We start from the raw sequence: 118,856 nt of genomic DNA, 5'->3' as shown, positions 1-118,856 counted from the left end.
GTCTGAATATCAGGATATCTCACCATGGGGCTGCTGTCAGGGACAGACCATCGGCGTCAGGACCCCCGACCTTAATGAGTTCAGTCGCCAAAGTGTTTTGATGTGAAACTCGACAATACTCAAGGTGTTTTTGTTTAACCTCCGGTGGTCACAATAACTGTCATCTAATATGAAGTTTTTATATCAGTCGTTGTGTAAAAAAAGGTGCAAAGCCTCTGCATCATGAAATGATGGTGTTGGAAGTGATGCATTGTTATAATAGTAATATGACTCTGTGGTGGTAAATACAGTAGGTGAGCTGAATGCCCTGTTGTTACACTGTTCTTAGGTATAAAGCCTTTAATCTTCTGAGTATGCTATTTAATCTAGTGGCTGAGTGACGTCTCTGTGCACTTCCAATTGCACGACATGTAGCGCATAAAGCCTTTATTCAGATGTGTTAACCATTGCCCTGTGCTCCATACAAGTGCAAATGAAGTTAACACTCTGTTCGCCTGTGTCTACACACCCTGTGCCAGTGTCATTACTCTACTCACACTGGCAACGGAGCTCACTCAGTAATTCTGCACACACACACACACACACACACACACACACACACACACACACACACACACACTCTGCACACACAGGAGCTCCGAAAGGCCACATGTTAATCAGCTGTGAGTTAAACTTGCTGCAGCGAAAAGACAACAGATCAGCTCAATTAACACAAAAAGAAAGTGCTCTTCCCCCCCCCCATACACACACACACACACACACACACACACACACACACACACACACAAGGTCTTAGCCATTGCACCTGCAGCTGAAGGGCATTGTTCCAACAGCCCCCTCCTCTCTCTCTCTCTCTCTCTGAAGGAAAGCTGTTTTGTGGACGCTCTTTTCTCTCCACTCCAGGCCTTGGCCTTTCCACAGAGCACCCCTCCTTTTCCCCATTTCCCTGGGTCGCTACTCTCTTTCTGAGGTGCAGGGTGCCCCTCGCCTGCCTCACTGCAAACACAGCTGACAGAGGGCTGCTCACGTGCCGCTCCACAGGGCAACAAAATCCCTTTGAGTGTGTGTATAGTGTTGAAGAAAAAGTGGGGGTTTGTGTGTTTGAGGAGGATCTGCTATTCATCCTATATCTCTTGATGCTGCTGATATCTGTCCATTTTCAATTGTTTTGGTAGGATTGCTCCCTAAAAACACCCAAACATAACGTTTAATATGTAATCTTATCTTTGTAAAAAATTTGATATATTAAGAAGCAAGAATTTAAGCAGGTATTTTGTGATGCTGCCAGTGTTTTAGCTTATACTTCTCTTTTTTGAGAACTTTATTACATTGTAGACTGTTAAAATTCTTAATATGTACACTGTTATCCATGTAGCAAAATTGCAGCACTTGTGCTACTGAGTGTGTTTCTGTTTCAGTATTAAACAGACTCTCAAAGATGACTTGAAACCGAAAAATGTGAAATAGAATAAATGACTAAATGACTGATAGCAGGAGGTTATTATTGACCTGTTCATTCTAAGAAAGTATGTTTCATCTCCCCACCTCTTGGAAAATCATTCTGTCCTTGGCTTTAATGCCGTTTTGCATTGCTCTCCTCTTTGGCTCCCTGTCCCATTTGTCACCGCAGCCCATATTGCTCATTCTCACTGATCATCCTATCACAGTGCTATTTTTCATATTTCTCATATCCGCACCCCTTATCTCTCCTCCAGCGCCTTGGCCAGACACGCAAAGCTAATACAGGCTCCCAATACGTGCACAGAATTCTGTGACCAAAGATCACAGCTGTGTGAAATACATATAGATTTCATACGTTATTCTGTGTTTGCTTGTAATGGGTTCAGGCTTATCCCATTTCCAATAACTCAGGAGATAACATGAAAGTACACATAGTGGATCAATGAGGTGAGTGGAATTCCTAACAGGATATGTTTGGATATGAATTTACTCACACCCACACAAATTGGGACAGTGGAGGAAATGGCAACTGTTATAAGTATTTGCAATATCAGTTCACTGAGCACTTGACAATCAATTTGTGTAGCTACTTACTAAGCCATGGAAACACAGACATTATGCGTTGAATCATGTGTGTGTCTCCAAGCACATGCACATATGCAAGTGTGTGTGTGTGTGTGTGTGTGTGTGTGTGTGTGTGTGTGTGTGTGTGTGTGTGTGTGTGTGTGTGTGTGTGTGTGTGTGTCGAGGCTGTGATGGATGAGCTGCTGTAACTGTTGGATGAGTGGTGTTGCTGCTATTCTAACCATGCTGCCTATGTGTTTTACTGCCCTGCTTGGGTGCTCTTGCATAAAGACCCTGTGTAGCTGCATCTATCTCCCCAGGTTAAAACAAACACAAATGCCCACCACCACCATTCAGCCTCCCGCCCCGGCCTGCTTGGCCTGTTCTCCTCCTTCCCTGGCTCCAACAGCCCCGTCCAGGGGGCAATAAACTCGTTATCTCCCCCTCTCAGATCCTAATCTGACGGCCCGCCGCCCTGCACGCTGCCAGGTGACCTGGGGTTGGGTAGGGTGGAGGAGGGTTGAAGCTCCCTCTCCAGCTCTTACTGCTCCAACTCCAGCTCCCCTCTGCTTGCCTTTTAAAGCCCTTCAGCTTTCCCTGCCTGTCAGCACCATCTTAACCCCCACCTTCTGAAACCCTCCCCTGCCTGAGGCTCTGACGACCTCCTCCTTCTCCTTGCTCTCCTCCTCCCCCCGCCCTTTCAGCAATTAATCTAGCTATTGATCACGGTGAAACTCCAAAGGCTGGTAGGCTGCAGGCAAACTGGTTGAGGTCTATTCAGGCCGGTGGCTGCACAAGGCCACACTGCTAATGAAGCCACAGCATTATGGCCTTGATGTTGTTCAGTGCAGTGGTCTTTTATGTTTTATTTAAATTATTTAAAATTCTGACTGAAATAACTTTAACAATATAACCTAAGAAAAACTAACCTAAAACTAATCTCCTACATTGAAAACGTCCAATTTCTTACAATATGAGGAAAAGCAAGTATTGGTTCCATGTAGTGTACTTGTAAGAGCTCAGTGAGGGTGCAGGGATTTTGACCGAAGATTTTGGCAGAATTCCAGTCATTCTTGAACTCTTTTTGAGGAATGTTTTAAGATACTGCCCCACACTTTGCTTATTGTTCTTTGCATGCAGGGTCAAGAGAGGCCCTTCAACATTTTACAGTAAAGTAAAACCAGACAGATACACCCACCACCTGTGAGCTGCTCAGGAACAATGCTAATGTATGTAAGGTCTGTGTTACTGCCCAAGGTCTAACTAATGGAAAATTCCCCAAGATTCACACACTTCCTTAATGAGTCATTGTGCAGGTCTCTGGCACTATTTATTAAAGGTCTGTTTGATGACAGTTTTTAGCTTTCAGTATGTGCGTGAAATAAGTGTGCTTCCACGTAAATTGTCGAGTTCATTTCTTTGAATCTAAGCAATCTCATTCACTGTATCATCAAATGTTATTCTGAAAACTCTCAAGGGGATTTCCACGTTGATAACAACTGCATTGGTGAACCACTGTGATTTTCCCTGACTGGTGACACAGTCGCTCTCTGTGCTGCGCAGGGCTGAAGCTGAGGCTGCAGTCCGGGTCCAGGTCTTTGATGTAAGGAGTGAGGCGAGCTGTTTGGGTGTTTGGGCAGGAGCTGGGACAGACGGGGGCAGAGTGTGATGGAGTGATTACTCTCCTCGCTGCTCTCCTGTCTACCCTGGCATGAATGCCCCTCTTCATCCACCCTAAAAGGCACATTATTGGCCTGAAGAGAGTGGGATATCCTGGCCACTGACCCCAGAGTAGGGGTCAAGGGGAACAGGGGGGCAGATGAAAGGCAGCGTAATTATGGGCAAAAGACAAAAAGAAACCTTGTCTCGAAACAACTATTTTGGTGGGAAGGGGGGAGAGGGTCGGGTTGAAGGGGGTACAATTGAGATCAAGACATTTTCCCTGGCAAGTTATGTCCTTATCGCGTCCCCTGCCCCACCATGTTAAGCTGGGGCCTAGCTCTGATTGGCTGAGCTGTGGCTCTTATCTGATGACGATTGGTTGAGGCCCGCGGGCACAGGAAGTGACAGAATGGTTCCCACAGTCCCACCCCTGTGAGAAACAGACTGATCAACTGGGGGAGTGCTGACATCTGTGTGTGTTCATATGTGCATTAGGTACCCATGTCCCCACATATTTATTAAAAACCCATGTTACTGAACTAATCTATTGTTTACAGATTGCATTTTTACTATATGTGGGAGGGTTTTCCTGCACACCACTGAGTCCCTCAGTCTTTGGCCTCTGACATTGTGTCAGCCTCAGGGTCTGTGTTTGTCTGACCTAACATGCTCTAACTGGTGAAATGACCATCCAAATGTTTTTCAAGCTTATACTCCAGGGATCCATTTTTTACAAAAAGAATTCTGTCAGTCCCTGAGTTGATTTAGTGGGGTTTTAGTGGGATGATGTTTGCTCTCAAGGCTCGTAAGAAAAATTGTAAATAAGTGAAATACTTACTGTACTTACTAAAAATGATGTTTGGTGCTTTTGCCAGAACTTAGGGTAATTTACTCTGTCTGTCAGTTGATTGAGGGCTTCTTTTAAAGCCTGAAGTTCCCATTTTTAGTTTCCTAGAGTGAACAAGCATTGTCATGGGCGATCCAATGTCATTCATTGAGATTTTCAACAACCACCTCGATGATTGGAAAATGGTTAAATGTGTTCTTCTTCCTCTTTAGTCAATAGGCAAACTGCACAAATGTGCATCACAGCCAACATCAACATTGATCAGGTGAGAAGAGCCTTCTGTGTCACAGTTTCTGCTTTCCTCACTACAGTTGATTAGTCAATCAGATGGATTGGTTGTTGAGCCGATGCCGATTCAAATCGCCAAAAAAAAGGCATAGGAAACACCGCAAAACTAGGGCGACGCATGCTTTCATGGCAAAAGTTGTGTCTTAAAGTAGCTCACTTTACATACAAATGGCACCTTTTGTGTACTTTTTCTTAAGCCAAATTTTAAGATACATTTCTAAAGCATCTTGAATCAGTGTAGCACCAATCTGACTGCAGTTTTCTTTGAATTACATGCTACAATGATTTGGGGAGTTATTTCAGTCTCCTGAGACCCACCAGGTCTCCTGTTGTCAACAGAAACTGCTTCTGAATGCAGAGGCATGCCTGGGCATTTTGGGCCAAGAATCGGACCTTTTGCGATCAATGTGTGTTGGGACTGCTTTATAAGATGAATCACATGCTGCTCTTGTGATTATTCCTAAAGTTCCAGAATTAATGACATTCTGTCCTACTTGCTATACATGATTAGTAGAAAAATAATTTGTAAGTAATACATCAGGAGCTGAATAGCTGATCACTTGACAGCACTATCTAGCAGTTGACTAATTAGATGGTTGTTAGCTGTGTTTGGAGCAGTTAGTGCATGTTTTGACACCTGTGGGCCTCGGACAGGTTAGGTTGTGGTTGTGTGTGTGTGTGTGTGTGTGTGGTGCTGCATTCTAGCAGATGGATTTAGGATCTACTGGGCAGAGGCGAGCACTCCCTCCTGGCTGATGGATGGGTTAGGGAGGTGTGGGGCTCTCCTGCCCACCCAGGGATGACTTTAATGGGGATAGGAGTGCTGCCACGGGCTGCCTTACCAGCAGAGGACACGGATTCCGGGCCAAGATTCATGATCGCCCTTTACAGGAATGTGGTCAGGCAGAGGGAAAGTGTGTGTGTGTGTGTGTGTGTGTGTGTGTGTGTGTGTGTGTGTGCCTCTAAAAGTCGTTAGAAGTGTGTTTGTGTGTAGGGCCTAGCATGTGAGCGCACTCCGAATATGTATTTATGATGTGTGTTAACACTCTCTAGGATGTATTTGTGCTAGACGGTGGATCTCCCAATACTCTTAAACCTGGATTGAGAGCTGACACTTGAGGATGACTTAGTGGGAGCAATGAAAGGCAGTCGGGGCTTGTCTTGTAAAAAGTACAAATTTGTGATGAGAGAGAGACGAACCAGTATTAGGAAGGAACATTGGCCTGAGCAGCTTTATTACTGTCAGAGATTTACGCTCTACTTTATTCCCAACTGTCACTCGTAAAACTAAAGGGGAGAAGAAGAGAAGAGAGGGAGGGAATGATATACTAGCGCAGCCTATATGATAATCAAACCCAAACAGGAAATAGGTCGGAGGACTTGGCAGAGAGGAGGATGTCATCATGCAGCTGGATGCTCTGATGGGGAACAATATTTCTGTTATTTCTCATTTCACCTTCAGTCTATCTGCCCCTGAGCCTTCTTTCCAGTAAAACCTTTTCCTTTTTTAGTCTTTCACAGAAGGTAATGTAATATAAAATGTAATATACAAACCCTAATTATAATGTTATTGACTGCATCACTGACTGCATTATGCCATATAACATAAACATCCTCTGTCACACACACACACACATGATAGTGTCATCTTCAGGGCAAGTATCCTCTGGTGATCACTGTAAGAAAAAAAGACTTGAGAAAGAATTTGAAGAACTGTCCCAAGGAGTGTTTCTGAGAAAATAGATAAGATAAACCGATGGAGGAGTTCAATGAGGCATTCAGAGAGATCAACCCCTGTGATAAACTGAAAGATTGTGAGAGGAAAGGGGTGGAGATAGTGCAGGTATGTGTGAGGTAGTCAGATTTAGGAGATGCAGTTGGCAGGTTTTGTGTACAACATTGTTGTTAGATTTTGGTATCTTATTTGAGCAAGCCAGATACACAGAGGTGGTAAGAGTCACTTTTGAGCAGTGCTTGAGCATGTGAATGGGGATATGTGCTGTTGTTTTGCCACGCTTGGCTATATGGGCCCCGCTCTCGGACTGCATTGTAAAATCACATTGATCTGGCCTGACAAGGCGTTGAGTCTTATCCCTGCAGCGCAAGCTTAGGGGTTGACGCCACCGGCTGAGGAGGATAGCAGCAGCGGATAAGATGAGGGAGAGGCGAAGATCCTCTGCCTCATCGGTCGCATTAAGAGATGGGAGGAATCTAAAGTGTAAAATCGGCCTCTTTTGCGATCAGTTGGGATTTAGCGTTGGTTTGTGGCAGTCGGCGCCGGCGCTGAGTTCTCCTTCCTGACAGGGTAATCGCCCAGGGGCTTAGCGCCACAGGAAGAACAATACCTCCCACTTCCTCACATCTCATCTCACGGATGATCTGGACAAAGTACACGTCCACATCGACCATATCTGCTGGAGCGAAGCAGCCGAGGAGAGACAGGAAGATGACAGACCGAGGCCTGAGAGAACGCTTAGAAGTCCAACATGCTGTCAGTGAGGGGCAGGCATGAAGGAATATTTGTGTTTGTCTTAAGTGCGTGTTTTGTCGTGTGTCTGCATCTGTGTCTCTAAATATGCTGTGGGTATGTGTCTGTGCATCACTTTGTGAGTTTGTGTTCTTTTCTGTGTACTGTTTGTGCACACACAGCGTTATTAATTGATATGTGTCTGTGTAGACCTTACTCATGTATGTGTGTTTGTGTGTATTTACAGTGTGTACCTGCACACACAGATAATATACTCAAAAATGTATGTGAAGAAACAGCATTTGAGATCCAGGGGGGTCAGTGTTAATCTGCCTCAGGTTTTAGTATCTAGAATCCCTCCTGTTCCCATTAATAAGCGCCCTAAATAAAGCTGTATCTCTGACACATGCAAATGAACCGACGCAGCAGTAAAAAAGATCAAAAGATGAGAAAGGCTGCTATTACAGTAATCTACCTCAGCGGAGATGAGAGGGTTTTATCTGGCCTAAATTAACTGGCTGATTCGCAGTCCATCATCAGCCACGGGATCAGAAGGCGTCAGGTATAGCGCAGCGCTGCACAAATGTGTTTCCAACATAAAACACAAAAAAGCAGCCGGTGGTCTGCTTTTATCAGAGTTATGCATGAATAAAACCAATTTTAAATCTTTGCATCTACATCTAGCCTTTTTTTTCTGCTATGTGACAATTCCAAAAATCGGTAAGAGGGTTTCATTTGACAAAACTGCAGAAATTGTCAATTGCAAAAGAAACGTATAAATTGCTGGACTCATAAATAGAGCTGTTCGGTCTGCCTTCTCCACCACTCTTGACCTGTCCAGGTTTCATCTGTATCTCGAAGATTGAGGCTGGGCTGGCTGCACTGTAACCTGAGATACGACTCTCCTCCCTTCTTTCTCTCTGTCCAGGTGCTGAGCTTCACTGACCGTCTAAATCTGTTAAGTACAGTCTCACTCCTTTCTGTCTAGCCCTGTGATGAGGAACAGAGTTTCCAGTCTCCACCTCACACATGCATTCTCATATGACCCAGCCATTACTTTGCATCATTGAGGTTTATTTTACCTGATAAGCACACTGAGGGGCCATTCTCTCTGCTGTAAGTCCTGAGGAGGAGCGGCTGCCCAGAAAGAGGTTTTAGCTATCTGAGGTATGGCAACCATTTTTATGACATTGCCTGTTGCACTTAGCAGCTTGTTGCCATGTCAGTACCCCATTGTGTACATAAAAACAATCTAGGGTAATTATATAACCGTAAAAGGTCGGTCCTCAAAGCAGGGCAGCCATTAGAGAGAGAGAGCGTTGTTTTTACATGCATAAATCACATTCACACACAAACAACCATCCACACATCTGAACAAGCACACACACAGACACATAATGTAGCCCTGGGACATGACCTCTGCCCTGAAGGAGCAGCTAATACGCCCTAATAACTGTCTGACAACTTGGAAACATCAAGTGGCTAACTGCTCCTCAATAATGACATCTGCCTCAGACCATCCAATTAGCACCACAAATGGCCACAAGAGGTCCTGCATGTATGTGCCACTGTGTGTGTGTGATCCCCATTCATGTTCGTTTTTATGCAAACTGTGTGTGTGTGTGTGTGTGTGTGTGTGTGTGTGTGTGTGTGTTACCTGCCTCTTTTGGCTGGAAACTGTCACTGTCTCCGTCTAATCGGATTGGGAGAACACCAGCGGCTAATGCAGCCTGCTGCCATCAAGTCGTCCATTTAAAGCAGCGCTGATCAGATTGCTGGAGTTTATTGGAAAATGGAGCGAGCAGGGGCAGGGCCAAGCTCCACCGCGTTCACTTCACTGTAGCTCTTTTAACTGGCCGGACACTGGGAAGTGCTTCAGCCTTTACCTAGTTAGCACTCTTATCAGTCTCAGCGAGTTTGGGGTCACTTTGGACAAGGACCTAGAGGGAGATGTTTAATGTAATTTCATTGACAGGAAATGGGACTTTGGATGCGATTAGGTACTTGCTGGATAGGTAGGGAGAAGAGAAGTGCTGTTTGGCGTTTGTATAAATACATTTGATTGTGCAGCTTGTAGCCCTATCACTAGTGGAATCAGCCTCACTGGAGAGAAAGCACGGCGTTGACTGCGAATTCAAAGTCATATAGGTCACTTAACATCAAGCTTTGTGTAGAACTAACATGCTGCTCCATTATATCAGTTTGTTCCTATTATGACTCTCAGGAGAAAGGGGAACAGTCAAAGGTGCTCTGTTGTCATTCAGTACAAATGTCCATGACACATTCTCATTCAGAAAACAAACAAACAGCGTGATTGTTTGGTTTTGAGTGAGTGAAAATTGGTGCCATTTTTACATGTTGCAGAGCCAAAAGACAAGCGATTACGCAGACTGAAAATGAAAGTGTTTGGGTGAAAATAGCACTCCCCAGTGAATTGCATAAAAGTGTGTAAATGTGTGTGCAAACCCTTCACTAATGCCCCCTTTCTATGAATCCACCCCCCCCCCCCGCTTGCGGCCACCACTCTCCCAGCCTCTGTCGCCCCGTGATCTTATCACACCTCTGCTGATTTCATTTGACCGTCGCCAGCTAATCAGAGACCAACATCTGGATGGTTCCCATGGCAACCGGCAGGACCACATATTCTGGGCCTTGAAAGGTGGGTCGAGGTCTGGGGGGGGGGGGGGTGTTGGGGGCTGCAATGAGAAATGCACCGAGATTGACAGCTTTGATGGACAAAGCAGAACAGAGGCCTGAATGGCGCTACACTGCCACTGTGTTTTCTATGTGTGAATATGTGTGTGTGTGTATGTGTTACCTCATTTCCCCTGAGTCCATTGCCCATCCCATGGACCCAGTGGGAAAGGGTGGAGTGGAGGGCTGTTTGTTTGTGATTCTGTGTATGTGTGAGGGAGAAAGAGTGCAGGGATATAGATGGAGCTATTTTCTAACTGTACCAATGGGCTCCAAGCAGCCACAACAGTGGCTACAGCTTATAAATACATTCATACACACAATAGTTTATTTCCAATAGTGGGAGAGAGGAAGTGCTCTGAGCAGTGTATGGACCTCTGCCGCCTCCATGCTGAGTCACTAAGAGCTTTATGGCTTTACCACAGCCTTATTTAACTTACTTAATAACCGCAGCTGCCGGTAGACATTTGTTTTGCTTTCTTGTCCTTACGCTGTAGCTTTGTCGTTGATTATTTGAGAGACGGATTCATATTGGATTGATCAGTGGATTGACTGATCACTTTACCTGTTAATTACTGTCACTGTCCTTCCTTCTCCTCTGGTCCGAGCACCCTTCCCTGCACTGGTCTGCCTCTCTTCTTCATGTATTCATTTACCAGGGTCCATTCAAGTTAGGCTCCCCAGGGCAAGTAAAAACCTCATTTAGCATAGCCTGCTCAGCCAAGATGGGAAACGCCAGACCCCCTCAGCCCTAACTGGATTAGGAACCAGCCAACGGATGGGCCGCGGGTCAGAACACCCACACCAAAACAGAGCAGTAGGATGTGAGGGGACCAGTGGGCAGTAGTGGGGTGGAATGGTAACTCATTTCCATAAAAGAAAAAATGAGTCAGAATTGTACCATAAGTTACCGCCAACTCATACGTCACCCTGGAGTTCATGGAAATACTTGGTATCTTCTAGGACTTTTGTTATAATTTCCAAAGGCTCCAAAGTTAAAGTAAGAAAGAAAATCCTTAGTTATTATTTATTAAGAGGTTGACACTCCTGGATGGCTCAGCTGTCAGGGTTCTTAGTTACACTCCCAGTCCTGGATCTCCAACAAAATCCTCCTCCTCACCTACAAATCCCTCCATCGTTGTCCCCCAGAAATGATCTCCTTCACCCCTATACCCCATCCCGGAATCTGTTCTTATGTTATTTGTTTTTCTCCATGTGTGTAACCTTGGGTCCCCTGAAATACACTACAAAAATGCAACATTGTTCTTCCTCATAGACAGTCAGTAAGAAAGTGTATACTCATTTCAAAAAAGATTCTTTTTTTAGCTGATAACATTTTTAGATCAAACATGCACGTTTGTTTTTAAATGCAACAAAAAGCTTGTGTAATCCCCATTGCACTTGACCTAAAGGGGAATTATGGTATTTTTCATCGAGGACCATGTATTCCTATGCATTTGGGTCTAAGTGACTAATGAACAAAAATCCTTAAAATTGGTATTGAGCAAGAACGCTGTAACCAGCAGCCGCGAACCGAGCTGCAATGTAATCCTGTAGGGATAATTGTCACGGTATGTCAGGAATGGCTTGGACCCAAATGCAGTTTAGATGATTTATTAAAACAAAAATGAAGTACATACCAAAAGTGTCCAGAAAGCAACAGGCAAAAACTAATTCCAGAACAAACAGAACAGGATCTCAAAAAACCAGAACTCAGAGACGAAAGGTAGACTCCAGACACGAACACACTCACAGAACCCACAACAGAATACACGGCAAACAGAATACACGGCAAACAGAATACACGGCAAACAGAATACACGGCAAACAGAATACACGGCAAACAGAAACGTAATGCTCCCACACAAGCCAAAGACAACACAGATACTAAATACACAGGTTAACAAGGACTAACAAGAAACAGGTGACACAACAGGTGAAACAAATCAGGGCAGAACAATCAAACAGGCGGGAAAACAAAAGACAGGAAGTAAACTAGATAGGACAAGGGAGACAAGACAGACTTCAAAATAAAACAGGAAACAGAACATCACAATCATGACACTAATGCGCACCGTCATTGTACACTCACTAAAAGTGGTTGTTTTTTACACAAAGGCATGGGAAAATAGACCTCAATAGTCCCGCCCACAGCCGGTTCCGGAAGTAAGAATACAATACAATTTCTCCATTGACAATTGGAGTATAAGCCATAAAATCGTAACCGTCGATGGTAGACTTAAAACCAGATACGACACAGCGATTGTATCATGTTGTTCATATAGACGGCTGTATAAATGAAAAAGTTAATGGGTAACCAACCTTGTTTTGAGATAAATGTCTTTTATTCGCAATGTCTTTGGATAAGTACTTCATTGCCTACAATCCTAAGCGTAACAGCAACGTCTCTGATTTGTCCAACTCGTTACTGTAGAGACGTTTACCATACCCGCAAAACCGCGAACAGCTACAGCAAGCTTCTGCCATTGAAGTCTGTGATAGTTTATGTACACGGTCTTGTAGCTTTGTCTTTTTTGCCGTTTTCAAAATGCTTTTTTGCGCCGAATCAAATGTTTTATGGTCACCATTCATCTCGTAGCTGGTTGGCTTGGTTCCAGACTTAAAACTCTTTATTTAAGCAATTTTCTAAACGTCAATGAAAAAAAACACTTCAGGAACCAGAGCCGTTGAAAAAGTGGGTGGTCACTGTTGAGCTCTATAGGGTCCAGGTTCAAAAATACCAAAATTCCTCTTTAACAGTAGTCACATTTTAACAGCGATCATTCTGTTGGTCAAATTTGTATGTACAAAATAATCCTGTATTAGCGTGTAATCAAAGTCATGGCAATATACTGACAAGGACTTTAGTTATTACAAGGACTTTATTATTTTGTACCAGCAGAATCATCCATTTTACAGACAATATGAGATGGGTGTCACACAGGAATAAAGCCATTTGAAAGTGTCGGGTTAAGTGTTTGAATGATCAGTGTCATAAACAGACCGGTATGTAAGCTCTCTTCTCATTGTCCCAGCCCTCCCTCCCTACCTCTCTTATCTGGCTCTCTCTTGTGTCACATTTTAAGACTATTCTCTGATGATTTACATCTCTTTTCTAAACAGGCAGACAAAGATCACAGATCTCCCCAGCACAACCCCTAACACAATTATCTCCCTGTTAGATATTAGTCACATGGGACATTAAAGTGTTTTATTACATGGAAAGAATTTTTTTTTTTTTTTTTTTTTTATCCACACTGATTCATTTGTTATTGCTGTTAGTCATCTGAATGTGTGCTATTGGTTTCATAAGAAGAAGTCATTTAAACTATCGGACTTTTTTTCACTAAGTGTACCTGATGTTTTACTTTTGCTGTAGCTACACAGTAAAAGCACTATGGTGCTACTCTGATTGACCTCTTTGAGTGAATGAGGTGACAGGAGTTAAAACTAGGTCAGGGCAGTTCAGAATATGGTTTTTAAGACAAGGTTTTGAGGAGGTAAAGGTGGGGTTAAAAGTTTAAAGAGAAAGACAGGGTGGGACGTTTCTCAGAGAGCACAGCATACCAAAAGAGAGGGAGGCAGAGATGGAGGGAGGGAGACATGTTTTAGTCCTACACTAACAAAAGTGTTGTTTGATCTGTCAGATGCAGTAATTCACAATAATAAAATTAAGCGTGGTTTCATCTTCTTCCCTTGACTTTCCTTTTAGTTTGTTACCTAAATCAATCTCCCTGTTTCCTTGCTGAGCTCTTCTTTTAGAGGTTAACAGCCTATGAATTTATGTACAGTTTACATTATGGTCCCTGAATGTGTGTATGATGAAATACAGATAATTTATGATTATGATTATTAAAATCACTTCTCTAGCAATTACAGCATGGTTATCTACCAGTTTAAACTGCTTAAAAATCTAAATAGTATGTGTGATATGCTCAGAATCTGATCCTATCATATGAATTATATTATTGTTAGTTTATTTCCAAGTAGTAGCAACTCAGTCAACAACACGGTACCCCAGTTGACAGTTGTGGGCACTTCCTCATTGTTGCCATGCACTATTGGTCAATTTGAATCAATTTGAAAGAACACATCGTTGCACACCAAAATACATCAGCCATGCCAACACCAGACTGGCCTTACAAACTGCCGTTAGAGATAATACCCCAGGGATCCCAGAGTGGCTGAGGGTGGGGGAGAAAATGGGAAAAAGGGGGGAAATGGGGAGAATGGGAGAGCCCAGAGAAAGTCATTGAGTATCAGGGGAGTTGTATGGATCCGTTATGGTGTAGCTGTAATTAAGAGGGACAAACAGAATGTGTAGAGAGAGTATAGCAGAGTGTAAATGCATTAGGGCCCCCTAACCACAGCCTGCTGGGATCAATAAGTCTCCATTCACATCAGGCTGGACGGGAGCTGTCCAGCTCTCTGAGTGCTGAGCCTCACTTTCTGCAGCAATAAGCCTGACTCAGGCTAAGACTGCAGGGAATTGGTGAAAGACGTATAAAAATGTATTGAGATGTAATATACACTGTGTATGCAGCTCACTAAAGGAATTCCATGTCTGACACCTGTTGAAGGCAGCAAAGAGTAGATTAGAACAGGAAAAGACCTAGAAAAGAGGAACCAGCAGGGGAAGATAATAAAATAAAAGTGATCAGACAAGAGCAAAGGAAAGCGGGAGACACATTGAGGAGATGATGACAGGCAGAGAGAGGAGAACTGATAACCTTGCTGGCTTAAAAGCTTCCTCCGGAGCCAATTACAAAGACGAGCTCCAAATGCCCCCCCACCCCGATAAACAGCATTATTAATTAAAAGGCTCCAATTGAATCTGTGTCTGATGAACGAGCCTTGGGACGATTAGCTACCAGATCTGACAGAGCTTATTTCTGCATAGTCTCCAGACCAATCTCCACAGTGCTGTGGAGTAAGGTCTGACACCACAAATACATTTTAGGATAGGAGAAAAAACCTTCTGGGTTGTTGGTATTTCTTTAAACCAATTACAATCATCTTGGGCGGCGCTAAGCTCCGTACAACGTGACGGTGGCTCTGCAAAATGGTCTCGGGAAGGAACTTGTTTTGGTGGAACATTTGCACCCCGCAAAAGAAAACGGCACATACAATATTAAATTAAGTTTACACAACACAGTAACGTGAGGTATTTAAATTAGCTGGATAAATGGTTAAACGTAATTTGCTCTTACCAGTGTATCGTCACGTGTATTTTCTCCATAGCAAATCCCCACCAATAGATCCCAAAACGTCCCAGTTGATAGTAAATGCCGTAAACATATTCTTTGTAAATCTTTACAATCATTCCCTGAAAGAACCAAGCAGGCCTGCCTTGTTGCACCGTCTACATTTTCTTCAAAACTTGCCATTTTCAGCCTGTAGCTTTCTAGTTGAAGTGTTTTGTTGTTTCCTGTAGCGAAGTGACTTTGAGAATGGCAGTGTGTTGCCATTCTCAAAGATAGCAACAGGTGGATTTCAGGCTTTATCCTGGAAATGTTTTTCCGTTGATCCAGACTAATTTCTGCATGATGGAATCTGTCGGGAAGGAGACAAGTCAACACACTGATACAATGTCATACGCACTAAGAGGTGGACAAACATACAGGGTTTAAAAATTCTCAGGTTCAGGCATTGTGCAGTGTATTATTTACTTTATATAATACTTAATTCTATACATTGTACACATATCCTCCAGGGCAGCATTTCAGGCTCACAAATGTTTTGTTGCTCTAACCCCTGAACACGCTGACAAAGCATGTATCTAAACACTTAATGCTCTATATATCACAAATATCAATATCATGTAAGAAAACAGCTTAAAATAGGGAATTTTCTATTTTAAAGTAAATGTAGCCATACCACAGTGTAGAAACTCTGTTAAAAGTAAAAGTCCTACATTCAAAATCTTACTTAAGTAAAAGTACAGAAATATTAGCATCCAAATGTATTTACGTACCGAAAAATAACAGTACTCATGCAGAATGCTCCATTTCAGAATAAAATATATAATTGGATTATAATTATTGATGCATTAATGTGTTCATCACTTTAATGTCCCTGGAGCTCATTTGAATGACTTGATATACTTTCAGGTCTATAATAATACTTTTATCATGTATTAGTTTAGTTATATTATCTATTAATCTAAATTTGTAAAGTAACTACTAACTAAAGTTATGAAATAAATGTAGTAGAGTAAAAAGTACAGTATTTCCCTCTGAGATGTAGAAGTAGAAAGTAGCATAAAATGGAAAGACTAATGAAGTACAAGTACGTCAAAATTGTACTAAAGTACAGTACTTCAGTAAATGTATATATCTTCCTTCCACTTCTGGAGGTCAGTGCTAGTTACACAACACTACAGCTTTTTAAGATTATTTTTTTGGCCATTTTTGCCGTCATCTGACAGTTGGCAGTAGCGATAGGCAGGAAATAAGAGAACAAGGAAGATGACATGTAACAAAGGTTCCCAGTCTGACTCAAACTGGGGACATTGCAAATACATGGTGTGCATCTTAGACGTTAAAACTACTAAACCTCATGTCATGTCAGTTCAGAGGTTGCCTAATAAAAATACAATACAAACAAATGGAAACCACGTGCAGCCAACGTGACAGACAAGTCCTTAGAGTGCATTAGAAATGTTTTAATTCTATGACAACTGAGTGGGCAAACTACATTGTTTTCTCAAAATCTAACCTAGTAGCTGTTGGCTAGTAGCTAAAATATGTTAAACTATCTTCCCTGCTAAATCCAAGCAGCCGTGTCACTGATGCATTAAAGTATCAGTTCCTGTTACTGTTATCGAATGTTTTTTTCAGTATAATTTTGTCAAAAAGAAAGAAAGCTAATTCTAAAAACAAAAACAAACTTTCATTATGTTTACCTTGAAATGTCTTTTCTACTTTTGAAGCTGCAGATAAATGCCAGTCCTCTGGTTAGAACCTGCATTAGAGTAGATGTCTGTAGGCATGAAGACTCAAACTCTTACTACTTACCTTATTACCATTTTAAACGTGTTTTTAAATTAGACCCGGACTTTGTTTTAATCCGTGACGAAGCCTGATAAGATGTACTTTATAAATATATCATAATGTTGTTAATAAGGACTCAAAGAAGGAGTAAACCAGTAAAATAATATAACTAAGTAAATTTAATGAAGTAGTACAACTTTGAGGTACTTGTACTTTACTTGAGTATTTCCATTTTATGCAACTTTGTACTTACACTACTACATTACACACTACATTACACGCCACTACATTTCAGAGAGAAATATATATATATATATATATATATATATATATATATATATATATATATGTATATATGTATTTCATAGATTAACATTTTACATGCAAAGGATTCAGTCTGATCATCTTAAAAAAATATGACCTTTTAGTCACACACACTCATGCATCAGTAATAATAATAATCTTATAATATCACATAAAATAATGTAATACTGACAGGCAATTTTTCGGCCTAATTAGTGCTTTTACCGATACCTTACGTACACTTTTGCTGATTAAGCGTTTTTCAAAGCAAGGCTTTTATTTGTATTTGTACTTGAGTATATTTCTTCCACAGCTGGAAATTCCATTTTTGAGTCTTCTTCTTTTCCTTTCATGGTATAAACAATATTTTCAGGTTTATTGTTGTATTTTATGGTTAATAGACATAACTGGCTAATGGCTAATAGATTTTCAAAATCAGTTTAACCCGTCTTATGACATTTATCACATGGATCCTGTGCCCAGTTGTTGTTTCATGTCTTCATTCTATACCAGCGATTAAAACATGCATTGTCACAGTTGGGTTGCACCTCTCTGGGTGAAAGTTTTGCGGTACCTGTTCATGGGGAAGTATGTAGACATGGCTTGGCTTGGCTTGGCTTGGCTTGGCTGGGACGCCCCAGCTCTACCCCTCCACCCCCCCAGGGAGCCCTGGGGGATCAGATAAGACCTGGTTCCCAGATCAGGGTCAGATTGACAGTTGAGTGCCTGAGGAAGAGTGATGGGCTTGGGATTGAGATTGGAAGGAGGGTCCCTTAAACTGGAATGCCCCTAAGGGACCACCAGAGCCCACAAAATATGTTGACCATAATGACACAGATTACTTGACTGGGGAAAACATCACTCTGGTGATGATTTAATAAAAAAAATAGACATTATTGTTGTATTACAATTTATTCAGTGTCTGGCTGAGTCTGTATTCAATTGTGGAACTGAACTGTTGTTTAACTTTCACTAATTAGTTTGATTGTGTCCAATTGGCTCACGCTTGTGCATGTGAGGAATAAGATATTTGTAGCTGATGAGATTGGAGCTTGACAAGAAAACTGATTGTAATTAAACTCTCCTGGGACCCTTCCTCACCTCCTCCTGTTCCATGACAGAACAAGATAGTTCAATAATGAGAGCTTTCCCACCAATGTATCAACCATGGATGCACCAACATGTTGGGTCAAAGGGTAGATGCAAGGATTTTATCTTAGGACAACCATTCCATGTGAGAATTCCCCCCCAGGGAAACAAAGAAAATAGCCAAATTATCTTTTAAAATGAGACACTTATGGTCAAAAATATAGCACTTTTGTTGTGTGTCTTAAGTAAACTTCCTGATTACAAGTTGTGACTTTATGGTAATCCGCTCTTAAAGAGGTTAAAAAATATTTGTTTTAGAAAGTAAATTATAGGCAGGCGTAGCTTTAGCTTGTAAAGTTCATATCATCTAAGAGGGGATTGTATTTGCCGTTATTTTTAAAAGCAAATAAAAGGATATTCAAGGTTGCTAGAAAAAGAGGCGATGCACTCTCAAGGACATCAAGTACTCCTCCAGGGCTTCTGACTTAACCAGAGAAATAATGTTGCTGCAAACACAGACTGCATTATTGTCCTTAGCCTGCAGACAACCTTTCACATATTTTCCGTTTTGGTTGATGGAGCTTTGAGACTTTATGTCTCTGCTTGACACATACACAGACACACACACGCACTCGATTATATACACATGCTCATGCCACTTACAACCGTGAACTGACCTATTAACCCAGTACACAGCACCATTTACATTCAGTCACTGTTACATGCCATAACACACACACAGACACACAGACACACACACAAATGATAGATATTGCACTATGTACACAGACAGAGCTATGGACATGCACATACTGTTAACCTCTGCCACACACGCGGTCAGAAACACACAAGGTGTTGGTCAGACAGACCAACTAGCTCTTTGGCTGAGTAGAGTTTGTGGCCCTGTGTGGCCCCGCTCTGACCCCTCTGTAGCCAAAGACACCACTGAGCCTCCGCTTTGATACATTTGATACGGTTTAAGTGAGGAATGAAGACCTAAGCCTGTTTACATTTGAACTGGATTAGTGTTGCTGGGCTGGGCAATATATTGATATTATATCCACATTGATATATGAGAGTAGATATTGTCTTAAATTTTGAATATCGTTATATCTTCATATGACACAAATGTTGTCTTTTCCTGATTTTACAGGCTGCATTACAGTAAATTGATGTGATTTTCTAAACTAACCAGATAGCTGGTCTGTTATTTGCCTTTACCCACTTAGTCATTGTATCCCTATTATTGGTGATTATTTATCTAAACTCTGATTGTGAGTTTATTTTGTGAAGCACCAAAAGTCAACCCTACAATATCGTCGCAATATCGACATAGATGTTTTTGCTAAAAAAATATTATGATATTTGATTTTCTCCATATCGCCCAGCTCTATCGTTGGGGTGACAGTGCAGTAACGAGAGAGAGTGAGAGTGAGTAGGGGAAAGCAGAAGTATTGGAGGATATGAAAAGTGGAATCAATTGCCTTTTAGTGTAAACTTAAACAGTTAGTAGTGCCAGTTTGTTTTTGCTTTATTCGTCATTTTATTTTATACATTTAGCCATCTTTTCAGTTGCCTATTGTTGTATGTTGTATGTTCATAGTGCTGACATAAGTTGAGGATGTTGTTTCTGCAGTTTGTTTCTTATAAAAATAAACACTTTGAACTATGCGACTTTAGTTTTAGTTTTGTGCGTGTGCAAGGCAAGGCCTGTCTGTAGGGAGTGTGTGTGCATCCAGTGCAGTAACCCTCTCAGTCAGTGATCCAGTTCACTGTTTATTATGGGTATCATTTCGTAATGTATTAGTAAAATGGGTCTCTGCACATTATTGTAATGGAGTGACTAAGAACAGGAGAAATCTGATATCGCTCTGTTTCTGTGTATGTCTTGTTCTTTCACTTGTTCTTTTCCTCTCTTTTGCTGTCAGTCCACTGCCGACCCCCCATGCATCGTTCTCTCCCTTTTCCTGAAGTAATGATTTGATGTTGCTAATGGCTTCCTAAATTTTGTAGAAAGGGCAGAACCAGCGCTGTCTAGAGTTTCAGACGTTGGAGGTCTGCCAGACAAGGAGGAGTAGTAAGGGGATTCAAGCAAGCCAAGGCTGGGTTGGATACTGTAGGTAAGGAGGTTGAGTAATGAGCGTAGGGATCAACAGCGTGTTATCCTCATAATGGCTTCCTTTCAAGATATTAATATATCCTGTTGTTCTGACATCCATTAGTCCCAAAATAGAGAAATCCCCTAATAAATCAAAACGCTTAAAGCCTAAACTGTCTTCTTTCTCAGAAATATTAATGGCAATGGAGTCGTCAAGGACAATCCATATAAAACAGTCTGATTCATAACCAGCATAAATGAACTTGTCATGTATAAAAACAAGTAACAAATCATAGATTTGGTAAGCTGGAACTCCAGTAAGTAAGAGATAACATTTTGCCTCAAGGTGTGTCTGGCCACAGCCGGGACTAACACACATGGACACACAGCCTTGACGCTGCCAGTAGAATGGACTCTATTGTTTGAGCGCTGTACTGCTCATTCAACTTAGCCCACATGAAAGAAGTCAATGGAAGGGAGAATGACCAATGAATGTGTTGGTGCTTGTAGTTTACATGCTTGTACGTCTGCTGGTGTGTGTGTGTGTGCACTCTGCTGTTTGTGTGTGTATGTGTGTGTGTTTGCTTGTTTGTCACATGATGTCCTGTGGCAATCCCTAACTAACCGTGCAGGCGCCAGCAGAAGGTGGGGGGGGGGAGAGGGAAGACGGGCATGAGAAGAAGCAATGGAGGAAAGGAGCTATGGAGCCGTGGAGGGGGGCACTCTGGCTGACTGCTGTCACATGATGTGCATAAAATGAAGCTAAACTACATTCAAACTGTTGAATAACTGCGCAAATGGCTCATGACCTGACTTAGCACTGTGTAAACATGGGGTTTCAGTTCAGTGTTCTGAATAAACTGCCACATCAGAGGATACACTTCTGTCAGCACTGAGAACAGAACACATTGCATGAGTTTAACATTTACACCCAGTAAAGATCTAATTAATCAATTATTCCACACTAGATCTGCCTCAGTGATAATGTGTGCGTGTGCGTGTGTGTGTGTGTGCGTGCGTGCGTGTGCGTGTGTGCGCGTGTGCGCGTGTGCGTGTGTGCGCATGTGTGTGTGTGTGTGTGTCCTCAAAACTTGGATCTGCTGCCAGTATTCAGTATAGAGCCTGTAAAGTATAATGGAGGTATTAAAAATACTTTATGGAGGCAGGGCATTTCATCACTGTCAAATTAAGAATGAAACATTATGCCAAGGTGATATTTCTGAGTAAAATGCCCTAGCTGACAGGAGTCCAGAGTCAGTGGACAAAGCATGGACACAACAAAATATGAGCACAAAAACGGCCAAGCGAAAACAGAGTGGCTGTGTGTGGCTCTTTATCATAGAGGCTTAGTAATGCTGTCATATCTAATGCTCACACTCCATTAATCACACAGCCTGTATGTGTGACTGGGCTTGCGTGGTGTATGGCACTCTGGGAGTGTGTGGGAGACTCCGTGCGGCTGAGGTGGTAGTGTTTACCCAGGGCATAAGCAGTGGTTGGCCACAGGCCTGGTACGCCTGGCCATGATAGGCCACTGTGAAATGTGGCTGACAGAGGCAGCCTGTTGCCCTCTCCACACTGTGTGTGTGTGTGTGTGTGTGTGTGTGTGTGTGTGTGTGTGTGTGTGTGTGTGTGTGTGTGTGTGTGTGTGTGTGTGTGTGTGCGTGTGTGTCTGTAGTCTGCTGTCTCTGTGCTGAGCATGCATGCTTTTATGTGTCTAAATTAATTGTAGGTTTCATTGACTTTACTGCGTCGTTGGCATGTACAGATTGCCTCCGTCTTCAATGTACAGATCTTTATGTGTCAACGTACAGAGAGCAACCACTAATCTTCATTGTATTTCGTCCAGCAGACACCAGAAAGATGCTGTTCTGATGCTGACTGGAACAGTGGCCATGTAGCTAATGCTTGTATAGTTACAGAAGAGGTTGGGAGAGAGAGATAGAGAATGGTAATAGGGTGGGAAAGGGGAAATTAATCAATGGAAGGCCCTGCCATCCTGGCTTATTCAGCAGGCCTCTCTCCCCTCGTCTGTCGTCTATTTCTTTCCCCTCTTTTCATTCTTGAGCTCTTGATCACTTCTCTTTCCCCTCTCCACTGCATTCCGCACAGTTTTGTCATCCTGCCAAGGAAACGAATCAGAGAGCCTTCTCTCAGCCACCACACTTTTCCTTTGTCTCACTCTGGCTTTTCTCTGCCTCGGTCCGCTCGCAGTTCGGTCTGCACCCTGATGGCTCAGCACACTTCGCTTTGACCCCCCCCGTGGCCTATGATGTCACAACGGGAGCAAGGGCTGAACCCAAGGTTGAACGAGCTTGTGTCCAGCAAGCATTTCTGCCGTCTGAAAGGGTGTCGTAAACTGCTCCTTCTTTCCTTTCAGGAGAGTGCTTCCCTTGTTTGGAGAAAGTGTCTCCTGTTTCAAGAAGTCAGTTCTGCCCTTTTAAAGAGTTTCAAAGTTGCTGCCTGATTCCCTATTTTTCTTCAAAGCTAATTCGATGTGTCTGTACATTGGCAGTTATCATGCTACAGAGCTTGTTATTTGCCCCAATAATTGAATGAAGCCGTTTACATCACTGACTTTTAATTAATTTTCATGCGTTGTTTTCTTTTTTTCGAGATGATCTCCAGTCAAGCATGCAATGGTGAAATGTTTTAATCAGACGGGTAAATGGAATAATTCTATCAGTCAATTTGGTCTTGTCTTTATTTTTACATGGGTGATTAACCATGTTACCAGTTGTTCAACTGGCAGGGTGGATTCGCAGGATTAGATGCTCTGTTTGTGTGTGTGCATGCATCAGTGAGTGTGTGCATAATGTGTTTGAAAGAGTGTGTGTGTGTGTGTGTGTGTGTGTGTGTGTGTGTGTGTGTGTGTGTGTGTGTGTGTGTGTGTGTGTGTGTGTGTGTGTGTGTGTGTGTGTGTGTGTGTGTGTGTGTGTGTGTGTTGTTGTTTAACTATATTCATGGGGTCCAAAAACCAGGAATACAGTATACTTGTTGAGTCCAGACAGCTTTGTTGAGCCAAAATGCTGGACCCCACAACTTTAAAGGGCTGTTTGAGGGTTAAGACCTGGTTTTAGGATTAGAGTTAGAATTAGGTTATGGTTAGGGTGAGGGTAAGGATTAAGGTTAGGCATTTAGTTGTGATGGTTAAGGTTAGAGTAAGGGGCTAGGGAATGCATTATTTCAATGACGGGTTCCCACAAAGATAGTGAGACGAACTATGTGTGTGTGTGTGTGTGTGTGTGTGTGTGTGTGTGTGTGTGTGTGTGTGTGTGTGTGTGTGTGTGTGTGTGTGTGTGTGTGTGTGTGAGGTGCCATTGATCAAGGTTTGGCAGGCTAAAAGTCAATCAGTGGCATTAACGTAGCACAGAGAAAGATACTCGACTTTACCAGAGCAAGAGAACAGATAATATCTGCCCACATAACCTTTGGCCCCTTTAACAACCTGACCCAGCAGAAGGAGGTGATGGGATGTGTGAGATGTTAGAGAGGATCACTTCATTTGTTTACCTGCATGTTTCCTTATATACATGCCTGTATACGGATGTGTTTGTGTCAGGAACAGTGTACATGTAGGCAGAAGCTGTCTATGACACTTAAACCCTCTCAAAATTGAATCTGTCTATATTCTTTACAACCTTTAGTGCTGTGAGCAGCTCGGTTGTAAACGTGTCTCTATGCTGTCTCTTTCCCAGCTCTTATCAGGCCAGATAGCCCTCAGATAGAAACTCATACCCGCACAGTCAGAGGCTCAGCTAGCCACAGCAGTTGATGGAGCTGATGCAAGGCCGCTATGACGACAAGAGGACAGGGCCTTATCTGTCGTCATGGTAATGGCCATGATGGAATGATGACAATCTGCTCTTGGCTTCATGTTTTCTTACAGGGCAGCATGACTGCCAAAATGTATACCTGTACAGGCATGTAAAGCACAGCATGATCAGGTGTATGATATCCACATGCATGAAAACTGCAATTACAAGTGCTTAATATTGTGTGTCCGTAACTGTGTTGGTCTTGAGCGTCTTCTCAAGGCAGTCGACACAGACAAGCAAATTATCACGGTCATGCAAAAACCGCAGGGAAGTGAGTTTATGTCGCTGGCCCGTTTTTTGACTCATCAAGCTTTTGCCGCGGTGTCTTTTCTTTCCGACAAATATGACAGATGCATATCAAGCTGTGCAGTCTGCTCAGGGGAGATAAGGACCAGTTAGGCGCTGGGGTTGCAACATCCCAATGAGCCAATGAGTGAGCACAACGCCTTTTTCATACCGATCCTGAACAGATAGGCCTGCAGTGCGTGTGTGAGTGAGTGTATGCATGTGTGATGCCACTGATAAATTCTGTCTCCACTGAATTCTGGCATCTACTGTCTAATTGTTGCAGGTCTGCACGTCTCCTGTCCTGAAACTGGTGAAACAAAAGTTAAACAAGGAGAGACACTTGAAAAGCCGGTTGTCAGTCCATTGCATTAATGTTAAGGTTATTGATGTAATACATGATACAGATATAGTCTTCCTGACCTTGCCTATCAAAAATGAGAAAGTGCTACACTTCTGCTTATTCTTAGAAAAGAATCAAACATTGATACAGTAATAGATATCAAAAACTTTATTTATTCATTTTTTATCTGCTATTTTGATCTGATAGAGCTCTTCACATCCACAGTGTTGCCCCTGAAAAATAATGCTTTCATCTTTGTCATCTCTCAAAATGTCCCTGTGGCCCCTTAGTGGTTTATTCCTGTTGTGCTTTTATAAAATGAGGCACACTGTGTTTCATTGATTGTTCCTTCTTCTTAAGACTGTGTGTGTGTGTGTGTGTGTGTGTGTGTGTGTGTGTCTGCCTATTTGTATTAACTTGACAAGTATTGGATAAACATAGCCATAGACCTAACAAAATATCGTACTGGAGAAGTTGTCTAGGAATGCCCTCAACTTATGCAGTGTTTGCGCATGAGTGACAACAATAAGCAGGACTGAAATGAGGCCTGGCCGGCTGGCTCTTTCTATGGAATTCAGCAATCATGTCAGTGTTTCTCTGATGTACCTCTGCATACAGGCAAACCTGTATGCAGAAGTGTATTCTGAAAGCCAGCAATCTAGAGGAACCTGAATACCTGAGTCAATAAGAATGAAGTAGGCTTAAAAGTGAATTCAGGGCAGCCTCAGAACAGCTCTGACACTTAATCCACTGCACAAGCAACCATCGTTAGTCTATAATAGCGAGCTGAACAGCTTGAGATTCTGAGCAGGGCACGGCAGGTCTCTGTGGGCTTCTACTGTCCTCCACAGTCCTCCCGTTCTCTGTCTGGTCATCAGTCCCTGTGGGAGTGTCCAGGATCCATCCAGGGGTAGGCACCTGGGTCCCATCCTCTCACTTCTGGCCATGGGCCAAGGTGCACTGGACAACCCCCACTCATGACTTTCTCCAGTTACCTGCCAGTGAAAGCAAATGGAGTGGGGCGGGGGGCTGGAAATAGTGAGAGGGACATTATATGGGCGAGGAAGAGGATGGCAGGTCCAGACGCCCACTCCCCGGAGCCCTCCCAGGCATTAGTACTGTACTTGCCCCCCGGTTTGTCAATGGGAGCCTCCAGGTGAATGGGCTCATTTGTACTCAGACAGTGGGGATGAATTTGTCTGTCGGAGCAGGTAAGCAGGAGGGCCTCAGCACAGCAGAACACGGCATGAATGAGAGCTGAACACTACCTGTCCCAGGTGAACATCCTGAATGCGCCCTGTCCCAGGTGAGAGGAGACTGACCTCATTTTCAGGGTGAGTCGAGGGAGGGGTGCTCTATGTGTCCACACCCTGCTTCTGACAGATACTTTTTTTTAGCAGATTAAACACTAGACTGTTGCTGCTGCTGCTGCTGCAAAAAGAAATGTGTGAGATGACCGGAATGGAAAAATGGTCAGATGACTGATGCTAATTCATAATGGTCTTAGTTTGAATTGCAGCAAGTCCATGTGAATAGGGGAGCTGAATAGTGTCAGTATTTTGTATTCACATCATTTTAGCTGGGATTGTGTGCAAACAGAAGAACAAAGACACATTAGCATGGCAGTAACACCCCAGTGAGGCAAGTGAATACCAAGTTAGAGAAGAGGGTAATCATCTAGGACTACAACATAGCAGCACAAATACCTGTAACTCTATGCAATCATAAACCTCTTTCATTATTAGTACTCTACTCGGAAACCTTTTCAAAACCACAAACTAGCAATAAGGTCTATCTCCAGCCACTGATAAATGATATGAAACACTCTCCCTGTTTTTTCCCTCTTTCACTTCTCTACTTTCATATTCACATGCTGTTGAAAAATTCAGAAAGTGGTCCTTCTGAGGGTAAAAACACATGAATGAACAAATGAAGTTGCCATTTTATTTGACATTTAAAAATGTTGACCATTGGATATAAGTATTTAGGTAAATTTACCTTTTTTTAAGCATGCTTCAAGCTCAAAATACAGCGTGAAGGCACAAAAAACAGGCACAAAAACAAAAAACAATACACCCCAAGTAAGCGTAAAATATATTGAACACTTACGGTTAGCTTTCTCATATGGTTAGCTCTTGTCTCCTGGCGTAGTCTGTGGGTTTCATAATGGGAAAATAATTCACACATTAACAAAGCCAGTGGTGAGTGCTCTTACAGTACTGTACACAGGATGTTACCCTGCAGGAGGAAACCTTGCAGGGAATTACACTTAAATACTGTGCAATCCTACCCCTCGTAATCATTCTTTTTTTACTGTCTCTGTCAGACCTCTATGGTCTTAATTGGTCCTAATCGTACAACATAAGTATTTCCTGTTTGAACTTCTCACTTCCTGTTTTTCATTTTTTTCACTGCTTTGAACAGCCATGTTCTCCGTCATGCTTGGTATGCAGCTGTAACTAGTATAGAAGCCTTTCAATGTTGGGCCTAAAGTTGGGGAGGAAAAAGACGTGAACGGTCATTCAGGAGACCAAAATTATGCAAGATCAAAACAGTGACTTTTTCTGACTAATTCTGACATTTGAAGAGATCAGTGAGATTTGGCAGGTCAGGATGCGGTTGTTGGCTGTCAACAGAAGCCATCAGTGATTATCTGCTGTCAGCTCTGCTTCTCTCTGAGTGACAGTTATTACTGTCAAAGCTTTGCCGATCACGGTATCGCTACGTGTTATGATTGATTAATTTAAAAAGTGTAAAGAGTCGTTCAAATGTCAAATGGTGCATCTGCGGCAGTTTCCATGAATAGTGTTCACCAGGTGTTTTACGGAATGTACCCACCTTTTTCCTGTCAAGCACTGTCAGAGGGGTATTTCTATGAATTTCTCTTGATCCATGAAAAGAGGAAGTTCACGTGTGGGTCTGATCATAGCACATTCACTATGATTCTGTAGCCGTTACAATTCAAACAGTTAAGAGCTTAGTTAATGCTCCATTATGGCATAAGAAAGAATAAGTTCTCTTTTTGCTCAAGGTCAACAAACAAGCATTTTACTGAGTGACTGAACTTTATGAAATAAATGTCCCATGTTTGTATTTATTATCTAAATACTGTCCCATCTTGCAGCCTTAATATCCTTCTAGGAGTCTAAGGAAGGAGGGCTGTTTTTTTTAGTTAGACCCAGGCAAAGGTTAACCCCCATCGCAACACACACACTAGAGACCTGCATCTGAACTGCGCTCCACTTCCTTTCATCTTCTACGTCTCTCTCTCCCTAACTCAACTTTGTGAGGGGATGGTTGGGATACCTTTTGATTCCGCTAATTCAATTTGATGAAAAAACAAATACACTGGGGGAGTGGGAGACAAGGAAAGAGTGGGAGTAGTAAGGGGGGTGGAGAGGGGGAAAACAGAGAGTTACATAGAACTCAGAGAGGGAATGAGTGGTGGGGGGGGGGGGGGTTGTTGAGGACAAGCGGAAGAGCAGAGGGGAGAAAGAAAAGGAGGTAATGAGTTGAGATGAGTTGAAACAACCAGTTCCAGGTTAAAGTCGTAAACCTCTCCAATGTGCTCTGATCTAGGTGGCCACCATGTTTAATCCGCCAAAGCATCCAAGATATCTCCGCATCATTTCTTCTTTGGAACGCCACTTTGATAGTGAAGATAAGTAACATCCTATTTTATGGCTCTTTTTGTGTCACATAATTCATGATGTGAGTTGGGAAGGGATGTCTTGTTGGTTTAATAAGACTTGGTGAGTAAAAGTATACTGAACCCTCACATTACAGAGTCTGTATGGATTGAATTGGCTAGAAAATGTAACAGAGGGGGCACAGGCTGACGACCAAAACATTTAGCCAAGCATTCATTTCAAGAGCAAGTGTGCATGTCATGTGTCTGCTACCTATCAGGCCTAGGAGTTGAAATGTCACCCTGCTTTCCACAAACACTGCCTCTGTGTCAGACATGAGAAGCTTTGTCACACACCATCCTTGTATGTATGTACACATGCATGTTCATGTCTGCGTGTGTGTGTTTGAATGTGTGTTCAGGCAAGGGCAGCTCTGGGAGTCGCTGGCCTGGCAGACGGCAGTATTATTTTTGGGAGGCCTGCTCCTTCCCTCTGGAGGGCCTCATTGAAGAGTGCTGGCTCTCTCCGTCTCCCCCTCTCAGGCTCCGGGAGTCCGGCCAAGCCCGGCCGAGCAGGCTCACTGGCTGCAGCAGCACGCAACCTACTGGAGCTGCGGCCTGTACACGGCCCAGCGCCCACAGCACTGCGCTACACACAGATGGCCAGACTGCTTATTGGCAGTCGAGCGTTACATTTTCACTGGTGTTCAGCAAGTGGATCCCACCCCCTCACTGAAAACAGACACTTAGGACTGGTCCTGTCTCCATGTGTGTGCAGCCAGTTAGGGTTGTGGGCACTATGATGTAGCATAAGCTGAAAACACACTGCTCCAGCTACACTGGATAACAAAACATCACCTATATAAGTCCTTGGATAAATATTATTTCTAATTTGAACTGATCAACCTCTGGGAAACCCCAGCAGATCAGCCTCCACAGCAGTCCAGCAGATATGAGCCTGGTGGAGAGTACAGGGAGGGGCCTACAACCACTTTTAGCTTGGACTGTTTAATTGGATGGTTTGTGCTGTGGGTGTGTGAGGGTATGCTGAACTCAGTGATGATGACCTCAAATTGGCCCTAATCGAGTCGACTCATTAGTGGCTGGCTCTGTTCAAGCTTTCTTCAGCCCCTTTATTTTACTGTAATCGTCCAAATGGGAGGGTGAGACAGAATGACCAATGTAGAGAGAGAGAGAATGGAGAATAAAAGACAGACAGAATAAATGGGAGATCAGAAAGAGAGAGAGGGTGAAAAAAAGATAAACAAAGGGAAAGAAAAAGAAGACGAGATGAGGGAGCGACAGAGGGGAAGCCTGCTTCCTGGCAGCCTCAGCTGCGTGCACATCTGTGTGCGAAGGGTCTGAGCAGACCCCCACGTGTTTGCTCAGGTCGCCTGATTGCCTTTCCTTCCTCCTCTCTCTCCCACTAAAGACCCGCTGTCCTTCCTCTCACTCCAATCACTGCAGCCAAGAGAGAGGGCTACTCCAGCAGACACAGGGAGGGAGAACACTCCCACTGAACTGCACTCACGACTCAGTTTTTGTCACATACAAATTCTTAAAAATTTGGCTGTTAGAGATTTTTTTAAAGACCTTGCGTGGGTTATATTGGTTCCAATTTGGTGAATTGGGGTTTGTGTTTGTGCATGAGCATGTGGGTATGTGCATACGTATGACTGTACGTGACTCCGGAGCTGTTCGCTGGAGTCTGCTGTCTGGGTACAATGGTCCAGCCCGGGGACTTAACTCCACAAAGAGGCCTTCTCTTAACAACACGCCATCACAGATAGAGGAGGAGCCTGACCAAAGCATTACCACGCTTAAGGGATCACAGAGCTTCCCTTGATGCATCTGATATTCCTTATGATTTTCATAATCAAGCACTCTTCATTAAAAGGAGAGTTTAGTCTTGTGTATATGTGTGTGCATGTAAGAATGATAAAGAGAGGCCAACTAAACTTACGAGGCAGTTTATTTTCCTTTATTTCCTTTACTTTTGTGAGATGGAAAAATGATAAAAATGTACAGCTCAGGGACTTTTCATCTAAGATAGGTCTGTTTTTCTTTACGTAATAACCATGAAATCAAAATCCTAAGTTTCCATGTGTCTTTGACGAAAGCTTAAAGAGGGAAAATAAATTATCGTAGCAATAATTATAACATCAAATATAACAACAATAATAGCAATTAAGCATTTATAAACACTCTTTTACTGTGTATTTTTCCATAAAAGTCCATTATTAAAAACAGGTGGTGAGCGTTGCGGAGGTGTACAATCCAGCATGTGAGGAGAGCACTGGTTTGTGGGTACTGTAGTCTGCATCTGACTGGTTTGTAACGGGGGTGTACGGGTGCTGTAGGTGTCAGACAGTCTTGAGACCTCCAGCACTGAAGGGTTTGTCTGTCCACAGCAGTTATGGACGACAGCATGGGGATGGACAGGGTGTACGTATCTCAGTATATAATGAGATGGCCGTGAGGTTAAAACAGCAGTTCTTTTTAAGACCTCTAGCGAGTCTCCTGTTACAGGGTCATGGAGAGGTGGGTACCAAAGTGACTTAGTAAAAATAAGCAAAAAGAATGACAAGCGTCTCCATTCACTCCATTCCTGCAAGCCTCAGTCACCAAGGGACTAAGAAACCCCTTGTCATATTAGCTCTTTACAGAGTCCGCAAAAGTCCTGCTCTGCAGTGTCCCATCAGTGAGGTCAGGTATGACGCGAGCTTCAGTCATTAAACCCAACTGAAAGTCTCTCCCCTCCAACCACTGTGCATGATGCACCAAGTCTGCTCAGCTTTCAACGTGATGTGGAGGCCATTTTAGTGTTAATGGCGATGTGGTGGCTCTTACAGGCGGAGGTGTTTTTGGTCTGGAGGGGCCTCAGTGAGGCTCAGCCCAGACCGGCGAGCGAGTGGAGTGGTGGGGGTGACCGAATGAAGGGTGAATGGGCGTGGGAGTAGGCAGCATGTGTCCCGAGTGGCTGAAGGGGGGCAGGTGACCCATGTGGGTCATGTGGCTGGTGAGGCCGTGTGCACCGCCGAAGGGAGAGGCCTTGTCCTGCATGCACTTAGATAGCTCGTCGAAGCCGTCCCCTGCTCGCTTGTTCCTTTTGGACTTGCTGGACATCTTGCGGTTGCGTGTCTGGATGCCTTCTTTCTTCATGGTCAGGGGTCTGTTGACCTGTGGAGAACAGCACATTAGCTCAAGGCACGCCAGACAAAAGCCTCACTGACAGTGTGAATAGTACATTATATAGTGGATGAGGTTTATTTTGCTGTTAGCGCCAGCTCATAATTGAAAAATGTAACCTAGAATATGTCACATGGATTTACATGCTGTTTCACGGTAGCCCAGTATTATGAGTTAGGCCAGTGTGAAATAACTGCTATAAATAAGGAACAGCTGTTTTGCATATATAGCTGCATTTATAAGGAGTCAGGGGCGTTTTTTAGCTTTTGTCTAATTTCAAACCAAACAGAACAGTCCGGGTCAATATGAATACATGGGGATGAGGGCCTGGCTAGAGCTGAAAGGAGCAGCCTCAGACAAATCCTCATCAGTGTAACCGACGCCTTTACACTGAAAGACAGTCCCACCCTGCAGCCTCTCCGGGGAGTAACGCCCCCCATTGAAACAAGCATGGATTAATAAAAAAAAGACGACCGGTGGGTTCTGCTCGACAGGGTGAGCAGGCTTTGCCTCGACACTCACAGTTTCACTGCTCCTAAATCGATACGAGCTGTCCGCCCACTTGACCAGTTAACCACAGTACCCCTCTTCCCCTCCTCCTTCCCCCCCAAAACCCCGCACTTGAGTGCAGCGGTGTTTGTTTAGTTTTTTTTTTCAGGACTTACATTGTGCAGTTTAAAGTAAAGGCCGCAGGCGTTACACACCGGGTCTCCGTTCCCGTTGCGCCTCCACAGGGTGGTGGTGGTGGTCTGACAGTTTGCACAGCAGGTGCCTGCACGTCTAGCAGCGGACTGAAGGGAACAGAGAAAATACATCATGAATAATGACCCATTCACATGTTGTAGAGAGATCAGCGCGGACCCTGAGCTGCACAAAAACATGTCGACATTTCGACACCTATAGAAGGCTAGAATCATTTAAAATGTAAGCCTATGTTATTAAAACCACAGCACTGACATCGCATGCAATAAGTTTGTGTTTTCTGCCTCAGCACAAAATCCAATAAGAGACAGAAAGTTTTTCTTAAATTAAAAGGCGGAACGTGGGCTTTCGTGCGGTTTCCGTGAGACCGCAGATCCATGTGGAAAATAAACATCAAAAGAAGCGACTCTCAATTCTTCTGTTTAAATCAATTGCATGTAGACCGCTACATCATGGTAAAAAAATGTCTAATATGTGCGTTAAAATATGCCAGTCACTGATTATCAATTTTAATGAATTAAAAATAAATATGCTATTACCTGGGTAATGAGGTAAAGTGGCTATGTAAACCCTCTATTTATCCTGATCTAGGGAAACTGAGCTACAAGTCGTGTAAGACCCGGTGTCCTGCCTGGCAATGTGCTCCTGCGTCCATTGCGGATCAATTCTTCACACATAATAAGAAACATTAGCTTTACATGCAAGAACCCTCCGGCTCTTTGCTTTGCAGCCAGCATCGAGGCTTTTCTGTTAATTAATTTCAGATGGGCTCGTTGCTTTTGACCTGGAGAGCAAACAACAGCCATGGTCTTTTTTTTTCTTTTTTTTTACGCGAAATAAAATAGTCTCAGTAACCGAAATAAAACGCCGCTGCGCGTTATGACTGTACCACGACCCACCGAGAATGACAAACAAGAGGAGAACATAAATCCATTTATTTTCCTATCCCCGCCCCTCACGGTCTGTCTCTTCACACACATAAGCGGCTCCTCCAGTGTTGTGATAATCTCTTTACAGTATATGTCAGGCTGGCCATAGAGAATGCAGCGCGCTGGTTGAAGGCGGAAACAGCCGGGAGCCTGACTTCCTTATCTGGGCCGGACAGATATCCGGATAGGAAACAACTGGATGCCCCTTTGAACACAACTCTGAAAAACACTTGAGCTGAAAATGCAAAAGCTACATACACATAGGCCGACCCAGTGGAAAATGTCACGAGCAGGATCGACGTGGAGCTGTTCAAGGGACCACCCGAAAAAGATATAAAATCTATGTCTATATATATGTATGTTATATATGTAATCTATATCTATATAACTATATGCTACTGTAATAAGCTTAAGAAAGTTTTTTTTTTTTTAAACCCACCAATTGATTGGCAAGTCAAATTACCAGCTAATGTTCATGAAGACCATTAGACCCAGGCTACACCGCCCACAATTATAATTAGCACAGACCCCTTTTTATTAAAGTTAAAGGTTATACCAGCACTAAACTTTTTTATTATTTAGGCTGTCTTTTTGTGTTAAGCTACTCATTTCTCGAATTTCCCCATGGCGATGAATAAAGTAGGCTATTGATCTTGTAATTCCTTCTTAATAATTTAGCAAGTATTATTATTATTATTATTATTATTATTATTATTATTATTAATAATTGTGTTGCAGTTTGTTTCTTTATTTTAATCACTAATACTCATGAAGTTAAAAGTGGCATGAGTTTCTTTATTTATACTAACCAATTAAAGACTTTTTAAATCATACAAACTTATTGTTATTTGTGGCTAATTTCCAGACAACAACTGGGTTTGTTTGTTTGTTGACAAAGCACCCAGTCAAAGTGAAAAAGAAAAAAAAACAATTATTTTGGCTGAACAATAAAGGATTCAAGAGTTAATGTAAAAAAAATATCAACACTTAAAAATAATAGGAAAAGCTATACAAAATATTAAAATAATGATGTGCTCTTGTTTGAGAGTAGCCTACTTAGGAAACCAGATTTTAAAAGATAGCCTAATTAAAATACATGGGCTTAACAAAAATTGTAAACTAATTGATGAATTGTTTTGAAAGCCATAAAATAAATTACTTATGGTGCAAAGAAATGTGTCCAGCTTCAGTAGGGTTAATGCCAGAAATGGCTGTGCAGTGGTACATCCACTATAAGAATGTTATATGTCCATGCTGCTTTTCATTTACTCAAGCATGGTGTTAACTAAAGCAGCATGGGCAATGGTATCAGTAACAGTATCAGAAGTACCAGCAATAATGATAGCAGGAACAATGGCAATAGTAGCAGTATTGTAACAGGCCATGAAGGCGGATCATCAGGGGGTGAGAGGGACAAACAATTCCAGGAAGATCATAGGGAAAATATAACTTTCCTGGAATTGTGTTGCAGGCATCTGCTTTGTGCTCATATTTGGGTGCCTTATCTTAGCGTAAAGCAATGAAGTGAGGAGTGGGACTCACCAGTCTACGTTTGGGCTTGATAAGTGGTCGGTTCTGGCCGTTCATCTTGTGGTACAGTCCGCAGGCGTTGCACAGGTAGTGGCCGGTACCATCCCTTCGCCACAGAGGGGTGGAGGTGGCACCGCAGTTTACACATTCACGACCCTCTGCATATAATTCAAGAGGAGAAAAGAAGAAATTTTATATAATTAAAAAATTCACCCTCTGTCGGAAGCAACACGTAGCAGCTGTGCAGCCCAATCAGGCAACTATACGGTGATGGATGACCCTAAATGGCCCTGTAATATGAAGTCAAAATCTGTCTCATGATGGTGACAATGTCCATATCAGAGAGCAGGTGTACCAAGTGTGCATGGCTGTCATGGACACAGACACCTCTATGTAAACCGATCCAGAGTGGGGAGGCCAGAGACAGCCAGAACATGTCCAGAGGTGTCCAACATGAAGAATGAGACACACCATCAAATTAGGACTACATTATTCATCAGCTCAGTGGGCACCCATGAGAGGAAACACAAGTGTGGGGATGGTATTAAATGTGGCGGACAATGTTGCAGACTTTTTAATTAAAAGCTTGCATGCCTGTTTGCCGCATTTAATAATAATAATAATGCAGAAATGGAGTTTAATCCAACGTTATTTTGTTGAAGTTTCTATTGTTCTTAAAAAGTGACTGGATGTGAACTAGACTGAGTGAGAACCACAGTGCATACTTCTGCTCTTCTATATAAAAACCTGCTTTTTTAGTTATTCCCACATGCTCTCCTCTCCTATTCAGGTTTGAATTACTTCAAACAGCCTGTTGCTAAACCGATTCATTTAATTCAAGTATCCCTCTCTCCCTAGAGCATCATCTCATTATTCCTATTATAATGCCAGCGACACCCAGAGTCCCACCCTCGCTCTACAATGGAATCTGACCTGAGCAAAAAGCTATGATCCTTTTGAAATGCATCGTGCCGCTTTTTTGTACCTCCCTTCTCTTCCGCTTTAAGTGTTGCGCAGGTCCAGCAACCACATTAAAGCAGGTTCATTAACACTTCAAATATTCATCAGCAATGACATGCATTCATGTCTTATGCAATGTTTAGTGTTGAAATAAGAAGAAGAAAAAATGGGAAGCTTCATGTGAAAAGGTAGTGTAGAGAGGAGGAGGAGGAGTAGTTCTGGTTTGAGGCTAGTTCAACAGGAAGCCACACTACTGTAAGGTATACAGTATGTGCTGACAGCTGAAATGTCATTGGGGCATTTTGTACAACAATCAATCATCATTACTGGCACAGGACATTGACTTTGATAGATAAGAGCCTTTTTAATGCCGTAGCTGATAGGTTTTGTTACTGATGCAGGCACAGTCTGGCCAGCTTCTTTTAAATGTCACAGTATGACATGTATTTGCTGCAACAGCTAACATTCACTCAGATTCCCCAGGTGTATTAAAACGCATGGGCACAATGGATGACAATATTGATAATACATTTGGAGCAACATAAGATGTTTCTTGATTATTTATTTTTTTGGTCCATTAATTCAAAGCACAACAGCTGGAACAATGTAGGGAAATTACAGACCCATTACCAGACTGAGTTGTTTTTCAAATGTCTGCACATTAATGTCAGACATTAGTCTAAATAATCCCCTAAACATTACTCCCAACACATGCAGTCTATTGAATCAGGTGCTTATCCAGACAGTCAGATAATATTCTGTGTTTTATTATACCAAACATTAAATTAAAACCAATTATATGCACTCTATAATCAGGATTGCGCAACGCACTGGTCTCCAAGAGAAAAGTAGAAGTAGGCTAAGTAACTGTGTTATTAAATACACTTTCATCTACTCATAGAAGCAGATCTACCTTGGATTTGGTTGCCCCCACTTCATGTCAGTGCACTGGACCAAGGCCATGCTTAAAAACACAAACAGCAGGGCTCTGTCGCCTGTGCTTTGTTAGTACAGGGGAGAGCTGTGGGCGGGGTGGACGTCGTGATTTTGTTCACTTCGAGGTATACAGGATATGGCAGGAGCCAGCGCGTCGTGTCTCCTTCATTTTTAAGTGCCACATTTAAAAGAAAACAAGTCTATGGCACGAAGAAGAAGCCATTTGACTGCTTGAACATAGACCCAATTAAATAAATCGATGTAAAATCTTCGTGAAAGAAGGAAATTGTGTCAGTGTTAAATCTCTTGCCAAACTATAATTATTGCGTTGTGCCAAAGCACCAAAAAAAGAAAACATAAATACAGAATAATTGATTGGTTTAATTAGCTCTAATCCTTTCTTTTTAAATCACCCCCAGAAACATCATGCGCATAAAGGTTCAAGTAAATAGTTGACCCCGATTAGTTCGATGAGTTTCATCTAAGGTTGATTCCTCACTAAAGTGAAGCCTTTTAAGTGGATGCAGGGAGGGGCGAGGAGTGCGATGGGACAAAAGATAAGACTTGTCAGGACAGGTTTTAAGAGGAGAGAAGGGTCCGATATGGAAACGATCACTCTTTTTGTAAGTGACCCACTGGAGCAACACGTTTGCATCAGCATTAACAATTAGATTAGTGCAAGACAGAACTGATAATTAAGCCATAACAGTTTTTTTTTTTTATTCCCGCATGGTGTAGAGCCCGTACACTTATTAACGAAATGTTTGTAAATAGCAGGCTATGAAAATATTATTACATGGTGAAAAACATTTATCTGCTGATGATTGATTTGTTAACCTTAGTGTGTAACGCTTTACCGCTATCAGCTGAATTAACAATAACCATTGCATAAGCCTTATCAGTTTGATCTGCCATCTGATGTGAGGGAGAAACACACGTGAGACTCACCTGAGCTCGACCTGGCCTTGCTCTTGCATTTGGGCGTAAAGCTGGAGGAGGACCCGCCGAGTAGGCTGCCGGGGTGGAAGAGACTGCCGCTGTAGTCGTGGGGTGTATGCAGAGGGTAGGCAGGGTAGGTCGGGATAGGGTGGTGCGTGGCCTGGCCATTCATCGAGGCCAGGCCGCTGCGGAGCGGACTACAGCTCTCCATTTTCATGCCGTCCGTCAGCTGCACCTGGTACTTGATCGACTCTTTCTCGTCCATCCTGGTCGAGCTGGAGGTCGGAGAGGTAGGGCCGGGGTCCGGGGACACGTCTTTCGGAGGGGTAGGGGGAAAACTGTAGAGGTGCGGGCTGGAGTGGGACGCAGGAGTGAGCGACGAGACCGGTGCCGTGCCGGTGCTGCTGCTGCAGGGGTAGCCGGAGCCGGTGGGGTGCAGGCCGGGTTTGCTGAAGTGGCTGACCGCCCATGCGTTATGGTGGTGGGCCGCGGACAGGGCTGCTTTCCCGGGGTCCAGCCAGGGAATACCGGGGCTGTGGATGAGGTGTGGTCGGCAAACCTGGTTCCCAGTGAGTCGAGCTGAAATCCAAAATAATGTATTTAATAAATACATAAATACATACTGTAGAGCCCGCACCTCTACAGTTTTCTTTCGACCACTTTCCATAACAGAAGTTACACAAGTCCTTTAACTTACCTGATAAATACTCAGAATGACTCGAGTCCGACATAGTTCCAGATGTAGATAAAATATAGGGAGTTAATTTAAAATAAGATTTTTTTTTCTTCCAACCGTTTAGGCTAGTTATTAAAATTATATTATCAGTTAAATGGTAGTACACACATCGTGTCTGTTTAGGATAGAGATAATAAAGACCTACTGCAGAAAACACACAAAAAGTAGCTTCTCGTCAGGGCAGTATCTTTTCATCGGCTGCAGCTCTCGGACTAAGGAATGTTATTAGTACATTTGCGGTTTTTATTTTATATCCGGGAAGTGCCTCTCTCTCCCTCCAGAAACCCCTGCCCCAACAGAGAGGGGTTAAATGACATACTTCCCTTTCCTCTCGCTGTCATTTGCTAGAAATTCCTTTTATGTTGTTGAATTGGCCCAGAAGTAAGTAAAGTTAATGAAATGACTGCACACTACATGGATTGTTAAGATTATACTTTCTAAATGAATAGACATAGGCCTATTACACAGCAACACACACATTTATAACCAAATATACTGTATATATACAGCTATTTTTGGTAATTGATAAGTTAAACCTAAACATGTGAAAAAAACATTTTTCAAACGTGATCCTAATTTCTCATCACATTCCTCAGAAGTGCCACTGCAAACGTGTGCGCATCTTACCGTGTGCTTGGCTGTATGTGACCCTGGCCCGGGAGTTGGTGTAGTAGGGGTTCCCTTGAGAGTCCAAGTGGTTCAGAAACATGTCAACTTCGTCCTGGGGCAGTAAAGGCGCCATCGGCTCCATGTAGTTGTGGCTCAGACTGTGGTGGTGAGAGTCCGGGTGCTGGCCATTCAGCACAGCGTGATGGTGCGCCATCCACCGAGACTGATCGGCCGCTGCGACCTCCATGGCTGAGCTGGCCGTGTCCTTTCCTCTGAAGGCGTCTCTGTGTGTTGGGCTACTTTATGTTTGCTTCCAAGTGGAAGTTAAATCCTCCTTACAATATAGTTCGTGAGCTGTGAAAGTCTCGGCTGTGTTTATTTAGGCCTAGTTTAGAAATAGAATCCTTAAATAACCCGGTCTCCTTTCTCCTCAGTTACCTGCAATGAGATGAAAACAAAATGTTAATTTATAAACACCGTGGCTGCTCCACCTCCGCTTCCACGCAAAGAAGAAGCGTCCTTTATATATTTTATCTAGTAATCATAGCACCTGGCACGTGAAATAAACTTTGCACATTTTACAGTCCGGATTAATGGTCGAAAACAAAGTAGTGCACAGCTGTATCAATGTCGAAGCAATGCATCCCGTCCCCGCATAAAGACAAAAATACCAATATTTCCTCCGGATAGGCTACCTGTTGCAATTTCGACCAGCTGATGGCAAACACAGCTTGGATGCGTAAACCTCCTGATCCATGCAGTGCTCAAGCTCAGTAATGAGATGTGGCGCAGACTGATGCGGCTGGCGCCAGTAAATTCCCATATCAAGCCACGTGGGGCGGGGCCTCGGTCTGAGCCAATCACAGCCAGCCCTGCCACAATTGGCTCGCTGCATCCCTGCTCTCCTTCTTTCAATTTCCATTTCCCTGCACCGAAAAACTAAAAGACTTATCAATCAGCAGTGTAATTTCTCGGGGGTCTTTCTTTCTCATGAAGCTCACACTGAATGAGCAATCGGTCCCTGATAATCTGCTTTTTTAGCGGCAGTTAGAAGCCTAAAGACAGACATCTAGCATGAAGGGAAATTCAGTCTGCACAATAGGCTATAGGCCTATGGATTAATGGTTTAGAAAGCGTAATCTATTGTAAATCGCTTTCACCTGTGTCTGCAAAATATTGTAACAATATTAATCATCTGAGAAACATTTTCAAGACTTTTAAGTGGTGTTAGAATCCACTTGCAATATGTCGCTGATTGAGCTTCACATTACCAACAGTACTTGTAGGCCTAAGTGTTGTTTTTCGCATACTGCTGTTATGTAAATAAACAGCGTTTTCAGCACCTCTAAAACCAACAGAGGAGGAGTCGATTTATGACCCCAAAATTGGCCCCATTGTTGGGAGCGCCTAATTGTCTTTAATTAATAGCAGTGGATTTCTCTTGTGAAAACAGTGGTTTTGTCTCGGGAACAGAGCAATCAAACACAGTTTACATACGAATGGCGCCGCTTTCTGGCACCAGGGTTGGGCGCAAGGAAAACCAGTTGGTGACCACCAAAGTGTCTCCTAACGCCATCATTCAAAACGTACAATACAAATCAAAACAGAAATCCAACCCCTACACAGAGGCGTATTTATTTATTTGTATTGTCATCATTAGCCTATTGTTATTTGCTGCCTTGAAGGATACAAAAAAAGTTCTGCCAGGGTGAATTGAGGAAAGGGCTATTATCATTTCAAAAAATAAAATCGTATTCTAATTGCAGAATTGGCTGCTGTGCGTAATTATTAGTCCGTCATTAGGATGCACTGATCTGCTGTGTGTGTGTGTGTGTGTGTGTGTGTGTGTGTGTGTGTGTGTGTGTGTGTGTGTGTGTGTGTGTGTGTGTGTGTGTGTGTGTGTGATTGACATGGAATAATTGGAGGGTGCTCGGAGCCTAGACTGGCCGCCATGCTGACGCCTTGACCTGACGTCACAGAATCACGGGGGGTGGAGGGGGAGTTGCGGGGGTGTCACGTGAAGCTTGTGATACCTGTACAAAATCTCCGTGTCTGAAAGACCCTTCATAACTCTGATGATGCATGTCATTAGGACAATCATGCTCTGATCTGCTCTCTCGTGTGTGTGTGTGTGTGTGTGTGTGTGTGTGTGTGTGTGTGTGTGTGTGTGTGTGTGTGTGTGTGTGTGCGTGTGTGCGTGTGTGTGTGCGTGTCTGTGTCAGTCATCAGTCATTAAATCAGTGGCACATTGCCAGGGGCAGCGAGTTGATGAGCTCAGCCCTTTGAGCTTGTCAACTCCTAAAATCAACAAATTAGTGCATGTGGGGCAGCAGAGGGCCAGCTAACCGAATAACTGACATTCCTTGGCAGGTGGAGTGAGAACATGCTTACCTTTGTATTCATTATCCTTTATGGATCCTGTGCATTTAATGCAAAACGGATACATCATAAATTATACACTATTTGTATGTCTAATATTTCATACTGCTGAATAATTGCTGAATAACATGCTTGCACCTGAAGCAATGACTTCCTCTGTTCAAGCATGAATGGATGACCAGCGATGCTCCTGTTCTTCAGATTAGTATAGGCTACTATATACTATAGTGAAATAACTTTTTTTTTTCTGAGCACTGTAACATGTCACTATAGCCTGCAGTGGTCAGCCTGTGTTCCTGTGTTGTTTTCTGGCCGTGCTAACCACTGTGCCTTGGAGAGTGTGTCAGGCTCAGGCTAGCTGCTGCATTCCCATTGTTGTTTGCATGTTTGCCAAATGGATTACTCAGCAGGATTTAGCCCTCTGTAATTTATACCTTCATTAATCCCATTTGTATCTATGCTGGAACAAAAGATGGGAGAGGGTGATGGAGGGTTAGTGAAGAGGGGGGTGGGGGGTGGGGGGGGGGGGGGGGGGGGGGGCTGCTGTTGCTTTCCTTCTGTCTTTCTCAAGGACACAGCAGTATTGTTTCTTCCAGGGATGCTATCCTAGACTGAAGAACAGTATCCCTCCCACAACACCTACAGCACTGGGTGAGAACTGTGTGCAACAACTGTATCGCTGTGCAGCCACAGTGGCTAATGAACTACAAGATTATCATTCCGATCCACGGTGTTATTAAATGGGATTGGTTTTATCTACCTGTTTGTTCCCATTGGGCATGGTCATCCATCATTATCCAGAGTGGAGGTGTGTGACTGTGCGAATGTGTGTGTTGGGGGGGGGGGTGAAGAGGGGGGTGAAGAGCCACAGTGGAACTTGTGAAGATAAGCAGAGCCAGAGAGAAGAGAATGACACAAACCAGCTGAAGCATTATTGTCCCCTTTACTCACGGCTAATTAGATCGAGCCAGGGCACTGAGGGGCTTTATGGACCCAAGCACCCAGACACAGGACCATATAACTGCTGGGAGAGGGGCCTGGAAGCTGCTATGAGCACAGCACTCACTCCCATTTAAGCAGCTTGAGCTCAGAATAATGACATTTCAGAATAGGGCAGCCAGGACACAAAACATGAACTACTGCACACTTAACAAAAAGGATTATGGAGCAGAAGATGAATCTTAGCTTCAAAACCCCTTATTGGAGCTTTAAATAAAGAACAATTTTTGAAAAGTTCTCTATAGCTCAATGCTGTAATGGTCCTAGAAACGGTTTGATAAAAAAATAAATAAAAAAAAGTCAAATGTGAAGCAACAGCTGCTCAACAGCAGTGTTGAAATATGTTCATTCATTTTTTCAGCCATTTAGTCACTCATTCATTAAAATAACTAGATGTTTCTTTCTTACTCTCATTGCCTTTAACCTACATATCTATGTTACACACTGTTCTCACTTACACAAAGGTTCACACAATGACAAACGAAAAGTCCATAAAGCATTATGCAGACAACAGCACAGGTAAGAGGGGGGGGGGGGGTAGTGTAAAAGGTGCCATGTATTTGCTCCTGCATGCCTGTGGAGACCCCAGCCCGCCCTGTCTCTGCTCCTCTATTGTAGTGTTGTGATTGCTCTTGCTGCTGATGGAAGATCATTGCTCAAGTCATTATGCATTTTAAAGCGTGACAATTGAATACTTTTGTCATAACTAAGTGTCTGTGTCTAGCCCATTTCGTGATCGAGTTTTTTCCCCCCTCTCTCTCTCAGGAATAGAACACCTTGCTCGCGGCAACATAAAGTGGGCTATTAAAATGCCTTTTTGACAGTATATTTACGTGACTGCGTGAATTCTTGGACATTTTAGAAATACTGTAGGCATAATGTCTACTAGGCGCAATATTATGGTTGGTATAGGTGCATTCATTATTAAATTTGTCTCAATGTTGGTCTTATTTTTTATTGTAGAAAAATAATTTAGGTTAAAAAAAAATATATAAAAGCAGACTATCCCAGTGAATATGACAAAAGTAGCTAATACCGCATATTTACAATGGATAGGAGGTTACTGATATGCTTTACACGTTTAAGCCAATATTGTGCCGCTTTCTTGTCAGATGTTACGGAGGTTTAGCCTTCAGTTATCGAATAGCCGTGACAAACTAAGGCTGAATGTGAAGGTAAATATAAGCTGCAATTATGAACAAAGCGTAAAAAATAACAATCATGAAAGCTTTAGCTCAAGAAATGTGAGCTATTGTATTTTTCTACAATAATGTTTACCATCGAAGAGAAGAATCTTTTTTTAACCAATTATTATAGCCTATATACCATGTAGTATTAGCATATTTTACTATTTAAATGGCAAAAACATTTCCCAAAAGAAGATTTTAAAATAGCAGATAGTCTAAAAATATGAATAAATCACTTACCTGCTCCAGTAAACAGAGCAGATCAGCGGAGTGGCTGCGCTTTCTATGTCACACCAGAGAAAGTGGGTCCATTCGATTCACTGCACAGCTTCGGCGCCTTTCTCCAAAATAATGGCTCAAAATAAACCGATTGGAAAAGGTGTCCAGGCGGGCCCTGATTTTTAAAGATGCTGTCGAGAAAACATAGAACAACCGGTGGCCTGGAGCCGCTGCTCGCTGTCTCATCTCCCGGAGAGTGCTGTGTGTGTCTGCGCTCAGTGTTTCCCTCCTCTCTCGCTGTATCCAAACCTCTCTGAATATGAGCAAAAACTTCAGTGGCCGTATGAGAGGCTGCAGCAACACAGCAACGTAATGGCACGTCAGCCAGCAGCCTATCTTCCGGGTCCCGGTTAAAAAACTGGCAGCAATAGCTACCTGTGCTCTGCCAGGAGGTGATCAGTAGAGTTTACCTTGCCCCTTACAGAAGGTCCCAGCATTTCATCGTTTTATGTCAAGGACCCTATGCACTCACCTTCAACACACTTCTGGTAGATGTTTGGTGTTGCTTATCACTGAATGCAGAATTGCCTACAAGGTTAACGTTGTGACATTATAGGACTATATTTCACTTCTCTGGGAAGTCAAATAATAAATAAACTAAATAATTGCATTTGGTTGAGGACTCCTATAGGTTCTTTCAAGGGCTTGTGGATGTCTCTGTGCCCCACTTGTGCAGGTGCAAGATAATACATGCACAATCACTGTGAGTTGTAGCCTAAACGACCAACATAGCATAGCCAAAAGAAAAAAAATTAACATTTGGTAAGAAAGTGTTACATATATATATATATATATATATATACATTTGCAGTGATGGCTCAACGTATCTACACGTTATTTATAATATTTGTTACTCTTGTGTTTGTTTTTACTAAAACTTGGGTGAGACTGACTCCTAATTGACTTAGGCTACTGAGATTTTGCTTCATGACTCTCACACCCCCGTCGTCCCCCCCGAAGAAAATACGGTCCCCTCCCTCCTTTTTGTGCTTTTTATCCCACACAGTAACAACAACTTTGTAAAACATGCAAAGCCCCTAAAATCTCCTGCACGCGACCTGGGCTCGTGCGCGGCGCTGGAGCCAGGCAGGTGCAAGGGGCGCGAGGACCTCTGCAACTCGGGGCTCGTGCTCCCCAGAGTACACACTCAAACAAAAAGAACGAAAAGAAAAGACAAGTAAAAAATAAATGTGAAACCTGACTGAATCAATAACATTTGTTTTAATGTTTGAAATCACTAGAGCAAAGATGTGAGAGCTTTACAATAGTTGACACATAATGGACGTCCACGGAAATATAACTTTGTTCAGTATGAATTACCTATAAGTTCTTTATGGTTTCTCGAAAATGTTTTGACTCCACCTACGGGGATGAAACATCTTTTTTTTGGAGTTTGTCTAGGCTGTAGGCCTATATTAATAATGGACTGTGAAAGAAATTCTTAGTTTGACTTTTGATTATTTGGTCTATTTATAAGTTGCATGTTGCAACATGATGACTAGTCTATATACAATATTAATATAACTAGGCGAAACAAACAACAATACAGTATGCCTTTTAGCAGTGGTAGTTAACTAGAATCGAATTAGTTGAGAATTGTGACAGTAGGGTCTTTGTGATCCGTCTTATAGACCCGACAACAATTCACCATGAGGTGTTTAGGCTACCTCTCCAAATGACAATCACCAAAATGAGTCTATTATTATTATATTATTATTAATATTATTATGCGAGCTTATGTTGAAAATAGGAGTATCTCTATCAACAAATCAAATTCACAGTCTAATATTGTATTTGTGTCTACTTGCACTTGTTTTGTTAATCAATTTTCTGCATGTTCTGCATAAGACTCCGCCTGTGTGTGCACGTTTTCTCTCTCGTCATAGACGATATTATATGCACACTGCATTAGATGGTAGGGCCCTTCTCCTTCTGATTATTACCAGGGGTAATATTTCATCGGCACCACGCAATCTTTGTTCTCTGTGAAGATAATAAATGGCCTAATCGTTATCAGCAAACTGCTGGGGGTGTCAGCACCGACCGAGGCTGGAAGCGGGGTCCAAAGTGCTGCTGAATAAATTGGTGTTCCTTATCTCTCACTCCCAGATTATCGCCGCCTTTTCAAACTTGCACAACAAATACATTCAATGCATCTAATGCATCATTTGTTGGGGGGGCAGATTGGTAGAGACAGATAGGCGCAGAGAATGAGAAATATTTACACGTTTTACGCGCTGCAGCGGTCCAGCAAATAGGCCTATAGGCTGCTTTAGAGGGAGTTTATTGGTGAGATCATTGGTAGGCTACATACACTTTACATATCCTGTCTATCAATGCAAGCTATACATAGGCCTACATACATTTAGGCCACATTTTTGTAATTCACATGTAGCCTATGATTTAGTTCATTTAGACAAAACAAGAGGCCTGTTATCACACATTTAAGGAAACTCGCAGTGGATTAAGACATAGGCTACATCTTGTAATGATTTTGATATTTTTAGGCTATCTCTAGATAACAGCATGCAATGCAGATAACGCGACAAGATCAATTTTCAACTTAATTTAGGCTACACTTTCCTAATAAACACATCGAAACATGATCGCATTATCTTCAGTTTCACAACAACTAAGCCGCTTAATAATAGACTGTTAGTTTTCTCTTATTTCGTCTAGTCTGGTCAGTAGGCCTACTTGTCTCCAGAGCAAACGGGCCTCACATTAGGCCTGTGTTATCAGTTAAATAAACTGCCGTGATAATATAAGGTTAACAGTCTAAGTTAGCTATAATTTAGTTCATGATTCATAATTGATGTCAGGCGAATGCAGTTTAATTTAACGAATAATGAGCCGAGCGTGGCCCCTTATTCACTTTTTATATGACTGATCTTTTCCTGTGTGTTCCTATAGCCTATATGTCTTCGAATTAAAATGTCAACATAGCCTACTGAAAGCTAGAAAATGCTGCGGGCCAAACGTGGCAGTAAAAATGGTCAACGTCCATAATGCAGTATTTATGAGTGACACTTATGACAAAAAAAGACAACATTTTCCAATTCACACACACACACACACACACACACACACACACACACACACACACACACACACACACACACACACACACACACACACACACACACGCACACACACACACACACACGCGCACTCCCCTTTTAATACCGTGGCATCTCCACCGGCCCCGGTGCTCTGATGGTCTCCTAGACAACCGAGATAACGGTGCAGCAGTTTTCCATATCGGTCCCGGAGTCTATTATAGCTCGGGATTAGCTCTCTTTCCGAAAAGGTCATACTCAAAGTCACCAAACCTGCTTTTTTTCCAGCCCATATGGATGTGAAGGCACATTTATAAACATGCATGTGCCATTTCATCTAATGCCATTATACTAATGGCACTGCGAATTTCCCTGCTCTAAAAAAAACTAGAAATATAAACAAGAGCCTTCTGAGGAGATAGAAGAGCTCGTATCCCCACTGCACTGAGACTGAGAGTTTCACACTGCAGGAGAGACGCAGTCAAGTCACGCAGGAGAAAAAATGTGCTGTTATGTAGCGACCCCTGGCGGGGAGGGGATGCGGTAGCACTACAAGAGCCTCTGAGTCCTGTGTGTGTGTGTGTGTGTGTGTGTGTGTGTGTGTGTGTGTGTGTGTGTGTGTGTGTGTGTGTGTGTGTGTGTGTGTGTGTGTGTGTGTGTGTGTGTGTGTCTGTGTAAAATAAATTGTAATAATCAAGCAGCCCAGAAAGGGAGGGAGACTATTTGATTTTTTTAATCGTTTTTAACTGCTCTTTAATGTTTTATGTAAAGCACTCTGAACTGCCCTGTTGCTGAAATGTGCTATACAAATAAAGCTGCCTTGCCTTGCCTATTGCACAGCTGGAATGTTCCAGCTGGGATTCCCGGTGGCTGGACAGGAAGTTAGAGGAGCGCTGACAGGAAGTGTGTTCTCAGGGAGGGCCAGCATCGGGTGCAGAAAGAGAGGGAGATGTTTCCTGTTGGCTTTCTCCACATGTTTAGACGCCTTGCTTGTTCTTTTGGCCGCCGTATCTTTCTCGGTTTACGTCACACTCAACATGAGTACATGTACCAGTTTGCAAATGCTTTCAGCAGCATCTGCCTGTGCTCACAGTGTTAATTATAGGAATGTCAATAGAGGACAGTGGTAAGCCAAGACAGTACATAATGTACGCAGGGTAGGATTGTGTCACAGGATGCAGATGTCACCACATGAAGTGAAACTTCCTGCCCATCAAAGCAGTCAGTGCCAGTTTAATGGACTCACGTTCAGCAGCCCACAACAGTCGTGATCATGGAAATAAGGCAAGAAAATTCACGAGGGAGAGATGGAGGAGAGGAGAGACCGAGTGGGGAGATTGCAGGTAGAGAGGTGATGGAGCGATATGTGGATTGCAAGAGGAAAAATCTCTTTGTCTCTCCTGAGCTCAGTGGACAATCAAAGTTTCCTATCAGCTCTGGAGTAGGGGAAATTGGCTGCCCTGGGAAGGAGAGGCCACTCTCACAGCCAATGGGAAGTGCCCCTATCACTCTAATCAGGTCCGATAGAGAAAGTAGGAAACGTCTGTGTGTCCGTGCACACGCTCAGACAAGAGCGCTTTTTAACAGAGAGCAGCTTTGTTTCACTCGCCTTCATGCGATCCAAGATGATACAAAGTCTAAAGTAGCGTTAGACCTTCATCTGCCGCTCACGAGGGACATGTATATGCCACGCGGGTGCGTTTTTTTTTTGGCAAAACTTACCCTGAGAGGCATGGCCATCAGTGCTTTGATGGAGCGCCATGTGGCAGAGATCAGCGGGTCTTAGTGGGAGCTGTGGACAGTTGCACACAAGGGCGGCAAGGGATGAGGATTACTGTCTCATCGATACAAATCCATACAGAGAGGGAGGTTGACATCAATATGCTCACAGATATAGGCAGAGCACAGGGGCTTTGAGCAAAAGTGTGCACGATGTAAACATCTGCACAAGAGGAGAACGTCTGTGGACTTTGATGCTCGCCGTTTTTGTGCCATCCATCTTTCTAGCTCTCCCTCTGTCCCCACCTCCTCCATGCCAGACAAGAATGCGTCTCTCTGCACCCAGGGCCCAATCCTCTGTTTGAAGTCCCATCTCCATCTTTGCGCACCCTACGCTGTCCTTCCCTTCCTCCGTCTTTCCATCTGTCCGACTGTCTTATCTGTCAGCCCTGCTCCTCCCCGCCTGCTGCAGCTGCGACGAGGGCCACAGACGCCTTCATTGTCCTCCTCTTCCTTGCACTCACGCTTCTGCACCCGGCCAGATCACACCTGCCACCTGCACAGGACACAGGGCCCCGGGACCTTAGGCGCAGGGCTTTCATCCATCCCTCACCTCGCCCTTCAGAGCCTCTCATCCACTCATCCCGGCACCCTGTCACTGAGGAATGGCCAGTGCAGAGGGCCAGAGCAGAGCAGGACACAGAGCGGCTGTTGTGAGGATGTGTGTTTTAAGCAGAGCCAGAGGGAATCAACGCAGGTGAGGCGTGTTTGAGGGCAAGTTTTGAGTTTTGATTCGAGTCATATTTCTTCTTTTCGATGACATCCTTTTATGACTGGGTAGCAAGATTGACTGAATTGAATGAATGTATGTTGTGAGGAACGTGTGTGTGTGTGTGTGTGTGTGTGTGTGTGTGTGTGTGTGTGTGCGCGTGTGTGTGCGCGCGTGTGTGTGTGTGTGTGTGCGCGCGTGTGTGTGTGTGTGTGTGTGTGTGTGTGTGTGTGTGTGTGCGCGTGTGTGTGTGTGCATAATAACATGCTGACAGTGAGGGTGGTGGCTCTGTCTCAGTGATTTATGAGAGTGTGTCTTCTTAGCAGGATATTGTTCCCTGACTGGTGACTTCTGCCTCTCTCTTTGTGAGTGTGTGTATTTCAGAGCGAGAAAGATTAAGAGGAGAGAGTACCGCAGGTGAGCCCTCAATGTAATCAATCACCACCACGTCACAAAGCCCAGGGCTTGTGGATTACGCCTTCAACTGATACCTAGTTTGACTCCACATTTTTTTTGCATATTCATTATTTTTCTGGCAGATAAAGAAAGAACATCTGCATCTTTACTATACTTCAGGGAAGGAAGATAAAAATCAACTTCATGCCTGAGGGGGGACCATGACAGCTCAACCACATGGCTCAACCAGTCCAACACCCTGCACAAACCCCCTCATCCACCTCAAACACACACTCTCACACACACACGGTTTGCCACATCAGGATACAGTGCTTCACATGAATTCCGGTTTAAACAGTATTCTGCTCGGCTTACACCAACAGATAAACCGCAGTTATTCTGCAACCGGTAATCACATCCTGGGCCATAGAACAGGGCCTGAAGTGAAAAGACTGAAAGGTCAAGCAAGCAAACACCAATATCTCACAAGACAATGCCCTGTCAATGATATAACAGTCAAATTGGGAAGCAAATGCATTAACAAAACGATGTGCGATGACTAGAGCCATATTCATTTATCTATGTATTTATGTGAGGGCTTGTACAGACAGTGGCAACAAATTTCCATGGTAAAGGACAATAAAGTATCTATCTATTCAGTGGTAATACAGGTACAGTAATAGTCAATAGTTGCAAACAGCATCATTCTAACATCTAATTCAAAGACTTTTCAGTGGCTTCATGAAATTGGAGGGCTTAAATGTGGCCTATTTTAGGTTAAGTGAAAAGACATTGTATCTTCAAAGGCCTCGCTTCTTACTTAGGACATGTGCTCATATTTATCTAATCTATCTTAAGAATTACACTGAAGAATACTCTAAAGAGACAACAAAGTAAAAAAGTCATTTGACAAAATGAGACACATTTATCAAGGGACTTACTGCTACTTAAAGTTGATCACATTATTAATCACGCTCTGAGAATGAATGGCCAGACAGAGAAGCAATAGCCCATTATTCTGCCCCACAAAGCCAAAACAGTAACAACATTTTTGGTTAAAATGTAATTATCAGTCAGTGTATTTATTTGTCATGTGAAATCATATTAAAATACAATTTCAACTAGTTGTAATCGGTATAATGAAAATTTCTCCGCAGGGCCTTGCACTCGTGTTGGGTGTTGTTTCCGTACCAGGAAGTGATGTGTGATGTCAGGACGCTCTCAATGATGCAGGAGTAGAAATTCATCAGTATTTAAGTTTTGACCAAAATCTGACTGACAATCAGATCTGTTTTACCAGACAGAGGTAAAAACCAAACTGCTAATTTACCAGCCAGTTTCTCTGTCTCCTGTAATGGAATAGTCCAATTTGATGCTCCAGAAAAGAAATTGTTTAGTTTTTTTTTTGTGTACCACATAAATAAGTAAATAAGTAACACAATCTAATCATTATGGAGAGAAAAAAGAAACACCAGATAAACTAGTTCAGCTAAACGCTAACTAGCCGAGCTTAACAGAGTAGCAGTATAACTGCCATCTCTGCAGTCTTTCACTCTGGTGGAATTCATGTGATTTCATGTTGTTTAAGCTCCCTTTAAATCACATAATTAAATGTATTTGCTTAAATATGAATTCATTAAACTGGCTCATTAGCTCAACTGGACCAATAGCTAAAGAAACAACAAGAACATATTTTGTGAGATGTTTTCTTTACGCCTTTCAGATTGTCCAAACATACAGTGCAGTGTCTAAATGCTTTTTTTAGGTGCATAAAATGAAGTTTTTACAACTCATACATCCGTTACACAGTTTTGCAAAGAGCCTTAAAACTTTAAAGCCTTTTTCTCAACTTCACTTTTTTTGTTTGTTTGACAATTGACACAAGAACTAAACATTCTACATATTGATGATATGTAAAATATAAATAGGAATTAAATAATAGGAAATTGGCTGAATTGAAATCACGTTGGTTTGCTGCTGGTAGCCTACATCAGAGAAAACATACAATACAGTCTATTTAATACCACAATGGCAATGCATGGAGTTTTATGACAAACAAAATCATACCAGCTTTATTCTATTCCCCTAATCTTTTCTGAATTTTAGATATTGGTCATCTTGGCTGATGTTATATTGTACAGTCATTTCAAAACATGTCTCAGAAGCCCCATGCTCAGCTCTGGACAGCAGCCATCTATAATCTTCTATTAACCAGCCCAAGATACTTATGAAGCTCTGTTAAATGTAAGCTTTAGACTGTAAATTGGAGTATAAATTAAGGATTTTACAAGTTAAAAAAAAGAAGTATTTTAGCAATTTAATAAATATAGGCTCTGATCCCAAAATCCTTGTGAAATTCATTTTCAAACTGCCGTGTTATCATTATGAATCTCCATCACAAGAGAGCTTAAGCATGCTGAAGAATTCAGGTTCTTTTATTTTAAGGAAAGTTTTTCCAAGGCCAATTATTCATTCTATAAAGCCACACATTTAAAATGGTTTTCCAGTCCCCAAAGGAATCCTTCAATCACATCAGTCCATCACGCAAACCCACAGAGTGACCACAGAGTGACCCGATAGCATCATTACAGAGCGGCAAGCAGACGTGAGCTCAGCGCTTTGTTCGACACAGTCACTGGCGTTGAGGTGGACGTGTGTGAGCAGCAGCAGTCCGCCTGCTGTGAGAGTGAGACTCTGCGGCTTTCCGAACTCTCATCGCTCCAAATCTCCACTTATGTACAAACACACAAACAAAAATGCTATTGTGTGGCCTTTCACCAGCCCCGAGCATCAGTGCTAACAGACATTGTCTTTGCTTTCCCCCTGCTGTGTATTTTCAGAATGATTATTGTATGGCACATACAATATGTTAACATTATCATTGTGCGGGGAATGGGGCCTGTTATTATGGAGCAGGAAATGACCTGCCAGGACCCCTGGTGACCTCAGACTGACCCTAATGTTTTATCCTGGGCTTCTGACTGTGATCACGGCAGGTCAGCTGCTCTACTGACCGGGGAGGAGAAAGCGATAGGTGGGGTTTCTCTGAAACAAGGAATGCAACAATGTACTGGAAAGTCCCTCTGAGGTGCCAGTTTTAGAAAGGGCACCAGACACCAGTCATAGTGCATGTGTAGCTGGTTTGTGACTTTAGGATGACATACTTTAATCTATGTGTCAGAGTATTCAATGGCAGTGTAGTCTTGTTGAAGGGAAAGAAAAGCTTTTCAGTGTTGGTTCTTGACCCAAGTGCGCCCTCTTTCGAATAACCTAGAGTACTGCTTCCTCAAATGAACTAATACCCCAGCTGTAAACTAAAACTCTGTTGTCCCATCTTCATACACCTGCTGTGTCATTTAAAAAACATGCTAAATGATAAGTTTCTCAAAACTTTATTTCAAATTTGACAGCTGTCCATAGCATTGCCCGTTTCACAAACATTTGTGTCCCATCTCCCATGTCTTTTCTCACATACAACCTAATCTCATGTATTCACTAATCTCATGGTCAAAAAACACCACTTACAAAACAAAAATCATACAAAATGTAGAAAATATGACTGAGGAACATCAAAAACAAGTGTTTGGGCTGACAAGGATTCAAGCTTCAAATTTTTTCTTAAAATATAAACATCAGTCAGGGGCGAGTAGAAAAAAGTTGTAAATGCAAAAGAGAGACGATTGGAAAAAGATCACCTTCTTACTTAAGAGCTAAAGATGATTTAATCTTAGAATATGGCATATGTGAGTAAAGACATGACAATGGAAACACTTGGGCCCTTCTATTAGTTTCCAAAAAACAACATATTTAAGAGGGGGGTAAAATAATACAAAGTCCAGAACGTGAAAATGGAAGTGTCAAGTTTGAGCAGTGGGACAAAGTTGAAGTGCACCTCAACAAACAGACAAACGATAAAGCCAAAAGTTGTGACGTAGCTGCTGTAGAGCTGAGTGCGCAGTGACCTTAGGTTTATCACAAGGCACGAGTGTTTGGATAAACCAATCACTACTAGAAGATCAGATGTTAATTGTCCATGTCCGATGGTAAAAAACAAAAACAAAACAAGTGTAAGCATTTGTGTCACATAGCATTCTCATTCATACAAACAGCCGGTTGTACAGTGTGTTGTAGCAGGGGCGGTGTGTGTCCGTTTATGTGTGCGAGTGTGGCGGGAGTAGTTTAGAGGGCATCCAGCAGACTGTCAATGCGGCTGACGAGCTCTTGTCTCTTGCCAGTCAGAGTCTTCTCGCTCTCGATGTAAGCCTCCTTCTTGACCTTGCCCGCCACCAGCCGCTCGGCCTCCTGGCCGGAGCGACACACCAGGTCCTTGACCTGGCCGTCCAGCTTCTGCACCTCCCCGACCTTAAGAGCATTAGACAGGGGAGTCAACATCACTGTACTTTCAGATTAAAGCGCGTTGAATGCGTACCATTTACAAGTCGGATTTTTTCATTGTTTTCATTAGCTCTAGCCAGCCATTGTTAGCAATGCCAGTTTATAACAACGCATCACGCTGTTTTTTGTGCATACAAACAGCGCAACGACTGTTCACAGATAGAAGTTGGACAGGACTGTGTTTACGACTAATTTAGTGAGACACAAATAAGACAGAAGTGCTTATTACGGTATGTTAATGGTCTGACCAAATCCTTAATGACCCCACTCACCCTCTTCATCATACATTTATGAGAAGCAATAGGTCAACTGGTAGAATTTTACAACAGAGAATTAGAACAGAAAGGTACACTAAATCATTTGTGCCTACAGCGATCAGACTGTATAATGACCAAGCACATCGCAAGCACTTTAATCCCACACTGGCACTTTAACTGGATGCTAGATCTCAATTTTTTGACAACCACTCCTAGTTATTATTTTTTTGTTTACATTTTTAGCTACCTGATAATATTAGTTATTTCCTCTTTTTTAATGTTTCGTAAACGTCAGATTGTCTTTGTCATTTCTGTAGTGTTGTTATTCTCTTCTCTATACATGTTCATTGGTTTGTCCGACTTTGGCCTCGGAAAATCTGACTTCCGAGTACAAATGGAACGCACTATTATTTCATTTACGGCATTTCAACCTGTGCTCGCAAACACACGCCACTCACCTTTTCAGCCAAGTCGGAGCCCTCGGCTTTGAGGCGGGCCTGCAGTGTGCTGATTTCGTTGGTGAGAGTGCGGTGGTCGGCCTCCAGAGTCTTCCGGCCGCTGTTGAGCGCCCCGGTGTCGCGGGACTGCTTGTAGCGATTGACCACCTCGTCCATGTGTCGGTACAGACCCAGGCGCTTGTTGACCAGAGTCAGCACCTGCTCGGTGATGGAGGCCACCTTCATACGCACCTCAGCCGCAGGGTCCTGAACAAAGACGGATTTAAAACTGAAGTGACAAGAACTGAATGAAGATAGAAGTATGCAGAATATCTGCTAAAGGAGGGGAGTGAAAGGATAAACGAGGCCAACAGAAACCAGACTGCCTTTGTAGAAACACATGAATGCTCGCATACCTTCGTGATGGCAAAGTCCAGGCGGACATAAATGATGACAGTGAAGAAGAGGATGTAGAAAGCCCCTACAACCAAGAGGGGCTCCTGCAGCATCAGGATCCTGTTGAAGTTATAATGAACCTGGGAATCACAAAAGAGGTTTATTAACTCCGATTTGAATACAATTTCACATCTCATATTATAATTCCTATCAATAGTTTTTGGACATTTTATGCTTTTCTTAGATAACAAAGAAAGGATAGGAAAAGAGGAGAGAAAGGGGGAACGACATGCAACAAAGGTCCCCAGCCGTACTAGAACTAGGTGGTCTGTGTTCTAACCTATAAGCCATGGGGACACCCTGTAGGAAGAAGAGCTAAATAATAGTGTAAAAAAAAAAAAAAGATTTGAAGACAAAATATGAATGTAATGATATTAAGTGAAAATACAAAACCTATGATGATTAAAGCTTCTCAAATATGAGTTCCGTTATTGTACATTTAACACCTTATTATTTTGACTGTCTGCGCTGTGAGGGTACAGTAATGTGAAAAATGTATCATGAATAGAGCTGTAACAATTCAAAATGTCACTGTACAATAAATTAATTACGAAGAAATAATTACGACTAACAATGTAATTGTCTCTTTCAGTCAAATTTTCACTTTTTTTTTAACAAATTCCAGGATACATCTTTTGGTTATATAACTGTCATGTGACCCAGATAATGGAATAACACAAATACACAGCCTATGAAGTAAACAACGCCTCTTTATTACCATAAAACATTTTTCTAACTGTATCCTCCCTTGTCATTTTTGTTGCTATGAACGTGTATAGGGTCAAGTTCATACAACTAATAATTGAAACAATAAAAATATATAGTCCGACCAATAATCACTTGTCTAATTACAATTTGGCAAATCTAAACAAAATCAACAACTGCCAGTCATTCGCCTTAAGACCTGAGCTAATGGTAGCAATGAATTGCGGTTACACAACAAAACTGCGATTATGTAAAAAAAACAAAAAAAACATTATGTAATAATTGTTACAGGCCTAATCATGAAAGTGCAGTAAAGCCATAACATCCCACTGTTGGAATCCTCTACAGTGAAATACAGACACTGTTTAGCTGTCAGCATTATAACCGTGTTTAATCCAGCTGCTAACTAACGGTAGGCTAACGTTACCTGCTGTCAAGTGAAGTGTTAACTAGCGTCACGTGCAGCGATGCTTCTGTTGCCTCTAACGTTTGTTTCAGAGCATCAGAGAGCAGCGCAGAAGGCAGTTAATTGGCACCGAAATGAGGCTCCGAAATCCGCGTTGCTATTCGGTCGGGTAGATACCGGTCGTTTAGGCACCGGTGCCACATTAGCACCGGGTCTCGGTACCCAACCCTACTAACAATACAAGCTTGGATTTTTATAGTGCCTTACAAGGGGACCTAAGGACACTTGTAAACTTGCTTCTTGTAACAGTTGGTCTTGAGGATGGCTCCATAGATAAGACCAAAGGGTCTTTAAAAAATCAAACAAATTCATACTACTACTACTACTACTACCACTACAAAGAAACTCGGCTCATTCTAAGATATCTTGTGTGCAAGGTTTACATTCCGGCACAGGAAGAGAGAGTTTCCAGTTGCGATATAATTCAATCAGATTGTAAAACTGCTGTAGTGCACAATTACTTTAAAGCATTTAGTGTGCAAGGTTTTAAACATTTGTCAAAGCTGAAAAACCTTTCAGTCCGTCTCTGCAGGTTATCTGGCTTCAACATATCTGGACATGTGGTTAATAACACTGTAGTGGCTACATGTTACGTTAGTCAAAGCAATCTTCTACAAATCTGCTGGTAAATAATGCGTATGTATGCAATGCCCAAATTGCCGTCCTCTTCTACCGTTTGTCTTACCACAACATCCTGAATATGGTGCTCCACCAGGTTGTTCTTAGTGGCGACCAGCACTGGTCGGCCAAAGGTGTCCAGATATGTATAGTGCAGCTGGTTTGGCTCGCGATCAATTTTGTAAGGTGTATCCACGTGGATGTTTCTGATAGGACATGGCAGGGAAAAATATGAGAAATCAGCATCAAGTACTGCAGAAATCTCTACTAAATCTGACATACTGTAGACTAGCTTGGAAACACTGACCTGGCCCCCTCCGGCAGGATGATTTTCACAGTGAGGGCGTCAATCACCTGGTCATCATACACATGGTCAACTAGTCTCATCTTCAGTGCATACTGGTCACCTAGAAAATAAAATGATGTGACACATTACCAACACACCCTGGGATTCAGTCTCAAAGGAAAGCCTGGGTTTAAAATCATGATGACAGCAAGCACCTGCGACTCTGCCCTGCTGCGGTGGCCATTGAGCAACGCTGGTTTTCAATTATCAGCCTATAGCCTTTCTCACAGTTTTGAGTGGTCCTTAAAAGGACAATTCCGGCGTAAAATGAACCTAGGGGTTAATAACGTGTACCGAGTCGAACATTCTCTGGGATATGTTTTCATGCTAATCGAATGAGTCTCTAGCTTTTAACAAGCTACCGCAAAACCGGTGATTAGCTGCTAACGCTAGCTTTCGGGGCAGAGGGTAAATCACTATTTTCTACCACTAACAAGTCTCAAAATGGCACCACACTTAAAACTGTAGCATAATGAGACACTGTGTTTGAGCTCTGTTACTGGTTACTGGTTGCCAGTAGCATAATGAGGGTCCCTACATGCAAACCGAAGCATTGAGAACTTTGTAAGTGTACAGACAGTTTATTAAAAAGAAGTTTATAAAGACAGTAGTGTTCATTCAACATTCGGCCGCCATCTTAGAAAACAGTCACGAGCAGCCGAATCACGAATGCCATGCAACCAGTAACATAGCTCAAACACAGCGTCTCATTATGCTACAGTTTTAAGTGTGGTGCTATTTTGAGCATTGTTAGTGGTAGAAAATAGTGATTTACCCTCTGCCCCAAAAGCTAGCGTTAGCAGGTAAGCACCGGTTTTGCGGTAGCTTGTTAAAAGCTAGAGACACGTTCGATTAGCATGAAAACATATCCCAGAGAACGTTTGACTCAGTACACGTTATTAACCCCTAGGTTTATTTTACGCCGCAATTGTCCTTTAAGAACACGAGTAGGAATCAAAGTGTTCTCCTATGTTTGGGTTAGTTAGGTTATCAGTTGTCTATATCCACAAGTTCCACTTCCGGGATTGCCGCCGGATGTCCTTTTCGGCCGGACGTCCGGTACCTTCCGCTTTCTTTGTGTTGGCATTTTAAACTCCGGTCGATTTCTGAGGACTATGGTTAACTGCTCCTCAGATCTCTGCAGGGTAAATCCAGACAGCTAGCTAGACTATCTGTCCAATCTGAGTTTTCTGTTGCATGACTAAAACAACTTTTGAACGTACACATGTTCCACCCAAAGAAGTTCCTTCCCGAGGCTATTTTGCAGCGGCACAGGGGCTCCAAGACGACTGTGATTGGTTTAAAGAAATGCCAATAAACCAGAGCACGTTTTTCTCCCATCCCGGAATGCTGTGTGGACTAATCAGACCCTCCTCCGCAGGGCTGTGAAATAAGGTCTGGCAATGCGAGACTAGGTTATCAGAAGTCAACTCACCTAGGGTGTAGAGGTACTCGTAGCTGGGCAAATTGTAGCCAATCATGTAGTGGGTCTTCCAGCCTCCGAACAAGGGGAACCGAGGCCTGACCTCCACTTCTACTGAGTCTTCCAAAATCTGTAGATGGGAGGTGGAGATGTTGCCAATCTCATCTCTGTAGTAGACGTCCTGGGCCGAGGCAGGAAGGATAGTCTGTTGAGGAGAAAGCATATAGTCATCCTTACTTACCGTAACACTAAAAACAAAATCAGACAACAGTGTTTTATGTTTAATACAACACCTTGAAGGATTTGACAGATGAGATGCCGCTGTCTGACTGCCGCTGATAATCGTAACGTGAAAAAGGCCCCTTCAGGGCGGCTCCTGTGTGCCTCAGGTCAATGGTCTCTTCCACAGCAATGTTACCCCAGTGAGAGACCTCAATGGTCCGAGTGATGCTACTGATGGTGAGGAAGGGCGAGTTGTTTTCATAATGGATCTTCATTGTATCCTGTGGACAGCAGAGAACATACACAAACACAGAACGTTTAGCAACTTTCTCGCAGCTTCACTTGAAGTCAAATCTGGTAAAAGCTGTACCTCGCTGAATGGAGCCACATCACGGAAAGGTCCATATTCAATGATCTCATCGTTCTTGCTGGGGTTACCCAGCTTGGTGTAGGTCTCCACAGTCTTGGAGGCTAGGCGGACACGCGTGGTCTGACTGCGGGTGGGGTACGGAGAGTACAGGTAGTGGTTCCCCTGAAAGACCACCAGCTGGCGCTCAGCCTGTGTGATGTGTGTGGGGAAGGGCTGCAGGACATGGCTAAATGTCATCTCCACCTTAGTTTTCAGCTGAGCACCTGCCGCCAGATTGGAGGGCAGCTGCACTTTGTAAAAAACCCCACTGTATGGAACAAATGACAGAGATGAGCATGGGTAAGATATATGCGCACGCTGCTGCAAAAGATCAGCGTCTCAGGAACTACAAAATGCAATTTTCAGGCATTCATTTTTTGAAAATGATTTTTACGAGGAGTTGTTTTTGTTGTTACCTGAATGTTCATTAATTAGTCATCTAACAAGTATTGTTTTAGAATCAACCCCATCTGTTTTTATAGTAAAAGTCAATGGACTGACAGAAATCTGTTTTACAGGAAGGCTTGTGTTGTGAATAGTGATTGCTGGAGCAAGGAACTGTGGGACAACAATGTTAGTCTTGTATTTCCTAGGCTAAAAGGTTAAAAAAAAAAAAAAAGTGTGTTTCCACCAGTTTAGTTATTTATACAAGCTTGAGAACGTTAGATGATAATGAAGAGTCCAATCTCATACCTTTGGCTCTGAATTGTTGTCTGTTGGAGTTCAAGTGTGCCATCCTCCTCCTCATCACCCTTCACCTGTAGAAATATGGTGAAATATGGTTTGAGCATACTCTTTGAAAGAAAAACACTTTCAAGATAAATACAGGACAAGTGAGAGGTATATAATGCAGTGGACAATAGTTCCTTGAAGGATCCTTGTGAAGTTTATTATTCTGTCTAAAAACAGAGTATTATTACAGACAGTTTCATACATAGTGGAAAGGGGCGGGACTGCGCAGTTACACACGGAAGTGAGCTGCCCAGCTCATACGTGTCATTCAGCCAGACAGAGCGTGCAGCACTGCGGAAGTTAACATCGTATTACCCGCATCCCTAGCAATTCAAAACTAATTGAACTAATCTAGTTTGAGCTGTTGCCGTTTGGTACATTTCTGCGCATAGCAAATGAGCTGATGGCAATACCGTGCAATAAGTAGCCTAATATAACGTCACATGCTGAAATAGTAGCTAACTTACCGTTGGCTAACTGACTGTTTGCAGGACTCATTGACTCACATAAGCCAAGCTAGTAGCTGTGCTTTCATGCATTCAGTGAGCACACTGTAACGTCGTATGGTAGCATAGCCTGTGCACTATTGCTGCTATAATCTTTTGAAGAAATGCAACATTTGTGTGGAGAACAGCAATATTTTGCACAGCCAAGAAATGAGTAACGTTAGCATACTATGAAATGGCTAACAGGCTAAAGCTAGCGAGCAGGTTACAGGCAGACGTGTTGGCTTTATTTAATTCACTGATGTTAGGCTCACCGAAGCTCCGATGTATGCCAGATGCGGGGCCAGGTCAGCCTCTACCGCTAATATGAAGCTGTGGACGGCAGACTGTCCCTGGTTGGACAGCACGATCTCCGCGGTAATCTTGGCCAGATGAGTGCCCAGGTCCACTGTCCTCTTCACGTCCTCGTTCACCAAACCGTCCGCTGAAACCTCAGAGCTCACAGCAGCCAGGAGCAGCAAGCAAGCGGCGAGAATTTGCGACTTTCGAGTCATGGTTAGAGAAATTCAGAGCTGAAATACTGGGATAAGAGAGGACAGAATAAGGGAACGGTAGAGCAGCAAAGAAAGGCCGCTGTGCCGCTCTACATCAGAAAGGATGACGCTTCATTCGGTCCGACGTGATGGCGTCACGGCGCACTCACCGCATCATCAAATACTCATAATAATAAGATGCCCAAGACAGAACATCGAAACATTGAAGTTGTTAATAGAGCTTGCTGGAAACCTGAGAAGTCCTCAAAATCAATATCACACAAAAGTCCAACACCCAGACACTGTACACCTGCTGGAAAGAAGGGACTAAACATCCCTGATAATTCAGTGAACTTTCTTCCAATAAAAATAATTTATTATAATTTGGTAACTGAACTGTTTTATTTCTTGAGTAAAAATAAAACATTGTTTAATGTACTTAGTGTACGTCACTTTGGATTAAAGCATCTGCTAAATGACAAAAATGTAAATGAATGTGCAAGAAGTGGCCACTGATTGTCCAGGTACAGGGGTTTCTGCCCCTCTATTCACATGTAGCCTTTCATATATAAACTTGGTGTCACTCTCATTATCTTCCCCAATCTGCCATGCGACTTTAGAATTTGAATTAAGCCATATCCTTATATTTGTCTACGCTGTGAGGGAAGCTTATATTCCCACCTTTCACATCTGAACACACCCTGACCAAATGGAGCCCACATTTCAGGGTATTGTTATACCCATTGATAACTTTTTATTGTTATATGAATGCTTGGTGAACAGTTTTAAGAATCCAAGGTATTAAATCCCCATCATTGTAAATTATTATTATTATTTATTTATTTTAAGGAAACCTTTCCAAAGGCCTCAAGTGAAGCACTGCAGGCAGATGCTGGACGAGTCCAACAGTGAGGAGTCAACTAACTTGATGTGCACCATTGTTAAAACCCTGGAAAGATTAGCTTCTCAGGAATACCACGATGATGACATCCCTGCACCGATATCAACATTAAAATAACTGCATAGTTCATCCCTGTGCTGCTTGGCTTGTGCTGTTGCATCAGTTGTGTTTGGCAGGCAGGCCTGCTCTAGGTATCCATCTTCCTGGGACAGTGTCATGATCAAGTCCTTCCTGGTCAACAATTTCCACCATGTATAGGTCACAGCTTTCGGTCCGCAGGAAGTTGTGCAGGGCACAGCAAGCCAAAACAACATCCTCAACAATGTCTTGAATGTTGATGGTGGTTAGAAAGACCCGAAAATGGTTGGCTTGGATGCCAAAGGCATTTTCTACCACCCTTTGAGCTCGCGCCAGCCTGTAATTAAAGATGCATTGCTCTACAGGTAGCCTGCTGTTTGTGTATATAGCTTCATGAGGTACTCCTTCAAGGGAAATGCCTCATCTGCCACAATACAATAAGGAGCCAGCTGGTCAGAAACAGGAAGTGGTGCAGAGGCGGGGATGTTGAATGTCCTATTGTCCAGGGCATCCTGCAGTGAGCATCCACCAAACACTCTGCCATCTGAAATCCGCCCATTGCAACCAACATCTACGCACAGGAACCTGTAACTACTGTCAACCAGTGCCATTAACACCATGGCAAATGTATGCTTGTAGTTGAGGTATTTCTTATCCAGAGAACCTATAGGGAGTTTGGGAAGTTCCACTGTGCCTGGAATCCATCGGCCACTTGCTGCCACTCGTCCACTGTGTCCGGGCACTGGAAAACAAGAAAATACAATGTAAAATCCATGGTAGACCCTTGATAACTTATAGTCATGTCCAACTGCCTACAGACTGCACTGTAAACCTCAAAGTATCTATAAAAAAAAGAAAATAGGTATATCACACATATCTTGAGGTAGCCTGACGCCGTCATACTCAGATTCTAGTCAGAATATCTGATACTGCTCCATTGGGCTGTGATTATGGGGCGTGTTTCAACCAAACCAGGAAAGAAAATGCCTCTGAACTCAATTGGATAGACCTACAACCAATCAGAGCAACGGAGGCAGACGTCACAGAAGCTGCAAGTCAAGTCAGGCTTCAACAGAGCAAAGGCAGAGGTTTACACCAACCAATTACTACATTTGGAATAACAAGGATATTCAATATAAAAATAAATCTCTGTATTATGGAAATTGGGTTGCTAATGGTATTGTATTGGGCAAGCAACTCCTTAATGCTGACGGGCAGTTACTAAAGTATAATGAATTCCTCTCCAAATTCCAGTTAACAGTCACGCCAAGAGAATATGCAATAGTTGTTGATGCTGTGCCGAGGAGTGTGCTGCAACTTTTCAGTGCTGAGGATCAGTACTGTCAGTGATCAATCCGCTTAGTAGTGGTATATTCCTTGGGGGAGTTGACATTACCAAGAATAAATGTTCAAATAAACACATCAGGAATTATATACAAGAGGTAACTCTGCCCTCAGGAAGGTTCTTTTGGGCTTCAATCTATGTAGAAATTAACTGGCAAAAAATCTGGTTAATTGGACAAATTCTGTCTTAATAACAAAGTAAAAGAGGTTTCTTTTAAAATCTTGCATAAAATATATCCAGCCAAAAGGACATTAAACAGATTTAAACTTGATATTGAATATTCTTGTACTTTCTGTGAACTAGAAGAAGAAACAATCTGTCATTTGTTCTTTCACTGTATGTATTCTAAAATATTTTGGGTTGATGTTCAACATCTTATAAGACGGAACACTGGGCAATCAATTCAATTTAAGAATAAAGATATTTTTATTTGTTTTGAGGGCAATGAGATGGACAATGATGTTGTTTATTTTGTCCAATTAATCTTATTATTGGGTAAATTCCATATTCACAAGTAGAAATGGGCGGACTCCAAACCAAGTTTTGAACACTTTTTTCAAGAACTGCACCAATAAGGCAACACTATAAGAGACATTCAAAATTTGAAGGCAATTAAGACTGGAATTGTGTTCGATAAATTTCTCATGTACGATGATACATTTGACTTAATATGTACTACACACTTCTTTGCTACCTTTTTATTTATTTTCTATATATATTGTGGTCTGTATATGCACCTCTGGTATTGACTTTTATGTACATATGTATGTACATACTGGCGATGTACCTATGTCCTTTGCTAATAAAAAATAATAATAATACCCATAGGTAGATTTGGTTTACAGTGAGTGATGAGTGGGTCAGCCTCCTTTTACACACACACACACACACACACACACACACACACACACACACACACACACACACACACACACACATCAGCAGCACACGGTAGGACTTAACGTGATAAAGTGACAACAGTGCTCAGTACTAATAAAAAATGTAATTAAAAAACAATCAACAAACCAATAAAACCATTTTTTTAAAGACATAAGATTAGATAAGAGAAGATAAGATTAAAAATAACATGCTTTTGGGAGTTCTGGAGCATGTGGTTTAATGCTATAGCTAGTTTCAAAGGTATTTTTCACTGGCTTTCCTGTTTCTTTACACGTCAGCTCTTCTTAGATGTTTGCTCTTATGACCGTTATAGCTTTGTATTTATAAATTGTAGCAGTATGGAATTGTGAGCTGTACGTACTATGTGGTAAATGATGTGTGACCATGCATATCATCTGATATAAATGCCATTAAACCTATAGGCTGGAGATCTTCAACAGGGGGTCCGGGACCCCTAGGGGGTCCTCAGAGTCACTGCAGGCGGGCCTCCAAACTATTGTTAATATTTGAAAGTTTTTTCAAAAATTAAAATGTCAATTAACATGAATCCAACATATTATTAGCAAATATAAATCCCCACTGATGATAGGCTTACTGGCCTATGGGTAAGGTAGTCACTAAGGCCATCCACAGATACAGTATATCCTAAGGATTCAATGTGCTATATGTATGTGACATAACATTAAAAACATGATTTATAAAATCATGCTGACAATTATTTTAATAGCTTAGTATTCCGTGCACTAAAAATGTATGTATCAAGGCTTTAGGCCGCCCTACATGTTATTGTAGGCCCAGTTTAATATGCAAACACTTACTATGCAACTTCATTTTATACAATCTATGTAGTAGGGGGTCCCTGCTCTGTCTCTCTTTCAGTTAAGGGGTCCTTGGTTTAAAAAACGTTGAAGAACCCTGCTATAGGCTATTATAATTTAAGACATTGTGTTATTGTTATTGACTTCTCCGATTCCTGTGGAACAAGGCGTGTCTAGTGCGTGACGTCAGCCCTCACCGACAGAGCTTGTTTTGGAGGAAGTGAACAGAACTCGGCTAGCAGCTAGCACGTTAGCTTGACAGGAAAAGCAAGCGTCAAACGGGAACAGGGCGAAATAGACCATTGTACTAAATCGCTTCTGTTACACGAAGGGAGATATACATCGACAGTGGCAGTGTTGATTTTGATAAGTAGGGTTAGCTGCGAGGCTAGCTATCAGAGAGTATTCAGCTGTCGACGCTGTAAACGTGTTGTTTTTTTACGGCAGACTTTATAGGAGCTGTTAGCTAGGCTGCGCGTTAGCTAGCTAACGCTTCCAACCGAGGCAGAAGAAAAGTCCACTTTGATATTTTATTTCTGCAGGATCATCGCCCAGGTTGGTTTGTGGTGACTTTTGTTATTGGTTTTGCTAACGATATATATAACTAATAAAGCTGTCGTCAATTGTTTTACATTTATTAATAAACCTAGTTTAGCTAAACGTTAACGTTAGCTTAAATTAAGAAGTGTCACTGATATAGCTGTGGTAACTGTAACGTTAGTTGACACGGTAAAAACGTTTGGCTTTAGATGTTTTAAAATGAGTCGTTAATGATACTGTTTCCCAACCTATGTTTCCTCGTTATTTTGCATTTGCTTAACGTTATCTAGCTATCTATATATAGTTATTTATCATTTTATCTCCGAATGTACTGTGTCTATTCTACCCTGGCAACCTTAGCAAGTGTGTGTTGATGTCTTCATGATTGTTAGGTAAAATGTCGAGATAGGACTCTACGTCAGTTAATTAAGTGGAAATATTTACAACCAGATATGTCGACAGATTTATCATAACTATTGATTTTACCGGTGTGTGGATTTTGCTGCGCTAATCATGCTTGCCAAGTCATGGTTGCGTTAGTCCTGTGTTTAAAACCATGTGATCAGTCCCTGACACAGTGTCATGGGGTGCAGATTATGAGAGCAGCACCGATAGCTCTATTGCTAGTTTTGCCTCATAATGGCTGTGGTGTGGATTCAAGCCGTAGCTTTTCAATCACATCAGTGGCTATAAACGTTAAGTGATGTGTGTTGAAAAACATATGATTGTGTTGTTGTTTTTCTCCCCAATAATGCCTTTTTCCAGAGTCTAACCTGAGTAGAGTGATGATTTAAAGCCCACCGGTAATAGAGTTTGGACTTAGAGCTGTATGAGGTGGTTTATTATTACAAAGCACACTCAGTCAGAAATGCTTGGCGATGTCTGGAGCAGGCCCACATATGAGAATTTTTAATCAGCCAGGTATTTTTGTAAAAAAAATCATCAGTACGCCAGCTGTGAGTAAATGTAGCCTAGTTATAACGTAAATTATTACTAAGTGGTGATTTATACATTACTAAGAAAAAGATTGGGAAGAGGAATTATGTTTAATAGTGATCTTATATCAAGGTATATAGATGTGTAAATGGGGGATGAACTCATACATTTGAAGAAGACCCGAGGATAGCTTAGCCTTAAAATGAGTGAACCTATCTTTCCAAAAGATGTTTGAGCTGATTATCTGTAGTTACTAAAATCTGTCAAGTCTGTGTGGAGATAATGATTGAAGTGCAGCACCTGCCTGTTTGGTAGGACAAATAATGTCTCAAGTGGGAAGGCATCATGATGCAGTACAGTATAGACATGCAACAATTAATACCATTCAGCATGTGTTGGATTAACTGGGTGTGTTACATTTTTGTTTTCAATTGATTGTAATGTTCAGCTTGTATAAAGGTACAATAATTGTATCTTGGAATGAAACAATGTTGTTTCTTCCATTGAATGGTTTGTATAAATATAAAATATCACAAAATCAACACTTTACAGTATAACGATAACAACCAGCTGTGGTGCTAAAAATAGTAGATGTCATCTCAGCTCAACAGCCCTAGCACTGCATTGTTCAACATATTTTGGAAAAGGAAAAAAAAAAAAGGCATAGTGAATTGTTTGTTTCATGAATAGTATTTAGAACCTCATGGTACAATGTGGTGCAGCATATTGTTTTACCCCTATTACTTTTTCTTTGTTTGTGAAGTGAAGGAAACGCACATATGTAAGACACTGCACTTGGTTTCATTCCTAGAAGAGGCCTTTTTTCTTTGGAGTGTATTTCGAGATGCACAGAGGCCTTATCATCTTTCATTGAAACCTGTTGGCCCATATCAACAGGGTCATCATAGAGCATGGCTGTATCTATGGTGTTTGAGCAATTCCAGCATTGATCTGCTTCTATTAGGAGTTTTCTTTTCCCCTCTAATCTATTTTTTTTTTTTTGGTCTTCACAGCTGTGGCACAATGACCTCAAGGAAGAAAGTACTACTCAAAGTCATCATCCTCGGAGACTCCGGGTGAGTGTTGTTGAGCCATAACCCCCACAGCTAAAATACTGGGACAACACTAAGGAGTGCCTGATGGTTTATTGTAAAGAAATCACTTAATTGGGGTATTAAAGTATTAAAGTGCTCATATTATGCATTTTCCCTTTCCTTCACTGTGTTGTATATCGTTTTTGTGCATGTAATAGGTTTAGAAAAGTAAAAAGTCCAAAGTCCACCCCAAAGGGACTTACCATCTCAAACAGAAAACACTGTTCACAAACTGCTCCAAACAGCTCTATTGTAGTCCAGACTTTACTTCAGAGACAAACGTGCGTCACTTTGTAACACACGTTAATGCTCGCCTAGCTACTAGTGTGGCACGCCCTCATACTCTGCTTCTGACTGGCTAGTAGTCCTTACCTAGGTACTGCGCATGTGCAACTCCCAACAAAGATGGAACAGAAGTGAGATGCCTCACTCTGTAGCTAAAACAGAGAGCTCAACACACAGGGTGAAAAGAGGCGCTGCAGCAAAAATATGGTGTTTTTTGAAAGTTAAATCATGTAAACCTATTCTGGTACAACCTCTAAATACAATTATGAACCTGAAAATGAGCATAATATGAGCACTTTAAATGTAGTCTGATACACTCACTCTAATACAGCGAGCAAGGAATGTTTTCTGTGCTTCACAAATCTATGCTCAATGCATCAGTGACTTTTTCCATCATATGCTCTAAATGTTGTTCTGTGATTTATTTATTTTTTCTCCTAGAGTTGGGAAGACCTCATTGATGAACCAGTATGTGAATAAGAAGTTCAGTAACCAGTACAAAGCCACAATAGGAGCGGATTTCCTGACGAAAGAAGTCATGGTGGATGACAGACTTGTCACAATGCAGGTATTGAGGAAATTGGAAACTGGCAAGAATGTAATGCTGGCTTATCTCTAATTGAAAAATGCAATCATCATATTGAAAACAATAAATACAATAAAAAGCTAATACATTGTTTTGATATATAAAAAAAAACAACCATGCTAATTCTTATTCCCCTTAGTAACAATGGACTACCAACCGTATTAATTCATAATTTCTTTCTATGTCTGTTCTGTAAAAGCTATATATATCTATCCATTAAGGAACACACATTTTTAAGGCTTTACCGTGGTTAGTTGAGTTAAGGTCAAAATCAGAATTAAAGAAGTATTTCACTGCTGGATAGATGGCTTCTCATAAAACTGGGCTGTCTATGCAGTGATAGCAACAAATCATTATAAAATTGTTGCTACGTGACCAGAGAAAAATGAGAAAAAGGGCTTTTGCTCAGAGGTAGACATTTACTATTACTATTTACTTTGGTGACTATGGGGCACAATAATCTACAAAGCTGTGTTTTTCTTCATAAACATCATTATATGTGTAATGTGTATTCTAACAACAGAGTGAAAACATTGTAATTTCCCTTGTGGGATTAATGAAGTATAAATTCATTTTATCATTATTATGGCTCGTGATGCTGAGTTAAAACTTTTTTTTTTAAAAAGGCAAACATCTGTGGCCGGTTAGCTCAGTTGGTAGAGCAGGCACACATATGTAGAGGTTTATTTCTCGATGCAGAAGGTCAAGGGTTCGAGTCCGACCTGTGACGGTTTCCTTGTGTGTCTTTCCCCCCCCCCCCTCCCCCTTCATGTCTGAGCTGTCCTATGATTAAAGGTGGAAATGCCCATAAAAAAAATCCTAAAAAATAAAAAGGCACACACTATCAATGGTAAAAAAAAAAAGTCCCTAAATTTTCTTAGTTTCTTGTATGGTACCTCACATAACTCCAGACTTCATCAGCTATCGCACAAATAGTGGTCAGTAATCAGGAAGATCGGGTTAATGTGAACCATGTAAGCACTATAGTCAAAGTATTACCGTAAGCTCTTTATTTAGAATAATCTGATTATGTTGTGCATGTAAACACACCGTGTCTTCTCTATTCTGTATCTCAGATTTGGGACACAGCAGGTCAGGAGAGGTTCCAGTCCTTAGGCGTTGCGTTCTACCGTGGAGCAGACTGCTGCGTCCTGGTGTTTGATGTGACAGCACCCAACACCTTCAAGACTCTAGACAGCTGGAGAGACGAGTTCTTGATCCAGGCCAGCCCTCGAGACCCAGAGAATTTCCCCTTTGTTGTGCTGGGCAATAAGATCGACCTGGAGAACAGACAGGTGGGTCCAGATAATCACATTTATGTTTGCCAGGGGTGTCATTATGTGCACCACGTGCAAGGAAATGTACTGTTCTCTAAGATGTTTCTTAGTATAACATTGGTTCTTTTTTTCTTTCAGGTAACGACCAAGCGAGCACAGGCTTGGTGTCAAAGTAAGAACAACATCCCGTATTTCGAAACCAGTGCCAAGGAGGCAATCAATGTGGAGCAGGCCTTCCAGACTATTGCACGCAATGCCCTTAAACAGGTAACGGAGGCCAGCAGGAAATCCTATCCGACAGTTTGACCCAGTCTTGTGAATGTTGAGAAATAACATTCATCAGCATCTGTTTCTGTGAGAGCTGGGTGATGCAACTATGTTGTCTGATTTCAGGAGACCGAAGTGGAGTTGTACAACGAGTTCCCTGAGCCAATAAAGCTGGACAGGAACGAGCGAGCCAAGCCGTCAGCGGAGACCTGCAGCTGCTGAGGAATCTGAAGATCTTCTGGGGGGGGGGGGGCCCTCACCACCCTGTCTTGCCTTGTCTATACATCCCTTATCCCATGGCCCACTGTGTTAATCCTTAATGCCCAACATACAAGCAGCATCCAACTCATTGAGTATACTACTACACACAAATATGCTGCACTCACCTCATGTATACAAAATGCACATTTTCTTTAAAAATATGAGTCTCCCAGCCCAAAGAACACCTTAGGGAAACATTATGGAATTTACTTGTACGATGCTTATTACTTCAGTGTTTCCCTATGTACTTTTTCATGGCGGTGGTGGTTTGGGCTAACCTCATTTTCGGTTCCATAAAATATATCCAACTGCTTTTATTTGGATACTTCACGTGATAAATCAAAGCATTATCTCTACATGTTTGTGTTGACAAGTAAAGTTGGAAAACTGTTTTTTGTTTTTTTAAATCCGTTTCTTTAGCAGTGGTAGTTTTCTTAATTTCATGGCCCGCCACTGTGGCATGAATAGAGGAAACACTGCTCCCCCTATTTTACTCATTTGTGTTGTGGCTTAAATTAGTTTGAATCTCAAAAACACTTGTAACCATGGTTTCACTTAACCTCATGCAATCTAAAAACAAACAAACCTGAAGTAGTGAAGATGAGACTGCATGTGGGTCACATTATTATGCTGCCTGCTGATTTTTGTTAATTGGCAAATAATTATAAAATCCAGTTCCATGAAAAGTCCATCATACAAGTGTGTACAGATTTTTTTATTTTTTTTTTGCACTTTGCTGTCATCCACAATTGCTGAAGACTTTCAGACATCTCATTTTGGAGCCACAATGAATGCAATTGTAGCTCAGGTTGAGGACATTGTGTGAATGCAGACTCAGCTCCTTGATGTAGGTGTGGTCCCTGATGAAGGTTCATTTTGTAATCAAGTTATTCGCGGTACAACATTTGACGTGGGAATGAACAAAATGAAGACAGCATGTCATTCTACCTGATGTCCTGAAGAGACTTTTCTCAAGTATAAATATTCATAACTGATGCTATTAGTATGTTTCTTTTTACTGTCAACTATTGCAAGACTTTGTATATTTGCAAACCTCTCAATCATTGTGTAGGGAAGGCAAAAAGTTGTGTTGTAAATCTCCATATCTGACTCTGCCCGTTGCTCGTGTTGGCAAACAAAAGTGCTTGACATTTCTTTTAACTGACCAGATCTTTAACTGTCTGTTCCTATTATGTTGAAATGCATTATAGATTACAAAAAAAGCATACATACTGTAACTTAAACAAAAACAATTGGGAGTATTGGCATTCATCATAATATTAATATGATAAATGCATAGTATCTACATTGTTTCGAAATGTCTTTGCGTTTCAAGTAATAAGGGTAATAAAATTCTTGAATAAAGCATGCTGTGTTTATTTCTGACATTTATTGATCATTTGAAATAGTATTTTTTTTTTTTTACTAAGCAAAACTGTCAAAATAGTAATGGAATAAAAAATGCCTAAATACTCTTTGAAACACTGCAGAGTTTTCAGTCCCAGTTCATATCTTCATGTGGCTCTTGGTTTCTTAGTAGCTCCCTGAAGCCAATGCTGAAGTGCTCCTGTAGACTTGCACTGAACCTTTTTGCTTTCGCTCTCTTCTTTACTCCCACATGTGTTGGGCTCCTTCCTCTTTGAAGGTGTGCTGCTTGTCAGCCAGCTCATCATCATCTTACTACTGGCTGTGGGCTTGGGCTCCTATGGGGTCAAGGGTCAGATTTGTCAGCTTTAAACCACTTAAGAGCTACATTTTCCTACTACAGTTAGAAGAAAATACCAAAGTAAATCTGATACCTTTTTGCTTTTGAGATCAACTGGCTGAAGGCACTCTGGAGAGTTGTTGCGGGAGTTGTTTACTAGCGAAGAGACAGGATGAAAAGTCAAAGTGTTTTTAGACTGGAGCAGTTTCAGGGCATCTAGAGACTTCACATCTCCAAAATCCAGCCATCTTCTCACTTCTTCCTCTCCATCCAGGATTGCTGGCATCCTAAAACACAACCACACAGTAATTTAGGATCTCATACAGACACAAATGAAAGAAAAAAAAACCTTTCCCCATTAACTATCCTTACCTATCATGGATGCTTTCCAGGCTTGGGGATGCATTAACAGTGATTACACTGTATGTGTAAAGGGGTTCTCCACCACCTGGAGGTGTCCAGCAGTCAAACAGTCCAGCCATAGTCAGCAACTTCCATCCAGTCCACTCACCTGGTGCTTCTCCTCCCTGGCCAACACATAGCATAGAGCAGAGGGGTATGGCCACAAGAATAAGCAGGTAAAAAGTGACACATTTTGTTGGAATGGTTGGATTTTTTACACTTCTTAGCCTAGCACCAGAATCAAAACTGAAGCATGGGTTTGTATATAGTATGAATGGTAAAGAAACACCTGGTGGACACATGCACATTTTTGCTTTGACTCTTCTCCCACACAGGATATTTTCAGCCATGGTAATTTCCGCCACAGCTGCATTCTCTCTACTTCTATTCTGGATGAAAGCAAATGTTCGTGGTGCTTATATATATATATATATATTTTTTTTTTTAATAGAAAATCCAATATGAACCTCTGTCAAGTCATGGGAGGCCTCCTCTGGAGGGCACACTGTCTCTGAATTCTCCTTATTGACAGCTGGGGTTGTGGGGTGATCCTCGGTTTTCTCATGACTGGTTCCCTGAGCCTGAGGGAAGTATATGAAGAAAGGCTGCTTGTCTTTTTCCTTCCTCCTCCACTCATAAAAGCCATCAGCCAGGATCACACAGCGCTGCCCTTTTATCAGAGGGCCCTTTTGGAAGATGGCAAAGTGATTAGACACTGGTGTGTGCATACATCCAGCACAGAGACCAAGACATAAAACACAGGAAAGGTAATAAACTTGGCACAAAAAGTAATGACATTTGTGTTTGGTAGATTATTTCTCTGTGGTAACAATGTCTCGTTTCTTCAAACTTCAATCATCCAATCCACCAAACGAGTCAATGGCAGAATAAGGTGTTTGACATTGGCAGAGAAGATTTGGCAAATTTTTCATGGGCGCAACCCACATACTCAGCACTGCTGCTCATCCCACAAATGCATGTTCCTTACAAATGGGGAACCACTTGAAAGGGAACTAAACAGGCTTTCCAACGGTATAGGATTTATTGCCAAAAAGCATTGTTACCACAGAGGAATAATCTACCAAACACAAATGTCCTTACTTTTTATGCTAAGTTTATATTACCTTTCCTGTGCTTTGCCGTGCATTAAACTGCATGCACCTTGTATGTTTTTTTCTCCAATATATTCTCACTGCGGCAGTTGTTGGTGCTGTATTGCATCTTGCTCGGGTCATTCTCCTTGAACCAGGCAGGTACCAGGCCCCAACGCATGGAGGCCAACACACACTCATCAACCGGAGCATTCTGAAGACATAGGAGTGAACACAATAAAATGAGTACCTATAATGTTATTTAATGCCATAACCCATGCAATACATACTACCCGTTGGGGGGCTTACAATGGTCCATATTGTTGAGACTGTGACAGAGAAGAGTTTATGATTTGTGTTGTTGCTGCGCTGTATATTGTTATGTGTCCGTATTGAATCATTAACAGATTATCGGTGATGTGTAGAAGTCTGTTTCCCTCAGGGTTAAGATTTGGTTCAGGTTTAGGTAAGGGGAACTGATCTCAACGGGGAAACAGAGTACGATACAACACCGGTATCCCTCCACTTCGAGAGTTATTTAGACCTACTAAAAGTTTTTTAGGGCGAAATCTTCACGTCTACGTTACCTATTTGGCATCCTTCAATTGAAACAGTGTATGCATTTCACTCAGGCACGGTTGTTACCTTACTTTATCAAAATGCCTCTGGGATAGCAGGACGGGACTCATAGACTGTGGGCTCTTGTTATAAGAGGGTTGGTATTTGTCCGCATCTCCATCCCTCCAGCGGGGCTGTCTACGCTGCCCTCCTCGGTTTCTGTAGGAGCAGGCTCGGCTCACCTCGTCAGAAGCAAGAGTACACGCAGTTCTTCCACACATTTTACGGGAACTTTCCGGCCCCCTGAGAAAGAGGTTCAACAAATGTCGAGCTAGCTAGCTAAGTAAGTTAACAATTCTTCGGTGTTAGCATGTTAGCTTGAGTTAATTTCAGGAAACAAAACATTTGTTTTTCACTGGCTGTTACGTTAACGTTACTGTCAAGTTGAGGCACCGTTTAAAAGCGTTGCCCAGCTTACCTATTTTCTAGCGTTTTTAAATATATATCGTTAAGATGCCCTTATTGTATTATGTTATGAGGGTATGCGTGTTCATGTGTATCTGTGTCATAGACGGTTAGCTAGGTCGTGTGTGTGTTTGAATCATAGGTTTGGGGAGGGACTTGCCTGGTTAACTACATTTGCGACAGTCTCGCGAGATGGATAAGGTTAGTCGGGCAGCGAACGCAGCAAGAGAGCAAGATGACAAAAAACAGGTAAATATTCAAAATACAAAAAGAACATGAACATTTGGAGCAGGGCTTGGCTTTTTCCTTATTAGTATATAGTATAAATATACCCTGCTAATTATCATAATTGCTAAATATACAGACATTGACACTTTCTCTACATTTTGTATGGAAACTTTTTTTATTATTGTGAAATATCCAAAAGATTTTGGACTGATTTGGAGTTTTACTTTTTTGAACTCACTAAATCTATCTACTCTTTTAACCTTAGAGATATGATCTTTTTCTATGGTAATCCAGATACTGTCACTCTAGCCTATCTGAGCCTACATTTCTAATATGGCAAATGTTACTGATATATTCACAAACAGAAAATGTATAATTCATTACCTAATAGCCTATCTAGACCTCTTCTTATAGAACAGATTTTTTTTACTCGAGTCACAGTTTGTTAAACAACTAAAAAGTAGCCTATATAGGTACAGCTAGGGTTTTAGAAAGGCAAGAGCTCCCCCCGAATCCTCTGATTGAATATGATTTTATTTGTGTATGTTCATGTTGTTTTATTTATTTTTATGTAATCTCTTTAATATTCTCACTTAATGTCATAAATTATATATTTTGTGTAGGCCTATATGTATTTTTGATCTGTGTTGTTTACCATATTTGTATATTGCATTTAATAAAACAAAAAGAACATACCGTATTTAATAATTCAATGTGACTAATCTTACGTAACAAATACGTAATTCAGCCGAAAGAAAACATTATGCCATTAAATAATAACGTTAGGATAAACTCCAATAGGGATTCAAATATTTCCACGGAAAATGTTATGTTACAATACGGCACACTAAAAGCCGCTGCCATGTATAAATGTCAAGGTTCTGTAACGATGAAAACCATAGACAGTATTGAAAACTTGCCATCCGGTTGTGTGCTTCTGGAGCTATCCAGCGGTTTCCGTGGTAACAATAAACAGGTCGAGAGTCTGGCGCACCGACCGGACTTATTAATACACCAGAAGACTTTAGCAGGTAAGAGGAACAAACACTAAACTAATGGTAATGGTTAAAGCTTTGGTAGCTACTTTGCCAATAAGTTTTAAAAAGATTGTGTCAATGAGAAGGTTGTAACTGTGATGTTATTAACGTTACGTTAGTTAAACACAAAAAGGACTTCGGTGGTTGCTTTATTGCAAGTAGCCTATTAACATTAATTATTAGAATAAAAATATATACATAGGAACACATACTTGTGTGTGTGCTGTATGCTACATAGTCTGATGTGAGTGATTTCTGTGTAAAATAGATTACAGTAGGATTTTAATTTGCATTGTTGTTGGGATTTGTATCTGGTTTCGGGCCCCTGTTCAAAAGGAACTGAATGAAATCCGACTAGTGTCACACCCTACCTGGAGTGTTAGGTACAAACCTGACAGGTGTAGCCAAGCTGTCTCCTGCATAGCATTTGACCCACTTTATAGTCCATTGCACTTGAAGAGAGTCTGATTTACAAGACCAGTAGCCAGAGATGCACTTGCAGTTGTTTACAGAGTTTTCATCATTGTGTGCACATCATTTGTGTAACATTTGAACACACTTTTACACTGTATGATTATTTCCCCATAAATGCTGTGTGGCTGTGTCCTCTGCAGCCGTCTGACTAAAACCATGAAGCAGAGCCAAAGAAAGGGTTCCTATGAAGAATGAGAGCTGATGTTAATATGGAGGCCACCAGGTCCAAACAGTCTGTCCAGCTGTTACACCAGACTACTGATAGACGCTGCACACCATGCCCAGACAGTGGTGAGGGACAGACAGCAACAAATGAAAACACTGTTCCCATCTGAACATGGACCCAAGGACCAGACAAATAATACTGGAGATGTATTTTCTTCAAATATTAATCAAAGGGAGGCCCCATCACCATAATTCATAACCGAGGATGGTAACCATCTACTACTCCCAAAATTGATTCACAAGTCTTGTAGCAGTAACACAGGCCTATATTCCGATTGTAACTTTGTCATTTTATGACTTCACATTGTCAAATTACAGATTAGTCACAGAGGTTGCAGAACTTGCTGCTGAGGGACCCATTTATAAACAAAAACTTAACTTCTGTATGATTTCACACCACCAAAAGGACTACATTCATGGAGCGGGCTTATAGATCATGAATGCTAAATTAATCATGAGGTCGCATTAAGGACAGGTGACCGAATGTTTGAACTCAGAGGTCACTTATTAAAGTTTCATGGCTTTGCTATTTTTGTCTCCAAGCTGAATATGTCAAGCCTTAATCTTTAGTTACACTGTCTTTGGCTTGCTTATTACATCTATGTGCTGTCCAGTTATATTGGGTTTATGTTTTATGCATTTAGGCATATACATACATATAGAATATAGGCTTGTATCTTATTCATCAGCAAATGTGTGGACATTTTGTTTTGTAATAGAAAAATTACATTTGCAAATAATGCTATGTTGCAAGAAACTGTATACAGGTGTTTGTGTATATTCTCCTGTCTCGTCCTTCATGGCACTCGACTGCTACATTTTGTCATGTTATGCCATTGAAGAAGGCTTTTCCATTTATGTTATGCCAAGCTTACAACGTGGCCTTCTGGCTCACTTTGCAAATGTATTTACATGAGCCATTGTACCAAAATATTATATACTGTGTACTGTAACAATCCTATTGTTTTTTTCAGGGGAAACAGGAGGCTCATCCAAGGATCAGAAGGTCACAGCTGTGGTCCAGCAATGCAACCAAGATGAAGGCAAAAGCCTGCAAACAAGTAGGTTTACCCTGCAGGTTGACAACCAACATGATGAAGGAGTTAACTTGGTATAGTACTCCTCATACTGCATGAACAGTATCATCTCTGACTAGCTTTATAGACAAATAACAGTATAATTTACTCAACAGAGGTTTTGATTTGTGTCAGGTACACCTCCTGAGGGCAAAGTTCGCCGCAGTTTTGTCAGCTTACCTGCTCTTAACCCAGAGAGAGTAAGGACAGCCAAAGCTCTTGCGGACAAAGCTGTCAAGGTGAGTTAACATTACTAGATGTATAGTCTATGTCCACATATTCCGCCAGATTTCACTCGTTTCGGCCGTCTGTTTCCTTACTTTTTCTTTGTCTTGGAATTTTAAACTCTGGTCGATATCTGAGGACTACGGTTAACTGCTCCTCAGATCTCTGCAGGGTAAATCCAGACAGCTAGCTAGACTATCTGTCCAATCTGAGTTTTCTGTTGCACGACTAAAACAACTTTTGAACATACACATGTTCCACCAAAATATTTTGCAGCGGCACAATGGCTCTGCCCGGTGCTTAGCACCGCCCACGACGATTGTGATTGGTTTAAAGAAACGCCAATAAACCAGAGCACGTTTTTCTCCCATCCCAGAATGCTGTGTGGACTAGCCAGACCTTCCTCCGCAGCGCTGTGGAGGAAGGTCTGGCAAAGCGAGACTATTGGATGTATACAAAACATTTATGTGGTCACATACATTTCTGATTGTTCTACAAAGTTGTCCATTATTTAGATGTCTGCTTTCATTCCTCCCAGATGCATAAGGTATTCTATGTCCAGGGCCCTTACCCTGTCATCAGGGCAGCATTGAGGTCTAGAGGCTGGGTGGAGCAGCGTGTGCACCCCCCAAACTACCATGCTCACCAGCGCCACAGCGATGAGGGCAGAGCCAGCTCTAATGATGCTGGTGACAGTGATGACGATGACGGTGATCTAGATGAAAGTGTGACTGTTTCAGAAATGCTATTCCTAATATTACTGGGTGTGGATGTCTATCTATATCCCAGCATTAATGTACATTGCTCCTTTTTCTCAGACAACTCAGACAGTGTCGAGAAAGAGCAGGATCCAGATGGACTATATGATCTCATGGTAAAAATAACTTCTAAGATTGTAGGCAGGCCTGCACGATTCGGGGGAAAATATGAATCACGATTCTTTATCTTAGAATTGATATCACGATTCTCTGCCACGATTTTTTTCTCACGAAGTGTGATGTTTATTGCACACATGAACCATTTTATTTTTTTAAATAAAAAAAATCTAAGTAATTTAAAAATTAAATCGTGAATCGAGATCGCGATTTCATAACGATTAATTGTGCAGGCCTAGTTGTACGCTAACATAAGGTGATCTGCAACGTGCAGGGGGGGGGGCACAGCAAGTGAAAGTTTGCTGCTTACCTTGTTAAAACATTGAGGTTTGTAAAATGCAAAATGCAACAGATACAGCTCTCATCCTTTCCCCCTACTCATACAGTCTCGCCTGGTGCGGAATGAAATGGTTTATTTCTATTGGACAAACCGTAGAGACGCCATCAACAACAACAGCTTGCAAAAAGAACAGATCACCAATCATTTTGCAAAAGCAGGCAGCTTCACCACCAAGGTACATTTATATGCTATTATTTCTTACAGCAAAAAAACAAACAAATTGAATGGTCTCCTGTCACGCCCACCATCAATATTTGTCTTTTCTTTGTCAGGTGGGGTTGTGTGTGAACCTGAGGAACCTGCACTGGTTTGACTCAGCTGACCCTGACACCTTCTTCCCTCGCTGTTACAGACTAGGAGCAGAGGATGAGAAGCATGCTTTCATTGGTTAGATCGGACTTTACGGCCCTTCAAACTAACTTACACGTATCGCTTTTTAATATATTTCCAGCATCCTTCTACTGTACTTTCACTCATAGAGAACGCTTAGAATAATTGCCTCTCGGTCTCTGTATTTTGTGTAGAGGACTACAAGAGGACAGCCTGCAGCAGTTTTTTGAAGTACATTGTGGAGAGGGAGCAGGGTGTCCAGGGAGAGGGAACGAGCCACAACATTCGGGCTGAGAGGAAACTAAGCAAACGGCGGTCTAAACCAGTGGTCCTTTCCAAAATGATTAACAGCGCACTCAAAGTGTGCCACGAGTTTCTCGAGAGTCTGCAGCATAATGACATAGACATAAACTTGGAGACACCACAAACACTTACAAAGGAGGAGTGGGCAGAGTTTATCAACAGTTACTACCTTGTTGTTCAGTGAGTACTGTGTGTGCGTATGTGAGATAAAAGGAAACCAAAGTGCTCTTCAGTGTCTCACTACAGTCCCTCCCTCTCTCTGTTTCCTCGCTCAGTGGAGGAGCAGAGATTGAGAACAGTGATCATTTTGTGACCTGCTGCAAAGCCATGCTACAGAGGCTGGTGGAGGTCAGTCCACAGCTGCACATAGACGGCATACACAACATCTGGATCATCAAACCTGGAGCTAAGTCCAGGGGCAGAGGTGAGAGGTCAGACACTATCAAAGAGTTCCAAATATCTCACAAAGTCCTGGCTGACCTGCCACACCTGCCTTTTAGGTATCAAATGCACCAGGCGTCTGGATCAGATCCTCAGGCTGGTGGACAGTGATCCAACCCTAATCAAAGAAAGCAAGTGGGTGGTGCAGAAGTACCTGGAGCGCCCCTTGCTGATCTATGGCACCAAATTTGACGTGCGCCAGTGGTTCCTGGTCACCGACTGGAACCCCCTGACTGTGTGGTTCTATAAAAAGTGCTATTTGCGCTTCTCTACGCAGCCTTACTCGCTAGATACGCTGGATAGGTAAGACAGTGATTTTTTTTTTTTAAGTTGTTTTTTGGGGGGCATTTTAGGCCTTTATTTTGATAGGACAGCTGAAGACATGACAGGGGCAAGAGAAGAGGAATGACATGCAGCAAAGGCTGCAGCGTCGAGGAGTAAACCTCTATTTTTGGGCACGTGCTCTACCAGGTGAGCCACCCAGGCTGTGATATTTCTAAAGAGAAGGGGGAGAGGGGCGGAAAGGAAGAAGCAGATGTGAAACCATATGAACATTGAATTTAAAAGGGAATTGCGAGAAAGATACAGAGTAAGGGAAAGGCAACACAGGTTATGGGTATGCTTGTCATTTTTGGTTCATTTTTCATTTTTTGGTGGGATTTTGTGTGGCATGAAAATAGATGTTATTCTGTGGGTATATTTGCAACTTTCAAATCAACTCCAAAACTGCAAACTGGCTCTAAAATACCTGCCCACTTACTGCATAGTATAAGAGTGCTTCTTCTACCTCCACCAAAGTTGCACAAATTATAAGCAACAAATGAGAAATATGCCAAGTAAACACTGTAAAAAAAGAACTTCTATAAACACTTTTCCTACCCACCCCTTCTCTACTTTCTTGCCGTTCATTTCTCTAACCTGGTAGAATTATAGCAATCATGCATGTCTGATTACTTCCATGACTAATTTTAGTTTAGTTTAGTTTTTTTTTATACCTGTTACTAAATATGTCTTGGTCTGATCACATGGTGAATATTACCATTGTCAAAGAGAAGATAGTTTGAAGGCAAACTGGAGAGTACAAGTAGTGAGGGCCTTGTGTCATTTCTCTAATCATCATGTCTCATTATACTTCTCTCCATTCCTTATCACCCATTTTTCATAAATTTCTCTTTCCAATCTTGGCCTCTTTACCCCATCTTTGCAGCTCTGTCCACCTGTGCAATAACTCCATCCAGAAGCACCTGAGACCCTCCCAACAGCGTCATCGTGGTATCCCAGCTGACAATATGTGGTCGGATGACCAGTTCAGGACCTTTCTGTCCAGCCAGGGCCAGGAAGCTCAGTGGCAGACAGTGGTAGTCCCCGGGATGAAGAAAGCTTTGATCCACGCATTACAGACAACACAGGATCTGATGGAGTCACGCAAAAACACATTTGAGCTCTACGGTGCTGACTTTATGTTCGGTAGGATGAGATCACTGTAACATGGCATTCAATTCTAATTTAGATTACCGTTTAATATTTGTGTTGTGTTGTATGTGTTTTTACTATGAAAACAGACGGAATGATCACCACTTGGTTATTTGGTTCTTTTTTTCTTAGGTCATGACCTGCGTCCATGGCTGTTAGAACTCAATGCCAGTCCCACTATGGCTCCCTCCACGCCTGTGACAGCCCGCCTCTGTGCTGCTGTGCAGGAAGACACATTACGAGTCGTCCTGGACTGGCGAGCAGACCGCACTGCAAACACTGGAGACTTTCAGCTCATATATAGACAGGTAAGAAAGAGTTATCCCGCCCTCTTCAGGTTATAGTGTACATTCAAGTGGCTCAAAGTTTGAGATTGATATACATTACTTAAAGCGTAACTCTCGCCAAAATGCAACCTAGGGTCTTTTTGTGAATGTACCCGAGTCAAACTTTCGTTTAAAAGCACAATTAGGATGGAAACGCCACTTTTAAGATTTACCGTATTTTCGTTTTTCGGTCAAATGGCCTTTTGAATGGGAGAGCTAGGGGCACTTTTATGCTAGCCTCAAAATCACTATTTTTAAAACACTAAGAAGACTCGACACAACATGAAACTTTGCTCAAAGTATCACCAGGGGCTCTACACCTTAACGAAAGCATTGAGAACATTGTTTGTGTACACAGAGTTTACTAGAAAAGGTTTTGAACAACTCACTGTAGCAGTTTTTGTTTACACTATCCGCCATTTTCTCAGTCAAAAAGTGTCGATCTCCGAATGCGAATGAACGGACTCCATAGGAGGAAATGTCATTCCTATATGAGGCTCCTTTTTCAACTACAAGGTCAATATTGTTTTTCACTAACGACAAAACAACAAATTATCCGTGCATTTATATGGAACTAAGCTTTAGGAGCTTTTCATCTTTACTCTCCTCCCTCGACTATTTTTGACTGGTGAGATGGACGGCGACCGGAAGAACAACAGCTACAGTGAGTTGCTCAAAACCTTTCTTTTTAGTAAACTCTGGGTACACAAACAATGTTCTCAATGCTTTCGTTAAGGTGTAGAGCCCCTGGTGATACTTGGAGAAAAGTTTCATGTTGTGTCGAGCCTTCTTAGTGTTTTAAAAATAGCTATTTTGAGGCTAGCATAAAAGTGCCCCTAGCACTCCCATTCAAAAGGCCATTTGACCGAAAAACGAAAATACGGTCAATCTTAAAAGTGGCGTTTCCGTCCTAATTATGCTTTTAAACGAAAGTTTGACTCGGGAACATTCACAAAAAGACCCTAGGTTGCATTTTGGCGAGAGTTACGCTTTAAGATGTCACTTTTGGTCTCTAGGCAGCAGTTGACGTGCCACAGTATGTAGGAGTCAACCTACTTGTTGAGGGCTTCAAGGTCAAGTGCCCCTGCCCACTTCCTCCACTGAGGTCCTCCAACCGTTCAGCACCGAAACGCCGTCGTCCTGTCAAAGAGAAGGAACCTGCAGGAGAAAAAGTAAAGCCTCTGCCTAAGATGTTGTTGAAGAGTGCAGAGATTCAGCTCAAAAACATCAGCAGTGGGTTTCTGCCACCTCCTCCTCTTCCTTCTGAGCCGCCTGGGCCCTTCCCCATTGAAACCTTCACAATTCACCTGCCAATGACTGTGAAGTCCATCCACCTGCCGATTAGTGACCAGTCTCACTCTGTACTTTTGTGGAAGAGGAGACCAGAAGTATCAAAAGTCTGCTCAGAGAAAGACCAACCCTGTCCCATAGAGAAGCACCAAGGCCCTTCTTTGTCTTTGGAGATTAATGTTCCAAAACAGTCCAGACAAGCAACCACCAGCACCTTGAGTGCCTAAAAAAAAAGACTTTCAAAAGGTTTGTTAACCAAATCATCCACATACCACATCCATCATCCTTCAGCTTGAACTTTATTTTTGCCTTTTTTTGGCCTACGTCATAATAAAGTCAGATTTTAATAGATTGCTATATCTTGTTTTCACTCACTACTTTAGTTTCAATAATGTGACTCACACTGGAGGGCCCCTGTTTTTTATTTTTATTTTAGATAATCCACAGAACAGGTTGTACAAGAATTTGTACAGGGATTATTTCTTTCGTAGAACGTATTTTCATTACATGTTCACAGCGAAGTGTGTGGATTACCCAGAGTAACAGGGAAACTGTTTCAAGAATTCCTTAAAGGCTATTTTCAATGTTGTGAGCATCTGAAACAAAATTCCCTTCACCTCCAGTGGTGGAGTAAAAAAAATCTAGGCTAATACAAAAAAAATTGTAATGACTTGATACCATCAGGGATAAGTAAGACGATGTTTAAATTTGGTGGACCAGCCCTTCATTACATAAAATTGCTTAAGTCACCCATGATGCTAAACTCCTTATTTGACAACTTGAGCCAACAAGAATAAGGACAAATAAAGCCTCAGCAGTCAGTAGGCTACTCTATGCCTACTTTTTTACCATCTGCACTCAAAAAAGAAAGATCTTTTTTCTGAAGCAGCTGTCAGTAGGCCTATGTGGGCCTACACTGAAGTCACCAGGGTATTTGAATTTTCATTAAGAAAATGACTGCGTTCAAATAAAGTAGGCTAACGTTATCCCATCACTTAAGGGAAAAAGCAGTGGTGTAGTCTACGTGATACGCAGGTATACGCAGTATACCCACTAAGGAAGCTCCAGGATTTCCATATACCCACTTAAAAATGCCCAATGACACGCAACAACATACTTTTCATTATATTTTTGATATATTTTGAATTGTCATCTGCGTTTTTCTTCTTCACATAGGCTAAATAAAGGTATTCCCCCCCATAAATTGGTGCATAAAAGTGTATCTGAATACAGGAAATGAAGTGGGGAGGACACCCTGACCCCCCACTATGATATGCCCCCTGTCCCCCAAATGCAGATTCTGGACAATATACAGTACAGTATACCCACTACAATACATTAGACTACACCACTGGGAAAAAGGGATTGTTCTCTATAGTAGACAGATAAGAAACTATGTTAGTGCCGAAGATCACAATACGGAAGTTAAATTAGTGAAATCACATTGCCAACCACCTTACATAAGTAACCCAACTAAAAGGAAGAAAAACAAAAGTGATGGCAAAGGAGTCAAATCGGACAACACTGAACTAGCGAAGTGACCCTCAACAACACATAATGAACAGTTGGTGGCGATAATACCCAATTGAAGAGGTTATACACATTTGATATAACGGCGAAGAAGAAACGATACACGACACCAGCAGAGACTTCTGTCATCTTACTGAGAAATGGCGGCGTCCGTGTGCCGACTTGGGAGCACCGTGGGTCGATCCCTCGCCAAAACCCGCAGTGTAAGTACAAAATTAAAGGTTTAGCAGACACGCTTTTTGCAATGTGAAATGTCTAAGCGGGAAACCGGTAGCCGGAAAGTAATCGAAAAGGTTCGACCGCCTGCTAAATTGACAGGCTAACTGATAGCTAACTAGCTAGTTAGCTGAGCTGTCCGCACAACAGAAACGGGAAAGGGTTAGCTAAACGGTTAGCATTAGTTAGCTAGCAGTGAATGCAAGGTCAACTGTCAAATAAGGCAATACGTCTTGTAAACAACCACTTGATGCGTAACGTCCACTATGTTCACGTGTTGTTCAGTGTTATTCGTCGTTTCGGTCTTTTAACAAGGTCAGCACAGCAGCTGTAACGGCACTGATTGTTACGTGTCCTCAGCCGTCCTCATATCGCAGCTAACGTTAGCTTTATGGCTAGCAGCGTTAGCATAGTGACTTTGGAAAGGCAGATGCTGACAGTGACAATCCTGTACTTTTGTTGATCGTCAAAATGTTTGATTGTTGAAAAAGTAACGTTACTTTTATACTATGTCAAACGATAACGTAACGACTGCAAACATTGACACTGCTTTTAGGTTTTTTGTGAAGCGGTGTTTTCGGTAGCGTTAGCTTTGGCTGTGTTTCCAGATTTTATAACAATCATATTGCATTGCACAAGGTGGTCTTTTATGAATGTGTGATAAACAATCGATGACATCTTAGATTGTTGTCAGAAACCATGCTAAATATTAAATATACTGGTTAAAAATGAATGAAAATAGTTATCTTAGCTATATGACATCTCATTATTGCACAATGTGATTGATGTTAAACTAGACAATCTTACATGTATCACATCTGAATAGAACTGATGGTCTACTGATTGTGGTTTTGTCTATTTTTAGTCATTGGCAGATAGCAGAAAGGGGGCAGTGGTGTCAATGTCAACTGCCAGCCTTAAGTTTATATTTCTATTCTTGCTTTGTATGTGAACAGATCGACAAGAGTTAGTTTAAGGCTTACAGTACAGTCTGACATATATAAATGTGGTTTCCAATGTGTTTAATGTGTGCAGAAATGCATGTTATGTAAACAGGATTTTTAAATGACTTGTGTTGCCTCTTGGTGTCTCTACAGCTTCAGCCCATCCTACTGTCTCTGAGGCGTGGGCAGGCCTCAGTCAGCTATGCCCAGAGCCTGGTGGGAGCCCCTGAAACTCACCTCACTATACTGGACAATGGTTTGAAGGTCGCATCTGAGGAGACTGGACATGCCACATGCACTGTAAGAACACAGTTGTAGGGGGCCTATTTACAACCATGGACTGTAGGTTGTTTTAGTTACTACACCACACTTACATTCTAGGATAGAAGGAAAAAACATGCCGGGTGTCGGGCTTTATCCTGGCAATGTACTTTTGTTGCTCCAGACTAGCACTCTATAGACTCAACAATTTCACTGTTGTGTGTTGTAGATTTACATTTCATTGATTCTTCACATATCTTTTCCCTATCGTAGGTTGGACTGTGGATCAGTGCTGGCAGTCGCTATGAGAGCGAGAAGAACAACGGAACAGGCTTCTTCCTGGAGCACATGGCTTTCAAGGTAGACATTACAGTGTTTCCCCTAGGTTGACTGCTTTTGGAGGGCGGATGGGCCCCCCCAAAATATTAAATATTGCAATATTACACAACATTTGGACCTAAACAAACAAACAAACTGTTAAGGAAGTCATCCCATATTTTATTTCCCGGTGATCATTTTTATTTACTTTTGCACCTAACCTTACCAAGATTTCGGTCTTGTAGTAGCGAGTATTTCCTCTCTGACAGCCAAGATGGATCGAAGCCTGTCCTCCTGTGCTTGTCGGCCAGGACTAGCTTTCCTCCCATTAGCAGCAGAGCTAGCATTGTAGATTCAGGTTAGTTGCATTTAAATAATGCAGATATTTTGGTCTGAATTTCAGACATTTGTGGTCAATGTCTATCCATCTTTGGTTTTACACAGATAAATTACTCCTGTTGGGAATCTTTTATTGCACTTACAGTAACGTAACAAGTCGTCGTCAACTTGAGTAACGTTAACTTTACTTCACCTGTCTCTCCTCTGCTGCGCTTCGTGTGTGTGAGTAGAGGGGCTAAGCCCCGCCCTCAGTGGCAGCAGAGAAGAGGAGAGAAACTAGCGTGACCGTAAATGACAGCAGAACGCAGTAAAGACTCTCCCACTGAGCTGCACTATAATACATTGATCGTATCCTCGAGGTCTATGATCTGGTCTCTGTTGAATGCATTTCACTCCTCATTATACATTTGCAAAGCGGATTTTCAAAGGTTTTAAATCTGCATTGTTAACATCCACGTTTACTAGTTGGCAGGCTTCTTCTTTCCTGCCTTTGTCCAGTCCTTCCAGAAAAACGTGGAGTTTTTTTGTGATTGTTGCGGGCAAAAATCCTTGATTATGTGGCACGTTTTCTTAAAAAATGTGAGGGAATATGCGGGATATTTCTGCGATGAAATTGCGGGAACTTGCAAAAATTGCGGTTTGATGAAAAAGAGAAAAGTAATAACACCCAGCTTTTCGATGATGTTCACGTCGTGTAATTGCGTCACTTCATAACGTTCCCATGGCAACAGGGGAAAATGGCTGCTCTTGTGTGAAGTAAACCAACATTTTTCAACTTTCTGCTAAGATATGTGACTTTTTTTGCAACGAAAATGCGGGGATTATGAAATCCTGCAAGCGGAAATCGGCAATTTATGCGGCGAAAGTGCGGCGTATTTGAAAAAATGCGGCCCCCGCATAAATATCCGGACTTTGGCTGATTATGCATTGAATTCTGCGATCGCGTTTTTCTGGAGGGACTGCTTTGTTGGCCTATAACCATCACCTGTAGATCAGTTAAACCGTATAAAACCATTGGCAGGGCTGTGTATTGCATCACATGCATGAAAAACTGCTCCATAGTGCTACTAGAAGTTTAAAAGTCCACATTGTAGGTAAGTCTCCAATGGAACCTTGTTTCGTTAAAGCTGAATGCACTTGAGATAACTCTACCTGTTAGCCAAACAGTACCATTACACAGTTCTTTCCATTCACCTTTTGTTCTCGCCTCCCAGGGAACCAAGAAGTACCCTCAGACAGCCCTGGAGCAGCAGGTGGAGTCAATGGGTGCTCACCTGAGCGCCTACACCTCCCGAGAGCACACTGCATACTACATGAAGACCCTTTCAAAAGACCTGCCCAAAGGTGAGATGACCTGCAAACAAGCAGTGAAATAAACAGAGCATCCCCTAAATTGTACAATAATTCGATTTCAGAGACGTTTTAAAAATAAAAACTGTTCTTGTTTGTAAGATCAAGATTAATCAACTAATTCACATTTCTGATGGAGAATCCCAATTACTGGGGCCTATACTGTATGGGGCAGTAACTGAGATCTTTTTGTCTGAGCACAACATATGCATATTCCTTCTTAAGTTGTGAACAATCAATTTTCTTCTATGTTTTCATAGCCGTGGAGCTGCTGTCAGAGTTGGTGCAGAGCTGCTCGCTGAACGAGGCAGAGATCGAGCAGCAGAGGGGCGTGGTGCTGCGTGAGCTAGAGGAAGTCGAGGGTAACCTGCAGGAAGTTTGCCTTGACCTGCTGCATGCCACAGCCTTCCAGGGCACTGCACTAGGACAAAGTGTGCTGGGACCCTCCGGCAACGCCAGGCAAGAGGAACTGCATATTTGCATAACACACGCACACTAGGGCCGGGCAATATATCGATATTTTACCTTCTATTGATATATTTTCAAACGAGATATGGGATTAGACAGTACCGTTTATGTTGGTATAGTTTAATGTTGCGTTACGTGACCCATTTCTTCTGTAAAGGCGTGCCTGTCTTTGCATCTTGTCTCTCACTCTTCGCGCAGCCCCGCCCCCACTCACTCACGGCTCTCCTGCAACAGCGCCAGTGCACAATGGCGCTTTTTCAATTAATTTATTGAGAGCATTTGCAGTTACAAACAACACATACAAGTACACATACACACAACTACAAAATAAATACATAAACAAATCATATCCCAGGGAGTCTACAAAGTCCAGCAAGGCTAATCAACAAGCAGTCCGATTCATAGCATCACTTAGTTAAAAGAGTTCCAATATCATTCAGTCACGTGATGTCACAACTGTTGAATATATCTGCAGAGCTTTACAGTTCTTTGAATATCTTGTGGAGTCCAAATATTCATTGACTTCCCTCTCAAACACAGGAAAGGAAGGTGTAGAGCCCCTGAACTTAGATTTCTGGATGTGATATTTAGCGAGTAGAAATAAAAGATTAATAATGAAATATTTTCCTTCCTGCCTCGGGAATTTAGGCTACACTATACATGCATTACCTGCAGGCGTAGGCGATTTCATTACGTAATTCCTAACGGAGATCTTCTCGCACTCAAAACACACACTTATCTATTTACACTTATCCTATTAGGGTAGGTTAGAAGAATCGCTGCTTTCCGCGTACTAAGTAGCCTAGGAATGCCTCCCAATCTTTGGGCGCACTCACCGCATTGCAGCGTCATTTTTTTTAATGACACACACACACACACACACACACACACACAGAATTGCTTTCATCAGAGGCACACTGCAGTGTTTTGATGACGATAATTATGGCTTCAAAAGTTGCACAGCAATTTGCCATAATGTAACTTAAACACCGTCTATTCTATATTATATTCAATTCTGCACCATTGTGTAAGCTACATATTCAATTCCCCCAGGACTCTGACCCGCCAGGACCTAGTGGATTACATCAACAGCCACTACAAAGCCCCTCGCATGGTGCTGTCTGCTGCTGGAGGTAGGTCCTCTTCGTCCTAACACAAACTGTGAGGAGGCACCCTGGTAGCTGTGAACCTTCCCTTTTCTTGGAATGACTCGGCGTTTATTTGATGTGCTACTTTAACAGGTGTGAACCACGAGGAGCTAGTCGGTTTGGCTAAATCTCACTTCAGCGGAGTATCTTTTGAGTATGAGGGAGATGCTGTCCCCGTGTTGTCACCCTGCCGATTTACAGGCAGTGAGGTGAGAGATGCTGAATATTTTGCAGTAGAATTTTTTTTTTTTTTTCTTCATTGTTTTGTGAGGTGTATTACATGATCTCTGATTACACTGCTATTTAACATGACCATTAGTTTTTTTTTTTCCCCCAATACATAATCAACACAAGTTGGAGAAATCACTGAAAGTGACCATCTATAGCAGAGTAACGCATCAGTTGCAGACTCATTTCAAGTGAATTAACTTCTATTTAAGATGGCTGTGTTTGGTGCATTAGCTGTGATTCTGGCCTGTGACAGAGCATAGCTCATGGGTGGGGATGTTTCTTGACCACTCGTGGGTTCATTGTTTTGTTGATCTTTTCCTTCGATGCCTCTCCTCAGATCCGTATGCGTGATGATGCTTTGCCTCTGGCACACATTGCCGTGGCTGTGGAGGGGGCCAGTGCTGCCAGCCCAGACATCGTGCCACTCATGGTGGCCAACTCCATCATCGGCAGCTATGACCTCACCTATGGTGGTGGAAAGGTTGGGGAAATACGTTTTTAGTTTTAGTTTATGCAATTAATAAAAGACAACAACGATGAAATTGGAAGCTGTAACTAACTCAGCAGTGTCCCCTTTAAGCTTTGCCCACTTGAGGTTGTTAATGTCTTGAGTGGCCATTATTGAGGGGTAGACTATGATCCTCTCTGAAAACCTGGGTCAGGGGCCTCACCCCTGCCTCTGAACTTGTCGAGAGGAACAATACCTGAAAAACAGAGCAATTGCTAAAGAGTTGGTGAATAGAATAGCAATTTTAGATATTTTATTGTTTTATGTACTGAAAGCTAAAATCAATTTTTTTTTTTTTTTTTTTAAATATCATTGTAACATTCTTATATATCATTTGTATGTTGGATTCAGAGCATGTGAGTGGTGAGAATTTCCACTCCTCACTCCCGGAGCTTTTCATTACCTCTGCTCCCACGCTCAAAGTCGCTCCGCTCAATATTGCTCCACGCTCAAACCAGGTTTTACCACGCTCGACTCAAATCGCTCATCGCTCGTTCTAAGAAAAAGGAAAGAAGTTATACATTTTAGCTTAAACCCTAGCTTGGCTCGATGGAATAGTGCACCCGTATGATCTCTTAGCTTCCCTTTCAAAGTACTTTGTCAACTCCATTGTCAAGCTTGTCGCAACAGCTGATTTCTGACAGAAAATAGTGTTGGTGGCACACCTCACAGACACATTCTGGGTCGGGCTCGGAAATGCTTTTGAACTCGCAGTGCAAGCGATACCCGAGCAAAATTGGAGCGGGAGATAAGTTGACACTGGATAATGGTAAGACACTAATAAGCACGTTTGTGGGGCAGAAGATGTTGGACTTGCGCTACACCCGTTCCATCTTTGCCGTAGTTGGAGGGTAACGTGTGGAATGTTATGGATATCGGCTTTAAATCCAGAAGATGGGAATATACAGAACTATAAAAGTTTTTCACATTGATGTCACATTTCTCTGTTGTACTACTTTAACACTGTACTGCTATAACTAGCATATACTTAGAGCGGGTCAACCTAACACCATGAATATTTCAACCTACTTCCTGATGCTGGTGTGATTATAATCTAGTTTTGATTGTGAACAGTTGAATATCAACGGCCATTCCTTTCTCTCACCTGCAGCATCTGAGCAGCCGCCTGGCTCGCCTGGCAGTGGAGGAGAACCTGTGTCACAGCTTCCAGGCCTTCCACTCCTCCTATAGCGACACCGGCCTGCTGGGCATTTACTTTGTATGTGATAAGCACCAAATCGAAGATATGATGCACTGGTCCCAGAATGCCTGGTCAGTAATGACTCTGGGACACACACACACACACACACACACACACACTCACAACTGTAATGGTATGCCACTTTTAATTATAGGACAATGTGCATATTTCATCTTATTTCCTCCACTTTCCATTTCTCGCAGGATGAACCTGTGTACCACAGTGACAGAGAGTGATGTAGCCAGAGGCAAGAATGCTCTGAAGGCCAGCCTGGTTGGACAGCTCAATGGTAGGTATCATGTCTGTCGTGCATTTACACAAACGCACATACAAACTCCTCCGAATCGCAAGTCAACACACCTGTTTGTCTTTTAGGAACAACACCACTTTGTGACGACATCGGAAGACACATCCTGAACTACGGGCGGCGTATTCCTCTGGCAGAGTGGGATGCTCGGATCGATGTGAGTTGGCACTCTGAACTAGAGTTCTGACCTGGACCATTTGTACAATTGAGAGAGAGAAAAAAATGTATTGCGTGAAGCAGTGCCTTTTCAAAACTGGCTTCTAGTCTGTCTCCAGGATAGTCTGGAGTTCTGACTTCCCTCTACACCTCTTCTTTCAGGCCGTGACCCCCAGGATGGTGCGTGACATCTGCTCCAAATATATCTACGATAAGTGTCCTGCTGTGGCAGCTGTCGGTAAGTTCTTTTGTGGTTTTAGTATTTTGCAGCAAGGTCAGGGCCAATGCTGTAGTATCGTTCTCTAATCTGTCACTCCTGCCTCTCTCCACCAGGCCCTTGCGAGCAGCTACCCGACTACAACAGAATGCGCAGTGCCATGTACTGGCTGAGGTTTTAAGATGTGTTGTTTTTGCTCCATGTGTCCCACGTCTGCTCCTTATCTTCCTCCTCAACCTTATCCTGCCATCAGTACAAGAGTGAACACCTGAGGGATTGTTCACTTGTTGGCTTGACAGCACATCCATCTTCTCTCTTCTCCCTGCGTCCCTCTCCCATCCCGCTCACTGATCACTCTTAGTTAGCCATGAGGGGGGCAGCCAGTCTGCACATTATGAGTATTGAAATTACACATTGGTTACCTCTTGATTGTACTGTATGAGTCCTCATTACCTGCTACAGGCTTGCAGAGTTGAATAGAAAACAATCATCCAATGGACACAGTACAGCCGGTACTAAATACAACCTGTTTGGAACAAGAGTATATTTATAATTTCTGTGACATTTGTTTCTGTCCTCTATTGTACATAACAGAAGCTCTCATTGCAACAAAATAAAAATACTGTAAAACATTGGCCCAGTGTGATTTGTCTCATTCATGTGTTCTGTAGTATGTGATGTGTTGCTTTTCAAAGTTTCTTTTTTTAATATTACATTTTAAGATCTTCATACACTTACAGCACACCATTTCTTTGTGTCATGGTTAACTGTAATGCTAGCTTTTTGGTTATTGCTCAATTTGGGAACAGCACAACTGAAAGAAACGTTAAGTATGCGTAATGATAACTTACAAAATTTTAGGTTCAGTTGCGTCTCGATTAATTTTGTAGGTTTTCTATATTGTGATGCATAATCACATTACACAAAAAAAGGTCTTAAAAACAGATTTGGAAAATAAGTAAGCCATGTGGAAAATGTGCCTTGTCTTTGTAGGCTCCTGCATGTTAAAAGCACTGACACATTTAGGACACTATGCTGCCTCCAAATTAATTCTAGGAATATTGCCAGGCACGAAGCCGTACATCAAAGAATTTCAGTGTCAGTAGCAGTTTTCTAAAATAAAAGAATAGATAACATTAATGAACATAGCTGTTAACTCTACATTCTAATTTATCTCCTAAAAGCAGACTAGTCCTCTTTTTATTGTCCCTGTGTTCTGTCTTCTGATTATATATCTGTTTATTCAGAGATCTATTATAGTTATATAGTATACAGTAGTTATAGTTTGAGGTGTAATTTTAGGTTGTGGGCAACTTCTTTGTCACCTACTTGCATTTTGCTACTGTGTTATGTCTTAGCATTTACTATCGTCACTTTGTATTCTGTTCTTACTACTACAAATTGCTGTCATATGACTGTTTTGTTTGTTTCTTAATTTAGAATAAAGTATTTTTATAACCATATTTAACCATATTGTTGCTGATCAAAGTAATTGTGATGAGATGTTTTTTCATACATTGAGTTTATCAGATACAGAACCTACGTCAGAAGGGTACTTGTATGGTAAACCAGGACCTGCTGTGATATATATGTTGGATCTTGAATCACAGAAATGACATCTCAGATTCATGCTTAGTCCTGCGTCATGCAGTATATGAGACAATAATGCTATGGGTAAATAACCCAGGACATCTCTGTTTGCTACTTAATCACATTTGTGTGACCCATGTTTGTGTATCTGAGGGTAACTGAGATGGCTCATAATCCTGTTTGGCCCCCCGAGGGCCCACCTATCGTAATCAGGCTGCACTTGCAATATTCATATCATTAGTTAGATGAAGCTAAGTCCCTTGATGGGCTGGACTGGAGGTGAATCAGTAAATAAGGTGGACTTTGTCTTGTTGGTCTTCCTCCTGGGCCTGACAGCCACTTCCTCCTTGCTTTTCTCCTCTCTGCCTCTGTGGTCTTTAAATAGAGAGATGTGTGTACTAATACATTATGTTCCTTTAAGTAGAAACAATGCACAGTGTCCAGCATTTTGATTTAAATTCCCCCATGTCATACCTGGCAAACATTTCAAGGAGACAAATGCACATAGCTAGGGTGGCTGTCTTTACACAAAATCCAATCAGAGTTGACATCAGTAAAAAGGTGATACTGGTTATTTGATCCTTGATTAAGCCTATCATTTCAAAATTGGAACCCAATGAGCAAATTTGCAGTTCCTTTTATTCTACTTAAATTATGTAACACATCCAATTCCCCATTTTCAGATATGCAATCGCCTCTTTAAACCCTAAATGACGACAACATTTAGCAGCTGTTACTCACATCTAAATGCTCCCTGTAGAGTTTAATCATCACACAATCACAGTATTGGGAAAGAATTTGAGCCTGCTCTTTCATATAGAATTACTTTTTTTTGGAGTTTGTGACGTACACTGTTTTAGGTTCTGGAGGTCTGTAGTCTGACTAGTTGAGAAAATGTTCTATTTATTTACAACATACAAACAAGTATACATATTCATATGGCCTTATAGGATCTCACTTTAACCCTTTGCCTCATCAAGGTCATGATACAGTTAAACTAGCCAATTTGAGGCCTTTAGTAGACCCCTCTGTATATTGAGAATTGTTTTAGAGATGAGAAACCCATTTATTTCAGTGAGATTGTTACTCTTTCAAGAACGATGTTTTTTTTTTTGTGTATTGTGGAGTCTTGAGCCTATATTTAAGGAGAAAGGAGGCCAATAATCAGTTACTGCAGGGTATTAGGTGTCATCTGTACAGAATGTGTTGTGCCTTGTTAATGACGGATCTTGGTAACTGCCATTCACTTTCATGAATGTTTATGAAAATTAGTGAACACACTTTCACTCAAATCAGTCTTGAAACGAAACATTAGAAATCACACACACACAAACACAACATAAACTACAAAGATGATCACGACAATCTGTAATTGCATGAAAATTGGACTTTTCAGTGACAATGTTGTTTGTCCTACTACTGTCTTTTACTTTTAATATTCCTCCCATTGTAATGATGAGACTATGGTCACCCAGTCGACATGGATGATTGAAAACACAGGAACTCATAACACCATGATAAGAAAGGGACTGGGTTTTTTTTGCAGCGTATTGGTACTTTGAATGGTGATGGTGGGTTTTTAGTTGTGCTTTGACTGCAGACTGGGGCAACGATCCAATTCATTCTAGGCAAACTATTGTGATTACCATCGTGTTATTATTAGAAAGAGAAAGAGAGCAATGAGTGTAGAGGAAATGAGATGAAATGAGGGGAGGGTGATGGGGTGTAGAGATGTAAAAGATAAACAGAAAGAGGTAGCGGCAGTGTCAGGGCGAAGACCGACGTGGATGAAGACGAAGTTGTGGACGAGCAGGCAGAAGTCCAGTTGAACATCCGACTGCGTGCCACACAGGTTGATCCTCCAGTAGCTCTAGAAGAAGAAGAAGCTGGGATACAGAAGATACAGTATTATAGGATATCTGAGGGTCAAAGACAAGAGATCATTACCAAAGCCCTGCTTTAGACCAGAGGAAAGAGAAGTGTCTTTTTGTCAAGTTACCAACTTTTGACAGCGGTAACACTGAGTAAGTATTGATTGGGATTATGACACTTGATAATGCTTACCCAGGTTTATCTGTACATGTCTGAACATATTGCACGATTTATTAGAAAGTTGGACAAAATACTGGATTAATTATAGAACAAAATATTGGAGAATCTAAAATTCTCTGCAGAAAACTGTATGACCAGTAAAACAAGTAGTTTTTCAACATGCTTTTATGTATTTTTTTAGGCTTTATTTCAAATCTAGCAATTACTGCACAGTGGATAGATTATTTATCTCCTTTTGTGCATTGGCATGGACTACTAAAATGTAAATAATCCTATATATTACATTTACAAAATTAGTAATTTCATTCTACTGTTGCATTGCATCATGTTCTATATTCCCATCTAAAAGCCTTCTGCTTGTCATCACGAGCCTCACTTTAAGACTGAAGAGGGATTTGTATATGAAATCACTATAGAATAACTGTTTTCAGATGTGTTTTTTGTTCTAATTATTGCAAAAAAAGAAGATTCCTGATGCATGCCATCGCCGAGAGAAGCCTTGTAGTGTCACAGTTGTGCAATTTTGAGCCACTGGCTGATCTGTTCTTTGTCTCTCCCTGCAGAGTCCTGACCATGAGAAGTGTGCGTGTGTGTTTCTGCCTGGCTCTGCTGCTGCCTTGGTGTGTCCAGAGCCAGAGGAGCGGTCCAACTCTTGCTAAACTTGACGAAGACACACAGAGGGAGGTGTTGGCTGTGGACATCCTAAACCGCAGCGGTGTGTTGAATTCATTGCTCCAATCAGAACATCACACTGTGCTCCGGCGAGAACGAGCCCCGCGCCCAGCCTCCCAAGTGCCAAAAAGAGCCCCGCAGGGGTCCCGCTTCGCCCTCTCCCTTGATGTTCCTACCAGCATCCTCAGTGTCCTCATAGACCTGGCCAAGAACCAGGACATGAGAACCAAGGCAGCAGCTAATGCAGAATTGATGGCACGAATAGGCAAGAGGAAATAAGAAGCAGGGCTCCTGGGAGCTGTCAGGGGCTCGATGTATGAAATCTCACCTCAAAGAGGAGTTAACTTCTTACATTGTGGCATTGGCACCTGGTTAGAAACAATGTTAGTTCAGGTAAAACAGTAATTACGGTCAGTATCTGTCCTTTAGACCTTAGATCTGCTTTACTTTTATACTTGTATTATATGATTATATTACCTCCTTCTAGACCCAAACCACTCCATTGACTGGACATCTTGAAACAGACGTAAATAGAAAGAATGATGTAAAAACATAAACAAAAGGACACTGCGAACAATGCCAAACAAAATCAGATGAAGCTGGTCTTTTGTCTCAAAGATTATTCACCTCAGAAACTGTGATCAGGTTCTGAAATCTGTTTCTTGTGTTTGCATGTGTAATCTTGAATTCAAAGAAAAGGTTATTGAATTAAATCCAATATGATAATCATATTTTTCTCAAGTCTAATTCATTTTACTCTGCATTGATATCAGGCATGCTTAATATAATTACAAGCATCAGCAACCCATAAAGCACAAATGAATGCATCTGAGCCAAATGAGCCTGCGTCACCCACAGAAGGGTCTGATGTGTGATAACAGGACAAAGACATGGGCAGGATATTGACCTCTGAAAGAAGAACAGACCCTTTCTATAGACCTTTGTTCACTGATACTTGATAAATTTGGCAAACAAGTCGTGGCTATTTTAAGTCTGATGCATTATCTGCTCTACATTAAACTAATATCTGTAGCATGATTCATCTGTGCTACTGCAGTGAGCATGAAATGTGAAGCAACAGAGTGAAATAAACTCATCTGATTTCACTGGTCATGACCTTGAATTACTTCTTGCATTACTTCAAGCTGTGGTAGCTTCAATTCTATAATAGTTAAAGCCAATACAAATGCAAATATACAAGAAATGTTTATAATATAATGCAGCTATACTGTAAGCAGTAAGGCCACTACAAAGTCACTACTGAGCATCACAAAAACTCTCCAACCCTTGCAAATATACAAATTATCCAGACGTTATTCAGATATTAGCATTTGATTGTTGTCCCAGCATCAATGACCACAGGGTTGTTTATGTTGCCGTTTGAATCTTGTAACAATAATCAATTTAAGAAAGCCTAAAGGTTTTTATTTAGGCTTCTTCTACAGAAGTTATCACAGGCAATAAACCACAAAGGAAACTAGCATTTCTTGAAATCATGCTATTTGTTAAAAATAGAGTAAAACTTTGTTTCCCACTATAGCCGTGTAGTCTAGTGAATGGTATAAATGTGTACATATTTAACAAATTAAACTCCACTCATCATTATAAAGCAGTTATCACAGTACAGCTTTTACTGGAGGCTACTGTATTGTTTATAATGACTGCACTAATGAATTTAGCCTTTTCAGTTTGGCTTTAAAGTTGTTTCACAGATTAGCCTCGAAGTGTAGGCTATTTCTGCCACATCTGCTAATATTACAAGAAATAAACTTGGACCCAAGCTGTTTCCCTTTTATGTACACCAATTACTAAAGTAGCCTATTACAATTTTGAGGTAGGCCTACGCATCACGTTATCTTCATTTAACTCTATGTTACTGGAATGAGTATGATATGGGAAGTAGTTTGTAATGTATGTAAATTAGGCTACTTAAGTACATTTTCGAATGCAGGTCTTTTACAAAGCATTGGACTTCAGAGACAGAAAGTGTTTCCGACCTGCTGGAGTCTAAACTGAAGCAGTTCGTCGTTTGTCCACACGACGTCCTCAGTGTTTCTTTCCTACCCACAGACTACTACAATATACATATCTAATTATGGCCAATAGCTCACATTTTGGCAAAAGACTGCGCCTCATATCGTCAAATATATTCAATTTGGCCACTTCTTCACTGGAAAGCTGCCCGAGAGCTTGCATTAAATTTACAGAGAGAGAGAGAGAGAAAGAATCCAAAATGGCGCAAACTAGGGTTTATCAATCTAATCCAGGTGTTGTTAATTAGCGATGAGGATTTGCAGGCAGGAACACTCGGGAAACGTAAGTCTGTTTTACTGTTCCACATTTTGTCACGTTTCTTTTAGTGGGGTCTTATGACATTTTGTTTTATGAGATATTAAACAAGGCTGTGCACACATTTTGTAGAAACAATACATTTCTATTAGGCCTACTACAAATGTAGCATTACGCTATGCTGGTATTCAGTATTTGTGACGAACTGACCAGTTTCTCCTATTTTCTGTATAAGGCGTCCCTGTTAGTGGTTTTAAATTCTAGTTTTTGCCTACCTCAGTCTGTCCATATTGTAAATAGAGTAGGTTTTGAAGGTTAGGAATGCTGAACATATCATATCCTATGTTCCTCGAATTGGTTGTATGATGTGTTACTCGCACACAACACCAATCCCACTGAGAGATAGAAAATCGTTATTTTATTAAGTATGAAAAGATGATAATAGCATACAGTATGCTTAATCACATTGTCAGGACTGAGTGTTTGTTTTCCATATGTGATAATATTAGGTTTTACTTCCATTTCTAATGCCACAAGTGTGCAGGAGGCTGCTGAGCGTAAACTTTCAGACACACACACACACACACACACACACACACACACACACACACACACACACACACACACACACACACAGTGAAATATAGCCAAGACAAAGGGTCTAACCAGCCAGAGTTGAGAATCGTCTGAGGACATCCAGGTAGGAAACGCCTTAGCATACAATCAGGATCAAGATTCACTCAGTCAACGCTTACACTGATTAATAATTTAGCATAATCAACAGTAACCTATTACATGCGTCTGGTCAAGTGTGATTTAATTTTAGCATGATCAAAGACAATTCCCATCACATATCTCAGACTGTCGCTTTAGTTGTGTAACATGATGTGATAACACATGGTGTGGACACTCATTGTCTCCTTAAGCTGACACACCAATGTTAGAGCACGTGTGGTGCCCCTTGAACGATGATCTCATTTGGTGCATTTTCAATGTGTGCTTTTCAACAACTACATTACTGTCACATGTTCTCCTCGACCTCTGACAGGTGTCATCTGTGTTTGTCATGTGTGTTGACATTTTTGTTATTTTTATTCTAGCAGAAAGTATTTGAAATTTTAAAAAGATTTATTCAACAATTGTGTTGGAACTAACATTTTGACCACAAGCTTTAATGTGACAAATCTCACCCTCCTCAAGAGCCATAAAACAAACATCATATTTTAGACTTCTGGTCATCTTATCACACATCTTTATATTGTCTTTAAAGGGTTGATTCACCCAAATTACACATATTCTCACCTACCCCAAATGCTATTTAGCAGGTATGATAAAATACAGTGGAGTTAAAAATAATTTAGTTTTTGCTACTCGGATTGAAAAGTTACATTTTAATGTTTTTATTTATTTATTTATTTTTTTTAATATTTCCAATAACAATGTCCAGCTTAATCTGGGTATATGACCACACTGTCATCATGTAGGACCTATTGCTTCAGTACAAAGTTGTTCCAATGAAAACTGTTCATAGGGGCCCATTAAGAAGCTCAGTTAATGTAACTAAGTCTCTTTATATAACAACAAACTGAAGGCTGAACCATGGCTTTCACAAGGGAGGGTCAGTGGGAGTGTTAATGGAGAATTACTCAATAAAACATGCAACAAGCTCAACAGTCATCAGCACAAAGTTCAGTGACCAAGTGGTGCAAGAGAAGGAGGGTGTACGATTTCAGAGAGGTTAAGTGGAGTAAGGAGCAGCACTTCAGGATCACAACGACCACTATACGGATTATATTCAAACACGGTCAGGACAACAGCTTGTCGCCTTACTATAACAATAAGATTATATATGTTGTAGATTTTTATTTTTTTTTGTCTTTATTGGGACATTATTGTGAAATGTGTGTAGTTTATTAAAGAAAAGGGTTTGTTTATGATTAAAGTTAATTATGACAGATGTAGACGTGGAGGACATAAAAAGGGGCATGTGGTACCAGAATTATCTCCAGATCGATTGCCTTAATTTATTGTTTAAATGTATAAATGTTCAAGCTGTAATATTGACTCAAAGCTACTACTTGCTGCTTCTGTGATGTTAGTAATGTTACCCTTTGCTAGTGTTGATGTGTTGCCTTGCTGTTAAAGTCTCATGGCTAAAGTGATGCTACCTCTAATTGCAGGCTGAGTTGCTCTCAGATGGATTATGCTATGAATACCCTCAGCCTTCTGACTCCATCTACCCTCACCAAGTAAGAGCACTGCTCCATGGATTGGATGGGATAGCCAACAATCACCAGTTAATAGTGGATGAGGTTTAACATTATGACGTTTACTTAATGTCTATACTGTCTTTTCTCAGGTGTGTGACAGCCAGCGTCTCAGCCAGTGCTTCCATGACCCAGCAGCTCCTGTCGGGTCGAGTTCCTCGGCCGAAGCCCTTCAGGGTCACAAATGCTGACCGCAGTGTAAAGAAGGGCATCATGGCGGAAACGCTAGAAGACCTGATGAACAAGGTAAGGAGGGGGTGTGAAGTGTTGAAAGGGCTGAGAAGGAATTGGGACGTAGTTGAGGTGGATGATGATCAAACGTTGACTCAAACAGTTGAAAACATTAAGACCAAATACATAGTGGTGAGGAAGCATCATGGTGTGTTTAAAGGAATAAATATAGGATTCAAATGACCTCGAGCAGACTGGCCTGTGATCCATGTATCATTGCTGCACCCTGTGTGAGGTTCATGCTGGTAAAAGTTCACAAGACTGAGCTGTACACTTGGTACCTGACTGTAATAATGCTCTCTCTTTTTGTATTCTGGTCTATATCTGAAATGTTTGCTAATGAGTAAGGTGCCCACATGACCTGTGACACATTAATTTACCAAGTGATTCACTTGTGTTTTCCCTCTGTGCCTGCTCTCTCAGGTCAGTGACTCGTTGAGTGTACCGTGTATCATGGCCCTGGTGCTGGATGAAGATGGCACAGGAGTGGACACAGAGGAGTTCTTCGAGACGCTGCCTGAAAACGCTGTCCTCATGGTGCTGGAGAAGGGCCAGAGCTGGACCCTACATCTGGTATGATAGTGTTGGACCCTTCTCACGTTAACCACTAGGTGACACTGTTGATCAGCTGCACAGTGTGACGCTCAACATATTGATTGAGTACTTGTATTCAGCGTTTGTTATGCCAGGGATTCATTGATGTAGAGACTGAACAGACAGGAAAATATCTGTTTCGTCAATGTAGCAATCATGAATATGGATGGTACGGGGGCCTGTAGACTGAATAATAATACATTGACTATTCAGTGAAATTTGATGAGCAAATATTGTATCCATCAAACTGAATAGGGAAGAAAAATGTCAGTTATTGTGCAAAGGCAGAACACAGGGCGACCACAAGAGATTAGTTTCTTCCGTTATAATTTTTAGAGACAAATCAAAGGCTGGGATTGAATATTAATCAGACCCAGAGGTATCATTAAATTTGAACGATGTTCACCCAAAAGCAATTCATTTCCATAAGATTTGATGCATGCAGTGATTTGCACCCCCCACATGTTTACTCTGGTGACCCACACATTGCCGCCTTGTCATTTGCCTTTCCCATCATCACTGGCAGGAGCTGTTTCAGTCTGTAATCATATTGTTTGCTGGTGTAGCTGGGTGCTGTCATTTGGCCAAGTTTGCTGTGCCAAAAGTGCCCAATGTTTCTGTACCACTTTGACCTGACTTATGTTTCCGTTCCTGTCTCCCCTTACAGAACTACAGAGATCAGTTCTTTGAGTGCAGGCCACTGCACCGGAAAGATGTGGCCAAGCTGACTTTTGACCTATACAAAAACAACCCCAAGGATTTCATTGGCTGTCTGAATGTGAAAGCAACCCTGTATGGTGTTTATTCTGTGTCCTATGACCTGCGCTGTTATGCTGCCAAAAGCATGCTGAAGTGAGTGAAACAGGCTGCCAAATATCTGAAACCTTCCATTAGTATGCTTTTAAGTTGAAGTATTATGTAATTGATGTCTGTTTTTTCTACATGTCAAAGTATTTCTCTGGTGACTTTACAGCAGCACTATTTGGATCCCTGGTAATAGTTTAATCCAGGTGGAGATGAAAATTGCCTAAATCCATAAAATACCAAGTGGATCATCGCTTTTGCGGTGCAACCACCCACTAACAATTCATTTTTCTTTCTGGTTCATTTTATACTGTATATCAGCTGCTTTTCTAAAATATTAACATCAGTTACAGTATACAGCCCCCAACATGTAAAGTCTAAATTCATAGTTTACTATGTATATATATGTGTGGGTGGCTGAATTCAAATGTCAGATTTCAGAAGAACAAAGGCTAGATTTTACCGAGGTTAATTTTGGGAGGAGTTATGTCATCACTGCTGAGATCTGCTGGTTTTAGGCTTTGACACGGAGCTTCAGTTAGAGAGGATTACATTTTGCAGACTTGTCAAATATGGGGCTTTTCTGCTCACATTGCAGTGTAAGAGGTTTGTTTCTGAGATGTCAGTTTTATGAGATTCAGTTGATGTGAGAAATGATCATCTCGGATTGTGTATATTTCCTGGCAGTCATTTTCTTGTCATCTTATGTGGTCAGTCATGTATATTTTATTTTATCATAAATATTCAAGACATGACATGTACATTCTTCTGATAATATTCCCATACATATGTGTATTCCAAGTTAATCAAATGCTGTGTCTGTTAAGCTGTCTTTGCAGATGGGAATTTTCTATCAATGATCTGTCTCTCTCTCTCTCTCTCTCTCTCTGTGTCTCTGTGTGCTGCACTGCGCTTCCAGGGAGGCTCTGCGATGGACCATCTTCTCCATGCAAGCCACAGGCCACATCCTGCTGGGTTCCTCCTGCTACATTGAGCAGCTGCTGGAGGATGATGAGCGGGCAGAGAAGAGCCTGGCACTGCCACAGGAAGGCAGGATCAGGCAGCTGCAGAGCATGCTGCTTGGAAAGATATCCCACTGATGATGGACTAGAGCTGACGATGGTGGAGCAAATACATTGCCCACTCTTAGATTTAGGACACAATATCAGTAGTCACAGATGACACTGGGAGTTTCTACACGTTCATGTCACAGTTTGCTGTGCAGTTTGCGAACATTTCAGACATTGCAACTGTGTCAAAGTCACTTTGTTACATTCTGTTGCCCTATTTTGAAGCTGATACCACAAGTTATTCTTCAGAAAGCCCTTTCACTCACTATTGTAACTTTTTCCTATGGAGATGAATAAATAAAAATTTTTTTTTTTTAAAAACACTTTTTTACTTTCCTGTTTATGAAAGTCCATTTAAGTCTTTATACAGTAGGTTTACAAGTGGATTTATATGTGCGGAGTGAGCCCATTAACTGGCTTTGTGTGTGGGACTTTGGTTCCTGGTCAAAATCAGTGTAATTGGTAACGGGTCCAGCTGTCTCTCCCACGCTTCCCTAATTGTCCCCTGGCCTGCACTGCCCTGTCAGCTGCCGCCTGCCTCTGCCTTAAAGAATCCGAGGAAGAGAACGAAAGAAGAGCAAGCAGCTGCAGGGGGCGAGGGGATGTAAGCAAACCATTATACTGAGAGAGATAAGAGAGATGATGACTTCAGCTGGTGGCTGAAGTGCCACTTTTGCCATCTCATCATGGAAAGTGGCAACAGAAAGCTGTGGACAGATTTTGAACCAAATTGGCTGTCTGATATACCCTGAAGAACAAATGTATGAGGTATATATTAAGTAGGTCAAGAGTTGGAGTATGACTGTGATCCCTCCCCTATCTTATGAGTCATGAGGTGCATGCTGATTGTATCATGGTGTAATCTACATTTGTTGTGCTTCAGTGTTCCTTCACTGTGTGCAGATGCTCCAAGGTTGGAGCCCTCCCAAATGAATTGACAGTTGAAAGTTGGAAAAAGTGAAGTTTTTTTAGAGTAGCCTACTCGTCTGCTTAACCATTGCACTCCTATGACATTGTCAGGCTCACGAACAATAATAATAAAAAAAAAGGGATCCAAATTCATGTAACTTATGCAGTTTATTTTATACACCTTATTCCTTGTTAAAACCTGCTGCCTACATTACTCACAATGCCACTAGACCAGCACCAACTGTTAAGTCAGAATGTACTAGATGTAGTAGATAATGTAGCCTCAAGCAGCGATGAGGACTACAGAGATCTGGTGAATTCACTTTTTTCTAACTCGACTCCAGGTGTTTTCATTTTCAAACTTGTAGTCCCCAGCTCCATCTGACACGGACTCAAGTGACATCACTCCCCTTGGAGCTTAATGTGTTTTTTTTTTTTTTAATATAGCCTAGCCAGAGACCTTCAACAGGAGGTCCTCAGAGTTACTGCAGGAGGGCCAGCAAATTATTAAATTTTTTCAAAAATGAAAATGTCTTAACATTAAGCCAACGTATTATTAGCAAATATAAATCAGCCAATTTGTGAAAAAAAAAACATTGATGATAGGCTTACTGGCCTATAGGTAAGGTAGTTACTAAGATATCCATCCACAGACAGTTATCCCTGAGGATTCATTGTGCCACATGTATGTTTAACATTAAAACATGATTTATAAAATCATGCCAAAAATTATTCAAATTGCTTAGTATTCTTAGCACAAACAAATTAAAAGGCTTTAGACCGTCCTACACGTTATTGTAGGCCCAGTTTAATATGCAACTTCATAATATACAGTTGTGTTCAAAATAATAGCAGTCCAACATCACTAACCTCATAAATCAATTTTTTTGGTAGAAGTGATATGTCTACATGGCAAATAATTTACTAGTAAGTGTTGTAGGGTCATAGAAAACCAACACACCCAACAGTCATGACATGCATGCTGCTCATTCTGTGTAATTGAATCTGTAATTGAAAGGGGCGTGTTCAAAATAATAGCAGTGTTGTGTTCAAATAGTGAGGCGATTGATTCTGTGAAGAAACAGGTGTCAATTATGGCCCATATTTAAAGAAGGAAGGAAGCAAATATTGTGCCTGCTGGTTATGGTGCATTTCACACAGAAATACTCAGCAACATGGGTCGTTCCAGACATTGCTCTGAGGAACAGCGGACTTGATTAAAGAGTTGATTGGAGAGGGGAAAAGATATAAAAAAAAGTGCATAAAATTAGAGGCTGCTCAGCCAAAATGATTTCAAATGCCTTGAAATGGCATCCAAAGCCTCAACGACGTGGGGGGAAAAAAAGGGTCAACTACCATTCAAATGGATTAAAGAATAGCCAAAATGGCAAAGGCTCAAACAATGATCAGCTCCAGGAAAATCAAAGAAGACTTAAAGTTACCTGTGAGTACTGTTACGATCAGAAGAAGGCTATGTGAAGCAAAGCTATCAGCTAGAAGCCCCCGCAAAGTCCCTTTGCTGAAAAAAAGACATGTACTGAATGGGTTGAAGTTTGCCAAAGGACACATTGACTGGCCAAAGGAGAAATGGGGCAACATTCTGTGGACTGATGAGAGCAAAATTGTTCTTTTTGGATGTAGGGCCCGCAGACAGTTTGTCCGACGACCCCCATGCACTGAATTCAAGCCACAGTACACTGTGAAGACAGTAAAGCATGGTGGTGCAAAAATCATGTTATGGGGATGTTTCTCATACTGTGGTGTTGGGCCTATTTATCGCATACCAGGGATCATGGATCAGTTTCAATACATCAAAATACTTGAAGAGGTCCTGTTGCCTTATGCTGAAGAGGACATGCCTTTGAAATGGGTCTTTCAACAAGACAATGACCCAAAACACACCAGTAAGCGAGCAAAGATTGATGTTATGGAGTGGCCAGCCCAATCCCCAGACCTCAATCCCATAAAAACTTGTGGGGTGACATCAAAAATGCTGTTTCTGAGGCAAAAATGCTGTTTCTGAGGCAAAATCCAGTAATGCAGAGGAATTGTGGAATGTAGTTCAATCGTCCTGGGCTGGAATACATGTTCACAGGTGCCAGAAGTTGGTCGACTCCATGCAACACAGATGTGAAGCAGTTCTCAGAAATAATGGTTATGCAACTAAATATTAGTGCAGTGATTCAAAGTAAAGAAAACCCTTGAGACATTTTCAGTTTATACAGTAAATGTTTGAGTTTGTAAAGAAAAATGCAAATACTGCTAATAATCCCTTTTTCTTCACTTTCTGTAAAGGTATAACACAAACTTGATCAATTTTGGTCATGTTTTGATTTGGAATTGAATGTGCAGTGTTCCCTATGTGTTGATATTATGGAATTAAAAGCTAGTCTAAGGATTTTGAGCATTATTCACTTTTTTAAACACACTGCTATTATTCTGAACACAACCGTATGTAGTAGGGGTCTCTCCTTGACCCCTGGTCTAGGCTATATAGCCTTTATAAAAATGTGAATTTTCATCTACCCCATTACGGAAAAGTTCTGACTGGGGCTTTAAAGTTCTAAAGTACCTCCTCAAAGACAAGACCAGCATCACAGACAAATTCGGAGTTTTGAGCCAATTTAATCTAAATGACCTCGATACTAGATCCCTCCTCCTCCAGTCAGTCAGCTGAAGTCATCCTGACAGCACGGTCCTCTGTGCATCCAGCAGGAGCCTGAGCTCTTCCCGCCCGTCCCACTGAGCTGTGTTGCTGTCGGTGGTCCCTGGTGGAGCTGTTGCTGCTGAGCATGTGCTCGGCTGCTCCACAGGGCAGAAGGAACGCTTCCCATCAGCACACAGGTTGCAGGCATGGATCACTGAGCGCACGGCTCCGACTCAAGAGGTAAGAGTGCAGGTTTGCTAAATAATCCATGTGTTTTTATTTTTATTTTGCAGCATCTCAGTTTTTGTTCGTGCAGCCGTTAGTCTGAGAAAGACATTTTAGTGAAAAATTGCGCAGCCGTTTGGCAAACAGTTGGCACGCAGGTGTATACCCCCCACCTATCCAGTCCAACAATAACTTCAATTGCCAATTAAATCATTTCGTGTGATAGGAACGTGCACTCAAATTCACGGATATAGGCGCTGTTTAATTAGTTTTGCCTTAGTTGAACTTTTACGCAGCGTTGGTCTATTTAATTATAGGCCTAACGTTAAGTGTAGATATTTAACAAAATCTTTATAAACTGGAAACACTGTGTTGGTAATATGCATATCATATCAAACTTAATGTGTTTATTTGATGAGAGAATGGCTACCTGCAGTGCACAGCAGCACACCGCTCTGTGTGCTGTTTGGCAGTCAGAGCTCCACGAAATATCGATTTAGCAGAGGAATCAGGGTTTTATTAGAAACCACGGGCTGTATGTGGGAGTGTGCTTGACACAGTTACGGGCTCTGAGGCTGTGTATTTCTCCCACGCTCCTGAGGGAGTTCACTGCAGTCCGCTGGAAACATCTTACCATGCATAGGCTACTGCAGCCTATCAAATATTGGTTGTCTGTTTGGATGGTGTGTGTGTGTGTGTGTGTGTGTGTGTGTGTGTGTGTGTGTTTGCGATGTTTTGCATTTGTGCATTTGTGTGGCAACAGCTGAGGGGCCAAACATGCCTTCAAATATCTATAAAATGCCTTAAACCTCTCGTAATCTATTCTCACTGCCCGTCAGGGTCTGATAGTTGCTGATATGGTTCTATCTCCCCTTCCTGATCAGTTTTAGGTAAGAATAAAAACATATACTACTTTAATTACATAGTTAAACCCATGGGCTGTAGTCAAGTCCACCTTTGTGGAGTCCAAGACAAGGCTAAGACCAGGACTAGTCGAGACTGAGTCAAGACCGAGTCCAAAGCGGTTCGAGTCCAAGTCAAGGCAGGGTCCAAATGATAGACAGTCAAGACCGAGACAGAACAAAAAGAATCCTCTTCAAGAGCACTTTCTTACCTGTTCATAATTCATGTGATGTGAGAGACAGTATCTTCTATTTTAAGATGATCATTTAGCTTTATTACCATTTGTAATGATAGAAAAAGCAAGTGCAGAGCAACGTAGGATAAAAAAAGCCATATTATTTAAGTATAACAATTTCAATTAAGTCACATAAAACTGAAGTGCAACTTCACATTTTAGATGTTATACTGGTGTAACAAGAACATTCTGGACTGCCAATGGAAAATGTAACAAATAACAAGCAACAAAGGTGTCACTAAAAAACAGTGAAACGTTCCCATTATTGAACTTATTACTTGTCCTGAAGAATTCATAGTACAAAGTGCTCACTGACATTACGTCTGTGGACAAAATGAAACTGATTGATGCCTGATGACTGAGGTATATCCAGGCGTATACCAGGCGACCAATACCAATGCCCGTTCTTGATGGATTTTGAATGAAACTACTACGCGTTTTCTGAACAAGCGCCCTTCATCAATGGTTTAGTTTTGAAGGAAGTCACTTTAGAAACAAAGCATATAGTGCTGGAGTCGGTCGAGACCAACGAGACTATTGACGAGTCCAAAGGCCGAGTCAGAGACAAGTCCAAATACCAACGAAGTCCAAGACAAGTCCAAGACAATAGTAAAACATCTGACTTTTCTATCATGTACTACAGCCCTGGTTAAACCTTAATCATTCATTTATCAAAGCAGAATGAATGGCATAAGAGACCTTTGGGACTTGCCACAGGTCTGTTAAATAACCTTTAAAGTCACTACAATTATGCACAGTATACCTTAATACGAAACAGATTAAGGTATACGCTAAAATAATTTTGTTCCCTGCAGGTCTATTTTGACTTATTTCATCCAAAATGTGGTTATCAAGTTTTGTCAACAATTTGATGATGATAATGTATCTGCAAAGTACAATGCACAAAAACAGGCCTATCTGGTTTCAGTTTCTCAATCTCAACGACAGTATATTTTTACAGGTTGGTTGGGGAAAACAAGCACTTTATAGTCATCACCTTGGGTTCTGAGAAATTGTAACTTCACTCATTTTTTAGACCAAACGTTTAATCGAGAAAATAATTGGTAGATACTTTTAAATTAAAGTTATCGTTGCTAGTATTAATGCTGGTGTTGTGTTTTGTAAAGCCCTTGGAAAGCCAGTGAAGCGAACTGTATCCAGTTTTGACAGATGGGACAATATGCTGCTCAGCATTTCGGAAATGCATTCTGCCGTCACAGAATCAAATCATTCCGATTTATACTCCCGTACAATCCATATGCTGTATCATGCAGTTTCTCTCTCAGCTGTCACAAGCAACAGTGTTTTATGTCAAAGAACACAACAAATTAAAAAGAGAGATGTATAGAGGGACAAATAAAGACAATGAAAGTGAAACTAAGACACAGCAGGCGGAGGGGTTGGTTGCAACAGTGTGGGGGTGGAAGAAAGAAAAAAGAAAAAAGAGAGAAGTCTTGATGAAAGCGTTTGGGTCTGAGCTGCGTCTCCTCTGCCACACCGTCCCCGTGTTCTGTGGACAGCTTTGATTGTGAACATAAAAGAAGGAAAGCAAATCCTGCTGAAGACAGAAAGTGTGTGTGTGTGTGTGTGTGTGTGTGTGTGTGTGTGCGTGTCAATACAACATCATCATCCCCTCTCTTCCCTTGCTGTCGCCAGCTAACACACACATGGATAAATTGTCTTCTCATTGCCCCCTTCTTAAGTAACCTCATCATTTTTCATTAAATGGCTTTCTGTTGAGCATTTATCCATCTGTCGGTTGAAACACACCTTTTCTCTTTTCTCTTGTCTCTATTTCTTCCTTTCCCCCACTTGCTTCTTCCCCAAGCTTAAGTTTTCAATGGCTGACTATTTCAGGTCCATATTTCAGCTCAGCAGTCAATCATTCAGGTCACAGGACAACACAAAGGTCCTCAGTGAGAGCCTGGAGGCTTTGCTCGAGCCTGAATTGCCCGTTGTTGCAGAGTCTGTCTGAATAATGGATTTGTAGTGTATTCTGGTAAATGACTAAAATGGTAATAGGTGCACTCACTCACTATATGTGCAAGTTATCTATCAGACTTCTCCTCGTCGGACTGATCAGTCGGGTCCCCGAGGTCCAAAAAAAATGCCTCAAAACACACTGAGGAGACGCCGACTCAAGCGTACGCTCTGCGCGTGCGCGAAACGTAATACATCTCCAGAAATTGAAAACCGGCAGCTGATAGGACGAACGCGTCACGTGGGTCTTTTTTCTCCGGAAATTCACAGCCAGGCTGTCATGGCGGCTTGTTCAGAATACGACTATAATATGAGTATACGAGAATACTCATATTGTACTAAAATAGTTCACCGAAACGTGTTTCTGAAAACATTTTAAGCGAGAAATAGGCCGTGCAGTTGCTGAATCTGTCTTCATTTCAGATTGACAAAGGTCAATTTAAAAGATTTTCGTCAGATTATGAGAGGCTCATCTGCTCGCCATTTCCGGGTGAGTCCCGACTGCCCTGTCTCCAACTGAGCATATCGGGTCGGCCCAAATGAAGGCCGACGGCTCCTCGGACGGACGACGGCACGGAACACACCGAACAGACTCGAGTCACCGACCTCGCCAGACGGTCCGACGGCCGATAATCGGCTCTGTCAGCGCCCTAAGAGACACATTGATTAAAGATGAGTCTCCTATAGAAGCTGAGGGTTAGCTTGATTTTACTCTCCCTCATATGTTCCCTTTAAAGCACTCTGTATTTCTTAATATTTCATGCCGTCCAGCTTGCTTTTTACAGCTGCTCCTCCGGCCACAATTAAGGGATGTAAAAACCCTGGACAGAGGTTCAATAAACCAATCAGAATGAAGAGGACCGTTGACCCTGCTCGCACCCTTGCTGTTAACACAGCAGTGAGAGTTCAGAGTGTCAGGACGCAGCATGTGTTTATTTCTTTATATAGATCATAAGACATACAGTATTATATAGTATAATAGTATGTGTTGTAGAACTGGCAACTCATTTTTTTGTTTAACAAAGTTTTAAATATTTTGGAGGCCATACACAAATAAAGAACAAACAGAATATGAGTTATAGAAATCTAAACTATAATGATACTGCAGCTATTGTGAATACTTTTCCATTTTTCAAAAGAGGATTAAGCCTGTTTTGGACATATTTGTGGAAACAGCAGCAACCCTTGAGTTTAGATTGTTCTGTCAAACCACCAGCTTTAATTTCGACAGTGTGATTATTTAAAATTGTGTGTGTGCGGTCCCAGTAGGGCTTTGCATAATCCCGTTTCCCATTATGGGTCTATATAACTATGCAGACAATGGACATATTAGCTGTATAGAACTATTAATTTGCATTTAAAATACTTTTTACAGTTTACATGATGATACTAATCTTGAAAATGATAAATGTAATGTCACTCAGGTCGGAGTCATGCCACAAAGAGTTGGCCTGTTAATGACAGACAAGCAGCTGGGAGTTAGATTCAGTGGGGATTCTTTATTCAATTCATATTTGTTTTACATTTCATCTGCTGGCAGAGAAAATAATCCCTTACATTTACAACCCTGTAATACACTCCAAGGCTGCTCCAGTTGATACGTTTGTCCTATCTGTATTTATACTACAGCTACAAGAGCACTTAGACTCAGCAAGTGTCCTGTTGTACATCTGTGTGTGTGTGTGTGTGTGTGTGTGTGTGTTTGTGTGTGTGTGTGTGTGTGTGTGTGTGCGTGCGTGTGTGTGTGTGTGTGTGTGTGTGTGTGTGTGCACTAATGTAGTAATATGTATGTGCTGCTCTCCCAGGCCAACTGTGCCGAGGTTGAGCAGTGGCCTGCAAGTGCTTTGACTTGACATTTTGTCTCCGTCATGTCATGGTGACTGGAGAGAGTGCTCAAATAGACAGCTTATGTTTTTTTACCCTTGTGCTAACACACATGCTGGTGGGTGTTGCACAGAGGGAGTGTGTAGATATATATATATATATATATATATATATATATATATATATATATATATATATATATATATATATATATACACACTAAAGACTCTCAGGTTTAAATGCTGTTCTTTCTATTCTTGTGCACTGCTTTCCTGATGAGTCATGTCTTGTTAAAATCAAGTTTCTGCCAAATTTTGTGGTGGTCCACTTTATTTCATCAACCTAACCTAACCTAAAGTAGACAAAAAAATGTATATAGATAGATATAATCATTAAATGCCCACCCTGATCATTGTGTTCATTTTATTAATTTGTTTAATTAATATGTATATGTGTTCATAATCTAAATCTGCAAAGTAGCTAGTATCTAAAACTGTCAAATAAATGAAGTGGAGTGAATAGTACAATATTTGGCCCTGAATTGTAGTGGAGTAAAAGAATAAAGTAACATAAAAATAAAGTACCTTAAACATTTGAATAATTACAGTACTTGAGTAAATGTACTTAGTTACATTCCACAACTGCAAAGCTTTAACATTACAGTAATATGAACGTTATTAGTGACAGAATACAATTGAAAGGTTTTTTGTTTTAATTACAGTGTTAGCACTCAGCGGTGTCTGGTTCTGCTTAGGTTTCCACTGAGAGAGAAAAGAGTCAAATATCAAACACTTGTTGCTTGATTTGATTTAATCGTGATCCTTTTTTAGTGTGGTTGATTAAAACACAATTTTTCACAGTATTCCCATACAAATCCTACATTAAATCTGTATTCCCCGTTACTATTCGTGTACCTTTCTTCAGCATTTCTATTGTCTCACTATATATCATTTTGACAACCTGTTACATCAGCTTGTCTCACAGGAATATTAAGATTATCTTCACTGTATTTTAATCTTTGTGCTGCCGCTCCGGGGGAATGCTGATGTGATCGCTGTTCAATTATACATGTTAGACAGTCTCTTGTCACATATTTTCTGGCTTCCCTACCAGCGGGGAAACAGTTGTAGGGCATCACCTAGATATGTGTAGAAAGTGGTAGCTTTGGATGTGGTGTACCAGTTTGTGAATTAACCCTCTTGCTGAGGCTTTAATGCACTGTAAATTGTTATAATTTAAAACATTTATTTCACTTTTCCACACCTTTTTTTTTTTTTTACATATCCCAGAATTACATTCTACAATTTGCAGCAACCAGTTCTAAATTATTGCATTCAAGTCTGACTATTGAATCATAAAACGAAACGTGAATCATTTAGGTGGAGAAGTAAAAATAGAAATTGCTGTTCCTCTTTATAAAGGATTTCACCTTTGTGGTTGTTGAACGTTGGTGTAAAACTAGATGCAGAAAGAAGTTCTTGCTTTTTAAGTTTGTTAGCAGAACCTGATGTCTACTGTTTCTGTTTCTACTGCTTCTAAATCACTGAAAACTTTTAATGTTCAACTTGATTATCCTGAATAACATTGACAATAAACAAAATCCCAAAGTAGCCCAAACAGGTTAAGAGCTGAAAGGAGATCAAAACGAAAGACAGAGACACTCCTAACTGAATCAAAAATGAAAGATTAGGACTCAGATGTGATGTAGAAGTGCTGTACAGAATGACATGAATATGTGTACATATTGCACATGGTAATGTGTACATATTTGCATTTTGCACTAAAAATACAGGCATCAACTGTAGATATGACCAAGATTAACATCAGTTTATTATCAAACAACAAAATGTGCCAAAGGTACAGCACACATAGCTTTGTGTTTTAGGGTGCATTTTGGTGAAAGCTATAGGTTGACATTATGCTAAATTTGCTTTTTAGCCAAGATTTAGATGAGAAGATGCATACCAGAGTGGTACCAAAATTCCCATCTAGCAAGTGTTAGCCTCAGAAGGCTCTAAATTAAGGATTCAAACTGGAAACTCAAAGGCGACATAATTAGGAAGCCATCTTAAGAAAGGCACCTGGTTTCACACTCGCCTGCCTCTGGCTGACAGTTAGTTATCAGGAGTGGTGGAGTTGCTTTCTCACAAGGTTTTATCTGGATTTGGAAATAAAAAAAGTGCTTTGCAAAGCCTAAGATCACTCAGATTCAAAGAGGGACAACATTCTTAAAGTGTAACTCTCGCCAAAATGCAACCTAGAGTCTTTTTGTGAATGTACCCGAGTCAAACTTTTGTTTAAAAGCCCAATTAGGACGGAAACGCCACTTTTACGATTTATCGTATTTTCGTTTTTCGGTCAAATGGCCTTTTGAATGGGAGTGCTAGGGGCACTTTTATGCTAGCCTCAAAATAGCTATTTTTAAAACACTAAGAAGGCTCGACACAACATGAGACTTTGCTCCAAGTAGCACCAGGGGCTCTACACCTTAACGAAAGCATTGAGAACATTGTTTGTGTACCCAGAGTTTACTAAAAAGAAAGGTTTTCAACAACTCACCGTAGCTCTTGTTGTTTCCGGCCACTACCACCTCGGCAGTCAAAAACGAGTCGATATCCGAATGCGAATGAACGGACTCCATATGAGGCTCCTTTTTGAACTACGAGGTCAGTATTGTTTTTCAATAACGACAAAACAAGAAATAATCTGTGCATTTATATGGAACTAAGCTTTAGGAGCTTTCCATCTTTACTCTCCTCCCTGTTATGTTGCATTCGGAAATTGATGGTTTTTGACTGATAAAATGGCTGTGGCCGGAAACAACAAGAGCTACGGTGAGTTGTTCAAAACCTTTCTTTTTAGTAAACTCTGGGTACACAAACAATGTTCTCAGTGCTTTTGTTAAGGTGTAGAGACCCTGGTGATACTTGGAGAAAAGTTTCATGTTGTGTCGAGCCTTCTTAGTGTTAAAATAGTAAATAGTGATTTTGATGCGATCATAAAAGTGCCCCTAGCACTCCCATTCAAAAGGCCATTTGACCGAAAAACGAAAATACGGTAAATCTTAAAATTTTGCATTTTGGCGAGAGTTAAATTTAGCACAGCCAAACCATTAATGCTTATATTACAGGAAAACCTGTGTATCATAGAGCTCCAGTCTCCATTCGATGACCGGATTGCTTTTCCGCTGCAATTTTCAGATTGGCGATATCTGTCCACTTTTTCTGTGCTTAGCATCTTACCCGTGCATGCATCATGCTTTTCACTCAGGCAATCGTAAGTGGAGTCTTTTGGGACAAGGAAACCAACCAACCAAAGCAACCAGGAAACCAGCAGCAGTTAGTGACATAGGACTTTAGAGTGGAAAAAAGAGCTGCCATCTCTGCCCACTGGGACATCGTGTTTACCAGGCTCCTGGCTCACACTTCTTTTCTACTTCCTTCCCTCACATTTTCTGTAATCTGTCTCAGGTTTCCAGCCTGTTTTTCAGATGTCCCACTTCCAGGTGATGCATGCCTTCTTTTAAACAAGAATCCACCACTTCTCTACATTTTCGATTGACAACCCCCCTCCCTCCCCACTCCCCACTCCCATGCCCCCTTATCTTCACTCTGCAGTTCCAGCCTCTGGTGGAAATTAGGGATGTGCTAATCTGACTTTTTCAGTCCCGATACCAATACCGATGACTGGACTTTGTGTATCTGTCGATACCTGATACCGATCTTCCACCTTATACCTTCCTTCCACCATGTGGAAGAGACTAAAGGCACCAGGCTTTCCTAACTGAACATTACTTTCCTAACTAAGACAAAATAACATAGATGTAATGTATTGGATTCTTATTTATTTGTACACTCAACTCTTCCAGCATGCGACACGCGCGCGACAGAGGGGAAAAAACTAACAAAACTGGATCGGCCCGTGGATCTGTTAATTTTTCTTAATCCCTGATCCAGCTATTTTGTCAATATCGGGACGGATATCCGATCTTAATATCGGATCGGTGCACCCCTAGTGGAAATCAGTCTGCTCACGAATGGAGCAGCTGGAAACCTCCAAAATGAGTTAAGCAAAGTTTTTTTTTTAAACTTTACTTTCTCCAGTATCTCTCCTTTCATTTCTCCTTACAACCCCATGAGATATCTCTGTCTTAAAAAACGTTTTAAGCTAAACCATAAATCTGCCCACGGTTTCCTCGCTAGCTTAAACAGTTCTGTAGAAACTTGCCTCTTGTTTCCATGAAGTCTGTAATTGGCTTATATTGCTCTGCTGTTGATCTTAGGGGACTTCCCTTTCCTCCCCCATTCTGCTGAACAGGAACACATGAAAGTCAACATACAAACAGACATCTTGTATGTCAGTATGTGAATTTGTTTTTTTCTCCCTTATCATTTTCCCTTATCATTTTTGTATGGATGTAACACGTTTCAAGCTTTTTTGTAGTTGAGAGATGTTTTAACTCTACTTCTCTACTATCTCCCTGTCACTAGCATGGCATCACCAACGAGCTCAGTGTCACACACTTTGATACTATAGCACCTCTGCCAGAACTGTAGTAGGGTTTCCGTGGCAACAGAAACTGGGAGAGTCCATCGCTCAACCGAATGTCTTGTTGCCAGCAGATAAGAGTTGATCTGTTAGATCTGTAGGGTCGTCAACAAATGTTTTAAACACTTGATGCTGGAATGGTCACCTTTTAATGATTTTAGGGGAAAGGAAGCTGTGATTTTAATCATTCAATTGATTCCCCACAGGTGCAATCAGTGGCCTCCCTCTAATCAGCTGTGTTCTGCACAGTGCACACTGCCTTTAATCCTGTGGTTGTCAATACAACAGTAAGGTACTGTCTGGGTGCCTGTGTACCAACAGGCTGTGTCTAACAGCTATAACAAAAAAGCACGACAAAAGTCATCAATGACCTGCGAGCTGCAGCACTGAATGACAGCAGTCTAGTTGTTGGTTGATATTTAATTGAAGTCAACACTTGTAAATAGGTTTTTTTTGTGCATTTGTCCATTTCATGCCATTATTACTAAAGAATAAGTTAGAGCCACCACCCTTAATCACCACAACCAGAATTCAAAACAATGGATTGGATCATCAAGCCTAAAACCAGGTTCACTCTCTCCCTCTCTTTCTCTCTCTCTCTCTCTCTCTCTCACTCTCTCTCTCTCGCTCTCTCTCTCTCTCCCTCTCTCTCGCTCTCTCTCTCTCTCCCTCTCTCTCGCTCTCTCTCTCTCTCACTCTCTCTCGCTCCCTCTCTCTCACTCTCTCTCTCTCGCGCTCTCTTTCTCTCTCTCTCTGTCTCTCTCTCGCTCTCGCTCTCTCACTCACTCTCTCTCTCTCTCTCTACTCACTCTCTCCCTCTCTCTCTCTCTCTCTCTCTCTCACTCACTCTCTCACCTCTCTCTCTCTCACACTCTCTCCCTCTCTCTCTCTCTCTCTCTCTCTCTCTCTCTCTTTCTCATGAAGTACTTGTGCCTTTAACAAAATACTAAAAAATGTCTAAACAAAGGGACTGAAACATCTGTAGACTATAGGTGCTACAAGGTCTTTTAAAGAAACAATTTGAAATTTTGGGAGAGTTATGTTTGTTCATGGCTACGTTCAGACTGCAGGCAAAAGTGGCCCAAATCTGATTTTTTTGGGGTCAAATGACCAGGTCAGACTTTTTCTTCAATGTGGCTGCAGTGTGATCACTGTCACACATGACAAATGTCAATCTACATCGACATTTGTCACAAGTATGCGCCTGCGGGAGTTAGCCCTAGACACAGACAGTACAATTAAAAACTTGAAGTACTAAACTTGGAGAACAGTGATGGAGCAGGTCAATGGAGGGAGAGTGAGCTGTTAGACCTAATTAGTGTATGGGGAGATACTTCAATTTAATCAAAACTAGAAGGATCATACTGTA

The 118,856-nt window shown here is 41.7% G+C and overlaps 7 protein-coding genes, 1 long non-coding RNA gene, 1 other non-coding gene and 1 pseudogene across 12 annotated transcripts; 6 read left to right on the top strand and 4 right to left on the bottom strand.

Moving 5' to 3' along the window:
* Positions 1 to 30,493: 30,493 nt before the first annotated feature.
* gata2a (GATA binding protein 2a) lies at positions 30,494 to 44,190 on the bottom strand. Of its 3 annotated transcripts, none has more exons than XM_078247899.1 (6): positions 43,875 to 44,190; positions 39,088 to 39,507; positions 37,735 to 38,303; positions 34,902 to 35,060; positions 32,394 to 32,519; positions 30,494 to 31,719 (listed from the first exon to the last, which is right to left on the bottom strand). In XM_078247899.1, the coding sequence occupies exons 2-6, from the start codon at positions 39,314 to 39,316 to the stop codon at positions 31,420 to 31,422; spliced, it is 1,383 nt and encodes a 460-aa protein (XP_078104025.1). In that variant the 5' UTR covers positions 39,317 to 39,507; positions 43,875 to 44,190; the 3' UTR covers positions 30,494 to 31,419. The 3 variants fall into 3 exon arrangements, with proteins under 3 accessions (XP_078104025.1, XP_078104026.1, XP_078104024.1); XM_078247900.1 differs by lacking the exon at positions 43,875 to 44,190 and adding an exon at positions 39,765 to 39,872 and having other exon boundaries at positions 34,902 to 35,047; positions 37,734 to 38,303; XM_078247898.1 differs by lacking the exon at positions 43,875 to 44,190 and adding an exon at positions 39,765 to 39,872.
* A 3,958-nt stretch (positions 44,191 to 48,148) lies between these two features.
* LOC144516536 (uncharacterized) lies at positions 48,149 to 53,531 on the top strand. The gene is made up of 3 exons (XR_013501851.1): positions 48,149 to 49,448; positions 49,845 to 49,877; positions 50,000 to 53,531. It is a non-coding gene; the product is annotated as an uncharacterized LOC144516536 (long non-coding RNA).
* rpn1 (ribophorin I) lies at positions 53,233 to 61,420 on the bottom strand. Its single transcript, XM_078247897.1, has 10 exons — positions 61,083 to 61,420; positions 60,284 to 60,348; positions 59,552 to 59,858; positions 59,253 to 59,462; positions 58,972 to 59,164; positions 57,498 to 57,597; positions 57,258 to 57,396; positions 55,362 to 55,481; positions 54,967 to 55,212; positions 53,233 to 54,218 (listed from the first exon to the last, which is right to left on the bottom strand). Exons 1-10 carry the CDS (start codon positions 61,320 to 61,322, stop codon positions 54,036 to 54,038), a joined length of 1,803 nt encoding a protein of 600 aa, XP_078104023.1. The 5' UTR covers positions 61,323 to 61,420; the 3' UTR covers positions 53,233 to 54,035.
* Positions 61,421 to 61,534: 114 nt separating this feature from the next.
* On the bottom strand, positions 61,535 to 63,222 carry LOC144516535 (uncharacterized; annotated as a pseudogene).
* Positions 63,223 to 65,557: 2,335 nt separating this feature from the next.
* rab7a (RAB7a, member RAS oncogene family) lies at positions 65,558 to 70,981 on the top strand. Its single transcript, XM_078247896.1, has 6 exons — positions 65,558 to 65,898; positions 67,833 to 67,895; positions 68,640 to 68,766; positions 69,861 to 70,079; positions 70,200 to 70,328; positions 70,455 to 70,981. Exons 2-6 carry the CDS (start codon positions 67,843 to 67,845, stop codon positions 70,548 to 70,550), a joined length of 624 nt encoding a protein of 207 aa, XP_078104022.1. The 5' UTR covers positions 65,558 to 65,898; positions 67,833 to 67,842; the 3' UTR covers positions 70,551 to 70,981.
* Positions 70,982 to 71,959: 978 nt separating this feature from the next.
* On the bottom strand, positions 71,960 to 74,634 carry hmces (5-hydroxymethylcytosine binding, ES cell specific). Its single transcript, XM_078247895.1, has 6 exons — positions 74,438 to 74,634; positions 73,858 to 74,001; positions 73,164 to 73,382; positions 72,667 to 72,821; positions 72,389 to 72,581; positions 71,960 to 72,292 (listed from the first exon to the last, which is right to left on the bottom strand). The coding sequence occupies exons 1-6, from the start codon at positions 74,624 to 74,626 to the stop codon at positions 72,104 to 72,106; spliced, it is 1,089 nt and encodes a 362-aa protein (XP_078104021.1). The 5' UTR covers positions 74,627 to 74,634; the 3' UTR covers positions 71,960 to 72,103.
* A 306-nt stretch (positions 74,635 to 74,940) lies between these two features.
* Positions 74,941 to 83,798, top strand: LOC144516531 (tubulin monoglycylase TTLL3-like). 2 transcript variants are annotated; one of them, XM_078247893.1, is made up of 14 exons: positions 74,941 to 75,059; positions 76,690 to 76,840; positions 77,749 to 77,835; positions 77,986 to 78,089; positions 78,614 to 78,785; positions 78,894 to 78,949; positions 79,337 to 79,465; positions 79,563 to 79,677; positions 79,815 to 80,103; positions 80,199 to 80,347; positions 80,424 to 80,667; positions 81,572 to 81,831; positions 81,970 to 82,145; positions 83,180 to 83,798. In XM_078247893.1, exons 2-14 carry the CDS (start codon positions 76,741 to 76,743, stop codon positions 83,678 to 83,680), a joined length of 2,382 nt encoding a protein of 793 aa, XP_078104019.1. In that variant the 5' UTR covers positions 74,941 to 75,059; positions 76,690 to 76,740; the 3' UTR covers positions 83,681 to 83,798. The 2 variants fall into 2 exon arrangements, with proteins under 2 accessions (XP_078104019.1, XP_078104018.1); XM_078247892.1 differs by having other exon boundaries at positions 78,614 to 78,949.
* A 1,277-nt stretch (positions 83,799 to 85,075) lies between these two features.
* uqcrc1 (ubiquinol-cytochrome c reductase core protein 1) lies at positions 85,076 to 93,282 on the top strand. Its single transcript, XM_078247891.1, has 13 exons — positions 85,076 to 85,186; positions 86,297 to 86,443; positions 86,678 to 86,764; positions 88,276 to 88,405; positions 88,672 to 88,870; positions 89,933 to 90,012; positions 90,121 to 90,236; positions 90,596 to 90,739; positions 91,878 to 92,038; positions 92,171 to 92,256; positions 92,343 to 92,431; positions 92,593 to 92,668; positions 92,764 to 93,282. Exons 1-13 carry the CDS (start codon positions 85,124 to 85,126, stop codon positions 92,826 to 92,828), a joined length of 1,443 nt encoding a protein of 480 aa, XP_078104017.1. The 5' UTR covers positions 85,076 to 85,123; the 3' UTR covers positions 92,829 to 93,282.
* Positions 90,841 to 90,961, top strand: LOC144517474 (small nucleolar RNA SNORA26). The gene has a single exon (XR_013501936.1). It is a non-coding gene; the product is annotated as a small nucleolar RNA SNORA26 (small nucleolar RNA).
* A 5,908-nt stretch (positions 93,283 to 99,190) lies between the features above and the next one.
* Positions 99,191 to 104,533, top strand: cidec (cell death inducing DFFA like effector c). Its single transcript, XM_078247374.1, has 6 exons — positions 99,191 to 99,277; positions 101,431 to 101,499; positions 101,610 to 101,763; positions 102,172 to 102,321; positions 103,010 to 103,194; positions 104,066 to 104,533. The coding sequence occupies exons 2-6, from the start codon at positions 101,447 to 101,449 to the stop codon at positions 104,244 to 104,246; spliced, it is 723 nt and encodes a 240-aa protein (XP_078103500.1). The 5' UTR covers positions 99,191 to 99,277; positions 101,431 to 101,446; the 3' UTR covers positions 104,247 to 104,533.
* The last annotated feature ends 14,323 nt before the right edge of the window (positions 104,534 to 118,856 follow it).

Source organism: Sander vitreus, chromosome 4 (genome assembly GCF_031162955.1).
Source record: "Sander vitreus isolate 19-12246 chromosome 4, sanVit1, whole genome shotgun sequence".
NCBI classification, from domain to species: Eukaryota; Metazoa; Chordata; class Actinopteri; order Perciformes; family Percidae; genus Sander; species Sander vitreus.
The sequence above is the reverse complement of the archived record's forward strand: the minus strand, read 5'-3'. Positions and strand labels throughout refer to the sequence as shown.

Excerpts from the sequence above, each read along its gene's own strand:
- gata2a (XM_078247899.1), bottom strand. The coding sequence starts at position 39,316 with ATGGAGGTCGCAGCGGCCGATCAGTCTCGGTGGATGGCGCACCATCAC. Across the intron at positions 38,304-39,087 it reads CACATACAGCCAAGCACACG|CTCGACTCACTGGGAACCAG; the intron begins GTAAGATGCGCA and ends TTTGGATTTCAG. Across the intron at positions 31,720-32,393 it reads TTTACTTTAAACTGCACAAT|GTCAACAGACCCCTGACCAT; the intron begins GTAAGTCCTGAA and ends TGTTCTCCACAG.
- rpn1 (XM_078247897.1), bottom strand. The coding sequence starts at position 61,322 with ATGACTCGAAAGTCGCAAATTCTCGCCGCTTGCTTGCTGCTCCTGGCT. Across the intron at positions 59,463-59,551 it reads ATGTGGCTCCATTCAGCGAG|GATACAATGAAGATCCATTA; the intron begins GTACAGCTTTTA and ends TGCTGTCCACAG. Across the intron at positions 57,397-57,497 it reads ATCCTGCCGGAGGGGGCCAG|AAACATCCACGTGGATACAC; the intron begins GTCAGTGTTTCC and ends ATGTCCTATCAG.
- rab7a (XM_078247896.1), top strand. The coding sequence starts at position 67,843 with ATGACCTCAAGGAAGAAAGTACTACTCAAAGTCATCATCCTCGGAGAC. Across the intron at positions 68,767-69,860 it reads ACAGACTTGTCACAATGCAG|ATTTGGGACACAGCAGGTCA; the intron begins GTATTGAGGAAA and ends TCTGTATCTCAG. Across the intron at positions 70,080-70,199 it reads TCGACCTGGAGAACAGACAG|GTAACGACCAAGCGAGCACA; the intron begins GTGGGTCCAGAT and ends TTTTTCTTTCAG.
- hmces (XM_078247895.1), bottom strand. The coding sequence starts at position 74,626 with ATGTGTGGAAGAACTGCGTGTACTCTTGCTTCTGACGAGGTGAGCCGA. Across the intron at positions 74,002-74,437 it reads CCCAGAGGCATTTTGATAAA|AATGCTCCGGTTGATGAGTG; the intron begins GTAAGGTAACAA and ends CTATGTCTTCAG. Across the intron at positions 72,582-72,666 it reads CTGGAAAGCATCCATGATAG|GATGCCAGCAATCCTGGATG; the intron begins GTAAGGATAGTT and ends GTTGTGTTTTAG.
- LOC144516531 (XM_078247892.1), top strand. The coding sequence starts at position 76,741 with ATGAGAGCTGATGTTAATATGGAGGCCACCAGGTCCAAACAGTCTGTC. Across the intron at positions 79,466-79,562 it reads CAGGCAGCTTCACCACCAAG|GTGGGGTTGTGTGTGAACCT; the intron begins GTACATTTATAT and ends TTTCTTTGTCAG. Across the intron at positions 79,678-79,814 it reads TGAGAAGCATGCTTTCATTG|AGGACTACAAGAGGACAGCC; the intron begins GTTAGATCGGAC and ends TATTTTGTGTAG.
- uqcrc1 (XM_078247891.1), top strand. The coding sequence starts at position 85,124 with ATGGCGGCGTCCGTGTGCCGACTTGGGAGCACCGTGGGTCGATCCCTC. Across the intron at positions 86,444-86,677 it reads CTGGACATGCCACATGCACT|GTTGGACTGTGGATCAGTGC; the intron begins GTAAGAACACAG and ends TCCCTATCGTAG. Across the intron at positions 90,740-91,877 it reads TCACCTATGGTGGTGGAAAG|CATCTGAGCAGCCGCCTGGC; the intron begins GTTGGGGAAATA and ends TCTCACCTGCAG.
- cidec (XM_078247374.1), top strand. The coding sequence starts at position 101,447 with ATGGATTATGCTATGAATACCCTCAGCCTTCTGACTCCATCTACCCTC. Across the intron at positions 101,500-101,609 it reads ACTCCATCTACCCTCACCAA|GTGTGTGACAGCCAGCGTCT; the intron begins GTAAGAGCACTG and ends GTCTTTTCTCAG. Across the intron at positions 102,322-103,009 it reads AGAGCTGGACCCTACATCTG|AACTACAGAGATCAGTTCTT; the intron begins GTATGATAGTGT and ends CTCCCCTTACAG.